The 144179-nt window shown below is 41.6% G+C and overlaps 2 protein-coding genes, 1 long non-coding RNA gene and 1 other non-coding gene across 5 annotated transcripts; 2 read left to right on the forward strand and 2 right to left on the reverse strand.

The window, feature by feature from the left end:
• Positions 1–7236: 7236 nt before the first annotated feature.
• KLHDC10 (kelch domain containing 10) lies at positions 7237–68200 on the reverse strand. The gene is made up of 10 exons (XM_055307270.1): positions 67923–68200; positions 37970–38056; positions 22690–22911; positions 21139–21293; positions 18597–18745; positions 16930–17014; positions 16024–16090; positions 15215–15262; positions 13098–13237; positions 7237–12420 (listed from the first exon to the last, which is right to left on the reverse strand). The coding sequence occupies exons 1-10, from the start codon at positions 68092–68094 to the stop codon at positions 12211–12213; spliced, it is 1335 nt and encodes a 444-aa protein (XP_055163245.1). The 5' UTR covers positions 68095–68200; the 3' UTR covers positions 7237–12210.
• A 16550-nt stretch (positions 68201–84750) lies between these two features.
• On the forward strand, positions 84751–105871 carry ZC3HC1 (zinc finger C3HC-type containing 1). Of its 2 annotated transcripts, XM_055307604.1 has the most exons (10): positions 84751–84951; positions 86467–86578; positions 90476–90626; positions 91385–91468; positions 96772–96899; positions 99849–100003; positions 101814–102057; positions 102409–102621; positions 103113–103319; positions 105435–105871. In XM_055307604.1, exons 1-10 carry the CDS (start codon positions 84806–84808, stop codon positions 105501–105503), a joined length of 1509 nt encoding a protein of 502 aa, XP_055163579.1. In that variant the 5' UTR covers positions 84751–84805; the 3' UTR covers positions 105504–105871. The 2 variants fall into 2 exon arrangements, with proteins under 2 accessions (XP_055163579.1, XP_055163580.1); XM_055307605.1 differs by lacking the exon at positions 91385–91468.
• TRNAM-CAU (transfer RNA methionine (anticodon CAU)) lies at positions 86689–86761 on the forward strand. Its single transcript has one exon. It is a non-coding gene; the product is annotated as a tRNA-Met (tRNA).
• Positions 105872–113880: 8009 nt separating the features above from the next.
• Positions 113881–116263, reverse strand: LOC129498271 (uncharacterized). The gene is made up of 2 exons (XR_008662093.1): positions 116069–116263; positions 113881–114309 (listed from the first exon to the last, which is right to left on the reverse strand). It is a non-coding gene; the product is annotated as an uncharacterized LOC129498271 (long non-coding RNA).
• Between the last annotated feature and the right edge of the window lie 27916 nt (positions 116264–144179).

The raw sequence follows: 144179 nt of genomic DNA on the forward strand, positions 1-144179 counted from the left end.
CCTCTGCGGCTGCACCGATGGCGCCGGACTCCTCGCCTCCCGTCCTCTCCATCCCAGGCCCTCACCATGTTCCAGAACAATCCCCCATCGTGTGCACGGTGAAGGGGCCCGTCTCTGTTGCTTTGCTAGCGAGCCTTTTCTTCCCCTGAAGCACATCGAAGAGAGCCGGCTCGGCCGCCCTCTGGGTTGCCATGGAAACAGAGCATTCCTCCTCTCTCCTCTCCTGTTTACCTTGGTCAGGGCCTGCGGCAGAAAGCAGCCAGTCGCTGAAGGAGAGGGAGGGCGGGGCGGGGGGGGGCAGGCAGCCGCTCTAAACCAGATCATTCCGGCTCGGAGCGGTTCCCCGCTCCACTCCCGAGAGGCTCTCAACGAGGCGTGGGCTGTGGACGGAGGCCCTGGGCCCTGGATGAGTGCGGGGGTGCCGCTGCCCCCAGGCCCACCCCGCCGCGGCCTCGGTGCAGGCCTGGCCAGCTGCTCCCTACTCGGGGCGCCCGCGCAGGCCTGCTCGTGCCCTGGCCCAGGGCACCCTCGCGCTGCCGCCCCCCAGCCCGGGCCTCCTATCAGAGGGCCCCGCGGCCTCTGCGCCCTCCCCGCGCAGCCCGAGGCGAGGGGTCGCTTCGTCCTCTCCGGCTTCCGGCTTCCAACTTCCAGCTGTTCTTAGCATGAGAACCGAACGCTGTGCCCGGCGCTTCGCCAGCAGCCCGGCCTGCCCCTCCTCCCCTGCCCACCCGCCTCTTCCCGGGGCCCTTTCTCCTTCCAGAAGACACCAGGGGCGGGGGGTGGGCTCCGTCTGCAGTGCCCTGGCCCCTGCGGTAGGGACATTCCCCGCATGCGCCTGTTGGCTCCTGCTGCATATTCCCGGAGGCCTCGGAGAGGCTCCCCCGCTTCTCGGCGCCCGGCAGCTCGTGCTCATTCCCAGCAGCCTCCTCGGCGGCCTGCCCGGGCGGTCTCCCCGCTCCCGCCGCCCTCGGAAGCTCCCTGAAGGCAGGCGTGCTCGGGCCGCCGGGGGCCGCGGCGCCTACCAGGGGCTCAGGTAGTTCCGGGGCCGCCGGGGGCCGCGGCGCCTACCAGGGGCTCAGGTAGTTCCGGGGGGCCGCGGCGCCTACCAGGGGCTCAGGTAGTTCCGGGGGGCCGCGGCGCCTACCAGGGGCTCAGGTAGTTCCGGGGGCCGCGGCGCCTACCAGGGGCTCAGGTAGTTCCGGGGCCGCCGGGGCCGCCGCGCCTACCAGGGGCTCAGGTAGTTCCGGGGCCGCGGCGCCTACCAGGGGCTCAGGTAGTTCCGGGGGCCGCGGCGCCTACCAGGGGCTCAGGTAGTTCCGGGGGGCCGCGGCGCCTACCAGGGGCTCAGGTAGTTCCGGGGCCGCCGGGGGCCGCCGCGCCTACCAGGGGCTCAGGTAGTTCCGGGGGCCGCGGCGCCTACCAGGGGCTCAGGTAGTTCCGGGGGCCGCGGCGCCTACCAGGGGCTCAGGTAGTTCCGGGGCCGCGGCGCCTACCAGGGGCTCAGGTAGTTCCGGGCCGCCGGGGCCGCCGCGCCTACCAGGGGCTCAGGTAGTTCCGGGGCCGCGGCGCCTACCAGGGGCTCAGGTAGTTCCGGGGGCCGCGGCGCCTACCAGGGGCTCAGGTAGTTCCGGGGGGCCGCGGCGCCTACCAGGGGCTCAGGTAGTTCCGGGGCCGCGGCGCCTACCAGGGGCTCAGGTAGTTCCGGGGCCGCCGGGGGCCGCCGCGCCTACCAGGGGCTCAGGTAGTTCCGGGGCCGCGGCGCCTACCAGGGGCTCAGGTAGTTCCGGGGCCGCCGCGCCTACCAGGGGCTCAGGTAGTTCCGGGGCCGCGGCGCCTACCAGGGGCTCAGGTAGTTCCGGGGCCGCCGGGGGCCGCCGCGCCTACCAGGGGCTCAGGTAGTTCCGGGGCCGCCGGGGGCCGCCGCGCCTACCAGGGGCTCAGGTAGTTCCGGGGGGCCGCGGCGCCTACCAGGGGCTCAGGTAGTTCCGGGGCCGCGGCGCCTACCAGGGGCTCAGGTAGTTCCGGGGCCGCCGGGGGCCGCCGCGCCTACCAGGGGCTCAGGTAGTTCCGGGGCCGCGGCGCCTACCAGGGGCTCAGGTAGTTCCGGGGCCGCGGCGCCTACCAGGGGCTCAGGTAGTTCCGGGGCCGCCGGGGCCGCCGCGCCTACCAGGGGCTCAGGTAGTTCCGGGGGCCGCGGCGCCTACCAGGGGCTCAGGTAGTTCCGGGGCCGCGGCGCCTACCAGGGGCTCAGGTAGTTCCGGGGCCGCCGGGGGCCGCCGCGCCTACCAGGGGCTCAGGTAGTTCCGGGGGCCGCGGCGCCTACCAGGGGCTCAGGTAGTTCCGGGGCCGCCGGGGGCCGCGGCGCCTACCAGGGGCTCAGGTAGTTCCGGGGCCGCCGGGGCCGCCGCGCCTACCAGGGGCTCAGGTAGTTCCGGGGGCCGCGGCGCCTACCAGGGGCTCAGGTAGTTCCGGGGGGCCGCGGCGCCTACCAGGGGCTCAGGTAGTTCCGGGGCCGCCGGGGCCGCCGCGCCTACCAGGGGCTCAGGTAGTTCCGGGGGGCCGCGGCGCCTACCAGGGGCTCAGGTAGTTCCGGGGGGCCGCGGCGCCTACCAGGGGCTCAGGTAGTTCCGGGGCCGAGCGGGCGCACGCCGACCGCGACCCCCGCCTCCGCGCCGCGCGCTCCTGCCCTGGGGCCGGGGCCCGGGCGCCCCCTCCCCGCCGAGGTCCGCCGACTCCGCTGCCCGCCAGGGGGAGGCCGAGAGGCCACGGAGACGCGGTCGGGCGGTCGCGGCCGCGGGGTCGCAGGCTTGAGGCCGTTCGACGCCCCCCCCCCCCCCGCCCGCCTGGGGAACGCGGCCCAGCCCCCCAGGCTTCCGCTCCGGTGCTGGCGGCGCGGGGACCCTGTGGGGAGGCCGACGCCGGACTCGGAGGTCGCGGCGGGGAAAGCGGTGCGCCCATCAGGAGCGCCCCCCCCCCCCCCCGCACCCTCCGGGTCATCGTCCTCGGGGGTCACCTCTCCGTGGGCGGGAGGTCAGCCTCCTACTTTCCGGGGCGTCTGCGACGCAGGGGGAGCCAGGGGCGGAGGCCGGCATCAACTGTGAGGGGATCCTGGCTGTTGAGCGCACACCCCCCCCTGCCTTTTCCTCCAGGGTGAGCTTAGGTGGGGAATAAGCCCCCGGTGCCTGCACCTGTTACTATGCGGCTGCCGGAGCAAGTAAGCTTGCTCACTTGGAGTGGGGGCGATGTTGTCATCCCTGGCAGTCGCAAGGAGAGCCCCCTGAGCCCCGATAGCCAGACAGCTTCAGGTGGAAGGTTCAAGAGGGATGACCTGACCAGTCTGTCCTCTCTAAGGTGACACAGACTTGAGTATCAGCTGCTTTCTCTTCTTTTCACAGTTGCCATTTGCACTCCTGCTCTGCAGCTCCAGCCTGGTGTGGGCTCCTGAAATGGTTAAGCAACCAGAGCCCGCACCTGTCTCTGTCCTTCTCTCCTCCATAGCCCTGGTTACTGCCCTGCCTGCTTTGCCCTGCTTGGCACCTTCCTCCCTGCCAGGAGCTCCTGCTAGGCTGACTGCCAGACAGGAGCTCAGACACACTTATGTGTTTGGAATCTGAGAAGTGTCTCACCATTGCATTTGAGATTTTGGGGCCAGAGCCCAAGGCCTTACAGGATGGGTGGATTTGCTGGGTCTGCTTTGTAGATCTCTCAGAAGCCCTCCATCTCCTCTCACCTCGCTGTGGAATATAGGAAAGAAAAAGCCTCTAAAGTAATATTCTTGATTTTATGAATGGACAGGATGGTGAGGAATGGGCTTTGGGCAACAGGATAAAACCACATCTAAACCTTGAGAGGTGGGATCCCTGGGTGGCGCAGCGGTTTAGCGCCTGCCTTTGGCCCAGGGTGCGATCCTGGAGACCCAGGATCGAATCCCACGTCAGGCTCCCTCTGCCTGTGTCTCTGCCTCTGTCTCTCTCTCTCTATCATAAATAAATAAAAATTAAAAAAAAAAAAAACCTTGAGAGGCTGTGTTTTGGTTTGTTTTTTAAATTCTCTCCTTCCTCTGCATTTTTTCCTACCAGCTCCAAGATTGTTTTTTTTTTTAATATTTTATTTATTTACTTGACACAGAGCACAAGCAGGGGGAGCGGCAGGGGGAGAAGCAGAGGGAGAAGCAGGCTCTCCACTAAGCAGGGAGCCTGATGCAGGGCTTGATCCCAGGACCCTGGGATCATGACCTGAGCCGGAGGCAGGTGCTTAACTGCCTGAGCCACCCAGGCACCCCTAAGATTAGCTTTTTTTTTTTTTTAAGATTTTTATTTATTTATCCATGAGACACACACACACACACACAGAGGCAGAGACACAGGCAGAGGGAGAAGCAGGCCCCATGCAGGGAACCCAGCGTGGGACTCAATCCCTTGGTCTCCAGGATCACGCCCTGGGTGAAGGCAGCACTAAACCGCTGAGCCACCCGGGCTGCCCAAGATTGGCTTTTAAATCAAAGATTTCCAAATACCAGTCAAGCTACATCTTAATGAAGAACTTAAAAATACTAATACTCCTGGGGCGCCTAGGTGGCTCAGTCTGTTAAGCATCTGACTCTTTTTGGCTCAGGCCATGATCTCAAGATTGTGAGACTGAGCCCATGGAATCTGCTTGAGATTCTCTCTCTCCCTCTGCCCCTCTTCCCCACTCCACCCTCACACTCCCCTTGTGCACAGATTCACTCTTCTCTCTCTAAAAATAAAAAATAGGGCAGCCCAGGTAGCTCAGCGGTTTAGTGCCGCCTTCAGCCCAGGGCCTGATCCTGGAGACCCAGGATTGAGTCCCACATCAGGCTCCCTGTGTGGAGCCTGCTTCTTTCTCCCTGGGCCTGTGTCTCTACCTCTCTCTCTCTCTCTGTGTCTCTCATGAATGAAGTCTTAAAAAAATAAAATAAATAAACCAAATGCTAATACTCCAGCCATACCCTTTGAATAACCCAATTTTTTACAGCCTGATTTGGTCAGAAGGGACCCAGAGTCACAGTACCTTGAAGAAGGGCTCAGTTGAAAGACCTGTGAAGGATTGGAGTTTATAAAGGAGAAAATAGGGGGAAAAATGAACAAAAAACCATAAACATACTTTAAAAATCCAACAGCCCCTACTGTGTGTGGCCCTTTGCACCTCCCAGTCCATCTTGGTACTATTAGCTTTTGGGGCTGTTTTTTGTTTAGTTTTGGATACCTTCCTTTACACCTCTAATTAAAATGCTTTTCTGGTTATTGCTGAATTTTGATACATTCTATATTTTACCTTCCTGCTATGGAAGATGAGATAAGATGCTCATTTATATTACCACCCAACTTCCTCGGTCTCATCCTCTTAGTTTCCTTATTGGTTAACTTTGTAACTTCTAGTAAATACTTCACCTTCATTTCTTATAACAGCAACTAGAGAGAGCGGTAGCAGTAAATATCTAATCATGTTTACTATGTGCCTGACATCCCGCAAAGCACCTTATATATTATTTAAGCCACACAATAAAACTGACTGAGCCAAGAGCTAAACCTCTCCAGATCATCTCTTTCTAGAACTGCAACTGTGGTAGCCACTAGCCGTGTGTGACTGTTTACATTTAAATAAGTTAAAATTAAATAGAATTAAAAATGTAATTCTTCGGTCACACTAACCACATTTGAAGCGCCAAATAGCCAGTGGCTATCACATACTGGACAGTGCAAATAGAGAACATTCCCATCATCGCAGAAAGCTCCTGGTTTTGTGCTGCTCAGGAAGCTGGGGCTTTCGTTTGAAGGTACTGTGGAAGCTGGATGGTTTAATCAACATCTTTTTCCCTTAAGCAATTACTGAAGAAGATTAACTGCAAGAGAACTGTTCCATTATAATAGCTTAGTAATGGCATTTTGACAAACTCGAATTTTATACAGGGAACTGGAAGAACAAAACCACCCAAACCAACTAAGCCACAGACACCTCTTCCCACCCAAGATAAGCTGCGGCGTAACTAAGAACCAAATCAGATACAAACAGGAGTTCTTTTCAAAGCTCTGGCTGTCTAAAATCTAAAAGGTGGAGGCTCCACTTCTCATTCCTGGGTGTCAGGGGACTCTACCTTGGAGGAAGTAGGAGAAAGAAAGCAAAGGAAACAAGACTGCTCTGTATAATAAGTGTATTCACTGTAAGGTGGGGCACCTGGATGGCTCAGTGGGTTAAGTATCTGCATTCAGCTCAGGTCATGATCTCGGGGTCCTGGGATCAAGCCCCACATTGGGCTCCCTGCTTAATGGGGAGCAGAGCCTGCTTCTCTCCACTGCTCATGCTCTCTCTTGCTCTCTTTCTCTCTCAAAGAAAATCTTTAAAAAACAAAACCAAACCTGTAAAGTGGGCTGGGGAGATACACACACACACACACACACACACACACACACACACACACACACATTAAGGGGTAGAAATTGTATGTTTTCCTCCTGTTGGTTTATGATATCTAAGATTATTAGTCCCAGGAGGATATATCTGATCCAATGGTTGGTTGATGGGAACACTGAAGACTAAGAGGTGCGTAGGCAATTCTGGATGGGAGACCTTAAAAGTGACCAGACTTGGAGCGTCCACACTGATGGCAGACTTCAGAGCTCGCATAAAAGCACTGCTTAACCTAATAGATGGTGAAGTGACAAAAGCAGAGGTTTTGGAGAAAGGAGCAGCTGGGAGACCAAGGCCAGAGCTAGGAACTGTGGTTTCATCCCCAAAGGACCCCAGAGAAGGGCTCAGCTCCTCTTGGGTCTTTTCCCTGGAATCGGAAACACAGTCGTGACTCCCAATGCTAAAGACTCACGTTTTCCCTGTGAATTCCCTGGTAGCCCCCCAGCTCTGCAGAGAAGTCTTGATATGTCCATACAGACTTGGCTAGGGGTAGCTTGGGGAATATACGGGATGGGACAGGCAAAGGGAATGTGACCTGCCCCCATGGTCATTCACTCCCTTGCTGATGTCCTGAGGGGAACCACGTTCTGCTGAGAGGATTGCGGTGTGTTCCAGAGTTCCAGGGGGTGAGCAGAGGGAAGGAGCCACAGTAGGCAGTGGTGAAGGCAGATGACTCACTGATATTACAGAGTAAAGTGGATGCTCGTGGGTTGGGAAAGGGGCGGTGGAGGTGGTTGGCTTCTTCCATCATGGAGGTGAGCTCACAAATAAATTACCATCAGATAGTCAAGGCAGCCTTCAACCAAATAGATTTGGATAAGATTTATTGATCAGATTGTTTTTAGAAAACCAACAGCAAAACACTGACAAGGTACATAAATACAGATTGGACATTTTAGGGTAAATTCACTATTTCTCCTACTTGTCTGTAGGAAACCAGGTAAGGTGGAAAAGCTGTCCTGATCATATGGCATGCACACCAGACTGCAAAAGGACTTCCACACTACTTAACAGGACTGTGGCAAATAGCTTTAAAGTAAGGCAAGCATCGTGTGTGGCCTAAGCATACCCTGGACGAAGAGCCAAGCCCAGGCCCGCCCTCAGAGACTGCATGAGAGGTTTCCCTTTCTTGCCTACGTTCTTCTAGTCAAATCCTCATCGGCAGGTGCCTTTACAGGGAGATGCCTGGCGCTGTCCCTGCTCAGACTCTGTGTACAAGGAAGTGGCTTTGGAAAAGTCAGTGTGTTTCTGATGCCTCCTTTGTATTCTAAATGTGCAACTAGTAAAACAGCAATTACTACACCTTGGTGAAACTGCTTCTGGCTCACCCTGTACACTGACTAAAAGCAGGGCCTTTAAAAAACTTCTGTAAAGTGAAATTAAAATAAAATAAAATAAAATAAAATAAAATAATGAAAATTATACTAAAAAGATGGTATCACTTTTGAAGCACAACTCAGAACTTCTTCTTGTAACACCAGGTAAGAGAAGAGGTCCCTTTCTGGCAAATCCAGTGACCTCAGAAGGGAAACGCCATCACCGGCACAATTTGTGCAACACACACACAGAGTCCAGAGCCCTGCAAAGCCTGCCTTGGGCCCTGCCAACGCTCCGAGGGTCCCAAGGAATTTGGGGAACCAAAGCACTTGGAGCTAACAGTGACCAGTTTGGGGAGCTCACGATCACAGGACCATAAGCACCCACCTGTCCTGGAGTGCAATGCCAGGACAATGTAGAAGAAGGAAATGGCTTTTGGTGCTACATCAGAGTGCTGGCAGCTGGACAATTTAGTGATGGTGCAACTTCCTAAGTATCTGTAAGACCACATAAAAACAAACTGCTTTTACAGAATTAAGACCAACACAGACATAGAAGATAATTTGACCTTTCCTATGTGCCAAGCGATATGGCTGGAAAAGGTATTTCCAAAGGAAGAAATAAGGCTCCTGCAAGAACAGAGGAAAAGCAAGTATTTGTCAAGAGCCGAAGAAATGTGTTCAAATGATGGGATTTCCTCTGCATCACACACAGTAGCTGCTTCTTCCCACAGGCGCTGAGAGCTCTTTGGTGGTTAGAGGAGAGACAGCCTAGAACTCAGGGCAGGAACACTACGCGGAAGCAGAGGGGTGAAGAGTTAACATCTCAACTCAGGATTACCACCCGTGGGTCCTAATTTCAGTATTCAACAGCTGTCATCAAATTGACAATTACAGCTAATAGGGCTGCTTATATGCTTGCTGGTTTCTAGCCCTTTGTGATTCTTCTTTTTCATTTCTAACTACTTATTAGCCCCATTCCACTGAAAAGGAGGTGCTTGTGGGAGAGGGCTAGGGAGGAAGAATATAAATGAATCAATTATTTGATAGAAAAGTTGAAACACTGATTATCTATGAATTTCAAATATATGTGCTTTACCCTTGCTACTATGGGTAACCAAAGGTCACTGTTAATAAACCTTTTGCTTAGAAATGTTAATGTTTATTATTAGATGTTTAAATCTATGTAATGGACATGAATAATTTAGAGCAAATTTTACACCATGTCACTAGGGCCCTGAAAAAAATTCTGCCAGTGGAAAGGATTTTAGTTTGGCCCCTGAAGAACAGTTAAAATTTCCATCTATTCTATACTGGTTTATAAATTTTTCCAGAATGTGGAAAATATCTTATTAAATGAAGAAAGCATCATTGTCTTCATTTAATAAAGCATTATGTTCACAGATAAATTAGTATGTACATGGGAGAACTGATAGTATTAAATATTAGGTTTTAATTCTCCATTTAGGAAATTCCTTATAGGTAGACTTTTTTGTGGGCAAAGAAATGTAGGGAGTTATGAACACATGAGATAGTACAAAGATGACTGGGGAAAAGTCTCAACTCTAAAAAACCCAAGGAATATAAAGTCTCTAGGAATCGAAGTAAGAAAACACAGACTTGAAAACCCAGACTGACCAAGAGTTGGCTTACGCTAGCTGATCACACCTCAAATCCTTAGTATAATTTGACTCTAAAGGAATGAGCTGGCTTCCCCAAAGCAGATTAAAAAAAAAAAAAAGTAGTCTACCTGCTTTATAGTTACACCCTATATAAATATCTGTATATATTCATATGTGTTTCTATATATTGCACTTCAATTTACAGGACTGCAGTAAGATGGCAGGGAGTGCCTCAAAGAGGCAGAGAAGCAGCAGGCATAAACTTTCCTAAACCAAGTAACTGTCAGGAATTCAGGGTGCTGGTTATAGGTATACTAAATGGCTGGGGACCCCCTATATAAAATTCTAGTCATCTACATCTAAGTCATCATACACACAGACTCATTTGGCATCCAGAACATGTGCATATGTGTGGTTCTATAGCACTCAGAGATGGTCACACTACATCTTTTTCACTAGTGTTATATTAAAAGAAGACACTTCAGACCAAGGATATGTACTTTTATAAAATATAAAAATGTCACACACAAGGTCTTGGATGTCAGGCCTCCAAAGTCTACCTCAGAGAAGACTGCCCTCAGAAGGCTTAAATCCCTTTTTACTAGCAAGTGTGGATTGAACTAGACCCTCTTTCTAGCTCTCCAGTGTAGCAAAGCTATAGAGACCTGCTTATTTTCCAAGGAGCATGGAAGGATAAGCACAGAGGCTTAGCAGTCAGGCTTTGGTCCCTATATAAATCCATGAAAAAAATCCTTTCACCACCCTAGACAGCACAGCTTATTTAACTGGATATATTCCACCAAATATCCAGAGAGTGGGCTGGAATCATGCAGCAAAGCTTTGTTTTGAACTCATGGGGCTGCTCAACCTGACTTGCTCTAGAGAGAGCTCCTCACTGGAGTAAGCTTAAGTACGGGTGGTAACAGGTTAAATGTCAAACAGACTTGGTCATGGCAAGATGGGGGTGGGACCTCTAGAGGAGTTGCTCCTTTTCCTGCCTCTGCCCCATACCCCTCAATTCCCCAAAAGGATCCAAACTCAGAGAGTAGTGATATTCTAAGACTCTTGCAGACTATTGGCTCCTTGAACTCAACCCAACATGGATGGGACGTCCTAGTAAGGCATGAAAGTTAAGAGTCCAAGTCTAGGGACCATAGTTTTCTCTTCCCTAGAACTACACACTGGATGGTAACTTTTTAGCCGTAACTCAAAGGTGATTTTAAATCCACACATGAGCTAAAGAGATCCCTTCTGGGATGAAGGAAAAAAGAAGACTAACTTTAAAAACTAAGTGGAAAAGAGGCACTTAAAGGAAAAATGTGTCCCAAATCTCCCACTGGAGTCTCCTGTTGTGAGGTGACCAACGGGATGATCAGCACTGTGCCTTCTTGTATGCCTGCAGCACCTTGTATACACCTGAGGACTTCCAAATGCTCACATCTCAGTGACTTGTTCAATTATCTAGCAGCCTGATGGCAAAGAAGTGAAAATTCAGGTCACTCCTTTTTTAGAGTTAAAATACAAAACAAAACAAACCAGAACTAAAACTTCACACCAAAAAACTAATGATCCTCAGTTTCATTCCTTCCTCATGCTAGTTTTTAAAATGATACTTAGTTCTTCGGGAAGGATGACCTGTGGCTTCCCCTCCCTCCCAAGACCTTTTATCCAATAACTAGACAATTACTCACAGCACCATGCACATTAAAAGCAGACAAAAAAGGAGACAATAAGCTAAGGGGAAAAATCAAAGGCCAGTTGGCTTTCTAGAGATAAAATCTGTTGCCTGAGAGAATGGCAGGTGCATGGCTCGGTGTCAGAAAAGAAACAAGTTGTGAAAAGGAAGCGGCCAAAATGACCAGTGGGGCTCATAGCTGGCACCCAAGCCCACTCTGCCCTGCTCTTTTCTGGCCTCTCACAAGCTTACTTTATGTCCCATGGCATTTCTGCCACATATTTAGGTCTACAAGCCCCCCACGAAGAAGTCAAAAGAGATACTTGAAACCAATGAGCACAGGAGAATTTTGAGATTGCCCAGAACGAAGAACTTTGACCGCCATAAATTCCTTGATTTGAAACGTTCGTGGTGCCATAATTTCTAAGAGCAACAATAAACAACACGACTACAACACACAGAAGCCTCATGACGAGCCAATTCTAACCATTGCTGGCACCATAAAAATGAGAAAAGAAATCACTGATCAAGAGTTGTTGAGTCGCTTGATTTTCCTCCAAAATCAAAGGATGGGTTTGGGTATCTATGCTGCAAGATGTCGACGAGTGCCGCCATCAGATCCAGCTACTCAATTAGAAGCATCTTGAAAAACAGTAAGTTAAACATCTAGGTTTGCACATAACCTGCACAATTCTCAAGGTTAGCCTTCTTTATCTATCCTGAAACTTCCTATTCTTGTTGCTGGATTTAAATTTTTCTAAATTTTATTTGTTTTTGTCAGTGATGCTGCTTTAACTTGTAGAGCACTGGCTGACATGGTCATAGTTTCAGAGTTCCTTTAAAAAATTCTTTATCTTATCTTGATTCACAACATTATTAAGGTACCTTCAGACTTTCCCTCAAATCCATCAAGGAGGAGGGAGTATGTGAGTATGTGTGTGTGTGTGTGTGTTGGGGCAGGGGGGGAGACAAGCAAAGAAAGAAGCACAAGGGAAAGTGAGATTTCCATAAACTTAAAACCAATTTACAGAAAGGCATCTGATGTATTTTCTGAATAAGGCCTTGATCAGGGTAACCAATCCTCTTTGTAGCACATTCTACACTGCCCATAAATAAAGGAGTCTCTTTAAATTAACATTTCCAGTATCAATGAACAGTCCAGAAATCCTCATTTCAAGCGCTCGATGAGTCCCTGTGTGAGTCCAAGGTGCAGAAGCTGTGTTCGGGAGAGGTTTGCTAGGTTAGGGAAGGCCGCAAGCAGCTTCTCCCATGCCAGTTCCAGCAGGCTAGGTACCACCAGCCAGATCTTAAACAATGACCCAGTCCGTTTGTTTTCATGGATGTTCACCACTCCTCCATGAATGTACATGCAACCAGCCTACGAACAAATGGCAGTCAAAAGAGGATAAATTCAAATGGGAGTGAAATCAATACCTAGGCTGAAGATTCAGCAAAAAAATATACAGTAGGCCAAATTGAGATGAGGTGAAGCAAAAAAGAATTTCTCACTGATCCCAACACAGTGCAGAGATCAAGAAGGGTTTAAATAATTTATGAGTTACTAGGGGAAAACTAGCTTCTTTCTCTTTTCTTTTCTCTTTTCTTTTCTTTCTTTCTTTTCTTTCTTTTCTTTCTTTCAACTTCAACAAACATTAAACTAACATTAAATTAAATATTCACTGTGCCAAATACTGGGACTACAAAGATGAAAATAAAGGCCTTTGCTTTTGAGACACTAATGGGATCTTTGACAACAAGGCATCGTGGGGATAGAGCTATTCTGCCCTCCCAGAAAACACCTTTTATGTAACGGCCAGGGACTGAATGCCACATGCAGCCTCTCTTTGACATTTATGCTGCTCTTTTAAACCGTGTATGATGGCTTCTCTCCCCTTTTCTCAGAGGAAGGGCCAGCTTTTTCTTGAAGAAAGTTTTAGAAACATATTCTTAATCCAAGGCTGGTAATTTCAAAATCTTTTATTCTTGCTAGTATCACTAAAAAGATTTCCTTATCACCTGCAACTATGTAAGGAAGATATGAAAATAAAAACTTACTGGTGTAACAGCTGCACAGTGAAAATAAACTGGCTCTGGCATGGTAGCTGGGAGCTTTACCCATTGGAAAGTCTGCAGATTCAACTTCCAGATATCTCCCAGGATCACTTCTCCATTATAGCCCCCACAAATAAACACATCTATTGAGAAAAGAGAGACCCAGATCACACAAAAGAAGAGAGTCACAGCTACAGCATGTTTTGAGGTACATCACCTGGCTAGCTGCCATGGGACCAGTTCAGTAGATGTGCCCCTACTGCACAGGACTTTAGCTGGGTGGTCCCCTCTTGCTGCTGTCTTGTCCCTCAATAAAGTATAGATATTATGTTGGGATATTTACTAGGCCTAGGGATGCAAGCCTCTAAGTAGGCTTCCTGTCTGGATCCTCAACTTCAAATACCTACAGGTACCAGACACAGGAAGTGAATGAACAAGGTCCAGGGAAAATAAGCAAACAGGAGTGCACACACTCTAAAGGAGGAGATGGTGATGCAGCACCAGCTGATCGATACCATGTAGAACTTAAGGAAGAACTGCCAGATCTTCCAATTTTTCCAGAGAAGCTGGAAATCTGGATTTTTTTTTTCAGTGAAACATTTTGATTTTTTGGGCAGCCCAGGTGGCTCAGCGGTTTGGCGCCTGCCTTCAGTCCAGGTCCTGATCCTGGAGACCTGGGATCGAGTCCCACATCGGGCTCCCTGCATGGAGCCTGCTTCTCCCTCTGCCTGTGTCTCTGCCTCTCTTTCTCTCTGTGTGTCTCTCATGAATAAATAAATAAAATCTTAATTTTTTTTTAAATTTTTAAGTGTTATCTGCTAATCCAAACAATTTTAATACATATATGAGCCAGACAAAACATAACTGCAGGCCACCAGTGTGCAAACTCTTCTTTCAAATAATGTCCTAGGAAGGATGGATATTTGTCTGCCCGTACAAATATCCTCTTATGTAGACATTTAACCTGCCGAGAAATATTCACTGCAATGTTTAGTTTGGGGGCATAAGTGGTTCTTCCAAGCTTTCCTTAGCCAAAGGGGACAGTGTGAAGTCCTATTTATCTATACAGTTCCTTACGTTCTTTCAACCTTCCCAAAAAAATCAAAGGTTTTTAATTGTTGTTGTTGTTTTGTCAAATTAGATAGCTATAACTGGTCAACTTGTAACAAAGTCTATGTGAACATTCAAACTAAATGCCCCAAACTAAGGCTGAATTCTACTGGTGTGGTTCCTGGCCTCAGTGAATCACATGAATACAAGTCTTAATTCAGGTCTAGATTAAGTTTAAATCAATAGTTAATTACACTATAAAATATACTGGAAACTTTTTTGGCTAAGATACAAGAAAAGTTCAGTTCCAAAGCAAAGCTGAACAATCCCACTATCTACACATCTTATCCGGAAAGCAGCAACAAAATAAAAAGCCTCTGTACTAGAGATGGCAGCATAATCCTAGTTAAATCCTAACGCAACTGCTGAAAGGATATGGGCTATCAAACTCATTTAGACACACCTTCCTCCCAGGAAAAATGGAAGGTGATTTACCAAACTATAAAATAAGCTGTGAATTAAAAGACAAGAGGGTTGTCAAAAGAGGAGTCATTTATCACACTTGGATGAAGTAGCCGCAGCTGCTTTCTGAAGCCATACAATGCCTCTGTTGTAATAAGGCCAAAGAATGAGCCAAGAGTCCTATTTGGCAACAGATAGAGCACAGAATAAACTTTATGAAACACCACTCTGAAGGAGTTATTGTAATTTTAATACTATGTCCACCAAGGTCACTATTATATGTCAAGATTATCAGTATTACTCACTTATAGCCACAGATTATCTGTTGGGGGTGGGGTGTTAAAAGGTCAGGCAGTATAATAAAAGCTTATTTATCGCTGATCTTTGAGATCTCTGGTAACTGAAGGAACCCAAATACCCTACTCGTGTACTTAATGAAAACCACTGAGAAAATCATAACTTAACGGATTTCCCTTCAAGTTTAAACTATAAGAAATAGACAATTCTCAAAATTATGCCATATATATACATATATATATACACACACACACATATATATATATGATATTTTCAGCATATACAATTACAAAGTGAACTAGAAGCCTTACCATTTTTTATTTGAACACAACTGTGACATCTTCGGGCTGCAGGAAAACCTGCCAAACACATAAACACAGAAATTCAATTATTCACAGAAAGACGAAGACCAACGTTGATGTGCCACGGTGAAAGACATACTATGAGTAGCTCACTTAAAACAACCCCACTGTTGCATTAAGCAAACTGACTAGTCCTTCCAATCATTCCTTATTCCACACTAAACTAAGGCCATCTGAGTCTCACCATAACTGTACAATGGCTCTGGTGCCAGGGGAACAAAATGGGATGGTAGGTGCAGGGGTATAGTGGCTTTCCCAAGCCTTTTAATCCGCAAAAAGACAGGTAGATCTTGATTCAAGTGTCTGCTTCCTAACCCACCCACATTTCCCTGTTTCCATAAAACTCAACAATCCCCATTAAAACTCTCTGCACAATTACAGAGGAAGAATAATAATTGGACTAAGGAATAAAAATAATTTATAACACTAGCATAACAGATATTTTACTTGTCATATAACTCAATAAAAGTATTTTTCTCCTCCAAAACAAGTAAATTAAAATATATTTATTAAAGATACATGAATCGGGATCCCTGGGTGGCTCAGTGGTTTAGCGCCTGCCTTTGGCCCAGGGCACGATCCTGGAGACCCAGGATCGAATCCCACGTCGGGCTCCCGGTGCATGGGGCCTGCTTCTCCCTCTGCCTGTGTCTCTGCCTCTCTCTCTCTCTGTGTGTGACTATCATAAATAAATAAAAAAAATTAAAAAAAATTAAAAAAAATAAATAAAGATACATGAATCAATATTTTAAATTTACCTATTTTTTCATGGGGTTTTGTGGCAATTTCCTCCCATGCGTTTGTTTCAAGATTGTATGCATGGATCTTGGGGGGGAAAAAAACAAAAGAAGATAAAAACACATAAATAATTTTAGCTAGCCTGAAAACTGGATTTTTTAAACATGTATTCTTGGTTGAAAAGTCTTCGTTTCTTTTGCTTTTCTCCATTCTTCCCTAATTTTAATGGAAAGCAAAACATTAAATGAAGCAGTTGAAAATTAGGCAGATATAGGATTCCAATTTTTTTAAATCACAGAAAAAAAAGTTGGAATTCTGCAACTGCCACATTTTTTACAATGAACATTTATCATTTTTATATGAGAAAAAAGTAAGTGTTGATAAGAAAATAGGAGAACACAGTTTTGACAAAACTTGAAAAAGACTAATAACGTTCCAAAGCAGCCCAGGAGCTCTGTAGCCTCATCAAGATTTCTCCTGGGAGATGAGGATTTAGCAATGGATGAATAACAACTTTTCAGAGCTTCCTAAAGATGCATAGCCCTAGATGTGACCGTTCTTTTTATATACATAGCACTGATGATGACAGAGAGGTCACATTCTGAGCATCATGGCTCCAGTCCTTATTAGTTTCTTCATTCGAGCTACTGTATCCTCCTCTCAGTCATTTTCCTCATCCAGTTTATGCCAGGGATGATTTTCATATATTTTCGTGTGTGATCAATACAATGGTCAGCTGGAATGCATATCAGGGGCACAGAGTGTGGCCATATGTTATAAAGAACATGGAACACAAAATAGGTGTTAACAAAGAACCTGTTCAAAAATTCAACTATCTACATTAACAGAATTATCTTGCATGTATGAAACATGCCTCTCTCTATCCTTTTCTCTATTATTATTATTATTATTATTTTCAAATATACCTTGTTTAAGGAATAAGCTGTCCAGGAAGTACCACCTCCCAAGATGTAAATCCTCTGCCCATCGTGTGCAATTTCATGTCTGTATCTGAAAACATACATAAAATCTATTTATAATTAAGTGAAAAGTGATTTACCTAAGATTTAGCCACAGGCTTTTTATTGGATAATTATTCATAGTAATAAATTATTAGGAATAACCTAAGTATTTAACAATAGTGAATTGGTTAAATGAATTATAGAACATATGTAAAATGGATTAGTGTGCAACCCATAAGAATGTAGGCAGAGAGGACGGTTAATACACGGAGAACTTCTTTTCATGTCATTAACTGAAGAAAAAGTTATGTAGGAGCAGATAGGCTATAATCCATTAAAAACGTACAGATACACAAATATGCATAGAAAATGACTACGGAGATACATCCCAAATATTAACCCTGTTTATCTCTAGATTTAGGTTTTAGGTTTTGTTTTTTATTTTATTTGTTTTGCTTATTTGTATTTTCCAGATTTTCTATCATCTTTTTGTGGTAACTTTGTATAAGGGAGGAAATTACTACAGAATTTTTAAAAAGTGATCTGTCTTACATTTCATTAGAAGCCCTAGACTATGGGCTTTCAAATTAAGTTTGAAAGATTATGAAAGATTATGTTACATAGAACTGCGAATATAATGTGAAACACCTACCAGAACTTTTATCCAGTCTAGCTAGAAGCTGAAACAATTTATAATATGTCCATAAAATGATTCAAGAAGGCAACCATGTGAAAATACTTTGAAAACTTAATCTATTTCCTCCTTCCCCTGAAGGCCCTGGTGCTGATAAAATAAATTACATCAAAATTATACCAGTAGCAGCCCACCTCCCAAGTCTTCACATGGAAGCTCTGCAATCATCAGCCCACTGACCTACTACAATAAAGTTTTCCTTAGCACCTACATGTCATTTTGTTTAAAGGAAACAAAGAGGGAACTGGATTCATCTAAACCAAGTGAATAAAAAATGTTTACTATCTTTGCTTTTAAACCGGAAGGGAAAAATTTAAGTATTTCACAGAGTTAAATTCTAAGAGGTAATTCCTCTATTAGGAAAGAAAAGTGGAAGGCCTAGGACTGCTCCCAGAAGGCAGCTAGGAGCACCAAGAGATGTTTGCATGCCTAACAGGGCACTTAAAATGAATGTCCTTCCTCCCATCCATCCACCTACCCATCCATCCATCCATCTGATCAATATTCATTGAGTACCACTATGGTAATTGAGTGCCACAGGCACTCTGGGTGTACAGCTGAGAGCAAATGAGCCAAAGAATCCCAATATGCAAGTTAAGAAGGAAAATCAAAAAGTAACTAGAAAGTAATTGTTTTGTCTGCAATATGATACTTGATTACATTTGCTACCCTTGGTTTATTTTTCAAAGTGTTACTATCTTCCCAAGGCAGAAAAATTAGATATAAAAAGAAATAGTATGAGAAAAAACCTATAGTGAAGGGAGAAGAATCATTCTGTAACTAGAAGACCTTTCTTGAATGCTGAACTGGGATCTACCAGCTAGTTGGCTATTTTAACCAGACTATAAGAGTTTTCTTTAAATCGTATTACCAATATTCTGAAAAAAGTCAAATCTTAGCAAGAAAGAATAAATATGCTTTGATCCTAGAACCTCACCTCTCTTCTGGCAGATCACAGGATAGGTTGTTTGGTTTCAGTTGTGTCCACTCTCTGGTATTGAGATCTAATTTATGCAGATCTGTGCTGTAAATATAGCCAGTTGTCCCTCCAAAAACATAAAGGGAGCCATTGATGATCGCCATGGCCTGGATATCAAGGAAAAGTGAAAACCACTGACTCATTAACACTTGATTAAAGAATATAAACTTATTAAATACCCCAAAATCAGACTTCATGAAATTCTCTTGTACTTTTTAACCTTCTAAAAGATCAGATTTTTAAAAGATTAAAGATTTTAGGGCACTTAGGTGGCTCAGTTGGTTGAACATCCAACTTTTGATTTTGGCTCAGGTTTTGTCACAGTAGTGGGATCAAGCCCTGAACTGTACTCTCTGCTCAGAGGGGAGTCTGCTTGTCCCTCTCCCTCTGCTCTTCCCCCCACTCACACTCTTTCTCTCTCTCAAATAAATGAATAAAAAACAAAATCTTTAAAAAATCTATTTTAAAATAAATAAATAAATAAATAAATGATTAAAGATTTTAGAAAACCCAGAAATCATTTTTAGAAAGGTAAAGCTTTGGGGTGCCTGGGTGGTACAGTCAGTTGAGTGTCCAACTCTTGCCTTTGGCTGAAGTCATGGTCTCAGGGACGTGAGATCGAGCCCCACATAGGGCTACTCAGCATGGAGTCTACTTCAGACTCTCTCCCTGGGTGCCTGAGTAGCTCAGCTGGCTAAGTGTCTGTCTTTGGCTCAGGTCATGATCTCAGGATCCTGGGACTGAGTCCCACATTGGACTCCCTGCTCAGTGGGAAAGCCTGTTTCTCCCTCTCCCTCTGCCCCTTCCCCTCACATGCATGCACTCTTTCTCTTTCAATCTAAAAACCAAATAAAGGTAAATAAACCTTTAAAAAAAAAGAGAGAAAAAAGGAAAGTAAAGCTTTGCTCAATTGGAAAGCAGTTCTACCTAAATAGGCAAGAGGGCTGGATATTCCTTCTGGGTCCAAGCAAACCAAAGAATGTATACATCATGGACATGAGCATTTCCATGCAAAGCTGCTTCTCTTTCTCAGCAGTGTGAAAAAAAAAAAAGAGGCTCTCAGGAAGAAGAAGCAGATAAGAAAATAAGCCACCAGAAGCCCTTAAGTAAAATATACTGTATAGGGTTGGCAGTCCTAAAGACTTCACATTTTCCACCAGACTCCCTTCAGCATAAATTCAGCTTTTGTTATGGTCATTTTTCCAGAGTTTTAATGTCTTCTCTGGTGGAATACTGAGTTATCCACTATGTTCCTCTACACATAGCTCAGAAGGTATTTATCAGTACTAATGTTGGCCAGTTGAAAAAGAAGCTAAAGTTGTTTTAAGCTTAGCCCATTACTCTCAAAGGGTCTCTGATGTTAGTGGGTTGTTCTCTAGCTTTTTGGATATAACTTTTCAAACCTAAGGTTTGAACCACTCGAACCTAACTAGAAACTAATCTCCACATAATCTGCATTTTAGCTCAGATTAGTCTATGTAAAAGTCTCTTTCCAAGTGCAAAGATCATCTACTCTATTACTTAGGTTAGAAAGCTCTCCAAAAAAATCATGTAGTTCTAGAGATGATAGCACCCAGATCGTATGTAGAGCCCAATCTCTACTGGGGGTGAGAGTGGAGGTGAAGTGGGTCCTGACATTTAAAAATACTTCTGTATAGATTTATTTTTATTTTTTTTTAAGATTTTATTTATTTGTTCATGAGAGACACAGAGAGAGGCAGAGACATAGGCAGAGGGAAAAGCAGGCTCCCTATGGCGAGCCCAATGCAGGACTCGATCCCAGGACCCTGGGATCACAATCTGAGCCAAAGGCATCTAGACACTCAACCACTGAACCACCCAGGTACTCCTTCTGTATAGATTTAGATCATGATCCCAAATTGGATTAGAAATACAGAGTAAGGAAAAAAAGGAAAGGAGGTGAGCAACCAGATTTGCAAATTACAACTTCACATTAGAACTGAAAAATCAGGGGGTGCCTTGGCAGCTTAGTCAGTTGAGTGCCTGACTCTTGGTTTGGGCTCAGATAATGATCTCAGGGTCATGACATCAAGCCCTTTATGGGGCTCCGTGTTCAGTGGGGAGTCTCCTGGAGGATTCTCTCTCCCGCTACCCTCCCCCCTACTCACGTGCATATACTTTCTCTAATAAATAAAACTTAAAAAAAAAATGAACTAGGGTGGGGGCACCTGGGTGGCTCAGTTGGTTAAGCATCTGCCTTCAGCTCAGGTTGTGATCCCAGGATCCTGGGATTGAGCCCCATGTCGGGCTTCCTACTCAGTGGGAAGTCTGCTTCTCCCTCTCCCTTTGCCCTTTGACTTATGCTTTCTCTCTTGTCTCAAATAAATAAAATCTTTTTTAAAAATGAACTGAAAAATCAAATATTAAACTGTGAATTCATACTCTTAAAAAAAAAGTGGTAACAAATATTCTGACATTGTCCCCAGAACTAGAAAAATCTGCACAAATACAACCACCATGATTGGCCACGGATTAGTACCTGTCCATATATACGACTGGGTTTCTTCCCCCGACAGCTGAGTAAAGCCCATCTCTTATACTTCACGTTACACACGTGGACGTCATTGCCATTGCTCTCACCAAACGGGATGCCTGTACCTCCAAATACCAACAGGTTGTTTCCATGCAGCACAACTGGGGAAGGAGACACACAGATTCCATTTATATACTGGCTACCTGCCGTATGTTTCCACAGGGACCCAGAATTACTGAGACACTACAAAAATGTTCCTAGAAGATAGCTCAAACCACTGACATCTAACTACTATAAAGTTCTGCAGAAAAAGGATTCATTCACATTCTATGTGAACTGTATAATACAGCTGGCTCATTGTTAGTATGGGACATGTATCCAGCACGTATTTTTGGAGCTCATGAGACACTATGCCTAATAATGCTGAATGATATGAACTGTGGTACACCAGTGCCACCGAAGACAGTTCAAGTATGTGGCAAAGCAGAGGAGAATGAAGTATCATCTTTGCCTCAGCAAAGACCCAGCAGGACTCTGGATGAAGGGATAAGAGGATCACTCTGTTTCTTGTCAGGGGAATGAATGATCTCTACATTTTAAATTATGTTTCTATCATCTTAATCTTCCACCAGATAAAAAGAAACACCAATATCCTGCTGGTAACTTTGGTGTTCTTGCACACACACACACACACACACACACACACACACACACACACACACACATTCTTTCTCTAATGACAAATACTCCCCAAATCGTGCTACTGTATTATTTCAATGGCATTTTTAAGATTCAGCTCTTCAGCTGATAGAGTGTAAGAGTCAGCATGGGCTCTGGAGCCAGCAAGAGCTAGGTTTTAATTCTCAGGTGACCTCAGTAAAGTTATTCAATCTTTCCAAATTAATCTTCGCAACAACCCTATGAAGTAAGAACTAATACTATCTTCTTCGCGTTTACAGAAGATGAGATGAAGTGGAGAGTGGTTTAAATACTTGTTGAAGGTTTCGCAAAAAGAACCTTGCCAAGATAGGATTCAAGCAGGCATTCTGGCTCCAGAGCCTGCACTCTTAGCCACTGCTGCAGGGCCTCTCTGTAGCCTTCGTTTCTCATTTGTACAATGGCAATAATTCTAATGTGTGCATCATAGAGATGTTGTGGGGTAAACAGACACTACACGTGCAGTACTTCGTTCAAATGCTATTATTGTCATAATAAGCCCCCTCAGTTGATCCTTGACTACATTTTGCCTACATATATGTGATACTTTATATACTGAACCCTATGAGATATTATTAATTCCATTTTACAGGTAAGGAGCTTGAACTAAAAGTCATCAAGCAAGTAAATGGCACACAGCTAGATTCCAACTCAGGACTAGCCAACTCCCAAGTGATTCTGAATCACCATGCTATATTATTACCATAGTAAAAAGTCCATCCCTTAACAGAGTTTAATCATATTATAGTTGTATTACAAGTTATTGACAAGAAGCATGTGACCTTGAACCAAGCTCACAGACATTTCATAAAGTCAAAAGTTCAGAACTCTTGCACTCACGTGACATAGATGCCAGTTCCCGGGGCATGTAGCCATCTGTGCCCATCTGGTGCCATACTCCTGTAGCAAAATGATACCTCCAAAGCTCCCTGAAGAGAGGATAGTCTTCATTATCTGGCCCTCCAGATTCATCATAATCTGGGTTATAACCTCCAAACACATAGAGGTTGGTATTATCTGCCACACAACGATGTCCACTTCGTGCTGGTGGAGGTCTGTGGCCTACGAGAGAAGAAGACAGTTTTCCACAGATGGCCAAGCAGATTAAAAGCACAAACAAAATTTGGTCACAATCATTTTAGCTTTAAAAGGGAATCAGGGAAGATTTATAACATGGATTTACTTTTTATTTGCTTAGGTTATTTTTTACATTCACACACACTACTTAAGAGTTTAAGGAGCTAGCCTCCATTTCTATTTCATATGACTATTTTCAGATTTGGTAACTGTAAAAAATTTTTTTCCAAGGGAGGTAAAATAGCATTATAAACTCAAGAGAATGGCTGACAACTTGAAATTTTCAAGAAAAGAAGGAGGAGGGGTTTAATAAGCCAAAAGCTAACAAGGCAAATTTTCTAATTTCCCTAGAGGAGAAAAAAAACACAGGCCAACTAAATTAAACTGAAAATATTAGAGTACTACATAAATATAATCACAAATGTGAATGAGTCATGTATAAATAAAAATACACACACATAAAACCTATGATTTGTCCACAATATATAATTAAACACTTAAAAAAAGAAAACTAGCTTTCAAAGTTATAGCAAAATTTAGAATTTAAATACCACTCCAGACATTATGGCAGTTAACAAAAAATATCCTTATAGTTATCTCAAAGAGCATCTTTCATTGTATTAAGAGCTTTACTAAGAAAAGCTACAATTTATATTTAAAAGCTTTCTGAAGTTTAAATTACATCAACTAATTCACCAAAAATCACTTCAAGGTTATTTTAGAGTAAAAAGTCCTAAAATGTTATGTTATTTCTATTATCCTTACAATTTTTTATACCAGCCTACACAAACTCTTACATAACTATAGAACCAAGGATGCTTAAATCCATACTGGATGGAATAAGAAGCTACTATTGTTGTCTCTTGTTGTCTGTTACCCTAGACTTAGCTACTTTCTTATATTAGGAATAGATACTAGTATAACGTTAATTAATATTTAGGACGATGCTGGACACCTAACATCTGTTATATAAATAAATACTTATTACCAACCTAACATAGGCTTTATAAATTCTCTTAATCAAAATCCCACTTCCTAGGGTATAATTTCCAATAAGAACTAAAAAGAAGTCACACAGACTTAGAGAAACTAAAAAACAAATGAAACATGATCACTGAATCCCTCAACTCCTGTCAGTCCTCCCTGAGAATTTCTGCTGGCTCCTTCCTGCTCAAGTACAGAGTCCTCAGTCTGTTATTTTGAGCCTCTCATGACCTAAGTTTGTCTTGATCTCTCACACTCCTGCTTTAGTTTGTCTCTCTGCTTGGAAAGCCACGTTCTTCCCTTAGCCCTTGGCCTGGTCCCCTACCCTTCAATGCCTACTTGTGGAAATGCCTCTGATTCCAGCCCTTACAGCTTTCTTGTCAATAAAACCCTAGGGCGGGGGATCCCTGAGTGGCTCAGCGGTTTGGCGCCTGCCTTTGGCCCAGGGCGCGATCCTGGAGTCCTGGGATCGAGTCCCATGTCGGGCTCCCTGCACGGGGCCTAGTTCTCCCTCTGCCTGTGTCTCTGCCTCTCTCTGTGTGTCTCTCATGAATAAATAAATAAAATCTTAAAAAAAAAAAAAAAACCTAGGGCCTTTATGGTTCAGTACCCTGCAATTCAAATACACACAATAGGATTATGACACCGTAACTATGTAAATACATGAATATAGTATTAGGCAAACTACAGTTAGAAAATTTACTCATGAGCTGTAATTTACCTAAACTAAAAAACTCGATTTTTCTTTCTATGAATCTTGAAACACAGAAAGTGTGGTGTGGAAGATAAAGCAAAGGCTCCTACAAATATCTAGATTTGAATCCAGGTTTTTTCTAACTGCTACCTTGAGCAAGTCACTGACCCTCACTGCGTCTCAGCTTCCTCATCTGTATAAGGGGATATTATTCTTGTAACTCACAGATTTTTCATATTTCTATTAAAATGTTTATTGGTTTATTTGGAATCTTTCCAAGTATCTGTGAGCTATTTGAAGAAAGAGGAATGTAGTTGCATTCATTCACCTTCCTAGCAGCAAGCCTAAGGCACACACAAAAAAACTAAACAAAAATTTACAAATCTAGTTTTTCTCTACTCATTTTGTTAACATTTGTTTTCTTCTCCAAATAGGTTATAAGCTCCTCAAGGGCAAAGAGCATATATAACAATTATCCTTGTATTATCCACAACACCTGAAACAGTTGGAGTTATAAAAAAGACACTAAGAGCCTCACTGATTTAGTGAAATCAGTTTTCAGGTCAAAGTACACAGTGACAGGGATGATCAAAACAGTGTATAGCTCTCAATGGACTTAAGAGATATAGGATTTCCAGGGCAGGGGATGGAATTGTGCAATAGTCTTCTCAAAGCAGAAATGCTTCTAAAAATCAGGGAGGCAAATTTAAAGAAAAAAACATAACAGAGTTGCTGTGGTCAACAGATGGGAACTCTAAGAATCTCTAAAATGTCATTTGCTTCACCACCTGGAATAAACAGATAATTTTTTTAAATTGCTTTTCGACAAATATGAAAAGACATACAATATATTCTAGGATTTTCTCTCAGTGGCTGTATAGCAGATATTCCATTATAAGTTGACAACTATTTTTGTGACAAATGTTAACTTAGATTAAAGGTTGAGGAGTTAAAAAAAAGGTTGAGGAGTTAGTGAAAAGATGGTTTTATATTTATCTACTCACTGATTCATTAATTAAGCCAAAAATATTAGTGGATACTTGCTATGTACCAGGTACTTACTGTGTAAGGTGCTGGGGATACAGTGGACCACTACCATTTTTGTCCTCTAGAGCTTATTATACTCTAGTCCTGAGTATGTTAATGTTGAGCATTTGAAATGAGGATGGTCCAAACGGAGATATGCTTTCAATGTAAATACCCACTGGATTTCAATAACTTAGTATCCAAAAATGAATATAAAATTACTAATTTTCATATAAAATATGTTGAAATGATATTTTTGATGTCCTGAGTTAAATAAAAGTATTAAAATTAATGCCACCTGTCTTTTACTCTTTTAATGTGACTACTAGAAATTTTTAAAACATTTCTATTGAACAGAGCTGGTCTAACTCAATTGTTGGCTTTTGTAAGTAATTTCATTATCTATGCAAATTAAATTGCTGGGTAAAGAGCATCTGATCAATGTTTGATAAATATTAAACATGCTGTCAAGAAGTCTGATAGCTGGGAGTAAAGAGGTAACTCTTTTTTCTCTTTAGTAAGTAACTAGAGATTTCTTTGTACATATTTATAGCCCAAGAGTGACTAGTGTATCAGAAAGTCAAATTTTATTTTAAATAAATCATGGGAATTTGTCAGGGCTAATGCCATGGAGACTAAGCACTGATTTTCATTATGTGGGATATAGCACAGGCTCATCAGCCTTGACCAAAATAAAATTGAGTTTTAGATTGTTAAATAGTTATCTGAATCCTCCCCCAAATTCTCCATGTGCAAATCCTACTTTCCTAAAAATGACTTGCCACTAATAAAATCACCCAGAGAATTAGATTACCTGATTCAGGAACTTCCACTAGGAATTCCCCAAATTCTCCATGTGCAAATCCTACTTTCCTAAAAATGACTCGCCACTAATAAAATCACCCAGAGAATTAGATTACCTGATTCAGGAACTTCCACTAGAAAATATAAAAAAGTAAAATGTTAAAAAGTCAAAAATTAAAACTGAACTTGTATGCAGAGGTGGACTTCCAGTATCCAGAAGGTAACATCCAGCTAAGGGAGCATGTACCTACGATGTTTGAGCCATTTTCTCTTACATGTGCTCACCTTGTCACAAACACTTGCTCTTTACCCCAGGGCAAAAGCAGAAGGTATGGTAACCAGGAAAATGGGCTTTAGTTTCTAGACCAAATAAAGAAGCTAGCTGTCCAACGTAAGGTGACAGATGATTAGGTTGCTACTAATGTTTTCACCATCACAACATTACAACAAAGCTTCCATTACATACGTTCATATACCAATGTGTAAGTTCTTTGGGTTAAAGGAAAATACGCTTTAAATTGTTATAAATACAATGTGATAGAGCCATATTGCTTTCCAAAAAGACTGCAACAATTTATATTCCCAGCAATGCTTTCTGGAAGTGCCTATTTCTTCACCCCTCTTCAACCTTTTTCATTTGTGCCCATCGGTAAGGGTGCAAAGTGGTCTCAGATAATTGGTACTTCCCTGATTTTTACTAGTTCACGTTTATCAGCCCATTTATATTTCTTCTTTGGGGAACTGCACGATCATATCCCTTTCCTACTTTTCCGTCTACTGGGTTATCTCACAGATTTGTGGAAATTATTTATTTATTGTATTTCTTTCGTCCAGCTTGCAGCTTGTCTTTTGTTTATGGCATCTTTTAATGTATGGAAGTTTCCATATAACGGAATCTCTCAATCTTTTTTTTAAAGATTTTTATTTTTATTTATTCATAGAGATGCAGAGAGAGAGAGAGAGAGAGGCAGAGACACAGGCAGAGGGAGAAGCAGGCTCCATGCAGAGAGCCTGATGTGGGACTCGATCCAGAGTCTCCAGGATCACGCCCTGGGCTGCAGGTGGCGCTAAACCACTGTGCCACAGGGGCTGCCCCAATCTCTCAATCTTTTAATAAAAGTTCCTTTGGAAAAAAAAACAAAAACAAAAAAAACGAAAGAAAGAAAAGAAAAAGACTGCTTTCTACCTCATTTATCTCTGAATCATAGAATTATAAAAATATTTTCATTTACTTCTAGCAATTTTATAGTTTTGATTTTTATACTCAGAACCCAGAACTTATTTTGTGTATTACAGGAGGTAGGGCTCAAATTTTCCCCCCAAAATGGATTGGCAGGCAAACACTATACTGAGTCAAAATGTCACTGTTCTCACATACTAAATTGATATTTGGGAAAATCCCAATATCCAGGTCTAACCACAAAATTGGACACAAAATCCATTACTCTTTAAGAAAACACACAATCAGAGTGCCTGGGTAGTGCAGTTGGGTAGTGCAGTCCAACTCTTGGTTTCAGCTCAGGTCCTGATCTTAGGGTTTGTGAGCTCAAGCCCTGTGACCAGCTCCGTGCTCAGCACAGAGTCTGCTTGGGAATCTCTCTCTCTCTTTCTTAAATCAATCAATCAATCAATCAATCAATCAATCAAAGAAAGAAAGAAAAAGAAAGAAAAAAGAAAGAAAAGAAAGCAGTCAGTATAAAGCAATACCACAGAATCTTAAATACAAAAGCTTACAAATAAAATAGCATAACATTTATTGCTTAATAAGTCTACTAACAGGATGTATCCACCTCTAAATGTTCTATTAAAAATTTGTGGGGAGGCCATTTTAAAAAAGTAAAAACCTTTATTGCTAAAAGTATTAGCTAGTTGTAAATATCAAATAGCCTAAAGGATATACTCAGTTTCATTTAACTGGCCACTTTTTTTTTTTCCAAATATAAAGCTTTCCATTACCTCTACTGGAGAAGACAGGTCTTCTGTTGTACACCTGGAAGCCTGGACAGGAAAGCCAAGGAAGACTGAGCCAGCTGGCTCCTGCTCCTGGCCAGCAAGCAGACCTTTTTACTACTCCCAGAGTCCAAGCTGCTCAGGCAAAAGCAATCCATTCATATCAGTATGTACTATTACAGTTATGTAAGCATTTCCTACCAAAGGAACTCCACACCCTGTATGAGATGCATATGTAAGATTTGGCTTCTCAGGGCAGAGTAATCTTAATGTCTAAGATAGCAGCAATAAAATAAATTTGCTTTGACAGGCTATGGTGTTGTCATAAGTTAATCTTAAGCGCTGAGCACAGCATACTTGAGATAGCTGTTACACTGTACCTAGTTACATATCATCAATGGCTTCTGGGCTCTATTCAGTTCTGTCAGTTGTGCTGTATATTTATCAACTCCTATACCATTATTACACTGTTTCAATTATGATAGCTTTGAGGTATCTGTCAACATCTAGTAGAAAAAATTCCCCTTTTTGTTACTTTTTCAAAAACTTCTTGGCCGTTTTTCTCCATTTACTCTTGCGATGAATTTTGGAATCAGTCTGTTTAAAAAATAAAAAAAGGCCCTATAAAAAGTCCCTTGGTATAAGACACCATTTTATCCAGGCAATCAAAGTTAACATCATCATAATGGGACAAATCAACACCACTGCAATGGAAATAAACACAATATTACTTCCGGGTGGGGACACCTGGGTGGCTCAGTTAAGCGTCTCTTTGATTTTGGCTCAGGTCATGCTCTCAGGGTCATGAGATTGAGCCTTGCATGGGGCTCCACACTGGGCACAGAGCCTACTTAAGATTCTCACTCTCCTTCTCCCTTGGCCCCTCCTGGCTCACTCTTTCGTGCTCTAAAAGGAAAAAAAATGACTTCAGGGTATTCCTACCAAAAAGCATAGGTGAATGTAATCATGAAAAAACTTGAGACAAATCCAAACTTCATAAGGGGTATTCCACAATATAACTGGTCTATAATGTTAAAAAAATATCAATGTCAAAGCTAAAGATACAAGAACTGGATACAACACATAATTTGGGATTTTCTTTTACTACAAAGGATGTTGGACCAATTGGCAAAATCTGAAAGGAAAGTCTGTAAGTTAGATACTAGTGGTAATTTTATCCATACCACTAATGGTAATTTATAGTGTTAATACCCTATTTTGTGTACTAGCTTTGCGGCCAAAGAGAGTATTTGTTTCCCAGGAAGAGACACTAAAGTATTTAGGGGTAACGGGGCATCAAGTCTGTAGCTTACCCTCAAATGGTTCAAACAAAACCAATGTGCATGCGCATATGTATACATGTGTTATATATATATATATATATAAAGGAGGTGAACGGGGAGAGGAAAAGAGAGGGATCAGGATCAAGCAAATGTGATCAAATGTTAACATTTGGGGAAAGGTATAGAATTTTTTTTTACCATGCTTATAGCTTCTTTGTTGAGTTTGAAATTATGTCATGAAGGAACATAATCTCTAGTCACTTAACCTCATCTTTTTTGATAACCATCAGTATAGTTTTATTGTTTTCTTCTTGTTCTTTATTTCTAAGTACTTTATAATTTTCCACACAATGGTGAATGGATTATTTCTTTTATTTTCTACTTGAGCTGTTAATATATAGGAAGTAATTTATCTTTGCAAGTTCAAATTTTATCCAGCCAACTGTCTGAACTCTGGTATTAGTTATCATTAATTATCTCGAATTTTATAGTAGACAATAATGTACATGTTATTAATGACAACATTCAGCTCTTTCTTTCCAATATATGTATGTATCTTTTATTTTTCCCTTGTCTTCTATGGTATTGGCTGAAACCTCCAGAACAAGGTTGAAGAGTGGAGATGATAGCATTTTTATCTAATTTTTACTTTAATGAGGATATTGATAATGTTTCACCATTTTATATACAATATTTGCAGTTGGTTTCTTATAGATAGCCTTTCAATAAAATAAATTTTCCTTTATTCTTGGATGCTTGCATATTTGTTCCTTACTGGAATGGGTATGGTTTTTAATAAAATTTTTAATGAAATGTAATATACAGAAAATTGCAAATAAGAGCTTGATGCATTTTAACAAAATGAACACACTGAGTATCAAATTTTATTAAATGCTTTTTTTTAAATGCTTTTTTTGATATCAAGAAAATCTTACTGGTTTTTCCACTTTTCTGATTTTATTGAAATGATTAAGCTTTCTTATTTTTCCTTCCTTTTCTCCTAAAGATCTACATCCTATTACCTCAAAATATGTATTTTTAAAATCCATAAACTTGGGGCACCTGGGTGGCTCAGTTAAGCAGCCTACTCTTGATTCCAGCTCAGATCATGATTTCACGGTCCTTCTGAGCTCCTCACTCAGCAGGGAGTCCACCTGAGGATTTTCTCTCCCTCTCCCTCTGGCCCTCCACTGCTCGCACACACAAGCACCTTCTCTTTCTCTCTTTCAAATAAATACATCTTTAAACTTTTGTTTTCCTAACAATATTAAGAATAAACCACATACAGGGGCACCTGGGTGGCTCAGTTGGTTAAGCAACCGACTGGTAATTTTGGCTCAGGTCATGATCTCAGAATCGTGAAATCAGCCAGGCTCATTGTAGAGACTGGTTAAGATTTTTTCTCTTCTACTCCTCCACATCTCCCCCACCAAGCTCAAGCACATATTCTCTCTTTCTCAAAAAAAAAAAAAAAAAAAAAAAAAAAAAAGAAGAAGAAGAAGAAGAAACCACATATGGAAAGAAACTTGGCTATTAACAGTGATTACTTCTGAAGAAGGGAATAAGGTGAAGAGTAAAGATGTGAAGCAGGACCTTTGCTTTTTTAAATTTAACCTCTTTTATTGTGAAATATAACACATGTACAGGAACACATGTAACTATAAATGCATAGCTTAATAAATTATCAAAGGTAGTCATCACTCAGGTTAAAATACTGAACACTACCAGCACTAAGATGCCCCCAAAAGGTCACAACTCTCTCCATCCCACCTCCTTCACTTCTAGAGGAAATTTATTTCCTATTTTTATGGTAACCATAAAATTTACTTTCTTTTAATAGCTCTATTATACCTAAGTAAGCATCCCTAAACAGTATTGTTTATTTTGGCCTAGTTTTGAAGGAGATATTAGTAGAATGATACAGTATGTATTCTTTCTGGGCTCTTTCATTCATAGTTATGTTTCTGAGATTCAATCATGTTGTTCAAGGTGAAGGAGTCTGTTTATTTCTGTTGTCAAATAGTATTTCTTTGTATGAATATATACTATGATTTATCCACTCTATGTCGCATGAATGGACATTTGGGTTGTTTCAAATTAGTGACGCTTAATGCTGCTATAAACATTTTTATACATGTCTTCAGGTGCACAGGGACCCACATTTGTTGGCTGTAAACCTAGAAATGTTTCTGAGTCACAATATATGGAAATCTTTACCTTTGCTAGATAAAGCCAAACTGTTTACAAAATACTTATTATTGGTATTGTCAGTCTTTTTAATTTACCAATTCCTATCAGTTTGTAGACCTATTCCATTGTGGTTTTAATAGGCATTTGTCTCATTACTAATGAGATTGAGCACCTTTTCCTGTTTATTGGCTAACTGGATTTTTTTTCTTTTGAGAAATGCCTGCTCAAGCCTTCAATACATTCTTCTACTGAGATGTCTGTCTTTTTCTTACTTATCTGTTCAAACTTGTTATATATGCTTGAGATAAGGACCTTCATTTTTATGTATTTCCAAGTTATTTGAATTTTAATAAGCCCATATTACACCCATAAATTCTAAAAACAAAAAGTCAGATGATCTTGAGCAATTTTACTGTCTCCCTACCCCCAATTTGTTTAAATCATCTGAGATGTTATAGAATGTTACTTACATCTATTTATACAAACATATAAATATACACACACATACACACATTTGTATTTATATTATTCTGTATTTTTAGTTATAGAATGTTATGTATATATAAAACATATATACACACATACATATACACATTAATATTATTCTTCTGTATTTTCATACATCTTTTCTTAAATAATTAAACTCAGCTTCAAGTTTAATTGTTTGGATGCAACTCTACGTTTTACTGGTTTCTTTGCACACTGTTGCTTCCTATATCCCAACCTTCTTCTTTCTTGGATTTTTCATTTTACTGAGAGTATCTCTTCAAAGTAATTTTATCAAAAAGAATACGTAAACTTTCAGAGTTCTCATTTATTTTTACCCCATTTAAACATTAGTGAGGCTGGGTACAAAGTTCTGTTCAAAATAATTTTCTCTCAGAACACTGAAGGTATTATCATCTAGCAAATCATGTTGCCGGTGAGAAATTAAAAACCAGTCTGATTCTTAGTCTTGGTCTAGGATTAAGAAAATGTAAACTACGTCCTTTCTCTGGAATCATAAGGAAGTCAGCAATATATAGCTAGATGCTTTTGTTTTTGTGTTCTTCCTGCCCTTTATACTTGAAAAGTCAGCCTTTCTTCGGTATAGGGAAACATTCTGTGTTTCTTTATTTTCTGCCTTCCACTGTCTGATCTTTCCTTCTGTAACTCTATGAAATGGATACTGGATCACTTAGATTTATCCTCAAAGTATTAATTTCTCTCATGTATTTTCTCTTTTGGTCTTCATGATGGTCTCTATATTTCTTCTTTTTAATTTTCATAAAAATTGGTCTTAAACTTATCTTTTAACACTCCAACTGCATTTTTATGTCAGCAATCAAGACTTCAACACAGAACTAATTCTTTAATCATTCATTTTTCTCCACAGTAGCTGTTTTTTTATTTATGGACCCTATTCACTCTTGACTCTGAGGAAACCTCTTATGATCAGAACTTCCTAAAGTTCCATTCTGCCTCCTCATTATCTCTGTTTCCACCAAGTCAGCTATTTCATTTGTTCATCTTAGTTATACTCTTTCAAGTTTAATCTCCCTCCAATGTCTGATGGGTCTGGATCACCCACTTATATTAATAAATGAAGGACTACTTGGTTAGTAATTGCAAGAGACATGGTTTCCTCAACAATTGAATTACTCTTGTCTAGAAACCTCCAAATGGGAGGTCTCTCTCACTGTGGGCCTCTGCAGGTAAATGGTACACTGACAGACAAGTTGCCCTTTAAAAGTAAAGAAAAGGTAAGTAGCTTTGCCTTAGTACTGCCAGATGAGAAAGGTCGTATTTTGGTGGTACAGTCCTTTAATGCACGTCACACCTTGATGGAGCTCCCTTTCTTTTCCTGCCCCTATTCCACCTTCCTCATCCCAAACTCTGCTTTGTATCTCCACTCTCTCTCTCTAATCCCAGTCCATAGCATAGGAACATTGCCTGCTCAACCTCCCCCAAAGCAAATCCTCTAACTCTGCCTGAGGAGCTGTCCTCATAGCTTTCTTTATCCTAGGAATGAATGCTGTTGCCAGAGCTCTTTATATGAAAAGAGAGAAGGGAACTGTTTTGGCAGAAGTCCCCTAATTATTTGCCTTGATGTTCCATTTTTCCTATACTCGCTCCCTACTCCCACACTTGCTGATGCTGGGCTTGGAGTTTCAGGAAAGAGGCCCTACTAAGAATTCTCTGACTTCCAGCATGCAGCAGGAGCACCTATTTTGCATTTTATTCTGTTCTGATTTCTCAATCAATATAATTCCAACTGCTTTCTATTGCCCTGAAATTCCTTAGACTTTCTGGTATTATAAAATAATAAATGAAAGCAGCTAAGATTAACTCAACACTGGGTAAACGTAAAAACTCAAGTGCTTTGTACATAATATCTCTCGATCTTCACAATAACCCTATGAGGTAGGTACTACTATCATCATCCTTATTTTACAGATGAGGAAATTGAAGACAAAAATTTAAAAAAAAAAAAAAGAGTAAGAAACTTGCCCAAAGTCACATAGTTGGTAAATGTTAGAGCCTGGATTCAGACATAGATAATCTGGGGTCAAAGCCTTCCTATTGTACAATTATGATTTGTTCTTTTTCTTATGTCTGCCTTTTCTTTTGCAATGGTATTAAGAAACATAGAAAGGTAAATGGGTATGTTTAGGCCATCATTTTGTAATGGAAACCCATTGTTTTTATTACACCAGTACTGTTTTCACACCACACTTTTAATTGGTAGAGAGATCTTTCAGAGAAAATGCAGCATCTAGGGAAGGAATCCAATGACAGAAAACGAGCCCTTTGAAACTGTTAAATCAGAATAAACAGAGGTAATATATAGGATTCCCAAAATGAGAGGCTTGAAAGTAGCAATTTCAAAAGTATAGGTTTTTTTTTATCTAAGAAAACAATAAACAAGAGTATTTTTGTATTCTCAACAACACATTAGTTACTGTCACACCACCAGAGAGAAGTTGAGAATGTACAAAAATTTTAGTGCCATCCTACTCCCTGACAGTGGCCTTCTTAATAATTCAATTGGACTATAATACAAATGATATACCTACCACATGCACTGTACTATGACTGGAAATGAAATGAAAGGCACTGTCCCACTATCCCTGCCCTTACAGAGCTTACAGTCTAATGGCAGGCATGGACAAGGAAACAAATGACTATAATTCTGTGTGATAAGTGATATAATACAGGGAGGTACCTTGAGGGTGTCATCAGAACAGAGATAGGCCTTCCAAGGAGCTTTCCCTGGAAATAACTCTTAAACTAAGGGGTCAAGAATACATTATTATTGGTTTGGGGAGATTATAAACTGAATTTATCATCTTTTCTCTCAAATCTACTCCACTACCCACCTATATAACACATACAAAGAGCACAAAGGTCCACACAGAGAGCTCCTCTTCAATGTTAGTTAAACCAATCAAGTCTCATCAGATTCTTCTTCCTTATATATCAAATTAATTCCCTACTCTCTGCTTCTAATACAGCTACCTTCGCTGCAGCCTCCATCATTTCTCACCTTGATAACTGTAATAACCTCATAATTGGTCTTTCAGTAAAATCAATCTTAAAAAAACAAAAGGATTCTGAAAACTCCTGTTGGGTGGCATCCCACTTAATCTGGCTTTCTCCAGCTTCTTTTCTCCATACTCTTTCCCACTATGCTGAACTCCCTATAGTTCTCTGAGAGACTAGGCTCTGTTTTGCCTAACTCCCTTTATTTAAGCTATGTGATCCCCATGATTAGAGATGTTCTAACCCTCCTTTGCTCATTAACACCTACTCAGCCTTTAAGTACATCTCTTCTGAAGTCATCCTAATGGCCACTCTTCTCGCTCCCCACAAGCGGAGTCAGGTACCTCTTCTGTGTAATCTCATACCATACTACCTCATCAGGACACTTATCACAAAGAATTACACTCAGGTTAATTTCTGTAATTGTTTCTTTATCTGATCCTCTATTATCTAGATACTGAGCTAGTACACTGCCTGTTACACAGGAGGCAATCAAGAAATATTAAAAGAATGAAAGAATGAACGAACGAACGAAGAGAATTAAGTCTGTGAAGGCTGATGAGAGAACCAAAGGAGAAAGATAATGGAGAGGAGGACAGAATGCTGGAGCGGTACCCACCTCTAGTGGGGAGGAAGAAAGAAGCTAGTGAAGGAAACAGAATGAACAATCAAAGAGAAGAAGAAAACATCTAAGGTTGTACAGTGAAGTAACCTAAAAGAAGAGGGAAATTTAAGAAGGTGCAGGTGGTCAACAGCATCAAACACTACAAACAGGTCAAAGAAGGCGAGAACTAAGACAAGACCACTGACGGAGAGGCAGTCACTGGTGGCTGATGATGGTGATGCTGGGTTTACTCCCGCCTCCCTCAGCACTGGCAGAAGCCACCTTCCTCAGCCATTGTTGGAGGCAGGTTAGGGCTTACAACAAAATAATCCATGGTGTCCGACTTACCTGCGCTAAGCTCTTTTTTCCATAATTAAAAAATTGAAAAAAAAGAATACTCCAAAGAAAATAAAATCTCACCAAACAGATATATGGTTATTTCACTGCTTTGAGTTTTTTTAAAAATATTTATAGTTGTACAAAACTGGTATTAAGTTCTATACTCTAATTTATAAATGTCTTAATTGTATTTAAATTTAGTTAGCCCAAGTTAGCTTTCTCATTGTAAATTAATAAATTAGCATCTTAGTTTATAAGTAGAAAAAAAAAATCTTATAGATGTGCCTGCATGGCCACATATGCACAGTGGTTCTTGTCATATAATGCTAAAACTAGATCTTAATTTGTACCAAGAAAATTATTATTTATTAAGGATAACATATCACCCTAAGTATCTTATCTTGACCCATTTAGTCTAGATTTTATTCTTTCTATGCTGTGGAACATGGCTGTCAAAAATAGATTCGGTACTAGATATAGAAACATCTATAGCAGCTGCAAGACTTTTTTAAAAATAATCTTCAGTCAAAATTAGATATAGTGGGTTAAAAATAATTTAATAAAGTCTAAATCACCACATTAAGCATGCTTGTCTGACAATTTGTTATATCTAGAAAAATAGTGTGAAACAGTTTTTAACCCTCTTTTGAGATTTTTTTTTTTTTTTTTTGGTATGGAGTATGTTTTGGTGGAAAAAATAAGAAATAGAAGGAATGCAACATTTCTAAGAGTAATAATTACTAGGTCAAAGGATGTCAACATTTTTAAGGCTTTCTACATCATATTGCCAAATTAAATCCAGATACACTGTGTTAAATTTACACTTCCCTCAGTGTATGAGCTTCATATCACCATATTCTTGTCAACACTTGTATTCTTATTTTAAGTCTTTAGCCAACCTCACAGATGAAAATGATATCTTATTTTAGTTGTCATGTTTATATAACTGTGAAAATAAATATTTGTTCATATTTATTGACTTTTCCTTTTTATGAATTGATTATTCATGTCTTTTTACCTATTTCTCTAGTGGGCATTTGCTTTTAAACTATTGATTTATAAGAGCTCTTTATATATTCATGATAGTAACCATTTGTTACAAATATTTCCCTTTTTAAAATTTATCTTGTTTTTTATGTTTTTTTTTTCTTTTAAAGTTTATTTAATACACTGCAAGGGAACGGCAGGCCAGACAACAAAGGAGAGATTGCTGTTATTTATGGTTTTTGACATAAGGGTGTTTTTTGTTTTGTTTTGTTGACATAAGGGGTTTTATACAGTCAAATAAACTAATCTTTATTTCTTCCTCAGAATGGTATTTAGAAAATTCTTTCCCACACCCATGTTTTATAGATTATCCACTCAAAGTTCTTTTTCATATATTTATAGTAGAATAATACTGATATCAGTTAGATGATTTATTTCTACCACCTAATACACATTAAGTGATTCTAACTCCCTAAAACTTGTAATTACAATTCCAACAGTGGTCAATATGAAACACAGATTTAAAATTAAGTTCTAGACTTTTCTTACTCCAATTTTAGCTGGTTAGACAATTTTTAAAAACCAGAGATTTGACTTTAGAAAATTCAAAGTTCCCTTTAACCCATATGAAGCACAGATCTCTTGCTAGTTATCACCCACCTCTCAAAAACCTGTTAGGGATCCTTATGATGGGACAGGACTGAATGAAGCGCCTCCTAACTGGGTCCCATCGTATTTTCTTCTTACCTGTTACCACAATTATCAGCAATAAGTCAGACACATACAACACATGGCAAATAATACAGTTACTGTAGTTATAAAGACAGAAAAACAGGAAACAAAACAATACTTGAATACAGAAAGAAATGATGTAAAGTAGCATTTAACCCTGTTTTGGAAGTCAAAACAAAATTAAATTAATATATAAGCAGTGATGAAGGTATTCAACTCATCCTCAAAGAATATGAACAACATGTGCACCATTTTTCAGAATTCTGGTTCAACAGAACATGCATTCAATAATCACCAATGCCATCTTGTGGCAAAAATTCACCAGTAGCTTTACAAACAGATTAGAAATTATGACATTTAAAAAAAACCAGTGAATGTCAAAAAAGGAGCTCTGGCTAAAATTAATTTGGCATAATATGGGCTCCTGTTTTCTTCCAGGTTTGGTATTCTTTTATTAGTTATGTGGTTAAGAGGATAAAGCAATGGGCACCATTCTTTGAATATGAAATAAGCCGATTAAAATGCTATAATTAAAATGTTATGATGACAACCAAATAAAGCAAACATTTAGTATCTTGGCGCTTCCACTGGGGGAGAGAGAGAAAAAAAGGAAATTCAGCTCCATATTAATCCCAATTAAAACTTGTTTTGTTATAGTAGAAAAATACAAGGCATTATTGAACTGTTAAATGGGATAATTCTGTCTCTTCCCAAAGTTTTGATAGCTTCCAAAGATAGCTTTTACTGGCAATACAAATAACATTTGTATAGAGCTTAAAGTTTACAAAGGGCTTCCACACATATTACCTCATTTGATCCTCACAACAATCCTGTATGGATTCAACAGTCATTTCATTAAGCATCTGCTATGCCATGAGCCCTAGGCTAGGCCCTAGGGTAGTACAAGAAGGAGATGACTCCTACCCTCAACAGCTTTTGGTCTTATGAGGAAGGCAGGTGTCTAAACAAATAACTATATTACAGTGAAGTAATTGCTGTAACAGTGGCCATAAAAACACTTTGAGGAAGATATTATCATCTTAATTTTACAAGTCAGGAAGCCAAAGGACAATTAAGTGACTTAATGCCTGACCCAGCATCCAAGCTGAATCTGTCTGACTTTAAAACCTGCCTTCTTTCCACTATACTACACCACACTTACCCTGTCTTAAGTTCCTTAGAAAGTGGGTTTGGCAATTGAAAATATATTTAGATGTTCATCAGCAAGGTCTGGTTTGTTTACTGTAGTACTTTTATATAGAAATACACAAATTGTGTGTAATGAAATGGCATTACTGCTGCATATGTATTTATTATTGTGGAGAAAACAGACTCTTTGGCAAGGGGAAGAATTATTTGTTTTTGCAAAAGGGTTATTTTTTAATTGTCTAAGTCTTTTAAATCAGCAATGCCCAAATGTTGGTCTGCAGACCACTGCTAGCCCTAAGGTGAAGACTGACCAGCCCCAAACAAAAAGAAAAAAAATGGAAAAGGCAGTGATTTTTTTTTTTAAGGTAAAATGTTCCATGTAAAGGCCTGTCCTTTTTTCAGAGATTAGGAATTTTTTGTTATTAAATATGCTTTATTTTATGAGATGAAGGTGCTAGGAAATAGGTAGTTGGTTTTGGTTTTATTATTCTTTCTTGGAAAAACAAAACTTACAAGCCTATGTGTAGCCCCAAAATACATTTATTTTTTAAATTACAAGTTAATGACATCCAAAAGTCTGGAGAACCACAGCTTTAAATCAATACAATTTGTGTTGATGACTCCTAAGTCCAACATTGTAAACCATACTGTCAAAGGATACATAAGATGTATAAGAAACTTCCCTTGCCCTCAAGAAGCTTATAGTCTAATTAGGGAGACAAGACAGACACATAAAACAATTAGATAGCAATACAAGACAGAATATAACAAGTGATTAGCTTAAAATTTGACATTTTTATGCATCAAAGTGTTAAAATGTACATACCCTTTGACCCAGCTATTCCACTTCTAGGAATTTATTCCTAAAGAAACAATCACAGATGCATGGAAAGATGTATGGACAAAAATATTCACTATGATATTATTTATAATGGTAAAAAATTAGAAACACTTTTAATGTCCAATGATAGGGAGATGGTTAAGTATGCCGAGTAAACATACTTAAATATGGTCATATTCCACACACCACTAAAAAGTATATACAAGAATATTTATTAACATGAGAAAACATTCACAATATATTACAAACAAAAAAATCCAAGTACAAAATTGTACCAGAGTATGACACCATATTAGTAAAGAAAAAAGTGCTTGAAAAATTCATAAAAAATACAGGAAGGATATATACATCAATTTTTAATTGTGGTTATCTTTGGGTGGTTATTATGAGTGATTTTTGGATTTTTTCTCCTTAATGCTGGTCTTTATTTTCCAAGCTTTCCCATTGAGTAGCATTACTTTTGGACTGGAAGAAAAATAATACCATATTATTTTATTTTTTGGACTGGAAGAAAAATAATACCATATTATTTTATTTTTTTAAACTATGCTTAAAAAAATACTGTAAAGAAACATACCAAAGTGTTAGAGTGGTTATGATTAGGGTTGAGGGTTATCGCCTCTTTCATATTATCCAAAAATTCTATGACATATTTTATAATGGAAAAATATAAACAAATTTAGAAGAATACTAAAATTACTGAACCAAAATTATAATTTAAAAAAATCCCTTTGATGTTTTCTCAGAGCTCTATCAAACATCTTTGGCCTGTTTCTCTGTCAACCACCAACATTAAGTCTGTCATAGGTGCAAGTTAATGTTGACTCTACAGAGATTATTAACGCAAAGTAGGCACTGACTTCAGAACCCACGTTTTCTTCCTTCACCCAAAGATCAGAAACAGACAGAAACCAGCAACATAGCAAAATATATGTGTTTCCAATTGCATATACATTCCTGTTCTGCAGTTTTGTTTATTGAAGCTTTTTTATATATTCAAACTGCCAACCTTCATTTGATTGCTTCTACTCTTCAAAACAAAAACAAAAAACATAATGTCTTCAATGATATTAATATTTAATTTTTTGCTAATGTTGATAATTTCTTAAAAGAAATCTCTATGCCCGACACAGAGCTCAAACTCATGAACCCAAGATCACGAGTCATGGCTCTACTGACTGAGCCAGCCTGGCACCCCTATTTTTTGCTAATTTAAAATTTTTTCTACTTCCTACTAAATTTATTTCATTAATAATATGACATAAGCATTGACTGAAATATAATAGGGTGGTAGGCTGAGCACACTCCCCTTTCCCCAAAGCCTAGCAAATAACACAGAAGCCATTAAAAAAAAATCTATGATCAAAAGAAAGCAAGAAATGTCTTTAGTGGACTAATGCTATGAGGAATCACTGAAACACGAAAAACATGGTCCCATACACCCAGAGTAGAGGGCTACTGCAAATGGTCAGAACAGCCCTTACAGTAAAATAAGCCCAAAGGCAAAGAATAGCAAGAAGAACTAAAACTTAGAGAGTTTACAGATTGGGGGGTAGCACAGAAGTTACAAAGCAAATCAGCCTGTCTCCCATTTACCTCTTTGGGTCAAGTATTATGGAATAGGGGTATTTGCTTCCAGAAGGGAATAGTGGCATCAAAAAAGACAGGTAGGAACAATGAGTATAAACATTGCATCAGAGATAAGACAGAACCCTGGATGGATATTAATCCCCAGGTAGAAGAGGGGACAGATGTACTAAAGAAGACTTGTAATGGGGCAGCCCCGGTGGCTTGGGAGTTTAGCGCCGCCTTCAGCCCAGGGCGTGATCCTGGAGACCTGGGATCGAGTCCCACGTCAAGCTCCCTTCATGGAGACTGCTTCTCCCTCTGCTTGTGTCTCTGTTTCTCTCTCTCTCTCTAATGAATAAATAAATAAAATCTTTAAAAAAAAAAAGACTTGTAATGGTACACTCTATCTCACTGCACATTTCATCTCTACCCACAATCAGTAGAGACCTACTGCAATAATAGACATAACATTCACAGGAAGGCTAACAAAGACTCTCAAATAAAGATGAATGAGCACAAAACCAAGACCCAAACATGAAAAAGAGGCATGAGTGTGACAAACAGAACAACTCACACCCAAAGAAAGAGAGTTGATAGGTTAAATGGGGTAAGACCTTAGATCAATATAATTAATATCCTCAGAGATATGCAAGATAATAATACATTTATTTTAAAAAGAAATCAACTGGAACTCTTAGAAAAGAAATTTTGACCACTGAACTAAAAAACCTAACAACTGAAAAGATATAGTTAATGAGCAAACTAAATTAGTACGATGAAAGTTGGAGCCAAGAAACTCAGCAGAACACAGTACAGAAGAAAAAAGAAGTAGAAAGTATTTCACAAAGTTAAGATATAAAAGAATTAAGCAATCTCTAACAAAACTCCAACTGCTGGGATCCCTGGGTGGCGCAGCGGTTTGGCGCCTGCCTTTGGCCCAGGGCGCGATCCTGGAGACCCCGGATCGAATCCCACGTCGGGCTCCCGGTGCATGGAGCCTGCTTCTCTGTCTGCCTATGTCTCTGCCTCTTTCTCTCTCTCTCTCTCTGTGACTATCATAAAATAAAAGAATTAAAAAAAAAAAAAACTCCAACTGCCTTTTTTTTCCAGAAATAGACAAGCTAATTGTAAACTTCATATGGAAATTCAAGGAACCCAGAAAACCAAAGCAATCTTGAACTAAATTGGAAGATTCGCAGTTCCTGACTTCAAAACTTACTATAAAGATACAGTACTCAAAACAGTTTAGTACTGGCATACGATGGACATATACATCAATGGAACAGAATTTAGAGTCCACAGGTAAACCCAAAAATCTATGGTCAATTTGACAATTGACTTTTGACAAAGGTGACAAGACAATGGGGAAGAACAGTCTTTTCAACAGATGGTCCAGATTCTGTATCTACTAAAACTTTTAATTGTGAGCGTGAAATTAGGACATTTTTTAATGTACAAGGACACAAAAATTTTGTTTCCCTCAGACTTCTGGTGAAAGAATTACTCAACGATATATACCTGGAGTTTAAAAAATTAATCCAAAAACAATAACAAGGTATAAGAAAGGAGTAAGGAGAGAAACCAGTAAGGCCTTGAAGTTAAGTGCTAATTGGGAAAAGAACAAAATACAAAAGTTTACTAATATTTATTTTTTTAAAGATTTATTTATTTATTCATGAGAGAGAGAGAGAGGCAGAGACACAGGCAGAGAGTGAAGCAGGCTACCCTCAGGGAGCCTGATGTGGGACTCTATCCCAGACACGGGATCACGCCCTGAGCCAAAGGCAGATGCCCAACTGCTGAGCCACTCAGGTGTCCCAGTTTACTAATATTTAAAACTACAATCTCAGATGGTATTGAAGGAATAATTGTGAGGGCAATAAGGTTGAGAGAAGGAAAAGCAGAATGATAAAGTCTTTGCCTTGTTCAGAAGAAAGATATAGAAAGTGATTAACTCAGATATTGATAGGAAAATACAAATTCGGTATTGTGTAAAAAGTTTAAGAGAACTAGATGGCTTCATTCCAAACGTTTAAGGAAGATATAATACTTATCTTACACAATGCTTTCAGAGAACAGAGAAACTTTTTTATGAGACTAATAGAAACTTGATATCAAAATCTGATAATGATATTACGAATAACTACAGGTCAACATCCCTTAGAAACAGGCACAAAAATTCCAAATAAAATATTACCAAATAAAATCAAATTATATAAAAGGATAATACATCATGATCAAGTGAAATTTATTCCAAGAATTCTTTTTATTTAAATTCAGTTTGCCAACACATAGTATAACACCCAGTGCTCATCACATCATGTTATTCCAAGAATTTAAGGCTGATTTAACATTTAAAAAACCTGTACAACTCATCACATTAGCAGAATAAAGAGAAAAACCATATGATCATCTCAATCAATGAAGAAAAGGCACTTGGTAAAATTCAATACCCAGCAAACTGGGAAAAAAAGAAACTTATGCTCACACAAAAACCCATACATAAATGTTCACTGTAGCTTCTTCAATAATAGCCAAAATCTGGAAAACACCTTCCAATGAATGAGTGGTTTAATTGTGGTATATCCATACCATGGCATAATGTTCAATATTAATGAACTACTGATCTATGTTAACAACTTGGATGGCTCCCAAGGGAATTGTGCTGAATGAAAAAAGTCAATGTCAGAAGGTTACATATTGTAGGATTCCATTTATATAACATTCTTGAAATGACAAAATTGTAAGGATGGAAAACAGATTAGTGGTTGCCAGGGGCTTACCAGGGGAGGTGGCTGTGGCTATAAAAGGATAACATGAGGAGTCACTGCAATTGATCTGTTCTATATCTTAATTAGGTGGTCACACAAATCTACACATGTGATAGATGTACCCAGAACTCAATACAAACGTACACACAAATGAATGCACGTAAAACTAATGAAATCAGTAAGGTCAGTGGGTGGTATCAATGTCACTTCTCGGCTGTGTTACCATACATTAGAAACAAGATGTTATCATTTGGGGAAACTAGATGAAGGGTATGTGGAGCATTCTGTATTATTTCTTACAATTGCATGTGAATCTACAGTATCTTGAAGTATAAAAATTTTTTAATGAAAAAACTTGACATGGGACAGGTTACCCTCAAAATGATATATCTGAAACAATTATATTTTTAAAGATAGAACTATTTAACATGATCTGAAAATTCTTTTTTTTTTAAAGATTTATTTATTTATTCATGAGAGACACAGACTGAGAGAGAGGCAGAGACAGAAGCAGGCTCCTTGCAGGGAGCCTGATGCAGGACTTGATCCCGAATCCTGGGATTATGACCTGAGCCGAAGGCAGGCGCCCAACTGCTGAGCCACCCAGGCATCCCAACATGATCTAAAAATTCTGATTTAGGTGGCTATGCCACATGGTATGGTCCTATTGCTTTATAGAATTCAGTGTTGTTTCAAAAGAGAAGCAAATTAATACTGTATTCAAAATCAATGCACAGTTGTGTAGATTGCTCACTTTCCAAGCACTCCATGCCAAGGGGCTAAGTGGGGCTAAAATCCAGTCTGTACTCTACTCCCCAGTGCACCCACAGGGCTATGTTTACCCAGAAGAGACATTTTTATTTATCTATTCATTTATTTAAAGTTTTTTTTTAATATTTAAGTAATCTCTATGCCCAATGTGGGGCTTGAACTCACAACTCCAAGATTAAGAGTCACATGCTCCACCAACCAAGCCAGCCAAGTAGACGTGTTTTTTTTTTTTAAAGGTTTTTTATTTATTTATTTACGATAGTCACAGAGAGAGAGAGAGAGAGGCAGAGACATAGGCAGAGGGAGAAGCAGGCTCCATGCACCGGGAGCCCGATGTGGGATTCGATCCCGGGTCCCCAGGATCGCGCCCTGGGCCAAAGGCAGGCGCCAAACCGCTGCGCCACCCAGGGATCCCCCAAGTAGACGTGTTTTTAAATAATGTGCACAATGGCACACTTTTGGCTAGTGGTGACCCACTTATTAAGTAAATCACTTTCTTTTACACTTACGAGAATTATTGAGTATCTATTCCCAGCACTTAAACACACTTATCTTTAAGTTTCTGCCTTTTGCTATTCAAAGCAAGAAGATCTGAACCCTACCTTAATTCTGTTGTGTTGGTTGAATACATAGTATTCTTTTGTTGTATTCTGTTGTTCATTAAAACATGTTCATCTCCCTGGCCGCACTTCATTTTTCTATTTTTTTTTCCCTCACATTAGTCTCTTGTTTCTTCTGACTTTACTCTTTGCTGACATTTGCAGCAAAAAGTAGGCCTATCATGCCTAGGCTTCTATAAAAGTGGAGTAATCATAGGACATTGAAAGATCTTTTCAAACCTTAAGATGCTCTTTGTCATTTGGTTTATGCTATTAGTTATTCAAGCATTACTTTACTGAAGAAAAGAAAAAAGCCTTTGGTTAAGGAGTTTTGTCTTTGGGGAAGGCAGGCAGGCACAGGAAGAGTTGTACTAGGCTCAAACTGTTCCAAAAGCTAGATGGGATATTAAAACCAGTATTCATTAAAGACTGAATGCTAAGCCATACTGTCCTTCCTTAGAAATAGTAAAAATGGGGCACCTGGGTGGCTAGTCAGTTGAGTGTCTGCCTTTGGCTCAGGTCATGATCCTGGGGTCCTGGGATGGAGCCCCATTTCGGGCTCTCTGCTCAGCGGGAAACCTGCTTCTCCCTCTTCCTTTGCCCCTTTCCCTGTTCATGCTTGTGTTCTCTTTCTCTCAAATAAATAAATAAAATCTTTAATAGAAAAAAAAAAGGGGGGAATGCCTGGGTGGCTCAGCGGTTGAGCATCTGCCTTTGGCTCAGGGAGTGACCCAGTCTGGGGATCAAGTCCCACATCGAGCTTCCTATGAGGAGACTGCTTCTCCCTCTGCCTGAGTCTCTGCCTCTCTGTGTCTCTCATGGATAAATAAATAAAAACTTAAAAAAAAAAGGGGGGGGAAGGAAGGAAGGAAGGAAGGAAGGAAGGAAGGAAGGAAGGAAGGAAGGGAGAAAGAAAGAAAGAAAGAAAGAAAGAAAGAAAGAAAGGAAGGAAGGAAGGAAGGAAGGAAGGAAGAAAGAAAGAAAGAAAGAAAGAAAGAAAGAAAGAAAGAAAGAAAGAAAGTAAAAACAAGATAGGGCTAAAAACTTTACAGATTAAAAATTAATAAAAAAGCCTAATTCAGGGCAGCCCCAGTGGCTCAGAGGTTTAGCGCCACCTTCAGCCAGGGCATGATCCTGGAGACCTGGGATCCAGTCCCACCTTGGGTTCCCAGCACGGAGCCTGCTTCTCCCTCTGCCTGTCTCTGCCTGTCTCTCTCTGTCTCTCTCTTTCTCTCTGTCATGAATAAATAAATAAAATCTTAAGAAAAAAGAAAAAGCCTAATTCATAAACCTAGATTTGTGCTAGATTAAAATATTAAATTTACCAAAAAAATCTTGGGAACACTTCTGATTTAAAATAGCACCACATTCTTAATGTTTATGAATGGCTGCCAAGACTTTGAAATAAATTTTAAAATAAAAACCTCACCCTTTTGGATCAGCTTAATCTTTTGATAGAAAGAATTAACTATAAATATACCATAAACTATATGCATACTAGATGGTCTCTAAAGCTCTAAAAATTCTACAACTCTCAATGGAATCAGAAATGCTCCAAGAGTCTTGGAAATTACCTAGAGCAATAGTTCCTGAGATGTTGGACTGCTGGCTCATTGCAAACTTATTAAAAACAATAAAAATAAAAACAAAACCAAAAGGCAAATTACCAGGTCCATCTAGGTAGGTCTGGCACATTAATTTTGGTGGGGAATCAGGTTCTATTGAGGCTAATAAAATTATTGGCTCTCTTCCCATTTTTCCCAGAAAAATGCCTATATACTCACAATTTTATATAAGATTAATTCCCTAAAGACTAGCCACATGGGATCCCTGGGTGGCGCAGCGGTTTGGCGCCTGCCTTTGGCCCAGGGTGCGATCCTGGAGACCCGGGATCGAATCCCACGTCGGGCTTCCGGTGCATGGAGCCTGCTTCTCCCTCTGCGTGTCTCTGCCTCTCTCTCTCTCTCTGTGACTATCATAAATAAATAAATAAATAAATTAAAAAATAAAAAAAAAATGTTTAAAAAAAAAAAAAGACTAGCCACATATTCATGAATTGATGAACCTCAGGTTATGAAGTAAAAAAGAATTCAGACCCAGAATGTTATAAATATTTTCCAAAGGCTGGTTAAATGGAAGAAGGAATAGATTTATTCCATATTCTACAAGAAGACACAACTGGCAGAAAGTCATAAAATCTGCTGCTGAATTTAAGGCAAGTCTTTGTAATAATTACTCAACAAACAATCTGACAGCCTTCTGCACAACATAATGGGCAGCCCATCACTCTAAAGGTCAAAATAAGTAGGCCTCTATTTATTTTTTTATTTTTATTTATTTTTTTTTAGTAGGCCTCTTTAAAATAGAGATTTAGGAGCACCTGGCTGGCTCAATCAGTAAAGCATGTGACTTCTGATCTTGGAGTCATGAGTTCAAGTCCCTAACTTATGCATAGAGTACTTTTTAAACAAAATTAAAATAGAGATTTAAAAATAAAAAGATTAAAGCTATTGTGGGAAGGATTCCCATACTAGATAGAAGATAAGGTAAAATAATTTCTAAGGTCTTTTTCAATTTTAATATTTTATGGTTCTAAAGAGTTTTAGAAGAGGGGAAAAAGTAAAAAGTTAATTTTAAAACTTTTTTGGGGGGCGACCCCTGGGTAGCTCAGTGGTTGAGCATCTGCCTTTAGCTCAGGGCGTGATCCTGGAGTTCTGGGATTGAGTCCCACATTGGGCTCCCTGCATGGAGCCTGCTTCCACCTCTCTGTGTATGGCTCATGAATAAATAAAATAAAATATTTTTTAAAAATTAAATTTAAATTTAAAAAATGAGCTGAAATCAATACTGAACTGTCAACTAACTAACATGTCAACTAACTGGAATTTAAATTAAATAAATAAATAATTAAAAAATAAAAATGAGTATGGCATACATCCTACAACCCTAGAAATAACTTAATCATGGAATGCCTGGGTAGCTCAGCAGTTGAGCATCTGCCTTCAGTTCAGGTGGTGATCCCTCAGTCCCAGGATCAAGTTTCATACTGGGCTCCTTATGAGGAGCCTGGTGTCCCTCTGCCTATGTCTCTGCCTGTGTCTCTCACGAATAAATAAATAAAATCTTAAAAAAAAAAAAAGAACTTAATCAGCTTACTTTCTAACAACTAAATATTCGAATCCTAATATACTAAAATAAAGATGTACAGTAATAATCCAGAGTCAGAGTACATGACTTGGTCTTTTCTGGGTTTTCTGGGTTTCCTACACTCTAACAGAGTATGATCTCTCTTCCTAAAAACATCCTTGAGGGAAAGAGAGAAAGACTATGTATTGGGTGAGTGTAGATACAAGAGACTAAATATAAAAAACAGATTTTTTAAATCAATGCACTCTGACAAGGCCTGATGAACTAAAATTTTGCAACCTCCCTCCTTTAAGGAGCACCAAAGATAGGCAGTTCTTTAGAGACACAAAACCCTCCCTATTTCTGCAAGTGAAACTAAGCAACCAAGCAGAAGGAAATTCGCATATTCTAATCGTTAAATGACCATATCTAGAAATATCACTTATTACTTGATTTTGTTTCCTGATTACAATTAGAAAAGTAATCAATTTTAAAGTGAAGACACAACTGTTCTTCATGAACTCACTTTCCCTTCTCTCAGGTCATCATTTTCTGTTGGCAAGTGCGATGTGTTCAAAGAAAATACCTAGACATGACCAAGGGCAATAAAAGCTTGTGTTGGATCAAATCTGGCAAAAAAGCAACAAAATATTCATGAAATAGCAAATTTCTAACGTCTGCTACCTAATCTAAAACTGTTTTTAGGGGAACCTGGGAGGCTCAGACAGTTGGGTGACCGACTCTTGATTTCAGCCCGTCATGATCTCAGGGTCATGAGATGAAGCCCCATGTCAGGCTCCATGCTGAGCGTGGAGTCTGCCTGGGATTCTCCTTCTGCTCCTCCCTGCTAAAACATACGTGCACTCTCTCTCTCTCTCTCTAAAATAAATTATTGGGGATCCCTGGGTGGCGCAGCGGTTTAGCGCCTGCCTTTGGCCCAGGGCGCGATCCTGGAGACCCGGGATCGAATCCCACATCGGGCTCCCGGTGCATGGAGCCTGCTTCTCCCTCTGCCTGTGTCTCTGCCTCTCTCTCTCTCTGTGACTATCATAAATAAATAAAAATTTAAAAAAAGTCTAAAATAAATTATTTTAAAACCTGTTTTTAAAAGCTTAATAGTTAAAATCAAGTTATTTTGAAACATTGGTAACAATTCTGTTATGTAGCAAGTAGACAAGCAATAAGAAAAACTTAAATGCAAAAGTAAAAAATATGAGATATGAATACAGCCAAAGTCGACATGACTGCTAGTAGATACCCGCATGAAGTATTATATTAAAAAATAACAGCTATTCTAAAAAAACTCAGCTATTCTTTACTCAGAAATAAAAATTTCAAAAGATACCATTTCACAAGAACATTTCCATTGTAGCATTTTTTCCATAAATGCACAGTTTAAGTTTCATATTTAAAATCAAAATTGAACATAAAAAATTTTATGTAGCTTTAAAAAGTTATTTCTCTTCCCAAATGGTTTTCTCAATGTTTAGTTTTGTATATGTATGTGTATTTAAAACTAAATATGTTACTTCTTTCTAAAGTACTCAGTCTGGAGTGCACTTGAGAAATTCCATATTCCTGGAATGTCTGGGTAGCTTTGTCAGTTAAGTGGCCAACTCTTGGTTTTGGTCCAGATCGTGATCTCAGGGTCCTTGGATGGAGCCCCACATTCGGCTCCATGCTCAGTGGGGAGTCTGCTTGAGATTCTCTCTCCCTCTCCCTCTCCCCCTGTTCTCTATTTCTCTTGAAAATAATTTTTAAAATAAAAATAAATAAGATTGTATTAATTTATTCATGAGAGACACAGAGAGGCAGAGACATAGGCAGAGGGAGAAGCAGGCTCCCTGAGTCAGAAGCCTGATGTGGGACTCAATCCCTGGACCCCAGGATCATGCCCTGAGCTGAAGGCAGGCTCTCAACCACTGAGCCACCCAGGCATCCTGAAAATAAATAAACAAAAAATAAATAAATAAGAGGGATCCCTGGGTGGCGCAGCGGTTTAGCGCCTGCCTTTGGCCCAGGGCGCGATCCTGGAGACCTGGGATCGAATCCCACGTCGGGCTCCCGGTGCATGGAGCCTGCTTCTCCCTCTGCCTGTGTCTCTGCCTCTCTCTCTCTGTGACTATCATAAATAAATAAAAATTAAAAAAAAAATAAAATGCTTTAAATAAAATGCATTTTAAATAAAATGCTTTAAATAAATTTTTATTTAAATAAATAAGAAAGAACGAAAAGAAAGAAAGAAATTTCACATTCCTGCATGAGGTTTGTATGTTTGTGTGTTTTAAGGAATTTGTCTTATGTGACACCACGATGCTTGTGGTTGGCATTTTCTGATCAATTACACATCTGATTCAAATTCATTGAGTTGACAGTTTGTTGATGAAACCATATGGCAGGAGCTACTGTGGGTAAAAAGGGAAATAACTCAAAGAAAAGCACCATTCAACTCCAAAAACTATTTATCTCTTTTTTTTTGCGAGTCATCACACTTCTAATTTCATTACCCAGTCTTATAAACAACTCAATGCTCGGTAGTATCTTAGATAAAGCTTGGAGTAAATTCACTGACAGTATAGTGAATATGAAAAGGAAGAACATAGGTTGAATTCTAAATGCAGCAAGAAGCCACTGAAAGATTCTGATCTGAGAAACACACCCAAAATAACCATAGTTGTGCTTTAAGAAGATTAATATTGTTTCAGTATATAGAGTAGAATAGGAGAGGAAGACTAGAAAGGACAAAAACATTATTAGTATAGTACAGTTTAAGCAGTGAAGGCTATAACTGAGGAGAATAGGCAGCAAGGAACACAGCACAGGGTTACAAGCATGGACTTTAGAACACACTGCCTGTTCCAAATCTAAGCTCTGTCCCTTGCTACTAATGGCTTTAGACAAGATTTTCACTTTGGGCCTTAGCTTCCTTCTCTGTAAAAAGGGAACATCAATAGTATTTATTCTTCACAGGGGTTAGGTTTATAAAAGTTCCTGGCTAATAGTATTATTATGGGGATAAAACATAAAGACTCACAAACAAGCTGGATGGGAAACTGAGTAAAAATACAGGGATAAATACAAGTGCGAGTTTTTAATGGGGGTAATTTGAAGAAAGTTTTTAAAAAGACACTAAATGGGCAAGTTGGCAATATTTATCACTAGGCAATGCAGCAATGTTTTCAAAAAGTGGAAGACCAGGAGCAATCTAGGTATCTATTCAATGGATGGTATATTATTGTTCATCCATATAACACAATACTTTCAGCTGTGAAGAAGAATCAGATCAATCTAAATATGGTAATACAGAACTATTCCCAAAATACATTTTTAGTTTAAAAAAAAAAGGATAGGTGCAGAAAGAATACTTTATGTTGTACTCTAATTGCTTAAAAATAAAGATAACATGCATCTATATGCATATATATGCAAACTCTATTTCTGGAAAGATACACCAGAAATACTAACAGATGATACTTCTGGGGAGAGTCTAGGGAAATAGGGATCTAGGGCAGAAGAGACACTTTGTCCCCTTTGTATACTATTTGATTTTATCATATTTATGTAGAGTTCTTTAGTTAAAAAATTCATGAAAAATATGAGGGGATAGGATGGGATGAATTCAGTAACAGGAAATCATCTTTACATATTTAGCTGAGCATAACTTTTATGTGTTCTACAAGCTTGCCCTGTATAGATAACTAGTAACAGTCTAATGATCTGAGGGTTTAAAACCACTAAAGACTTCTTTTAAAAAGGCCTTAAAAATAGTTTAGGGAGAAAAAAACAAAGTGCTTCTTAAAAAGTATAGAGGCTATTAAAAGTTAGGCTGCATTTCAACATTCTAAATTTATATGCCAGTTTGTGGTATGAAACTGAGCATTTTTTTCCATGTTCTAGTGGAAATAGGTCCCTAGGCCAGCCCACAAAAGCCTACTCTACCAACAATAATAACTATAGTACTGTAGTAATAGTATTACAGAGTCAACCATTTTAGAGCCTTGGACAAGGTGACCTCTGCCTCCTTCTGGAAACACTCTCTTCTCTTGTCTTCTGTGAAATCAAGTAGTCCTGGTTTTCCTCTTAATTTACTGACCTCCTTTGCTTGCTTCTCCTTTCCCTCTCACCTTCAAGTCACAGTGTTCTGCCCTTATTTTTCTTTAATCCTCCTTGGTGATCTCATCCAGCCCAGAGGCTTTTAAATACCATCTGTATGCTAATAATTCCAAAACTTGCATTTTGAGCCACTACCTTTCCCTTGAGTTTAATTTATATATGAAGACTGTCACCCTATATCCTCACTTGGAGGTCAAGTAGGCATCTCATGCTTAACATAATCAAAACAGAACTCTAGATTTACCCCCACAATCCTTCTCCTTCCAGTGTGTCCCATCTCATTTTATGACACCATTATCCATCCAATTACTTAAGACAAAAGCATATGAGTCATCTTGATTCCTCTCTTTCCTTCATACCTCACAATAAACTCTGTTAATGCTACTTTCAAAATACGTCTCATATTAAATCACTTCTCACCACCTATACCACTGTACTCTAGTCCAGACTGCCATCATCCTTTGAGAAGACTACAACAAGTCTTCCAAATGGCTTTTATGCTTCACTTCTACCGATTCTCATACTCCATTCTCCATCCAGTAGGTACAAAGAGCTTTAAAAAAAAATGTAAATCACTGGGCCATCTGGGTGGCTCAGTTGGTTTAGCATCTGATTCTTGATTTCAGCTCAGGTCGTGATCTCAAATTCGTGAGATGAGCCCCTTGTTGGGCTCCATGCTTAGTGGGGAGTCTACCTGAGATTCTTTCCCTCTGTCCCTCCCCTCACTTGTGCACATCCATGTGCAGTCTCTCTCAAATCAATAAACAAATCTTTAAAAGAATATCTGTCATTGACTTAAGTTTTGCTTAGCCTAATACTGTCTAGCTCCATCCATGTTGTTGCAAATGCCAAGGTTTCATTCTTTTTGTTATGGCTGAGTAATATCCCAGTGTCGTGTGTGTGTGTGTATGTGTGTGTGTGTGTATGCACGTGCACACACACACGCAGGGCACACTGGGCTATTAAGTAACTCAGGGATTCACAAATACCATATGATTTCACTCATATATGGAATTTAAGAAACAAACAAGCAAAGGGGAAAAAAGAAAGAGAGAGGGGCAAACCAAGAACACTCTTAACTACTGAGAACAAACTGATGGTAGAGGGAGGTGGGTGGAGGGATTGGGGAGGTAAGGGTTGGAGATTAAAGAAGGCACTCGTGGGGATCCCTGGGTGGCGCAGCGGGCCTGTCTTTGGCCCAGGGCGCGATCCTGGAGAGCCGGGATCGAATCCCACATCGGGCTCCCGGTGCATGGAGCCTGCTTCTCCCTCTGCCTGTGTCTCTGCCTCTCTCTCTCTCTCTCTGTGACTATCATAAGTAAATAAATAAAAAAAAAATTTAAAGAAGGCACTTGTGACGAGCACCGGGTGAGGTACAGAAGTGTTGAATCACCTGAAACTAATATTACACTGTATTTTAACTAGCTAGAATTTAAATAAAAACATCTTAAAAATATAAATTACATCATATCGCTCCCCTGCTTAAAACTGTCCAATAGGGCAGCCCGGGTGGCTCAGCAGTTTAGCATCACCTTTGGCCCCGGGGTGTGATCCTGGAGTCCCAGGATTGAGTCCCACTTCAGGCTCCTTGCATGGAGCCTGCTTCTCCCTCTGCCTGTGTCTCTGCCCCCCCCCTCTCTCTGTCTCTCTCTCTCTCTGTCTCTCATGAATGAATAAATAAAATCTTAAAAAAAAAACTGTCCAATAGCTCCCTTCACCAGTAGAATAAAGAAAGGTCAGAAGTTCAGTTTCAGACATGCTGAACTTGAGGGGGTATAAGGATGTAAGTTGAGACATCAAGAGACCAAGTATATGGCCCTCAAGAAAGATTTGGGCAGAAGAAGTTACAAAGTGGCCTTATTTATTGGCATATGGATAGAAATTGAAAACCAAGGATTTGGAAGAGAATACTTAAAATTTAAGTTGAAATAAAGAAGGGTGGCGGCATAGGATTAAGACTTGAGAACTCACGTTAAGGCCTGGGAGAAAAGGAAGAGTTGACAAAGAAGACTGAGTGTGAGAGACTAGACTCACAAAAAAGAAAACCAGACCTAATATTTCGGAAGCTGAGGAAAAAGGAGGTTTTAAAATGAAGAGAAGGGCACCTGGGTGGCTCAGATGGTTAAGCAGCCAACTCTTGGTTTTGGCTCAGGCCATAATCTCAGGGTCGTGGGATAGAGCCCCCGTGTAGAGCCCCACTCAGCAGGGAACCTGCTTCTCTCCCTCTCTCTCCTTCTCCCTCTACCCCTCCTCCCCTTGCTTGCATGCTTGCTCTCTCTAAAATAAATAAACAAAACTTTAATAAAATAAAACGAAGAGAGATCAAGTAAGATGGTGATTGAAAAACATCATTTGGTTTGACAACACATGTCATTTGTGAAATTAGCAAAACCAACTTCAAAGAGGTGATGAGAAGGTATGGCGATGAGACAGCAACTCTAGCCAATGTCTTCACAAAGCTAGCTATAAAAGGAAAAGGAGAGATTAGAAGAGATAAAACCTAAAGCTCAAAGACTATAGAAATGACTTGATGGAGAGAAAAAGGGTGAAGGAAGACACAGGACAGAGAAATTATAATAATGTAAATTTTCTGAATAGGCAGGAAGGCATAGAACCAAGGCACAGACAGAAGAATGCTACAACTATTTCTGATCATATTCAACATAAAATATACTTGGGATAAAAAAAATATTTAGAAAAGCCATACAAAAATTATATGTGCTAAGGGCACCTGGGTGGCTCAGTTGGTTAAGTGTCTGCCTTCATTCAGCTCAGTTCCTGATGGTCCTGGGATCGAGCCCCACATCAGGCTCCCTCCTCAGTGGGGAATCTGCTCTCCCCTCCCAACTCGTGCATACTCTCTCCCTCTAATAAATAAATAAAATCTTTTAAAGAAATTGTATGTGCTAAATTCCTTAGTTAAAAAAAAGTATTTTAGACTATGTAATGTAAAATAAGTCTCTTGCATGAATAACTGCAGATGTTGATAATTACTCAGTCAATAAACATTTACTAAAAGCCTACTAAAAGTTGGACAGCGTTCTAGTCTCTGTAGAATATGGTAAAGAAAAAACATTATTTTTGTCTTTAAGAAACCCACACTTTTTTAAATTTATTTTTTATTTATTTTTATTTATTTTTAAATTTTTTTATTTATGATAGTCACAGAGAGAGAGAGAGAGAGAGAGAGAGAGAGAGAGAGAGAGAGAGAGGCAGAGACACAAGCAGAGGGAGAAGCAGGCTCCATGCACCGGGAGCCCGACGTGGGATTCGATCCCGGGTCTTCAGGATCGCGCCCTGGGCCAAAGGCAGGCGCCAAACTGCTGCGCCACCCAGGGATCCCCCACTTTTTTTTTTTTAAAATGACTTTATTTATTTATTCATGAGAGACACACACAGAGAGGCAGAGACACAGACAGAGGGAATAGCAGGCTCCATGCGGGGAGCCCGATGTGGGACTTGATCCCAGAACCCTGGGATCACGCCCTGAGCCAAAAGCAGACGCTCGACCACGAGCCACCCAGGTACCCCAAAGAACGCACACTTAGTAAGTAGATAAGTTGAGAAACAAACAATTGCAATTCAGTATATCTAAGTACTATGACCATTTGTGTATATGTACACAAAGGACAGTGGTGGCACATAGAAGAAGTAGAAGAGCATAGGCTTTGAAGTCCAACAGACTGGTCTGAATCTGAACTCTGACATTAATTAGCTATAGAACTTTAGGCAAGTAATGTAGTTTCTCATTAAGCCTCAGTTCCTCATCAGAGAAGAGGATGCAAAAGTTACTTACCTCACAAGGTTATGAGGAGAAAGAAGTTAATGGTTGTAAAACACCTTGAATAGGGTCAGATACATTGTAACTAATCTGTACAAGTAACCATTAAAAGACAGAATTTTATTTTTTTTGAAGATTTTTATTTCTTTATTCATGAGAGACACAGAGACATAGGCAGAGGGAGAAGCAGACTCCCCATGGGAAGCCTGATGCAGCACTCGATCCCAGGACCCCGGGATCACGACCTGAGCCAAAGGCAGATGCTCAACTACTGAGCCACTCAGGTAGGTGCCCCTAAAAGAATTTTAAAAAGCCGTGTAAAGTATACTTGAGTCTTAGAAGACAATTAGAATAATGGAACTCTAGAGGGAAGAAAATAAGATGTATGGAATCAGGACATGATGTGGGATTGCAGTACATTACAAGTTTGATTTTTTTTTTTAAGATTTTATTCACTTACTCATGAGAGACACAGAGAGAGTGGTAGAGACACAGGCAGAAGGAGAAGCAGGCTCCATGCAGGGAGCCCGATGCGGCACTGGATCCCTGGACTCTGGGATCACAACTTGAGCCAAAGGCAGACACTAAACTGCTGAGCCACCCAGGTGTCCCCAGTTTGATGGTTCTTCAAAGAGTTAAGCATAATATTACCATAAGACCCCACAATTCCCCTCTGAGGTATATACCCTAAAGCAGTAAAAAGGATGCTCAAACAAGTGCATGTCTGTGTGCTTGTTTAATCTCTCTCCTTGTTCTAAGAATTTAAGTTACTAGCTACAAATACTTCTATATAGTTGAAATATAAAATGAAAACATCAAAGGTGAGCATGGAGAGGTAAAAAGGACAAAGAGAAGAACTAGGGTAAAAAGGAGAAATATGTAATCGACTAGATAAGGAATGAGCAAAAGGAAGGAATCTACTGTGATTCCCAGGTTTCTAGCTTGAGTTACTAAATTGATGAGTTAGCCATGAAGCTCAGTTGGGATAAGGAGCAAAGAAGGAAGCACAGGTTTGACAGGAAAGATGATGAAATTATTTTTGGGCATGTTGAATTTAGTGTGCTCTTCAGTAATTTAGGTAGTAATGTCTAATAGCTATTGGCAAACAAACTATGAAAATAGGTCTGGGCTCGAGACAGATTTAGGCACTGTTGGGAGATTAATAATATCACCCAGGGAAAATCTAAGAGTAGGAAGGGAAAACAAACAAGTATTTATTCTCAGATACTAAGACTAAGGGGCAGATAAAGGAAAACTAATGAGAAGTTCAAGATCTAAAAGGATAACTAAGAGCTCTCCAGGAATAGAGACTTTGTCTAATTATGATGTATTCCTAGGCTCTAGTTCAGGAGGTAGTGAAAATAAAAATCTAGAGAAGTTGGGTAGGATGATATCTAATGGATTTAGCAATTAGGAAGTTATTACCTTAACAAGAGCACTTGAGTGGAATGAAGAAGGCAGAAGTAAGACTGCAATAGATTGAAGAGAAAAAAAAAAGAAATTAAAATAAATAACAGTCTATTTTTTCTGCAAGCTTGGCTGTGAATGAAAGAAATAAAATAAGACATCAGCTAGAAGAAAATCGAAAATGTAATTCATATAATAAATTGAGGAGAAACAGATTCTTCCTGGTGAAATAAGAGAAAATAAAAATGAGTGTTTATGAGTAAAATATTTAAATATAGAACAGTTTTAATAGAATCTCAAGTTGCTGCTAGTAATACGTAATTACTTACATAGTATTAAATAAAACATAATTCAGGGATCCCTGGGTGGCTCAGCGGCTTAGCGCCTGCCTTTGACCCAGGGCGCGATCCTGGAGTCTGCTTCTCCCTCTGCCTGTGTTTCTGCCTCTCTCTCTCTATCATGAATAAATAAAATCTTTAAAAATAAAATAAATATAAATAAATAAAACATAATTCACTGATAAAGAACTAAGAGGGAAGCAAAATATCAACATGTTGATAAAGGGCAGCCCTGGTGGCCCAGGAGTTTAGCGCCACCTTCAGCCAGGGGTGTGATCCTGGAGACTGGGGATAGAGTCCCATGTCAGGAGCCTGCTTCTCCCTCTCTGCCTCTCAATCTCTCAATCTCTCAATCAATCTCTCTCATGAATAAGTAAATAAAATCTTTTTTAAAAATGTTGATACAGTAGTCTTTATGGGGAATTAGTATGGATGACTTTCAAGTTCTCACTCAATGTTTTTCAAATTTTAATAATGAATTTGTATTTCTTTTATTGTGGTGGTAGTAGGAAGCGGAAGACAATAAACTGTACAAAAATTAATGATTATTTCAAAGGCAGAAAAGATTTAAAAGATTCTAACTCAAAGAAGATCACAGAAGGGAGGAAATATAAGCAGGCTGAAAGCAGGAAAGAAACAGAAGGAAAAGGGGCACTTGAGTGGCTTAGTCAGTTAAGTGTCTGCCTTCGGCTCAGGTCATGATCCCAAGGTCCTGGGATCAAGCCCTGCATCGGGTTCCTTGCTCCATGGGGAGCCTGCTTCTCCCTCTGCCTCCCTGCTGCTCCCCCTGCTTATGTGCTCGTTCTCTCTCTCTGTCAAATAAATAAATAAAATCTATTTATTTTAGAAAAAATAAAACCAACACAGATATAACATCTTCACTGCACACAGCATAAAGGAGTACAAACACTGCTGAAAACATAGTAAAAGACAAGGACAACAGGACTGAGAAAGGCAAGTAAGATATAAATGACCTCTGAAAACCATAGAACATTGTTGAAAGAATTAAAGATCTAGATAAATGAAAAACATCCCATGTTCAGGGATTAGAAGACAACATTACTAAGAGGGTAATATCCCCCAAACTGATGTACAGATTCAATGTAAATCCCTATAAGAAGCTCTGAGTTCATACAAACTGACAGACCGGTCCTCGAATTTATATGGAATTGCTAGGGACCTAGAATAGCCAAAACAATCCTGGAAAAGAATAAAATAGGAAGAAAAACAGTTTCTGATTTCAAAACTTGCTACAAAGCAACAGTATGGGAGACAGTGTGGTACTGGCACATGGACAGACATACAGATCAATAGAATAGAATCAAAAGTCCTGAAGTAAACCTGAATGTTTATGGTCAACTAAGTTTTGACAAGAATGTGAAGGCTATTCCATGGAGAAAGAACAGTCTTTCTAACAAATGGTGCTGGGACAATAGGGCAGACAGTTGAGATAACCCTTACCCACACCAAACATAAAAACTAATTCAAAAAGAATCAAAGACACAAATGTAAAAGTAAAACAATAAAACTCTTAGAAAAGAAACACAGGGACAAGTTTTCATGACCTTAGATTTGGCAAGAGTTTTAGATATGATAAATTGGACTTCACCAAAATTTAAAATTTTTGTGCTTCAAACAACACAATTAAGGAAGTGAAAAGGCAACACAGAACATGAAGAACACTTGCAAATCATGTATCTTATAAAGAACTTGTATCTAGAATATGTAAAGAGTTCTTAAATTCAATAGTAAAAAGACAACTCAAAAAAAGAGCAGGGCAAACAAACAATTTAACTAGCTCAATTCGTAGAGCATTTGATTCTTGATCAGGGTCATGAGTTCGAGCCCCACACTGGGTGGAGAGTTTACTTTTAAAAATATAGATAAATTGGGGCAGCCTGGGTGGCTCAACGGTTTAGCACTGCCTTCAGCCCAGGGTGTGATCCTGGAGACCCGGGATCAAGTACCATGTCGGGCTCCCTGCATGGAGCCTTGCTTCTCCCTCTGCCTGTGCCTCTGCCTCTGTCTGTCTCTGTGTCTCTCATGAAAAAAAAAAATAAAATATTTTAAAAATATATATAGATAAATTAATTAAATGGGGCAAAGTAGCTAAAAGACATTTCTCCAAAGAAGACATATAATTAGTTAACAGGCACGTGAAAAGATGCTCTATGTCAATTACACCTCAAAAAAGTTGGAAGAGAAAAAAAAAAAAGTTGGAAGAGAAAGAAAAAAAATGCTTGACATCGTGAGTCATCAGAGAAATGCAAATCAAAAACCACAATGAAATGCCACTTTATACACACTAGGATGGTTAGAATTAAAAAGTCAAATGGATAATAACAAATGTTAAAGAGAGTATATATATGAAATTGGAACCCCATTCACTGCTGGTAGGAATGTAAAATTCCAGCCACTTTGGAAAAGTTTGACAGTTCCTCAAATGAATAAACCTAGAGCACAGAGTTACCATATGACCTAACAATTTCATTCCTAGGTATATACCTAAGAGAAATGAAAACACATGTTCACATAGAAACCTCTATGCAATTTATGGCCACATTATTCATAATAGCCAAAAAGTAGAAACAGTCTAAATGTTCATCAATGGACAAATGGATATACAAAATGTAGTATATCTATACAATGGAACATTATTTAGCCACAAAAAGGAATGAAGTATTGATATCTGCCACTTTAACATGGATAAACTTTGAAACCATGCAAAGTGAGAAAAAAAAAAAGGAGTCACAAAAGATTCCGTTCATATGAGAAAGTGCATAATAGGGAAATCTACAGAGACAAAAGGTAGATTAGTGGTTCCTTAGGGGTGGGATGGGGATGGGGTAGGTAATGGAAGCAGGAGGATAAGAGAGTAAAGCTAAAAGACATGGGGTTTCTTCTTGAGGTGATAAAAATGCTCTAAAATTGACTGTGATAATAACTGCATATATCTGACTATACTATAAACCACTGGTTTTTAAATGGTGAATGGTGAATTTATATGGTGAATTGTATGGCATGTGAATTCTATCTCAAGCAATTAAAAACAAATGGAAATGTTAAGAAAAAGTTTAAAAGGATTAACTACTCATACTAAAGAAAATAAATCAAAAATGGAATTGCAAGATATTAAGGAAATAACTACAACAGGAAGCCCATAACTTACAGAACATAACTAAAGCAGTATTCAAAGAAATCTTATAATTTAATTACTTAGAAAGAATGAAAAGAACAATAAATATCCAGAATGAGAAGATAGAAAAATAAAAAGATTTCTTTATTTGAGAGAGAGGGTGAGTAGGAGGGAGAGAAGGAGAGAATCTCAGGCAGACTCCTGCTGAGACTGGAGCCAGATGCAGGGCTCGATCTCACTACCCTGAGATTTCAACCTCAGCTAAAACCAAGAGTCAGATGCTCAACCAACTGCACCACCCAGGCGTCCCAAAATTTACTAAAAAATCTTAATAAAATGGCAATAGTGGACTACTTTAACATGATAAAGTATGTACACTTCATTTTTTTTAATAAACTTATTTTTTATTGGTGTTCAATTTACCAACATACAGAATAACACCCAGTGCTCATCCCGTCAAGTGCTCCCCTCAGTGCCCGTCACCCATTCACCCCCACCCCTAGTTCGTTTCCCAGAGTTAAGAGTCTTTATGTTCTGTCTCCCTTTCTGATATTTCCCACACATTTCTTCTCCCTTCCCTTATATTCCCTTTCACTGTTATTTATATTCCCCAAATCAATGAGAACATATAATGTTTGTCCTTCTCCAATTGACTTACTTCACTCAGCAGTATGTATACTTCAATTTAAAGTCAGGTCTAGGGGGATCTCTGGGTGGCTCAACGGTTTGGCACGTGCCTTCGGCCCAGGGCATGATCCTGGAGTCCCGGGATTGAGTCCCATGTCAGGCTCCCTATATGGAGCCTGCTTCTCCCTCTGTCTGTGTCTGTGTCTCTGCCTCTCTCTCTCTGTGTCTCTCATGAATAAATAAATAAAATTTTTAAAAAATCAGGTCTAATCTTAACAGGAAAGCACAAAAAACATACCATTAAAGTCAGGAATAAGACAAAGATCCACTACTGTCTTACTCTTTAATATTTTTGAAAAGTACTAGCAAAATTAATTGACAAAAGAAAGAAATAAGTATAAAAATTGGAAAGGAGGAGATAAAATTATCTTTATTTGGTAATAATGTGACCATTTAACTGCAAAGCCCTAGAAAAACAACTGGCAAACTATTACAGATAGTATTAGAATTCTAAAGTGGCTAGTTACACAAGAGAAAAGACATAATAAAAGTAGAAACTCCATTTACAATAGCAACAAAAAAGATAAAATACCAGGGGCTAAACATAACAAGAAATGTGAAAGGTTTTTATGAAAAAACTTTAAAATGTTATTGAGAGATGCGAAAGAAGACTTGAACAAGAAATGAATATATTCTCTGCTCTTAAACAAGAGTTTGAACCTCAAAAAGACATCAAATAGCACTAAATCAATCTATAATGTTCTACCAATAAGACTATCAATAGGATGGAGGAGAGGAGAAAAAGCAAGAATATCCAGGAAAACTCTGGAAAGTAGAAGAGAGGATTATAAACAAAGAATGTGGTCATTAAGGTATAAATAGGTGAACTGATCCATGGAACAGAATAAAAGTCCCAGTAAGAACCCCACATTATATGTAGGAACTAAGTACATTTATAGACAATATTTCAATGCTGTGGTAACTCAGTAGCCATTTGGAAAAGAGCTGCATTCCTACCTTAATACTTTACATAATTTATATTTTGAATAGATAAGTACATTTAATTTAAAATTATAAAAGTACCAGGAAAAAAATAAGAATTTTCATTTCATTCAGAAGTAACAGTTAAATAGGGGAGGACTTTCTTAGGATGCAAAAAAGCTAAAATCCACAAAAAGATTGATAATTACAACTACCAAAAATTTTTAAAATTTCTGCTGAAAAAATACAACATAAAGTCAAAAGCGAACTGACAAACTGAAAAGTATCTGTAATGTATCAAAGACAACTAATTTCCTTAAAACACAGAGTTCCTATAAAAAATATTAAACGTCCCAATAGAATAATGAACAAAAAAATATAACCAGAGGAATAAAAAATATAAGCAAATGTTATAAATAAATTGAAAATACGAAGAAAAATATTCCTATTAAATTGGCAATTTAAAAAAGTTTGATAACCCACTCTATTACCAAGGGTATGGGAGGCCAGCACTCCAACACCAACAGTGAAACATAAGCTGGTACAACCTCTATGGAAGGCAATTTGACAATATCTGTCAAAACTTAAATAGTACATAGTCTTTGACCCAGCAATTGCATTTCCAGGAATTTATTCTAAAGACAGACTAACTCATATGCAAAAACATAGAGGGGGATACTCATTGAATCATCATTTATATTAGCAAGTCTGTAACCATTTTAAATGCCCATCCAAACAAAGAAATGCTACCATTTTTCTCTACACACACACACACACACACACACACACACACAAAATTGATCACTGGTTGCTTCTAGGGAAAGAAGCCAATTAGCTGAGGTCAAAGGTAGAAGGAAAAATTACCTTTTATCATATGCTCTTTTGTACTATTTGGATTTCATATCATGAACATATATCACAATTCATATTTTTACATTAAGATTTCAATGCTATTTTTGCCCGGCTTTACCAGTTGTTACATTTTTCCTTCTGTCAGTTTTTCAGTTTTCATTAGCAGCAATGTTTAACTGTTATCTCAAGTAATACATGGTATTTAATCAAACTCACACAGTGAAATTACAATAGTAACTTGGATTCTATTATCCCCATGATCTCCTTGTCCCTGAATTCTACCTCTGCATACTTATTCTACAAAAATGTTCCCTGTTCTTTACTGGGTGTATACAGAGATTATGAGTTAGACATCCAGGACCAACAAGCTATAAATTTCTTGGCCTATGGGACAAACACATAATCACTATTGCATTCAGGAGACAGCAAAAAGACAAGAAGCTGCTCCAAGTTTCATAAAATATCATTTGTGCTCTCACCATGAATGCAGAGTCTAATCTACCTTTATGTGTAAGAATTTTATTTTATCCATTTGTCCAGAGTCAATGGGGCTATAGCAGATTGAACCACACTAATCAACCAAATTCACAGGGAACTAATTGCTTACATATTAATGCCAACATACTCATTTAGAATTTAGAATATATATGCATATGTACACATGTATATACACATATATACTTTGTGTGTGTGTATCAAGAATAGCAAATCCAAGGGATCCCTGGGTGACGCAGCGGTTTGGCGCCTGTGTTTGGCCCAGGGCGCGATCCTGGAGACCCGGGATCGAGTCCCACATCGGGCTCCTGGTGCATGGAGCCTGCTTCTCCTATGCCTATGTCTCTGCGCCTCTCTCTCTCTCTCTGTGTGACTATCATAAATAAATAAAAAATTAAAAAAATTAAAAAAAAAAAGAATAGCAAATCCTTCATTTGAAGGAATCACATATAAACGATAAGTATGCCCAAGAAGAACTTCATGGCACTATGAGTGTGTATAGGGAGAAGAGATAAATCAGAGAAGGTCAAAGGAGGCTTCCCTGAAAATACAGCGTGATTGAGCTAAGTCCCAATGGAAGAGAAACTACAAAAAAAAAAAAAGGAACAGAATGAGGAGTAAGAGAGTTCTTGTATGATGGGATAGTATGTGCAATGACCCTGTGGCAGAAGAGAACATGTTATGTCTAAGGAAGCAGAAAACGATCAAAGAGGAAGACCATGTGATGTAGAATTAACTTGAGAATTAGACAGACAATGCAATACTTTTTAGGCTGTGTTTAAGATTTTTTGCCTTACCCTAAAAGCAATGAAGAGCTAGTAAAGGGTTGTAAGCAGAGACCAGAATAGATTTGTGCTTACAAAAGAGGAGTGTGCTGTATGCCCTGGAGGGCAAAAGTAGAAACAGGAGGACTGCTTAGAAAGCTACTGCAGGGAAAAAAAGAAAGCAAGCTACTGCAGAAAACCTAAGTGAGGGATGATGACAGCATGAACTGGAGTAATAGTAGAAATAAACAGAACTAGGTGATTAACTACACTTGAAATGCAAGGGAGAAGAAAATTTAAGGAGGTTGGCCAAGTTTCAGGTTTGCATAACTGTACAGATAAAGATGCTATTTCTAAAGGATATAGAGAACACTCCAGAAAGACCAGGTTGTTTTGTTTCACCAGGGACTAGATAGAGGATGCACAAAAAAGTAAGAAAGTGCTCTGGATGCTGAGTATCTGAAGTGTTGGTAGAGAAGGATGAAAAAGGAAAATGGAATTAGAGTTCAATGGAAAAAGTTAGCTACAAAAACTTAAAAAAAAAAAAAGTTTCTTTAACCTTCATGGTCAGCCATAAAATGGGCCTAGACCTTTCTCTATCTCTCACCATAACCTAAAATCTTTTTAAACACTTCAATACACAACCTTTCAATGGGTGGGGAGGGGGACTTAAAATGCAATGCTGGAGAAAATAATGAATTGGTGTAAAAGAATTTCAAACACATTGAGATAGCATATGTTCCCGATTCTAATAGTGAAGTAATGGCAGAGGCCACCTACTTGGAAAGGAAGAATGAAGTGCCAATCAAGGGGGAAAGAAAGTGGAAAGAAGAGGCTGATCACTCCATTGCATGAATTTTCACAGCTCAAACAGATTTATCTTTACCTCTGGACAAATGGCTGTTCTTGGCCTTGTGTGCTAAGGAAATGCAGAAATAGCTCCACACCTAAGCCTCTCATCAGAAATCATGGCTTCCACTGCCATCAGGTGGTGGCAGTGAGGAAGTGCACCAACCAGGTTCTTGGAGCCTGGGAATGGCTATTATCCAGCCCATGGTATAATTAATTTGAGATCAAAGACCTAAAAATTAGTAGTAGTAGAGGGCAAACTGGTAATAGTCTTTGGTAAGAGATTTATCTTCAAATCTGTCAATACACCAGAATATAAGTTTTCGCTATTAATTTGGTTTTAAGAAAAAGGATTTCTCCTTTTTTCTTTTTTTAAAGATCACATATTTAGAATACCCAGTCTAATACTATCACCTCAAATCCAACTCCTGGTATATTATATATTTGCCTCATTAAAACTGCTTCAATGTCAATTTTAATGTCACGTATAAATGCTTAATGTGCATTTCTAACACACATCAATAACCTCATCGCAAAACAAGTGACTGTCTCATTCGATGTGCAAAATTCCCTTTGTTATCTTCAAATTAATCAAATAAATTTTGATTACTTAGAAGTACAGGCATGGCAGCAAAAGGAATTCAAAAACCATCATGTTCTCAAAACTCATTGGTTAAACAAATACATCACCGATAAAATCAACATTATTCACAAACAATATGGTGAATGATTAACACATCATTCCTGATTGTTCTCTTTAAGGTAAAAATAAGTTTGCCCAATATATTATTTGACATTCTGTGCAATATTTACTTCTCTCCCTCCCCCTACTATACTTCACTTACAAATGTATCTTTTAAAAATTGTCCGCACACACACACATCGATTTGTCTTTGTTTTTTAAGGCATCTGAACTCAAGGACAGAAAACTGTAGGCCAAAACGTAAAATAATCACATTGGGTGCTTTTTTCCAATCTTCAATCAGTTGTTTTTACATAGCGGAGACAGCATAATTTTGTCACTAAGTATATTCATGATCTTCATTTTCTTCCCTTAAAATCCAGATCACGCTATCCATTCTGTCTTTGGACATTCCAAAATATTAGTAATTTAACTAGTTTTTCCTAATTCTCTCGGTTCTGTTTCCCACCCACATCCCAACGCCCCCCTCCCGTCCCCCCACCCCCCACCCGCCACCCCGCGCCTTTCCTCCTCCTCTCTTGTCTCAGAATGCCTAACTCTTACACACTCGAGGTGGTTTTCACAGAATCACTCTTTGGAATGCTTTTCCCTCTTGTCTCCCGGATCTAGCACCCCTTTAAAAAGAATTTCCCACAGCTAGGAGCCAATGTCTTTCTTTTAAAAGATCAAACTGCGGAAGAGGACGAGACTGGGAACAGAATAGGCGAAACATTTGGGAATGTCAATGAAACAGCGGCCTCGCCTTTGGAAAAAAAAAAAAAAAAACACAACTCTCAGCCCAGAGCTTCCAACAAAGCAAAAAATACTTCTTTTCGCTGTGTTTCTGCTCCCTCCCTGGCCTCAAAGACACCCTTCCTCTCCTGTCTCCTGGAAGCCCCAGTCCCTCTGCTGCGCGTGGAGCCTGCCTTTCCTCCTCCCAGGGGAAAAAAAAAACTAGGGAGAAAAGGAAAGGGGGCAGCCGCCCTCCCGCCGCGCCCGCAACCTGTCAGGACCCGGCCCCACGACTCACCTGGCAGGTGCGGCCGCCCGGAGAGCTGCACGAAGCGGTTGAGCTGGCCAGTCCCCCGACCCCCGCTGCCCCCGCTGCCCCCGCCGGCCCCGCTACCTCCGCCGCCGCCGCCACTGCCCGCGGCGCCTCCTCCCCGCCGCCGGTTCCTGTCCCAGCCCTGGGCGGCCGACATGACCCGCTAACGATCGCCGCAGCCGGGTCCCGGCAGCCCCTGGCCCGGCGGCACTAGCGGAGCCTCCTTCCTGGGCTCCTCAGGAGACCCGGGAGACAGGGGCCGGGGGAGCGCCCTGTCCTCACCAGTGACCAATGACTGGCTTACTTGGTGACAGGCAGCCAATGGCCAGTCGCCTTGTTGGTAGGTGGAGGGAGGCGGGGAGAGACGTGGTAACCATAGCTATGGCTAAAAAAAAAGGGGGGGAGAGACAGACAGAAGCAGCCACTCGACACACGCATCAACCGCGCTAAACCAGCCCGAGTCGCGGCGACTCCTGCGGGATCAGGCGGGCCAATCGAAGGCCGAGCGAGGGAGGCCCCTCCTGCAGAACGAGTCCGCGTGATCGCCGGTCCTGCAGGCGCGCGTCGGGTTCGGGAGCCCTTTCCAGAAACACCGGAATCAGGACGAGGATAAGCACGTAATACACATATTTGGGGGCAAATACAGTGTTTCGCCGGCTTGGCCGGCTGAGAGCCCTTTCCCTGACAGTTGACACACACAAAGGGCTCGGTTGGAGGAGGAAAAAAAACCCAAAGACGGCGGGGGGGGGGGGGTCAAAGCTTAAATGTAAGAGGTATTCCTGGGTTTCGTTTATCTTGTCTTCGAAATGGCTGGCTGAGCTCCTCCCTAATGAAATACAAGCCGCTTCCTAAGCAAACAGTTTTCAGCTTGGTTAATAAACATGAAAAAAAAAAAAAGGTCAAGCTCATCAGTGGTCACAGAAATACAAGTGGAGACCCCAGTGAGAAACCATTTCTGGCTTATTACGTTGGTAAAGATTTTTAAAATAACACATAGCAGTGAGAAGAGTGCCAAGAAAAAGGTACTTTCATAGATGACCGATGGCTATGAAAATGTTTTTGTTCAATAAACTTTTTTTTTTCCTCATAGAAAATTTGACTCACCTTAAAGACAGAAACAGGTACGGAAGATCAAAATCGAGGGAAAATGCAGATGTATAGATCAGAAATTCCTGTTGTTCCAAAATTAAACCGAAAACTTGGCTTCGAACATGGCGCTGTGCTAAGCACAAAAATAAATCTAGTTCACTGACGTTTATGAATGATAAGGGAGAAGCGTATATATTCTTCAAGTAAAACAAAACTTTACAAGGTTCTTGGTTATTGTGGCTTTTTTTTTTTTTTTTAATGTAAACCTTTATAGAAGAGAACCTGGGGCAGCCCCGGTAGCGCAGCGGTTCAGCGCCGCCTGCAGCCGGGGGTGTGATCCTGGAGACCCTGGATCGAGTCCCACATCGGGCTCCCCGCATGGAGCCTGCTTCTCCCTCCGCCTGTGTCTCTGCCTCTCTCTCTCTCTCTCTATCTCTGAATGAACAAATAAGTAAATCTTAAAAAAAAAAAAAGAAGAAGAAGAAGAAGAAGAAGAGAACCTTACGTGGTACAAGAAAAAAGAGAGAAAATCTGCTATAGCTGAGGATACATATGCTTTTGGTCAAATTTCATGTCACCACTGGGCCAGCCTCCTTATTTTCCTTTCAGTCCCTCCCAGCAGGTGTTTTACCCAGTAAGCGCTTTATAGCACACTACTTAAGAAAATGTTTGAGGCCTGAAAAAAAAAAAAAAGTTGATGGCTCTAAAATAGGAAAGTCAAAATCAGTAAGTGTTAATTTTTCTAAAGAAATTGTACCATTGAGTAAACCAAACAGAAGAAGGAAATTTTATAGTATTCCAAGTGTAAATAATGATACAATATTACCATTTTGCAACCCTTAGTAAATTTAGCAGTTAACCCATTGAACATCACCCACTGCTAGCATCACAAAATGAAAGATGACATATCAAGGTGCTTGGGTGGCTTGGTCAGTGCCTTTGGCTTGGGTTGTGATCCTCTGGTTCTGGGATCAGCTCTGCCTGGGGCCCACTTCTCAGCAGGGAGTCTGCTTCTCCTGTCTCTCCCCCTGGCTTGTGCTCTCCTGCTCCCTCTCTCAAATGAATAAATAAAAAATATTTTTTAAAAAAGATGACGTACATGTGCTTCTAGAACACATACATAACAATCAAGTAGTCTTGTTGAAAAAAAAAAAATGAACCTGGGATGCCTGGGTGGCTCAGTGGTTGAGTGTCTGCCTTCAGCTCCGGGCGTGATCCCAGAGTCCTGAGATCAAGTCCCGCTTCCGGCTCCCTGCTTCTCTTCCCTCTGCCTATGTCTCTGCCTCTATCTCTCTTATGAATAAACAAATGAAATCTAAAAAGAAAAGAAAGAAAAAAAAAGAAAAAATTGAACCCGAATCTCATCAGATATCTATATCTAACTACCAATTTATAGGAAATACAGGGGAGAGGAATATAAAAAATATGAGAGATGCAAACAGCAAAATCCAGAGAAGTTGCGGCCCAAACTTTTTACTGCGGAATGTAAGTATACTTTGATGGATATTTACATGATTTGCAGAGGAGTCTTCAAAATAAGTATGGAGGCACCTGGGTGGCTCAGTCAGTTGGGCATCTGCCTTCAGCTCAGGTCATAATCCCAGGATCCTGGGATCGAGCTCCATGTCAGTCTCCCTGCTTAGCGGGAAACTTGCTTCTCCCTCTTCCTTTTGCCTGTGCTCTGCCTGCTTGTGTTCTCTTTCTCTCACTCTCTCTGTTAAATAACGGAATCTTAAAAAAAAAAAAAAATGTGTGCAGGAGTACCTAAGTGATTCAGTTGGTTGAGCCTCCGGCTCTTGATTTCAGCTCAGGTCATGATCTCAGGGTCATGAGATCCAGCCCTGAATTTGGCTCCATGCTCAGTGGGGAGTCTGCTTGAGATTCTATCTCTCCATGTCCTTCTGCTCCTCCCACACCCCCCACTCCCACTCTCTCTCAAAGACATAAACAAATCTTTAAAAATAAGTAAATAAATGTGTGCAGGCACATCTGACTGGCTTAGTTGTAGAGCATACAACTCTTGATCTTGGGGCTGTGAGTTGGGAGCCCCATATTGGATGTAGAGATCACTTTAAAAAAAAAAAAGTTAACAGGGCAGCCTGGGTGGCTCAGTGGTCTAATGCCGCCTTCCACCCAGGATGTGATCCTGGAGACCCAGGATTGGGTTCCACATCAGGCTCCCTGCCTGGAGCCTGCTTCTCCCTCTGCCTGTGTCTCTGTCTCTCTCTCTCTCTCTGTGTCTTCTATGAATAAATAAATAAAATCTTAAAAAAAATTTTTTTTTAAAGTTAACAAAAATAAGTGCAAGCAGACAATATGTACCTGCTAACATAACATAATATGAAGTACATGATAACACCTATGAAGTCATCATATCAAAAACATTCACTAGAATCTTATCAAGATTTAAACTCTAACATTCAGTTTATAGGAATTTTCAGGGCACAAAGGAAGATTTAAATGACACATGAAACAATCAAACAAATCCAAGGGGGACAATCTTCGCCATATCTAGTCTGGTTTCGTCAATAAGTCAATGTTATGAAAAACAAAATAAAATAACACAAAACAATGGGCAGGTTGTGACCCCTAAGTAAATAATAGTGGTAGGCAATAATAATCAATGACTGCTACCATAACAAAAAAGAAACAAGTGGGCAGTATGTGTGTGCAGACAAGTACAACTATTGGTGAAGTATTCTTGCCAAAAAATGAATCCAAATAAAGTCAAACCTTAGCTCAATCAGTTTACAGGAAATAAAGGGGACAGAGACTATGTTAAAGTATATCTTGGAGATGTAATCTGCAAAATATAGAATGTGGATAATTCTATAGAACAAACAGCCTGTTTTCTTCAACTTGATATTTCAAGAAGAGGGAAAAGGAACCCACAGATTAATAGAGTTTATCAACGAAACTCTACATTTATCAACCAAATGCAGTGTGTGGGCCTTGTTTGCATTTTGGTTAGAATAAGCCAGCTATTTTTTTAATGGGAAAATCTGATTGGATATTGGATTATATTTGGGAACCATTATTAAAATTTTAAGGTATTATGGATATATACATGTCTTTTTAAAAAGCTATCTTTTAGAGAAAAGACAATGAAATATTTATAGGTAAAATGCTATGATGTCTAGAGTTTGCTTCAAAATAATCCAGGAAATGGGGCATGGGAGACAGAATGAGAATACAGATGGAACAAAGATGGCCTGGAGTTAATGTTTCATGTAGCTGGGTGATGGGTAGTTGGAGTTCACAGCACTATTCTCTCTTCTTTTCTTAATTTTTCCCTCATACCAAGGTTTTTCAAAATAGTCCTCAAAAGAACAGTGCTAAATTAAATGGAATTTATAGCAAAATGTATGGGATCCTCCTGAACAAATCAACATTAAAAGATAATTTGCGGACAATTGGGAAATTTCCCCAATTGGAATTTGGAAAGGTTACTAGGGGATATTGGGAAATAACATTATAGTTGTTAGATATGATAATGGTATCAAGGTGACAGTTTCTTTTTTTTTTTCTTTTTTTTTTTAAGGTGACAGTTTCTTAATCTCTTTTTTAAATTATGCAGAATTAAATATTTAAGGGCGGATTATCATAACACCTGCAGGACCATCTCTACTCTCTTTGAGGCTTACTGATAAAAATAGCCTGACAAGCAGTTAGAGCCTGCAGTTCACACTAACTTAGAAAACCAGTCAGTTGGAATTAGCAAGAAGTCTGCATTGACAGTATTTTCCAGGAAATTGTTTTATAAATGTTGAACACAAACAATGATTCAAACATATTTCCAGGATTTTCCATCAGAGCTTCTATAATTACAACATTTGATAGTTAGAGAGCAGAGGATTGGAGAGGGTTAAAAAGTACACATCACAGTAGGAAATCTAGTTGTATTTATCATATTGACATCTTAAGCTCAGCACTGTGTAACCCAGTGCCTCTGACCCCTGACTGAACACTGGACTCACATGAGGCTGTTTTGGAAAAACAGTGATGTTCAATTTCCATACAGACCATTTGGATCAGAATCTCTAGAGCATAGGCACTGGCCATATTTTTTTTTAAGATTTATTTATTCATGAGAGACGCAGAGAGGCAGAGATGTAGGCAAAAGGAGAACTAGGCTCCCTACAGGAAGCCTGATGCAGGATTCAATGCCAGGACCCCAGGATCACAACCTGAGCCAAAGACAGACACTCCAACTACTGAGCCACCCAGGTGCCCCACTGGCCATATTTTTAAAGTTCCCTGAGTTATTCTAATTTATAGCCATGGTTGAGAACACAGGTGTAGTCCTCTGTACTACATGCAAAAAACTGTACCCCAGTTTTACTACATGCAAATGATAGTAAAATCTTCCTTTTTTAACACCATGTGAGTTACTATGAGAGACCAATAAAATAGTATAAGTGGAAGTACACAGAAGGACCCCTGGCTGGCTCAATCGGAGCATGTGACTCCTGACCTTGGTTGGGGTGGTGAGTTCGAGCCCTGTGTTGGGTGTGGAGCCTACTTAAAGAGAAAAAGAAAGTACATGGAAAAGTATAATGTTTTATGTAAATATAAAGTCATATTCTCACATTAGCAATCAATAGATGTATCAACGTATGGCAATCCTTTAAAAAATGTTTACTTCTTGGACTGTTCGTTAGTTTGTTGCAGATTAAATATCACCCAGAATCATATAAATTCCTTGGTGGATAGTCAAAGGTGACTAACTGCTTGTCGTTAGCCCAGATCAAATCAGCATTCATATTGGGAAGCCCAAACTAATGAGTCTTTGGTGTACTTGATTATAAAAATTACAAGCATCTATATACATAAAAGCATTATACACACAGGCTTTACATGTATAGATGTCATAGAAACATAAAGTATAAATTGTACTTAAGGTTAAGTTTGGCTGCCCCAAGAAAAGAAGGAAGAAGGCTCACATTTACTGATCACCTTTTGTGAACTAGGCACTTTTATGCATATCATCTTTTTTAATAGGCAGATTAACCTATATAGTATTTTTGAAACATTAAGTCTTGAAATCAGTCCAATGGGACCTGACCAGTATTTCCTGAAAGAAGAATAAAAATATAAGAGTGCAAGAGAAAAAGGAGTAGGGGGACAAAGGGATCCAGGAAGGTCTTGAAACACTTTGTCTCCAGATATTTAAATTGAAAGCGCCTGAAGCCTTATACAAACCTTAAGCTCCCCTCTCACAATGTTTAGGCAGCCATTTGATCAACATAAGGGTAGATGACCAATGTGTTTACCAGCGTTTTAGGTTCTCAGAGGCCCAGTAACTTCAGTCCTAAGAAATTGATATGGAAACTCTGAAGGCAACTCTTGCCCCTATCCCACCCCCATTTAAACACAGACACACACACACACACACACACACACACAGACCACTAATTTCAAAGCTTCCATGTTTCTTTGTGTAGTTCTAAATATAAGAGCCTAAATTTGCCTCTGATATTTGGGAAAAAAGACCTTGGGCTTTATAAAGGTAAAACCAAGATTTCATTCTGGAATAGAAAAGTAGTTAAACAATTCTGCTTGAGACAAACACGGGGAAGGCAACCCTCATTAAGGAGTTTAGACTGAAGCCTAATGCAGTGAGGAGCCATTGAAGTCCTTAAGAAAAGAGATGACATGATCAGATAAATGTTTTCAAAGATCACTACAGTGAATTGAGTTGAGGACTTCTTTTTTTTTTTCTTTCTAAGATTTAATTTATTTGAGAGAGAATGAGAGGTGGAGAGAGGCAGAGAGAGAAGCAGACTCCCCGTAGGACTCCAGGATCAGCCACTTAACTGATTGAGCCATCCAGACACCCTGGATTGAGGATTTTTTTTTAATTTAAGATTTTATTTATTTATTAATGAGAGACACAGAGAGAGAGAAGCAGAGACACAGGCAGAGGGAGAAGCAGGCTCCATGCAGGGAGCCTGATGTGGGATTCAATCCCAGATCCTGGGATCACGCCCTGAGACAAAGGCAGACGCCCAACCGCTGAACCACGCCCAATCCCAGGCATCCCAGGATTGAGGATTTCAATGGGAGCCTCCTCATTGCCATGAGTGAACCTGCCCTATAGGCAGCAGCCTCAGGGAAAAGACTTCTGCTCCCAGGGATCTTCTACCTGTTACACTGAAGATCTATCATGTCACATCATGCATGTTTGAAAGCAGTATCTATCACAAAAGATTGGAATTCTTGTTTAGGCCATGGTTTAAATGCAATATTGTTCTAGCACTAAGCCATGTAGTCTTAGAATCATCAATTATAAAAACAGTGGTGGGGGCACCTGGGTGGCTCAGTGGTTGAGTGTCTGCCTTTGGCTCAGGGCGTGATCCCAGGGTCCTGGGATCGAGTCCTGCATTGGGCTCCCCATAGGGAGCCTGCTTCTCTCTCTGCCTATGTCTCTCATGAATAAATAAATAAAATCTTAAAAACAAAACAAAACAAAAAAAAAAAAAAAAACAAGAAACAAAAAATGCTCCTGGCTAGCTCAGTCAACTCTTGATTTTAGGGCCATGAGTTCAAGCCCCATGTTGAGCATAGCACTTACATTAAAAAGTACAGATAAACAAACAAACAAATAAACAAACCTTAAAAAAACAGAAGGTAATACTCTTGTAGTGGTGTTTTATAACTGAAAGGCTGAAACAGAATTAAACTCTATTGTTATTGAGTAAGTTTAGTTTTACACTTGACATCTGGAAAATGACTTGATGAGATGCAGTAATATATTACATTAGTTGTTGAAGGCTCATGAGAAGAGGACAGGGCTGCCACGACACATGAACATGCACCTCTGTCAAATGATGGCTGCATGACGTTATAGCAGGCAATGCAAAAGCAAGTTTCACAGTGGTCCTAATGTTCCAAGTCCAATAAAAAATTGAAGTTTCTAAAGAAAACTGAATAATGGTCAATCATTCTTATTTTGATTTATATTGTGGGGGGAGGGACAAAGGAGGAGGGAGAGAGAGACTCTTGAGCGGGTTCCACATGGGCTGAGATCATGACCTGAGCTGAAAACAAGAGCCGGACGCTTAACCAACTGAGCCACCCAGGTGCTACCCCCTCTTTTTTTTTTATGGTCATTCATTTTTCAAGTTTTGTGAATGAGTCATTTGAGTGTTTACTTATTAACTTCAACAATCTAATAGAAAGTTCTGGGTTAAATCTAGACATTTTTTCCAATATCTGCGATATTGAACTTGAAGTCCAGATATTATTTCCTGTTACCAATTGCAGCAATAATTGTCATATATTCATTTGATTCAGATTAAAGTGACTCTAACTTAACTGCAAGGGAACAAGACAGTTTTATGAAGATATTAAATGACATCTCAGTAAATTGACTTTAGGAGAACACTCTCTGGCAAAGATTTATAAAATATTAAGTCTGATTATCCCAAACAAGTAAACAAACCTTAAAACTATTAATATCATTTTGTATTTTCAATATGGTAAGCTTATATGAACAGGCACTCTCTGCATGTGTTAATACTATTGAAAGTAAAAAAAAAATACTATTGAAAGTATATTACACTAGGAGATTAAAGAACCTAAACTGGGCCCTATTTTTCTACTTTTCTCCAACATCGGTGATTGTAACTCAGCAAATATCATTTATTCATGAGAACTGTTTCGAATTTATGGTTATTTAATTTATAAGTTTATTCTGATTTGTCTTCTAAGCACTACAAGGTTATAAATAATTTATGCATTGAAGTAACTTGATAAAAATAACATGCCAACATTGAGGAGGAGGCTTTTTACTGTGTAAAACAAGATGAGTAAAATCAAAAGGTGGAATGAACATTAATCATTTTAAACAACATTGTTCTACCAAACGCTCCTTCTTGCTTAAAATAGATTAAATTGGGTTTGTCACCCAAGGCCAATGAAATCCTAATCGATATACTACCTCTAGAGTTGTAGGAAGCAGATGCAAACCATATAGTTATGGTCTCAATGCAAATATGAGCTATTGCCTACACAAAGTATATTCTTAAGAAGTGCTTTCTAATTAGCTGGGAGATGTGAAATAAGATAATAATACATAAGATTGTAATAGTCCCAAGATTGGCCCAATAGCCATATGAGTAATGATTTTGAGTCTTTAAATCAAACTCTAATTTTAAAGTAATGAATACATCTTTATTGTGTAATCTTCTGTAAATAGAACATAGAAAAAGCAAAACTCTCTCCCTCACTTGCTACCCCATCCTACTTCCGAAAAGACTGTTAACAATTTGATGTCTATTTTTCTAGATCTTTTTCTATGTATTTACAGAAATATTTACAGAAAATGTATTCTATTTTAGCTTGTTACATAGATGAGATTATACAGAGTGTAGTCTACAGGTGGCTTTTATTCTTCTATACAATATGTCTTAGACACATTGTTACTAATTTTTTTCATTGTTATTATTATTTTTTAAGATTTTATTTATTTACTCAAGAGAGACAGAGAGAGGCAGAGACACAGGCAGAGGGAAAAGCAGGTTCCATGAAGGGAGCCCGATGTGGGACTTGATCCCAGGACTCCACGATCACACCCTGGGCCAAAGGCAGGCACTAAACCACTGAGCCACCCAGGGATCCCCATTGTTATTATTTTTTAACAGGATTTTGTTATTCTTTTTTTTTTTTTTTTTAAACCTCCGGCCATTTTTCTGTCCTTTGGTAGCAACAGTAAGAGTGAAGATCTCTTAGTTCCAAAGCAGTACATTGTCTTCTAGGATGTAAGTTTACAAAGGCAGCAATAAACAAATAAAAATATCGATGGAAATGCTAAATTTGGGATGCCTGGGTGGCTCAGCAGTTGGGTATCTGCCTTCGGTTCAGGGCGTGATCCTGGAGTCCCGGAATCAGGTCCTACGTCAGGCTCCCTGTGTGGAGCCTGCTTCTTCTCCCTCTGCCTGTGTCTCTCTGCCTCTTGTGAATAAATGAATAAAATCTGGAAGAAAGAAAGAAAGAAAGAAAGAAAGAAAGAAAGAAAGAAAGAAAGAAAGAAAGAAAGGAAGGAAGGAAGGAAGGAAGGAAGGAAGGAAGGAAGGAAGGAAGGAAGGAAGGAAAGAAAGAAAGAAAGAAAGAAAGAAAGAAAGAAAGAAAGAAAGAAAGAAAGAAAGAAAGAAAGAAAGAAAGAAGAAAGAGAAATGCTAAATGCTAAATTTTAATTAGGGGATTGTGAAAATAATAGTACTTGTTTTCCCTAACTATATCAGTTTCCTTGGTGTATTAGTTTGCTAGGGCTGCCAAAATACCACATACTGGTGGCTTAAACAATAGAAATTTATTTTCTTACAATTCTGGAGGCTAGAAGTCTGAGATCAAGATGTCAGCGGGATTGGTTCCTTCTGGAAGTTCTGAGTGAGAATTTGTTCCATATCCCTTTCCTAGTTTCTGGTGGTTGCAATCCTTGACATTCCATAGTTTCCAGCTGCATCACCCCAGTCTTATCACTTGATGCTCTCCCTGTGTATCTCTGTGTCCAAATTTTCCTCTTTCTATAAGGACACCAGTCATATTGGATTTAGTCATACTCAAATCCAGTATGACCTCAACTTAATTACATCTGCAAAGACTCATTTCCAAATAAAGCCATCTTCATAGGTTCTAGGTAGACATAAATTCTGGAGGGGGACACTATTCAACCCAGTATACTGTCTAAGTTTACAGACTTCTTGGTTTAAGTGGAATCTGTACCAAATCTGAAAGACAGAAATGATGAACAATGCTAATGGTGTGAAATTATGGATTTTTTTCTTCTTATCTCTCTTTTCAGAATGTTGTAGAACATGATTTTTATTACTTTTAGAATTAAAAAATGAAGATATGGGCAGCCCCGGTGGCGCAGCGGTTTGGTGCCGCCTGCAGCCTGGAGTGTGATCCTGGAGACCGGGGATGGAGTCCCACATCGGGCTCCCTGCATGGAGCCTGCTTCTCCCTCTGCCTGCCTCTCTCTCTCTCTCTCTCTCTCTCTCTGTCTCTATGAATAAATAAATAAAATCTTTAAAAAAAATAAAAATAAAAAAATAAAAAATGAAGATATAATATGTTATTGATTTTAAGCATTGGCAACTTTTTAGGTAACAAAATTGCCTTTGAATTTGGCCTTGGATAATTTTATCAGCATAAAGGCAAAGGGACCTGGGCAGGTAAAAGGGGTCAGGCTCCTGGTTTATACATCTGTGAAGTTACAAATTATCTGAAAAATCTCTCTCAAGAAAAAACATAGAGTCATGTTTAATTCTTTTAGTATAAAAAGAATACATACAAAATCTCATAGACTTAAGGGATTCTTGGATGAATACAAACTATGAAAGCCATAAAACAATGAAATTTAAAAACACTAGTAAACATCCTCATTAAAAAGAGATAGAGACCTCTATATTTGTGGCCATTGTATTTTTGACAAGGATGTCAAGTACATTCTGTGCAGAAATAACAGTCTTAATAAAAGGTGCTGGAAGAACTGGATTTCCACATGCTAAAAAATTAAGTTGAACTTCTACCTTAGACCATAGATAAAAATAAACCCAAAATGGATCACTGACCTAAATATAAGTTCTAAAACCATAAAGAACTTATTACAAGAAAACATAAAGGTGAATCTTCATGATCTTGGCTTTGGCAAGAAATTTTTTTAAAATTTTTTATTTATTTATGATAGTCACACAGAGAGAGAGACAGAGGCAGAGACATAGGCAGAGGGAGAAGCAGGCTCCATGCACCGGGAGCCCGACATGGGATTCGATCCTGGGTCTCCAGGATCGCACCCTGGGCCAAAGGTAGGTGCTAAACCGCTGCGCCACCCAGGGATCCCTGGCAAGGAATTCTTAGATATGACACCAAAGGAGTCAATGAGTAACAAAAGATAAAATAGATAAATTGGATCTCATCAAAATGTAAAGTTAAAATGTATCCACCCAGGAACATTATCAGGAAAGTAAAGACAGCCTATGAGATAGGAGAATATATTTACAATATATCTGAGGTTTTAATATCACAAATATATAAAGAACTCCTAAAATTCAACAAAAAGACAAATGGGCAAAGGATCTGAATAGACACTTCTCCAAAGAAGAATGGCCAATAAGCACATGAAAAGATGCTTGACAACCCTATGATTAGGGAAATGCAAATAAAAACCACATAAGATACCACTTCACATTCCCTAGGATAGTTAAAATAAAAGACAATAGGGGCACCTGGGTGGCTCAGTCAGTTAAACATCTGGCTCTTAATTTCAGCTCAGATCTTGATCTCAGGGTCATGAGATTGAGTCCTGCATAGAGCCCCATGTCATGCTCCATCCATGCTCAGTGGGGAGTCTGCTTGAGATTCTCTCCCTCCTCCTCTCCCTCTGACCCTCCACCCTTTGCTGAACAGTCTCTCTCTTTCTCTCAAATAAATAAATAAATAAATAATTTTAAAGGTAGATAATAATAAGTGTTGACAAGAAGTAAAGAGATTAGAACCCTCATACACTGCTAGTGGAATTGTAAAATGGTACGGCTACCTTAGAAAAGTTTGTTTCTCAAAGGGTTAAACATAGAGTTACCAGATGACTCAAATTTTATTCCTTGATATACATCCATGAGAACTGAAAACATATGTCCACACAAAAAGACTGACACACAAATATCGATAACAGTATTATTCATAATAGCCCAAAAAATGTAAACAACACAAATGTCTATCAATTGATGAATGGAAAACCAAAATAAGGTATATCCATCAGTACAATAGAATATTATTCAGCCATAAAAAATGAAGTACTAATACATGCTACATCATGAATGAACCTTGAAAGCATTATGTGAAATGAAAGAAGCTAAACATAAAAGCACTTGGAGGCACCTGGCTGGTTCAGTTGGTGAAGCATGTGACTCTTGAACTCATGGTTGTAGTTCAAGCCCCATGTTGGGGGTAGAGATTACTTAAAAATAAAATCTTTTTTTAAAAAGCCACATATTGTATGATTCCATTCATATGAAATGTCTAGAATAAACAAATCCATAGTGACCAAAAGTAGATTAGTGGCTAATTATAATTAGTGGTTAATTATATTAGTGGACTGGTGGAAGGAATGGGGAATAACTGCTGACAAGTATGGGGTTTCTCTAGGAAGTGATGGAATGTTTAAGAATTGGTGATGGTTGCACAACTCTGTGAGTATAGTAAAAACCACTTTATTAAAGGGTGATTTTTATGTTATATAAGTTACAGATCAACAAAAAATAGCCCATAAGAAATCAAAATGTTTGATAAATGTGTCCCCACTTAAAAACTTATCAAATGTCACATTTTACAGAAATTAAATTTTCACTAAAAATGTCAATTTAGCTGTCTGACACATTTTTGTAGTTCATTAAAGAATTATACTAGCAAACATAGTATGTTTGACTCATTCTTTTTTTTTAAGATTTTATTTATTTATTCATGAGACACACAGAAAGAGAAGCAGAGACATAGGCAGAGGGAGAAGCAGGCTCCCTTCCAGAGCCTGATGCAGGAGGGACTCAATCCCAGGAACCCAGGATCACACCCTGAGCCAAAGGCAGACGCTCAAATGCTAAGCCACCCAGGCATCCCTGTTTGACTCATTCTTAAGAGGTCCTACATAGCATAAAATGCTTAGCTACATAAATTTTTGTATATTCTCACATTAAAAAAACACACACACAGGGGCACCTGGCTGGCTCAGTCAGAAGAGCATGCAGCTCTTGCTCTCAGGGGTCATGAGTTCGAGTTCCACATGGAGTGTAGATGTTACTAGAAAAAAACAAATTAAAAAAAAAACTCACACAGGCAATAAAGACAGTCTGACAGCTGGAGCTATCAGAGGAGCTGTCTGCTTCCATGGGATAAACAAAATGGATAAACTGACCCTGAGAGTGAGATTAGCAGGCCAGAGGACTTAGGAGAAGGGCATACCATGGAAAGGAGGAGGCTGCAGGATAGGGCAGGGGGAGAAGGTAGAATGCGATGAAGTCTCAAAGTTGGCCCCAGAGGATCCTATGGGAAATTCTAAGGCTGGATGGCCCTTCAGCCATCTTCTCAACATCTATTATGTACCAGGCATTGTGAAATTATAGAAAAAAAGACAAAATGTCTGCACAGAATTAACAGCCCCCATGACGTCAAGAATATAGAGACAAATAAGCATGTCCTGCATTTTTCTTTAACCATATTAAGTTGATTGAGTGCAGGAGCAGAGAGGTAGGTGGAGAGTTGAACTCAACTGGGAGTGAAGTTTTGCCAAATGAGTACTATAAGGCAAGAGACATTCAAGGAAATTGAGAGGATATTCATGAAAATGTGTTATTTTTAGCTTATTTACTTTGCTTTTTATTATGATGTTGTCAATGATAGAATGATATGATGAACTCCCATGAGTCCATCACCCAAATTCAACAATTAAAAACATTTTGCAATCTTCTTTCATCTATTCCTCCATACACTTTTCTCTTCAAGAATTTTTTTTTAAGATTTTATTTTTGGGCACCTGGGTGGCTCAGTGGTTGGGCATCTGCCTTCAGCTTAGGTTGTGATCCTGGGGTCCTGGGATCAAGCAGCGAGCCTCCTTCTCCCTCCGCCCATGTCTCTGCCTCTCTCTGTGGCTCTCATGAATAAATAAAATCTAAAAAAAAAAAGAAAAAAAGATTTTCTTTTTAAGTAATCTCTACACCCAACATGGGGCTCAAACTCACAACCTCAAGATCAAGAGTCCAAAGCTCCACCAACTGAGCCAGCCAGGTGCCCTTCTGTTCAATAATTTTAGCGATCCGGGGTGGCTCAGTGGTTAAACGTCGGCCTTTGGCTCAGGTCGTGATCCTGGGGTCCTGGGATTGAGTCCTACATTGGGCTGCCTGCAGGGAGCCTGCTTCTCCCTCTGCCTATGTTTCTCTGTGTGTGTGTCTCTCATGAGTAAATAAATAAATAAATTTTTTTTTAAATTAAAAAAAAAAGAATTTTAAAGCAAATCCCAGACATCATACCATAATACCACAAATACTTTGGGATGTATCTCTTTTAAGTCCTTATTCTTTTTTTTATTTTTGTTTTTGTTTTTAAAGTAAGGAATTTTTTTTAAAAAACCATCATAACAGGGATGCCCAGGCTCAGCGGTTAATTGAGTCTGCCTTCCGCGCAGGGCCTGATCCTGGAGATCGAGTCCCGCATCGGGCTCCCTAAATGGAGCCTGCTTGCTTCTCCCTCTGCCTACGTCTCTGCGTCTCTTTTTCTGTGTGTCTCATGAACAAATAAATAAAATCTAAAAAAAAAAAAAAATCATAACTATGCCATTTATCACATATGACACACTAACAATAATGCTTTAATCTGGGATTCCTGGGTGGCGCAGCGGTTTGGCGCCTGCCTTTGGCTCAGGGCGTGATCCTGGAGACCCGGGATCGAATCCCACGTCGGGCTCCCGGTGCATGGGGCCTGCTTCTCCCTCTGCATATGTCTCTGCCTCTCTCTCTGTGCATGTGACTATCATAAATAAACAAAAAATTAAAAAAATAATAATGCTTCAATCTTAACTAATTCTGAGCAGATATTCAAATTTTGCAAAGAAATGATGATGATGATGATGATGATGATGACGATGAGTGGCAATGAACTTAGCTGGCTAGGGAGGGAAGGGAGGCTCCGGACCATGGAAAGGAGGCTGGATCAACAGACTGAAGGTCGTGGCTGGCAGGGACATTACTGGAGTTAGAAGCCCACAGAAGTGAGCTGGAGGGGTGGGGGTGGTCCCACTTTCATCTCTGTCTATGACTCAGTCACAAGTCTTCTTTTCCAATTGATCAGAGACAAACTCCTTCCAACTGGATCTCTTTCCCATAATCTCATCCATTCTAGCTCCAGCACTTGGAAGTCTGGCAAAACTTGCAGACTAAATTAGGCCCTCCTTGTGTACACTCAGTACCTCTTTGGGGCACTTTTTTTCCTTTTTTAAGATTTTATGTATTTATTCATGAGAGACACCCGGGGAGAGGGAGAGGGAGAAGCAGGCTACCTGCTTGATCCCAGGGCCCCGGGATCACAACCTGAGCCAAAGGCAGACGCTCAACCACCGAGCCACCCCGGCGTCCGTTCCAGGGCACTCCTGATCCTAAGCTCAAAACTATAGGAACATGCATTTGTTTGCGGTCCTGTTCCCCTAACATTGGTCTCGGTTCACTGCTGTCACTGCGCGCGCCCAGCCCAGCCCAGCCCAGCCCAGCCCAGCGTCGGCAGGGCGCGCTCCGCACCGGACAAAGGAGGGAGGCTGTTCGGTGATGCCAAGTGCCACGGACTTCTAACCCCACCGGTAACGCGGTTTCCAAGAAAGCTTCTAGGTCATGTACTCTCAAGGGACGGTCGCCATCTCTTCACTTGTAAAAAGATGTGACTTAGGAGGGCCATTTCAGTTAATTACTGTAAGACTAAACGTGGCCTCTGGTCCCTATCGAATTCAGAGAAACGGCGCTCTAAAAACCCCTTATCGGCCCAAACGTGCTCGTGCATAAGGGAAACAGGGAGTCTAGGTTTAAATACCGGGGCCTCCCGTGGTGGTTTAACTCGTTCTAAAATGAGGGTTTACCTCGTTCTAAGATGGCCACGACCGGGTGCGCCCCGCGGCCGGATTCTGCGAGTCGCGTGGGCAAACGCGCGGGACCGCGCCTCCAGAGGAGGACCTTCACCCCGCAGAACGGAAGTTCCTGAGCCTTCAGACCCGCGGGGAAGCAACTCGGCAACGGACCAAGATGGCGGCGCCCAGTGAGGGGCAAGCGTTTGCCTCGGGGGTTGAAAAGACTTGGGGTGCGGTTGTTCGCTCCCCAGAAGGGACTCCTCAAAAAGTCCGGCAGCTGATAGATGAGGGGATTGCCCCGGAAGAGGGAGGCGCCGAAGCGTGAGTTCAGGAGTCCACCCTGGGTCCCGCACCGGCGGATTGGAGGGGGTTTGGGGAGCGAGGGCCTGGGCGGGCAGCGGGGGGATCCCCTGGGTCGGCACCTCGGTTGGTGGCATTGGCTACCTCCTGGGTTTTGAAGGAGAATGGGTTTACTGCGTTTACTTGGTTTTAATATTATGGGGATATACTGGATTCCACACCACCCGTGGAATTTTGCCACAAGACAGGTTTTGGGGGGGAAGAGGAAAAAAAAAAAAAAAAGAGGACCGCTAACAATATGCACCTGACATCTCTTAGTTGGGTTTCTTAACCTCTTTTTTGAGCCTTAGACACCTTTGGTAGCCTCGTAAAGCCTATGAACCTCTTCTCAGAATATTTTTTTCTCAGAATATTTTTAAGCGCATAAATTACGTAGGATTATAAAAAACCAATTATATTGGAATGCAGCTATCAAGATAGTAAAAGAAAAAAGGGAGGCAGTAACATGCTTCATTTTATTAAAGAGTTAAGTAACATCTAGCAATTCTATTATCTACCATACTTCTGAACATAAATGGTATTTCAAAACATGTGCAACAACCATAATGTTGGTGACAAAATCTGATTTCCATTGGTGACAAATTCACAGGTACTGCTGATGCTATATTTTGTGGGGTTTTTAATACCTTCATTCATAATTGAAGGAAATGCTAAATTTCAATTAGAGGTTAGTAAGTTAAAAAAAAAAGTCACTTTTAACTCATTCAGGTTTATGGATCCTCTCAATTTCTTTCAAGAAGCACACCTCCCTGAGGCTCTCTGACTCTCCGAAAGATTCTTAGAATGAGTTTATTTCTTTTGAGTTATAGGTGTCACCCTGTTTTTATTAAAATGACTTTTGTCCTCAGCAGTTCCTCTCTCTACTCCTCTCAGGCCCTGTTGAAATGCCTTTCACCGAAAATAAGATAATTGTTTTGTTGGGTTTTTTTTCTCCCTGAATTTTTTTCATGAAATTGCCCAAAGATTTCTACTTTGATTTGAATTTTTTAATTCTTTTCTGGGAGAGTGGGTATCAAGAGTCAGACCCAGGTAGAAATATCAAAATTATTTATCTCTGTGTTAAAAGAGTTAAATTTCTAAGGTGTTTCAAATTGTATAGTGCATAGAAGCCTTGAGTCCAGTGTTGTGTCTACTAAAGTTGCATAAAATACTGTTGGAGAACAGTAAGCTACAACAGTTTGCTAGTATATAGAATTAGTGGAGCACTCTGGAGGTAGAAATTATTTGAAATTTAAGTATAGCCAAACTGTAAAGAGATTTGAATGCCAGACTGAAGAATTTGGATTCTATTTAGTAAGTATTATGAAACCATTGACAATTTTAAGCAAAGGAATGACATAACTGAAATGATTTTTAGAAAGGTTAAAATCCAGCATTGCATGATTGATGCTATGATGTGCCAAGAGGTGAGATAAAGATGTTTGGGCAAAGTGATGCTGTGAAAGGATTACCAAGAGTTCTGCCACTTTATTTTAGGAAGGACACATCTGCCACATTCCAGTCAGTTAATGGGTCACCCCAAGCAGAACAGCCGCCATTGGAATCTACAAGTAAAGAAGCCTTCTTTAGCAGAGTGGAAACATTTTCTATATCCTTTTTTATTAGGTCATGTGAACTGCACTTTCTGCCTGCTCTTGGAACTGTTATTCCTCCACTTACTCTGATGCTTTAATTTAAGAATTAAACTTGGTAAGAGGTGCCTGGCTGGCTCAGTTGGTAGAGCATGTGATTCATAATCTCAGGGTCATGAGTTCAAGTCCCATTTCGGGCATGGAGCCTAGTTAAGATTGAAAAAGAAGAATTGGTAAGAAATTTTATAGGAAAATTAGCATCATAAAATGTTATTCCTCAGGATGCCTGGGTAGCTCAGCGGTTGAGCATCTTCCTTTGGCTCAGGGTGTGATCCCAGATTCCAGAGATGGAGTCCCGCGTCGGGCTCCCTGCATGGAGCCTGCTTCTCCCTCTGCCTGTGTCTCTGCCTCTCTTTCTCTGTCTCTCATGAATAAATAAATAAAATCTTTTTTAAAAAAAATGTTATTCCTCAAAGGGATATTTGAGATGACCTGACCTTTTCTTTTCACAGAAGAAAACACTAAGAGCTTGAGAGGAGAAGAAATAATAACTAATGCTTATATGTAGTGTGCTTTCACATATATTATTATATTTGATCTTCACTTTAAACCTATGAAAATAGGTATTACTGTTATTATTATTATTATTATTATTATTATTATACTCATTTACAGAAGAGGAAGCAGTTTCAGGTAGGTTATCTGACTTGCCTCTGATCAACCTTCTAGCAAATGGCAGAGCCAGGATTACAGTGTAAGACTGTTGGTACCCAAACCTAATGTTTTTTGAGACTGTGCATAGTACACTTCCTGTCTTTAGATTTCCCTGTATATTAATTATCTATTATTGCATAATGAATTACACTACAATTTAGTGGCACAACAACATTGGTGTCACAGTTTGTATGGGTCAGGAATGTAGGTGTGGCTTAGTTGGGTCCTCTGGCTTAGGGTCTCTCACAGACTGCAATCGAGGTGGCAGCTGACCTGCAACCATCTCCAGGCTGCACTAGGAAAAGATGCACTTCCAAGCTCACTCACGTGACTGTTGGATTGAGGGCTTCAGGTCTCTAGTGGCTCTTGGCTGGAGACCTCCCTACATTCCTTACAACATGGGCCTCTCCATACAGACAACTGGTTTCCATCAGAGTGAGCGAGTAAAAGGGAACAAGATAAAAGCTAGACTGTTTGTGACCTAATCTCAGGTGATGTTCCATCACTTTTGCCCTTTTCTATTCAGTAGAGTGGTTTTTTTAAAAATATAAAACAATTATAGACTTAGAGAAAGGTTGCACAGGTTACAAAGAACTTCCTTTTTGAGCCACTTATAAATAAGTTGTCAAAGTGATACCTCATTACCCCCAAATATTTCCTACAAACAAGGACTTTTTCCTACATAACTGCAATGCAACAATCAAAATCAGGAAATTTCACCTAATAAATTATTACTGTCTAACCCTCAGAGTCTAATCATTTCATCAGTTTTCCTAATATTCTTTATAGCAAAAGGATCCAGTTGAGATTCCTGTTTTTCTTTGAATTTCATGATTGTGATACTTTTGGAGATCGTAGGCCAGTTGTTTTGTACAGTGTATGTCAATTCACATCTGTATGATATTTCCTTAGGGTTGGATTCAGGTAGTGTAGGAGCATCACAGAATGGTGCTGTGTTCTCACTGCAGCTTTTCAGGTGGCATAATAATTTTGATTTATTCCTTTCCTGGCAAGGTTCCTTTGATCACTTGATTAAAGGAATGTCTGCCCATCTTTTTTCCATTGTAAAGTAATTCTCTTCTTCCTTTGTAAATTAAAAAGTGTTTTGTGCAGAAGTGCTTTGAAACTATGCAAATATCCCATTCCTCATCAAATTTTAGTAATTAAGTAGTAATTTATTGATAGCAAGGGCTGCTTTTTTATTCATTGATTATATAATCCATTACTATCATGATATATTTTGGTACTCCAGTTATCCCTGATTTGTGACTGGGGCTCCATGGTGATGTTCTTTATACCCTACTTGGCTTCAGCACTTCAAGGTGAGCAGCCCCTTTTTCCCCAACTTGGGTTCTGACACCTAGCACTGAGCTGCTTCCCCTCACCCTCCTGGCTGTCCTCCTCCTTGCTTACCACCTGGTAGCTTTACGAATAAATTGCTCAGGAAGAGGAATTTTATTTTAACTGTCCTTCAACTGCTACTCCTTAGACTAATTCCTTTTTTTTTTTAAAGGTTTTTTTTGTTTTGTTTTGTTTTGTTTTTAAGATTTTATTTATTTATTCATGAGAGACACACACAGAGAGAGGCAGAGACACAGGCAGAGGGAGAAGCAGGCTCCATGCAGGGAGCCTGACATGGGCCTCGATCCCAGGTCTCCAGGATCACACCCTGAGCTGCAGGCGGCGCTAAACCGCTGCGCCACCGGGGCTGCCCTCCTTAGACTAATTCCTGATTATGCTCCAGTATTTAGAACTGTTTTCTTTGGTTCTTTTTTGTTTTCATTGCATTTAAATTGATCACTGCTTTGGATATGACATTTATTTAACTTAGCTACTAAGTGATTCTATTACTTTTATTTATTTTTATTTTATTTACTTTTTTTTAAGTAGACTCCACACCCAATATGGAGCTCAGTACAGGGCTTGAACTTACAACCCTGAGATCCAGACACAAGCTGAGAGATCAAGAGTTAGACCTTCAACCGACTGAGCCACTCAGGCGCCCCCCCCCCATTCCTATAATTTAGATAATGCCAGCTCCTTTAATGTTTATAACTAAATTCTGTTTTCTAGCCATTAGGCCCTCTTTTGCTGATATTGGAATGTTTTCAAATTACCATATCCCTTATAAAAATATAGAACTTTCCAGCATCTTCTTTCATGTTTTATGTGTATGTGTATTCTGTGAAAAAGAGCTCTTTACGTAAAATATAAAAAACTAAGTGTTGAATATTAAAGATTAGTAAATGTTTTAGGACATTTTCCCAGGCACATATTTAGAGATTCCTGTGTGCTGTTAGCCTATTTAAGACACATAGTCTAGATACATTAGTACAGATCAAATTTTAGGCAGGGGAATAATAAAGAATACTATTAATTTTACTGACTATTCTTTAAAATGTAAAAGTAGTATGGTACAATAGGAGAGCATAGATGAGTGGCAGGAAACATTTCTGCTTGTTATTGCTTAGGCATATCTCTGCTTTTACTAGTGCTCTTAATCTTTAGTATTTCACAATAAGTGAAAGTGAATGGCTTCTATATTCACCCCCACAACCAATAATAACTTAAGTATTTTATTTTTATTTTTTTTTAAGATTTTATTTATCCATTCATGAGAAACACAGAGAGAGAGGCAGAGACATAGACAGAGGGAGAAGCAGGCTCCCCGCGGGGAGGAACTCCAGGATCATGCCCTGAGCCGAAGACAGAAGCTCAACCACTGAGCCACCCAGGCATACTCACTTACACATTTTAAACATAAAATACACAGGGCTTTGTAGAGGAGAAGTTCATAATTTTTTCCCCTTTGGTTATTACTCAGATGACTTTTCATTATTCTGTAAAGTATGTGTGCTTTAAAAATAGCTTTTCAGGGGCACCTGGGCGGCTCAGTCTGTTAAGTGCCTGCCTTTGGCTTGGGTCATAATCCCAGTGTCTTGAGATCAAGCCCCACATTAGGCTCCCTGCTCAGCAGAGAGCCTGCTTCTCTCTCTCCCTCTGTTTGTGCTCTCTCTCTACCAAATAAATAAAATATTTAAAAAGAAAAAAAGAGTTTTCCAAATTTTTCTTACTGCTTTTCTTCTTAATATAACTGTAAAAGAATAAGTTAAAAGTTTTAATTTCTGATTTACTCATTTTTTTTTTTTTACTTACTCATTTTAATATACTTGCAGCCTTGTTTTCCTTAACATGAATACTCTCTGAAATGGGCAGGTAAGCCCGCCGAGCTGTCTCCACTTGTCTGTGCAAAATATGGCTGGGTCACAGTTGAATGTGATATGCTCAAGTGCTCCAGCTGTCAGGCTTTTCTCTGTGCCAGTTTGCAACCAGCTTTTGATTTTGACCGATGTAAGTATAAAGTACAAATTATATTTTCCTCCATATTCAAAGATGTATTAGACTAGTTTTTCTAAAAAGATAAGTCATGTGTTTGATCAAAGAATGCATACTATTATATATAACAAAGTGAATTTGTGATCATTTTCATCTATAATTATTAGCTTCAGTTACTATTTTTAAAAAAAAAACTAGCGGATCCCTGGGTGGCGCAGCGGTTTGGCGCCTGCCTTTGGCCCAGGGCGCGATCCTGGAGACCCGGGATCGAATCCCGCGTCGGGCTCGCGGTGCATGGAGCCTGCTTCTCCCTCTTGCCTGTGTCTCTGCCTCTCTCTCTCTCTCTGTGTGACTATCCTAAGTAAATAAAAATTAAAAAAATAAATAAATAAATAAAATAAATAAATAAAAAACTAAACTACTTTAGACTGAACCTGACTTAATGCATTCTGGGAATCTAACAACAGGGTATGTTTACACTATGGTTCTAAACATGTATACTTAGACAAAGAGACAGCTCTTTGATGAAGCCTTGTGTTTTGGAATGCCCTGCCTTATAAAATACATACTGTCTCCTTTGTTATTGATCCTAGAATCATGATTTAGAACTTGTTTTGTGAAAAATATTAAGATGATGTAGTTGCTAATATTTTTATATCTTTTTAAATTATCTTGGTTTTTATTTTTAATTCTGGGCATACTCTTAAAGGTTCTTGGCTATTCGATTTTGAATCTAAGGTTTTCTAAGGCATTGCTCCCTGTGTGGGTTTCAGATAAGGACCGATGTGCCGAGCTGAAGAAGGCCTTGTGCACTGCCCATGAAAAGTTCTGTTTCTGGCCAGACAGCCCCTCCCCAGGTACTTATTTCCAAGATTTCCCATTTACCATCTCTCCTTGGTTATTGCATTTCTAGTATTGTCTATTTCTTTGTGAAAATCTAGTCTTTGAAGTTTCTTTCCTTTCTCTTTGTGCTTTTCAAGGAGAATTTACATTAATCTACCTATTAGGTTATTACTTTATTAAGGGTATCTGACATGCCAACAGCTTAGCCATGCATACATTATCCCGTTTAATCCTCGCAGGGACCCTGGGAAGTAGATTATCAACCCAGTTTTTGGGGTGAGGAAACAGAATCAGAGATCTTAAAACCAACTGGTGAGGAGGCAAAACTATGGTTTTATTAGATTTCTAATTGTTTTTCCCACCGTAACAAGCAGTCCCATGTTCTCCCCAGGCTTCCTTTGGTACACTAACGGTGGCAGTTAAATGGGGTTCTATTGCTCAAGCCAACTCACAGGAAGCCATATGAGAGTGATTACAAATGTAGAGTTTATCACAGTGAAATGACACATTGTAACAGCATTGAAGCCAAAGACTGCTTGTATAAAGGCCTTGACAGGGCGCACTCTCTTGAATCAGGTGCATTTTGATTGTCTTCATTCTAGTTATTAACTTCAGTCATTACTTTTTTATTTTTTATTTTATTTTATTTTATTTATTTATTTATTTTTTTTTTTTAGAACTAAGCTACTTTAGAGTGAACCTGACTATGTATTCTGTGAAACTAACAGCAGGATATGTTTTCTCTATGGTTCCAAAATTTATACTTAGGCTAAGAGACACAAGAGTTTTATGAAGCCTCACACTCTAGAATGCCCTGCCTTATAAGATACATGATGATACCTCCTTTGTTATTGATCTTAGGATCTTGATTTAGAACTTGTTTTGTGAAAAATGTTAAGATGCATTGCTAATATTTTTGCATCTTTAATTTTTAGTTGTATCTGTACTCTTAAAGGCTCTTTGCCTTTAAATGTTTGTGTACACAAAAAGCCCAGAATGTAGTAACAAGTGGGATTTTTTTAAAATTTATTTACCCATTTTATTTTTTTTTAATATTTATTTATTTATTTATTTATTTATTTGAGAGAGAGCACAAGACAAAGGAGGGTCAGAGGGAGAAGCAGACTACCTGCTGTGCGGGAAGCCTGATGTAGGGCTTGATCTTGGGACTCCGTGATCATGGCCTGAACTAAAGGCAGACGCTTAACTGACTTAGCCACCCAGGCACCCTTATTTACCCATTTCAGAGAGAGAGAAATTGTCCAAAAGTGGGGAGAGGGGCAAAGGGAGAAAATCTTCAAACAGACTCTCCACTGAGTACCGATCCTGATGTGGAGCTCAATCCCATGACCCAGAGATCATGACCTGAGCTGAATCAAAAGTTAGACGCTTAACTGACTGAGCCACCCAGGCGCCCCAGGAAGTGCCATTTTTTAAGTATTTTATTTACTGGCTGGGCACTTGGATGATGCAGTTGGTTGAGCATTGGACTTTTGGTTTCAGCTCAGGTTGTGATCTCAGGGTGGTGATATCAAGCCCCAGGTCAGGCTCAGCACTCAGTGCAGAGTCTGCTTAAGATTCTCGGATCTCCCTCTGCCCCTCCTCATTATGCTGTCTCTGTCTCTCTCTCTCAAATAAATAAACCTTTTTTAAAATAAATAAATATTTTGGGGTACCTGGGTGACTTAGTTGGTTAAGCGTCTGCCTTTGGCTCAAATCATGATCCCAGGGTCCTGGGATTAGGCCCTGCATCGGGCTCCCTGCTGAGTGGGGAGCTTGCTTCTCTCTCTGCCTCTGCCTCTCTCCACCTCTCACATGCTCTCTCTCAAATAAATAAATAAAATCTTTAGAAAATAAATAAATAAAATAAATATATATATTTTACTGATCACATAGGCATATTCTGCTAACTAGGCTCCAAAGCAGAACCCTCTGGAGGGCTTACCAAGACTAGGTACAGAACTTCGTGCCTGACCAGATTAGTGCCATGTGGGTGTAGTTTTTATTTCAGTAGGATAGCTCAGGCCAATTCCAGGGTCACTGATGACTGGGGATATTCCACGAACCACTAAGAGGAAAAAAGAGATTGAAAGTGTCCATAGAGTACCATTTACTGATAATGATGGGGCGACAGAAAGGGACTGTTAAGGAAAAACATTTTTAAGTGAAGATGACATGTAACAAGGAGTTTTTGCTGTTGGCCTAGTTATTTCACTGTGTAGTACAACTGAACTCCGGCCCATGAGGATATGAATGTTTCTTTCAGTGTACCTAGTCCAGGTTTTTAGGATCTGCCCAGGACCCTGCTGGGGTCCTGACTCTTAGGACTAGACTGGTTTCTTGGTCCATCTACTTACAGACCTCTGACTCCTATCCAGACTTTTCTTTTGAGCTTGACTCATTTTCAACTACCTTCTAAACGTTTTCGTGTTGTATCTTGCTGTAGGTACCTGGAATTCAATATATACAAAACTGAAGTCTTTGTTTTATACTAAAACTTACTTCTCTTCTTATATTTTCTCTGTCTTAAATGGTACTGACCTCCCCCCTAGTTCTCCTAGCAAGAAACCTGGAAGTCACTTTAGCTTCCTTTCCATATCCTCACCACCCAGTCCTATCCATTCTGCCTCCTAAATAGATCTCAAATGTGACCTTTCAATTATACCATTCCTTGGTTTGGTTCTTTCACATTCCAGAGACTTTAGTGTGAAGAGAAGAACACCTGCAACTATTTCCCCCCCCCCCCCCGCCCCGCAACTATTTCTATTTTAATGCTTACATTTATTAAGCGTATCTGATAGATACAATTTTGAAAGTAATTTTTTTCTAACATTTACCAACTAAATTAAATCTCTTTAAACATTTTAATTTATAATTATTAATTTGCTAGACTGATTATTTTGAACATATCAAACACTGAAATAGACAAAATCCATGTATTAATTATAAAACATATATTTTAACTTATGTAAAACATTTTTATGGTGGGTTTAATTTCTTCTGTTTGCTCTTTTGCCTTTATCAATATTTACTAGTATTTTCTTCAGACTGTAGGCATCAGACCAAACGTTATTGTTAAACCTCACTTTATTGATTGATTGATGGATTGACTGGAGGGTGTGGGGGGAGAAGAAGCAGAAAAGACTCAAGCAGGTTCCACGCTGAGCAGGGAGCACAATGTGAGGCTGGATCTCACAACCTGAGCTGAAACCAAGAGTTGGGACACTCAACCAACTGAGCCACCTTGGCACCCCTTTACTTGATTTTTAAAAATCCATACCGTTTTTTGTTCATTTTAGTTTTTTTATATTGGACTTTTCTAGTAAAATGATGCATCTTTTTAAATTGTTGGCATGTGTTTTGGCGTATATGATTACTTGCAACAACTTTTCATAGTTTGATAATATTTACTAAATTAGAGACCAAAATGTGGTTGCTAATGATACAATAAATGGTGAACAAAGTGCTATTTTTACTGCTTTTGTACCTCGTAATAACAAAACTGGAAGAGATTTTTTTTAAGCAGCCTTATGATTGAGTAATAACTGGCATAAAATAAACTGCACAGGGGGATCCCTGGGTGGCGCACCGGTTTGGCGCCTGCCTTTGGCCCAGGGCGCAATCCTGGAGACCCAGGATCCAATCCCACGTTGGGCCCCCGGTGCATGGAGCCTGCTTCTCCCTCTGCCTGTGTCTTTGCCTCTCTCTCTCTCTCTGTGTGACTATCATAAATAAAATAAAATAAAAAAAAAACTTAAAAAAAAAATAAATAAACTGCACATATTAAGTGTACTGTTAGGTAAGTTTTGATGTATTTGTGTGCTTGTGAAACTGTCACGGCTAGATTTCTATTTAACATCATGGGTTTAGGGCAGCCCGGGTGGCTCAGCAGTTTAGTGTCACCTTTGGCCCAGGGTGCGTGATCCTGGAGACCTGGGATCGAGTCCCGCGTCGGGCTCCCTGCATGGAGCCTGCTTCTCCCTCTGCCTGTGTCTCTGCCTCTCTCTCTGTGTGTTGCCTCTCTCTGTGTGTGTGTCTCTCATGAATAAATAAATAAAATCTTTAAAACAAAATCATAGGTTTATTTTCATTTTCCTAATTTAGCGCTGTATATTACTTGCCCTATATTTCTTACAATAGATTTTATTGATCATTAAGAGTTTTATAACATTGATGATCTTTCTCTCCATCCCTCTGCCACTAGTACCTAACAGGGATTATTACCTTAAATCACTTTTATTTATTTTTAAAGATTTTATTTATTTATTCATGAGAGACACAGAGAGAGGCAGAGACATAGACAGAGGGAGAAGCAGACTCCTCGCAGGGAGCTCAATGTGGGACTTGATCCCGGGATCACGCCTGAGCCAAAGGCAGATGCTTAACTACTGAGCCACCCAGGCATCCCTACCTCAAATCATTTTAATGGGGGCACCTGGTTGACTCATTTGGTTAAGCATTTGCCTTCAGCTCAGGTCATGATCCCAGGGTCCCAGGATTGAGCCCCACGTCGGGTTCCCTGCTTCTCCCTCTCCTTCTGCTGCTCCCCCTGCTTGTGCTTGCACGCGCATGCTCTCTGTAAAATACATAAATAAAATCTTAAAAAAAAAAAACATCCTTCAAGGGTGCCTGGGCGGCCCAGTTAGTTAGGCATCTGCCTTCAGCTAAGGGCGTGGTCATGATACCAGGAGGATTGGCCGGCATCAGGGAGCCTGCTTTTCCCTCTGCCTGCCCTTGCCTCTGCTTGTGCATGCATGTGTGCTGTGCACTCACTCGCTTTCTCAAATAAGTAAATGAAATCCTTTTTTTCATTCCTTTAAAAAAATCATTTAATATCTGTTAAGCTTATTTTTTTACATCCCAACTGACCCCTTACAATCTCTATTCTAATGCATATTTTCTGTAATATAACTCTCTTAAAAAAAATCTTTCAGTAATTTCTCATCACATACATTAGTAAAGTCGTGGCTAGTTACTCTTTACACTTTAGCCCATCTCCTACTCCCTTTCCCTATAGGCACACTGTGTTCCAATCCTGTGAACGTATTTAGAGTTCCCCACCTGTGCCATCCTTAGGGCCTTTGCTTTTACACACTGTCGTTGGTCTTTAAATTCAGCTGACTACTCCTGAGAAACCCTTCTTAAGAATCTTCTTTTTTGAGTACTATCAGGAAAATATCATAGCCCCATCAAAAAAAGTCAGTAATTCTTAATACCTTCAAATATTTTATCAGTACCTATCCCACGTTGTTTTATACACATTTTGTATTTTTTACAATTTGCATCAATATGACCTTCCAGTGTACTTTGTCCACAGATCGATTTGGGATGTTGCCATTGGATGAGCCTGCTGTTCTTGTTAGTGAATTCCTAGATCGTTTTCAAAGTCTTTGTCACTTGGACCTCCAGCTTCCTTCCCTGAGGCCAGAGGACTTGAAAACTATGGTGAGTTCTTCTTGGCTAGCCTACAGTGGCCTTCAGTGTCACTACCATTTGTACATAAAGTATTTCTTTACATGACAGAGGATTAAGATTGCTATGGAGAGAACTAGTTGTCCCTCAACTGACCTCTTCCAGTCTCCATCAAAAGGGCATCAGAGTTTAAATAATGGGTTCCATTGAAACTTCTAGATATGATTCTTTAAATGGCATACATCCTATTTTATCTTGATTTATTACATATTTAACAGAAGAAATGAAATTTGAGGGGATCCCTGGGTGGCTCAGTGGTTTAGTGCCTGCCTTCCGCCCAGGGCGTGATCCTGGAGACCCAAGATCGAGTCCCATGTCGGGCTTCCTGCATGGAGCCTGCTTCTCACTCTGCCTATGTCTCTGCCCCTCTCTCTCTCTCTCTCTCTCTCTCTGTCTCTCTGTCTCTTATGAATAAATAAATATATAAATAAATCTTTAAAAAAAGAAAAAAAGAAACAAATTTGACTTCATATGGTCAAATATCATTTCCCAAAGAAAGTACTGCAGGAGAAATTATAAACTCCCTTCTCCCCTGTGAATAGAAATTAGAAATGCACTGGGGCATCTGTACTTCGAAACTGAATATCTGATGTCCCATTTCATCACCCTGTAGAGACTCCAAAGACAAGCTTTATTATAGGAAAATAGAAGCTATTATTTTGCTTCTTCTAGTTGAGAGGCTGTTTAGATTTTAACCAAAGTTTGACCTCTGTGCCTATTTTAGTTTATTTATTTAAGATGTATTTATTTATTTTAGAAAGAAAACATGGCGGGAGGGGCAAAGGGAGAGGGAGAAAAAGTCTTTTTTTTTTTTTTCCAGTTTTCATTTATTTTTGGCTCTTGGGGCAATGGTATCTTTTCAATATGAAAAAAAAGCAAGTTCAACACAAAGTAGAAATTTGAAATGTAGGACAGGACAAAAAAATCAAGGGTGTGTGGGGAAAGGGAATAGCAGAAGGAAGAGCTGAGGTGTTGCCGAAAGGTGGAGGGTCTCCTTGTCCCCTCTGGAAGAATGACTCAAATGATTTAGGTGGCAATACACACTTTTCCATATGTACACAGCAGAGCTGGAGTTTTGTTAAGAAAAAGTGGGGAGTGGGAGGGAGCCTTTCCAGAGACTTTAGGGATCAAGGCTAGTCCCTCTTTCCCCAGGGGAAAAGGAAAAAAATCCAACATGTGAAGCAGTTTATGTAGGAGGGAAGGATCCCATTCAACAAAGTGGCGCAGACCCCTACAAAAGAAATAGCTCAGGACAGAGCTTGAGAAGACTAAAAACAGATATAATACTGTCGACATCTCCCCTGAAGCTGAGAGGAGCAGGAAGATTCCTGGATTTGGGCTTCAAGCGCTTGGATATCCCTCTCTAAAACTGCTCTAGAATAGAAAACCCTACCTTCTTGATTTGTACCTCTACTGCTGTGAGGTAGCTTGGTTTCCTTTCCCCTGGGCTACCACATGGGCTTAGGATGGTGGCCATGTTTTCAGCACATGTTCTAAATGGGATCTAACGAGACCAGCTTCTCGGAGAATAACCTTAAAAAACAAAGGGAAATATCAACTGCACAAATGGGAAAAGTGGACACCTAAAGAAAATACAGAGTCACCCAGAACAGAATAAATCTAAGTTTCCCAGAGTGGAAGAGAGGAGACATTCAACAAACGACAAGTATTTATTGAGCGCCTGTTATGTGCCAGGCACTGTTCTAGGAACCCCCCCTCCAAAGAAGAGGGGAAAAAGAGGCAGAGAATGCCTCTGAGGGAGAGGACAGGGGCAGCTGAGGAAGACAGAATGGAGAAGCCTGAGGTGATGGTACTCTGCCTTAAGCCTCCAAGGGAGAGAAAGTCTTAAGCAGACTCCTGAACTGAGCACAGAACCCAATGCCAGGGGACACCTGGGTGGCTCAGTGGTTGAGCATCTGCCTTTGGCTCAGGGTGTGATCCTGGAGTTGGGGGATCAAGTCCCACATCAGGCTCCCTATGAGAAACCTGCTTCTCCCTCTGCATGTGTTTCTGCTTCTCTTTCTGTGTCTCTCGTGGATAAATACATAAAAATCTTTTAAAAAAGAAAGAGAGAGAGAGAGAAAGAAAAGAAAAGAAAAAGAAAAGGGAGGGAGGGAGGAAGGTAGGTTCAGTATCATTAAAAAACAACAACAAAACAATACCAGGCTCGATCTCATGTCCCCAGGATCATTCCCCAGGCTAAAACCAAGAGTTGGACATTCAGCCAATTGAGCCACCCAGGTGCCCCAGCTCTGTGCCTATTTTAAATGTCCCTCGTCCCTAGCCAAGGCAGCTTTTTTGTTCACTTTATCACTACCTTATTATTCTTAGAATAAAAATAAAGACTGTGACAAGTTCTCTTGTTCTCTTAAGACATAAATTCAGTGTCAGGTTAAGATACGAATAGCAATCTGTTTTTCATTATTTGGGTTTTGAAGTTTGCAAGTTTCAGAGAAAATCTGTAATTGGTAAGTTGAAAACAAATTAAGGGGATCCCTAGGTGACTCAGTGGTTGAGTGCCTGCCTTCGGCCCAGGGCGTGATCCTGGAGACCCGGGATTGAGTCCCACGTTGGGCTCCCTGCATGGAGCCTGCTTCTCCCTTTGCCTCTCTCTATCTCTCTCTCATGAATAAATAAATAAAATCTTTATAAAAAAAAAAAAGAAAACATTAAAACTAAGAAAAGATTGGGTAGCTCTAGGAAAATTGCCACTTTCCTCAATCAGCAGATCCAGGGCAATTCAGAAAGCTTCTATGTAAAAACCTTATTGCAGTCTTAGAACTAAGCCTTCCATAATGAAGACATAATTGTCTTCATGTTTGGCAATTCTTTCATGACTTTTGCCTTGTACCCTCTAGATACATCCTCGTATGTGATTTTTGTGGTTGGAAATTTCAGTTTGTTACCTTGATTCTTTTGTAGTGTTTGACAGAAGACAAGATCAGTCTTCTTCTGCACTTGCTTGAAGATGAACTTGATTGCCGAACTGAAGAGAGAAAAACTACAAGCAAATTAGGCTCAGACATCCAAGTCCATGTCACTGCATGTGTTCTCTCTGTGTGTGGCTGGGCCTGTAGGTTAGTCACTGAATTTGCAGGAAAATGAGAACTCTGACACGATCATACACTGGTCCACATCAGTCACTAATAGCATTTGGAGGTCTCATGGTATTTCCTGTCAGAAAAACAGACAAGGAAAACTCGAGGGAGGGGTGCCTGGGTGGCTCAGTTGATTAAGCAAGCAGATGCTTTTGGCTCAGGTCATGATCCCGGGGTCCTAGGATCAAGCCCTGCTTCTCCCTCTCCTCTGTCTCTCCCTGCTTGTGCATGTGCGCTTGTTCATGCTCTCTCTCTCCCTCTCTCTCTCAAATCAATCAATCAATCAATCTCTAAAAAAAGAAAGAAAACCTGAGAGAATGGTGAGGGGATGGTAAGAATCTAACAAAACCAGAATTAGAACTCAGGAATTGCTGGACACACCTGAATTTTAGTTTTGGTTTTGGTTTTGTTTAATTTATTTTTAAGATAGTATTCATTTATTTGACAGCACAAGCAGGGGCAGCAGCAGACAGAGGGAGAGAAAGAAGCAGGCTCCTTGCTGAGCAAGGATCCAGATGTGGGACTTGATCCCAGGACTCCAGGATCATGACCTGAGCCAAAGGCAGATGCCCAGCGGACTAAGCAACCCAGGCGCCCAAGTTTTTTTTGTTTTGTTTTGTTTTTACTATCACTTCCCAGCTGAGAGTTCATGTTCCTGTGAACAGTGCAACTCCTTTCTGTTTATAGAAAGTAAAAAAAAATGGGGATCCCTGGGTGGCTCAGCGGTTTAGCGCCTGCCTTTGGCCCAGGGCACGATCCTGGAGTCTTGGGATCGAGTCCTGTGTGAGGCTCCCGGCATGGAGCCTGCTTCTCCCTCCTCCTGTGTCTCTGCCTCTCTCTCTCTCTCTCTGTCTATCATAAATAAATAAATCTTAAAAAAAAAAAAAAAAAAAGAAAGAAAGAAAGGAAAAAAAATCAGTTGAATTCATAAAACCTACCAAAGGAAATACCAGCTGGAGTCAAGCCCCCATATTGGTATTTCCATTCTAGCTTCTCAATTTGGCATAAACTCCCTCTGAGATAGAAAACTATTGGAACTGGGGCACCTGGCTGGCTCAGTCTGGGGAGCATTGACTCTTAGGGTTGTGAGTTCAAGCTCCACATTAGGTGTAGAGATTACAAAAAAATAAAATCTGGGGATCCCTGGGTGGCGCAGTGGTTTGGCGCCTGCCTTTGGCCCAGGGCGTGATCCTGGAGACCCGGGATCAAATCCCACGTCGGGCTCCCGGTGCATGGAGCCTGCTTCTCCCTCTGCCTATGTCTCTGCCTCTCTCTCTCTCTCTCTGTGACTATCATAAATAAATAAAATAAAATAAAATAAAATAAAATAAAATCTGGAAAGGAAGGAAAAGAAAAGAAAACTGTTGGAACCAATCTAGATTTACTTTTTTTTTTTTTTAAGATTTTATTTATTTATTTGACAGAGAACACAAGCAGGGGGCAGCAGCAGACAAAGGGAGAGGGAGAATGAGGCTCCCTGCCAAGCAGAGAGCCCAATGTGGGGCTCGATCCTAGGACTCTGGGATCATGACCTGAGCCGAAGGCAGACATCCAACCAACTGAGCCACCCAGGCATCCAACCCTTTAATCTTTCTACAGGAACTTTATGAGAGAGAATGGAGTTGGGGTCCTGAGATCACAGGACAGGGCCCTGAGATGACATGATTCCCAGTCCACTGGACTGTTCCAGAGATTTGTTTGATAAGATAAAACTGTCTCACAAATAATTTCACTTAATCCCTTGGAAATGTTACTCTTTGAGAAAACTCTCTTTTCTATTCCTGCCTAGTTCTTCTTTGGAACCCATGCAGCTCTCCCTAATAACGTGTTCACAGTGTATGAGGAAGGTGGGGCTCTGGGGCTTCCAGCAGATTGAGTCATCCATGACCGACCTGGATGCATCCTTTGGCCTGACCAGCTCTCCCATCCCAGGCCCTGAGGGACGGCCAGAGCGCTTCCCTCTTGTGCCTGAGTCTCCTCGGAGGATGATGACTCGGAGCCAGGATGCCACATGTTCTCCTGGCTCAGAGCAGGTATAAACTTAATCAACTTGCTTGGGATCACCTTTTCAAAAGCAGCATTTTTGCCAAAAGTATGGTGGAAAAGTTGAAAATTACTTTAGGCAGGTAAGCTTCTCTTCAGACTACTTGATCAGAATACTGTGTTAATAGTAATAAAATTTGCCAATTGCATTACAGAAGCTAAATTCATGATTTTGTATAAAAATATCGTTTTTTGAAGAGTTTAGTTATGTCAATAGTTCAGAAAATAAATTCTTAGACTTAATTGTAAAGAATTAGCTTTCACTTGCTTCTAGAAATATTTCTTCTGACCATTGTCATCTATATTGTTGTTGTACTTCTGTTACCTCTTCTTCCCTTCAGGCTGAAAGGAGCCCAGGTCCCATTGTCTCCCGAACTCGGAGCTGGGACTCTTCCAGTCCTGTTGACCGTCCTGAGCCAGAGGCCGCTAGCCCCACCACCAGAACCCGTCCTGTGACCCGAAGTATGGGAACAGGAGACAGTAGTGGCCTGGAAGTGCCGTCTAGTCCTCTCCGGAGAGCCAAACGAGCTCGCCTCTGCTCTTCTAGTAGCTCAGTGAGTCCATCTGTGTGTAGAAGTTACTGAGCACAGGCAGCACACCAGGCCCTCACTCACACCTCACATCGCCTCACACCAGGCCCTCACAAACAGAGAAGCAGGCCTGACCCCTTCCCGGGTCCTGTGGCTGGAAGTAGACAATGTGATTAAGTTTCAAGATGGGACAGCTGGGTATCCAAAGGGAAAAAAATTTAAGAGGTTTGTCCTTTATTTCTTTGGAATGGATTCTGGAGAGGTAGTATTTCAGGCATGTGGGGATGGCAGTGAGGTAAGGGGGACAGACCTGATCAGGCGCTATTGGTTTAACATGAAGGGAATGAAAGTATTCATAAAGAGAGCAGCCACAACATAGACAGTGTTTAAAGGAGAACATCCAACTGGAGACGTGGGCAGTTGAGAGATTCTGGACTGGACGACTCATAGCAGTGCCTTCCTGAATTGACATGGCATCTGCCCTTCATCAACACTGTTTCTCTTCTTCCTCTCAGGACACATCTTCCCGAAGCTGCTTTGACCCCACCTCTCAGCATAGAGACTGGTGCCCTTGGGTAAATGTGACACTTGGCAAGGAAACCAGGGAGCATGGTGGAACGGAGACAGATGCCAGTATCTCTACAGAGCCAGGCTGGAAGGCTGTGCTGAACATCCTCTTGGCCCACAAGCAGTCCAACCAGCCAGCTGAAACAGACTCCATGGTGAGATAAGCCACTGCCTGTGTGTGTGCAGCACTTGCTGTTTATGGGATAAGGAACAGAGACTGGTACTATAATTAGCACCCTGCCTGCCCTCAGCTTTCAGAAGTCAAGTTAGACAGAATCAGGTTTCGTCCTAGAGAATCGACATGGAACTGATTCAGTCTTCCTGTAGCTTAGCATTTGGCCTTCCCTAAAATTATGGCAAATTGTCTTCTCAACTAAAATGACTCAAAGCAGAGAAGTACAAAAACAGAAATAGATGGAGAGGCAGCTGCTCCGGCCTCTTGTTGCAGAACAGCTGCTTTTTCTATCAGTTGCTGTCACTTGCATTTGGAGCCTGGCCAGTTAGCTGTCTGGAGCACTGTACTCTGACCCCAGAATTAGTTTCATTCCTCACGGTGGCACATTACTTTGCCTCAGCTAGCCATTGCAGTCATGCTTGCTGCTATTTACAAAATGTGGGCAGATGCAAATCCATCATGACAGCTGAGAAAACAAGTCAATTGTTTACTCTGTGTAAAGGGTGGAAGTGATAGTGGGAGTGCGGACTTGAAGGAATCATGGCAACTGGGTTCTCTTTCTTTTGTTGGTTCATTCCCAAATTTGCCTTATAGTGTGGTATGAATAAAATAATTTCTGAGCCCTGTGTCCTCCAAGGGCAAAGTAAAATAATACATGCCAATAGCTGTTTATAAGAAGCACTCCCAGGTTTGTGGGATTCTACTGGAGAAGAATATAACTGTGCTAAAAGCCTAAGACTGTACATTTGTACCCTCGGTAAATAACATAAATGAAGGCTTCCCAAAGTTTTTCCACAGGAAAAAAAAAGCTATATCTTTCCAATTTAAAAAACTTTTAAAAATATGTAAAGCTATCTAAAGACAAATGTCTGCATGTATCTTCTCTGCCTAGATCTTTATGAAACAGAGTCTTATTGACTGACCTCTGTCACTGTCTTACGAACAAGAAATCCTACAGGGTTTTTGTGGGGGTTTTTGTTTGGCAGTTTTTTTGTTTTGTTTTGTATTTGTAGTGGGAGAAGTTGGCCTCATAATTGACCCTGGGTTCCAGGACTTGAGATGCTTTTTGGTTTTATGTTTAACCTTTCCATAGCTGCAATGACTGGGAAATTCAGAGTTTAATAAGACTGGACCAAAGATATTGATGTTAGAAGAAAGTTATTTTTCTCAACTTAAGTTTCTTTTAACTTTGTCAGTATGTTCAGTAAATTCCCCTCCATCATTAATAAGAGCTCACATTCTTCCCAACCCCCTACCCGGGACTTTTATTTTTTTTTTGAAACATACATCCAACTAAGAGGATAAGAAGACATATCTTCTGATGTCAGAAGCTGGAGGCAACTTTATCGATTATCTTGCTAGATTATTATTTATATTCTCACTGAGACCCTGTGCTCTTCACTGTGACTCTCAAAGTCAGAGAGAACCAACTGTTCTGATTCACTGAGAACTTTTATCTTTCAGTAAATTGCTTTGTCTCCCTGTAACACCATTTCTCAGAATCTCAGATCACTTCATAGGCACGATCAAGTGGCAATGAGAGTCTTCCTATTATTAGCTCTGCTGGCTAAAAATGAAGCTGAGAAGGCCAGGGTCATAGTTTAAAGAGTCATTAACTTTGTTTTACCCTTTGGTCTTGGTTTATACTATTAACCCCAGTGAAGCATCATGTAAATGTGAATCCTTGTTCACAAGAAATAATGAACTAGGGCCCATTCAGCATCACTAATGGAAACCAGTGCAACATGTGTGCCCCACTAATGGTGGGTCAGTAGTGTCAGCCTCACACAACAAGGTTAGGACAGATGCAGATACGTGGAGGGAGGACGTGAGCTGCGTTTGAGAGGGTCAGAGTGTGTTAGCAGTAGTCTAACTGTAGAACGCAGGCTATCTTGATTTTTAGTCTGGTGTTAGGTGTATATTATATATATATGATGTAAAGTAGTAATATAAAATTAACTAGTTTCTCTCAATCCTAGACCTATTTAGATCACCATGGGAGAAATTTTCAGACCAACCCTTAAAGCTGTTACTACCCCATCATTCATCTCTATAAAAGAATTTAATCTCTGATAATGAGCTTTTTTACCTATAGAGTCTCTCTGAGAAATCCAGGAAGGTATTCCGAATATTCCGGCAGTGGGAATCTTTATGCTCATCCTGAAGACATTCTAGCCCTTCCCGAAGAGAAGCAGAATGAATGACTTTGGGAAATGAAGTCTGAATTTCTTTGTGGTCAGCTGATGCCAAGTTTTTTCCATTCTGGTATAACCATCAGAAGCCATCATCCTTGCAAAAAGCAGTGAGTGTCACTCTCTGCATCTGACTGAAGGGAAGCCTGTTTCCATGCGGGGGTGTGGACAGGTGAGGTACAGCACATGTGGTCCTATTAAGAGTGTGGGGTCACTTCAACCAGACAGAAGACCAAGGCTCTGAGCACGTTTAGTGTCTTTCTGTACTGGGCAGTGTCTCAAGGGCTCTTGTATACTGGGAATATGACAGTATGTATTAATAAAATATTTGTGAATATTCTTACTGCTCAAGAGCTGTGTTCCTTCTTGCCTCCTGGGCTGATGTTTATAAATAAGGCAGACCCTCAGAAAACTTCAGTGGAACACTAAGCAAAATCAAAATTTTATTTTATTTTTGTTTTATTTTTAAAAAGATTTATTTGAGAGAGAGAAAGCATGAACAATAGGGAGGAGCAGAGAGAGAGGCATACTCCCCACTGAGCTTGATCCCAGGACCTTGAGATCAGGACCTGAGCCAAAGACAGACACTTAACCAACTGAGCTACCCAGGAGCCCCAACAAAATCAAAATTTGAGTTTGCAGATTGGCTGCAAAGCCTAACATATGTTAATTTACTTGTGATTCTAGTCAAAGAGGTATTTCTTTTTTTTTTTTCTCATCTTTTTTTATAGGTGGGGGAGGGATAAAGGAAAGAGGGAGAGAGAGAATCCCAAGCAGACCCTGCTCTGAGCACAGAGTCCTACGTGGGGCTCAATCTCATCACCCTGAGATCATGACCTGAGCTAAAATCACAAGTTGGACACTGAGCCACCCAGGTGCCCCCAAAGAGGTATTTCTGAGCCAGAGAGTGTTCGTTATGTCCCCAGGAGATTTCCTGATGTGTTATAGTGAATGATAGGCTGACAATGTTCTCTCTTCACTTTGACAATAACTGAATGGGAGGCTACAATAAGGGAGGCAGGTCCTTCTCTCCTGAAGGACCTGCCTCTCCATGTGCCTTCTGTATATTGGCTCCCTTGAATGGGGCTCCCCAAGGCTCTTTCACTGCTGGTGGGGAGCATCAGTGTCTGTGGTGAAGAAGATTGACCCTGACCTGCCCCATCTAAATAAGACTACCCACTGATAAAGGGGCCAGGAAAGCTAGAAAGTAGATACTGTCTGAATTGTCCTATTTTCTTTTAGTAACTTTGGTTGGATTTCTGATTCACTTTTATACTGAAATATTTTAAAGAAAATAATAGACATCATTATATTCTACCCATGCTGAACTTCAATTTCCATCTCTCAACAGTACATTGTTTCTGTATTCTTCACCCAAAAAAATTATGTCCCCTTAACATCATCTAGTACCCACCTGGTCCATATGTAAAATTCCTAAGTATTCCAAGATGTTCTTCACATTTGATTTGCCCAAACCAGGTCCAATTCAGGATCATAGGTTGCATAAATCTCTAGTCTGAAGGACAGTTCCTTTTTTTTCATGCATGCCAGATTTTTAAATTTGTCATCTTTCAATCCTAATTTTTAAGAGGGTAAATAGTGTTGATAGCTCTCCTAAATCAAACTTCTATCAGTGAATGAGACCCAGAGGCTGTTTCTAGGTTATTTTTGTAAGGGTACTCTTTTGCCTTTGGCATGAGTGTTCATTGTCAGTTTCCGTGGTCCCCCTTAGATATTGGTTGGCAGACAACTCTCAAACATTCACAGAGATAAGACTTAGAGCCCCAGAGTGGAAACCTTTCACTAACTGGTGACTAAATGAGTTTGAAGTCTGCCCTCTAGAAGCTCACATCTTCTAGGTCACTGCTTTAGGAGTAGTGTAGAATCATTAACATTGACAAGATGTAGTTCAAAAGGACTACAACCCTAATTCCAGGTTCTAATAATGTGGATGAATTTTTTAAAGTCTCTCCACTGCAATTTTTATTTATTTTATTTATTTTTTTTAAGATTTTATTTATTTATTCATGAGAGACACAGAGACACAGGCAGAGGGAGCAGCAGGTTCCATGCAGGGAGCCCGATGTGGGACTCAATCCCAGGAGTCCAGGATCACGCCCTGGGCCGAAGGCAGGTGCTAAACTGCTGAGCTACCCAGGCGTCCTGAGCTTTGCTTATTTTAAAGAAATTTGAGTACTTTCCTCGGAGGGAAATAGAGATTAAAAATTGCCGTGGAGAGGGCAGCCTGGGTGGCTCAGCGATTTAGTGCTGCCTTCAGCCCAGGGTGTGATCCTGGAGACCTGGGATCAAGTCCCATGTCAGGCACCCTGCATGGAGCCTGCTCCTCCCTCTGCCTGTGTCTCTACCTCTCTCTCTGTGTGTGTGTCTCTCATGAATAAATAAAATCTTTTTTTTTTTCATGAATAAATAAATAAAATCTTAAAAAAAAAAAGCTCCACAAGTTTTGTGTGTGTGTGTGTTTAAAGTATAAATGGAAGCAGGTTTAGGTAGACTTGGTGTAATTCAAGAAACATTCAGTCTCTTCCATGTGGGAGGCACTGTGCAAGCCCTTGTAGAATGCAAACATATTTACTACCTGTTTCTGCCCTCAAGGAGTTCGTCATCCAGGCTGGAAGACACGTTTCTACACAAATGTTGCACAAGAATGCTCAGTACAGGGCAGCCCCGGTGGCTCAGTGATTTAGCGCCGCCTTCAGTCCAGGGTGTGATTCTGGGATCCTGGGATCGAGTCCCACATCAGGCTCCCTGCATGGATCCTGCTTCTCCCTCTACCTCTGTCTCTGCCATTCTCTCTCCTGTGTCTCTCATGAATAAATAAATAAAATCTTTTTTTTTTTTTTTTTTAGTGCTCAATACACCAGGAGAAGTATAAAAAGAAGTGAGGGGCACCAGCTGGCTCAGTTGGCAGAGGGTACGACTTTTTTTTCTTTAAGATGTGAGAGACAGCATGAGTGGGAGGAGCAGAAGGAGAGAGAGTATCTCAAGCAGACTTCCCACTGAGCGCAGAGCCTGATGTGGAGCTGGATCTCACAACCCTGAGATCATGACCTTAGCCAAAACAGTCAGACATTCTCCCAACCGAGCCACCTAGGTGCCCTGAATGTGTGACCCTTGATCTCAGCATTGTGAGTTCAAGACCCACTTAGGGTGTAGAGCCTCTTTAAAAAGTGTTTTCTCATGAATGGAATTGGAGAGAGTTTCCAGGAAGTGGGTAGATTTGATCTGGACTTGGAGATGAGTAGGAGATGTAGGCTCTGGGAGAACTGGGACCTTGTCCATCTTTTTTTTTTTTTTTTTTTAAATAAAGTCTATCTCTAACATGGGTCTCGAACTCATGACCCCAAGATCAAGTGTCAGTATGCTCTGCCAACTGAGCCAGCCAGGCTCCCCACTGTCTTGTCATCTCAGTGCTTGAAACTGCCTGGCATACAGTAGACAATGAAATAATGTCATTTGAGGCTGAAGGAATGTTGTGAGCAGAATTTCCTATGTTCCTGAAAGAGCAAGTATTCTGCTGTGGCTAGATCTGTACATTGAGGAGTTGAAGAGAGGTGAGAGAATAGAAGTTGGGCCAGATTGGAGTCTTTTGTGTTCTCCTGAGGACTGTGGTCTTGATTCTGTGAGAAAAGGAAACCTTGGTGAGTTTTTGAGTAGGGAAATGACATTTGTACTGAGGAAGATAATTGTGGTGTGTGTGGATAGCACCTTAGGGGAGACAGAAAAAAGCTCTAAGGGAGGTGTGATGGCAGGGACAATAGATGACTTGACAGCAACGTCAGTGACAACTTTAACATGAACAATGTGGGCATGAGGAAGAGGGAGGAATCAAGGGTGACCTCATGGTCTGTGGCCAACCGTTTCAGATCGAGAACCCAAGTGGAGAGGGAACACAACAGTTGTATTTTTAATAATTTTGAGTTCAGTATCTGTCTACAAAAGATGTCCCAGGGCGCAGAAGAGGAGGACCCAGTGTGCTGCAGTCGAGGGTCATTGTTTCAAATGCTCACAATCTAGAGAGCTGAGTAGAAGTAAAGCCATCCACCTTACATCAGCCTGTGTTACCATGTACCAAAGCTCGAGACTACCTGTCCGAGTTTCTGGTGACTACACTACTAGACTGGACTTTCAAACAGTAGTGGGTGTTCTCAGATAGAGTGATGGTTAATTTTATGTGTCAGCCTAACTCGTCTGAGGGATGACCAGATAGCTGAGAAAATATTATTTCTAGACACATAAGTGAGGGTATTTCAGGAAGAGATGAGCTTTTGAATTGGCGAAGAAGTAAAGTGGATCACCCTCACCAATGCAAGTGGGGATGGTCCAATCATTGAGGGCCTGAATGGAACAAAAGACAGGGGAAGGGTGAATGTGTTTTTTTCCTCAAACTGTGACATCTGTCTTCTGTTCTTGGACCTCGGAGCTCCTGGGTCTCGGGCCTTCGGGCTTGGATTGGAGCTGCACCATCGGCTTTCCTTCACCTCCAACTTGCATGAGACAGATTGGGGGCTCCTCAGCCTCTGTAATCGTGTGGGCCAATTCCCCTAGTAAATCTTTGTGTATCTATACATATCATACTGCTTCTCTTTCCCTGGAAAATGCTGATACAAATGGAATTGAGCTCATGAACCTCAAAGCTGCTGTTCTCTCTTCCACACACCAGGACATCACTTCAAACCCAGGCTGAAGTGTTCTTCTTGTTCCCATAAAAGTTTGGTGTGGCCTTTCTAGGAACCCACTTTTCCTGATTTGATTCTTTATTTGAAAATACAATTTTTTTCTTCTTTTGGCAGATTCTTTTAAAGAAGATAATTGCCTAAAATGTCATTTTTGCTACTTTACCATCCCCAGAGTTGGCACTATAAATCATCACTGTAAGGAATTTTCTTGCTTTCATTAACCATGGTAGGTAGCTCACGAGGATGCTGTGTAATCTCTGTGTTAGTCATTTGCTGGCAAACAGAACTTCCATGGCCTTCCTCTCTACTTCACAGGTGAGAACCTTCTTTTGCAGTCTTGGTGCCAGCAACAGGGTGGAGACGCCCTGCTATTTCAGGCTGTTCAGACTCCCTGGTTCGGCCAATCCTTCCTGCTTTCAGACTCTTCCTCTTACTGTTTTTCTCCACTGGGGTCTCTAAGATTCTATGTTTTGTTTTAACAAAAGTTACACTTCCCATCCAAGGAGATTTTGTTTCTACAAAGGGGAAGACTGAGTTCCATGGCCTTTACAACAAGCTCCATCATAATGGCTAGAATGTGGCAGAGCTGCATTTGACCCATTCTTCCCAGCCTTCTGAACTTTCCATTATGACACAGCTGGGAATATCTTTCAGTGCCATGGCTCTGTGATCTTCCTTCCCTGGGCACAAAGTGGAGATCTGTGTCTCACAGCTGGCAGGAATATCTCGTAACTGCTCATGGGATACTGGTATCCAGACGTGAGTCTCTCACCTGGCTCTTTTTAAAGTTTAGCTAACTTTAAGAGACTAAGTTAGCAGGTGCAACATGCTCTTTGGGGGCTTTCCTCTTTTAGTCGTCACACCCTTAGACCAGTTGTGGCTGCTTCAAAGCCAGCTTTTAAATCCCTTCCACCCTGTTCCATCTTAGTAACAAAAACAGCTTGACCAACAGCAAAAGTACAAACACTGCCTCCTCAGTTTTCCTTGCTATTTATAGTTTTATCCCTACCCTGGTCTTTTTTGGCTTTAGGTAGCTGGTATCTGGGTCAATTGACCCATGCCCTCCGAAGTGAATACTGCAGCTTTAATCAGAGGCCACTCATTCCATCTTTGTCTCATTCTCTCTTTTCTCTTGTTGCTTATTGGCTAAAGTGTTCCTAGTGGCTACTGGTTTTCTTTCCACGGTGCCACTCTGCATCAGTTGGCTGTTGTGTAGCAGAAGCCAATGAGGAAGAGAGAGAAGGCAGGGGAACCAAGTTTGTATGGTTTCTGGGGAAGAGTGGTAGGCCATGGAGACATGGTAGGTTTTTTTTTTTTTAAAGATTCTTTTACATCTTTAAGCAGGCTCCATGCACCGGGAGCCCGATGTGGGATTCGATCCTGGGTCTCCAGGATCGCGCCCTGGGCCAAAGGCAGGCGCCAAACCGCTGCGCCACCCAGGGATCCCAAGAGACATGGTAGTTTAGTCAGACATCCAAAGATTCAGGCCATTTTAATAATACACTTTCAGCTCTGTGTCCTCATTTCTGTCAGCTGCCTGTTCCTATTGCAGTAGGTAGATATGGGGGTGGGGGTAGGGTTGTTTCCCACAGTAGGTCAGTAACAACCTTCAAGAGGATGCAAGTTGAAACATAAATGTCTGACCAGGAAAGAATTCCAGGTTCACCTCCGGGACTCTCAGAGTTCTCATGAGGAAAACCAAGATCCCAGAGACAAGAAAATCATCTTTAGATTTCATGTCCATTTCCTAGTGAGTCTTGTCCAGCCTAACCTAAAACCAAAGGAGAAGAAGGAAATGCACACACGGATGGCTTGGTGTTGGGTGGGTTTCGAGCCATTTTGAAGTGATAGTGAAGCAAAGCCTGCAGCTAGAGCCTGCCGTTTAAGTGCGACCTGAACCAGGGGACAGGAACAATCTTGAATAGAAGCCCTAAAAATTGAATTTGCTACCACTACAAATAGCTCTCAATCCAAGGAAGCACTGTGGGCACGTACTCTACTAAACACTACATTTTTTTACCTCACTGAATCCTCATAGCAAGTGAGAAAGAGACACTATCTCCATGTTACAAGCAAATTAAAGTGTAATTTAATGACTCTGCTAACACTCTCTCTGCCTCCTAACCAAGAATATAGTTCAAAAGAAGAAAAGGGATCTACAGGAAGATGTTCACTCGATGGTAACTTCTAAGAAGAAACTGAACATAACCTAAACATCTAACAGCTTCACAGAGTACAAATCAGTGTAATATGATTCAAACAATTATAATAATTTATAATAATTGTAATAAACCTGTTGCAGGGAGGAAAGTCATTTGTGACATACGTGGGCAATGGTGCAGGGGCATGTACCTCTCTCTGGTGGGATTTATATAGCCATGACTAGAAGAGAACTTGAGAGAATGAAAAGATAATGTATTCAAATGGGACATGTGATGTCCTTTGTATTTTGTTTTAATCTTCATCCTACTGCTTATACAATAAATTAAAATTTGTGTCTCCTTCATCTTTATAATTCTATAACCAGTATTCAGTGGCCTAGCAAACATTTCTGGTAACTTTATATTCTCTCCACCACCACCCCCAGGTATCTAAGTTTCCACACTTTATTGTTTCTGCTGTTCCCTTTTGTCTGCCTTTGACATAAGGTAGGTGAGAAACAATAAAAGTAGCAATAAGTAACCATGTTCAGATAGAATAACAATAAAGCTTTATCTTGAAAGTTGCCAAGTAAGTTATTACCTAGTTCTGCTACATATTTGATACGTGAACAAATATACAAAAAACAGGGAATCCCTGGGTGGCTCAGCAGTTTGGTGCCTGCATTCAGCCTGGGGTGCGATCCTTGAGACTCGGTATTGAGTCCCACGTCGGGCTCCCTGCATGGGGCCTGCTTCTCTCTCTCTGCCTGTGTCTCTGCCTCTCTCTCTGTCTCTTATTAATAAATAAATAAAATCTTTTTAAAAAATATACAAAAAACATTCTTTGTAGCTTCCTGCCTCATACCGTGTATTCTTTTTTCACAGTTTATAGACTGGATAGGAAGGTGACCTGTTCTAAATAATATGGGAATGGATATAGAGAGTGCTCTGTCCCCCTTCCCTCCCTTTCTTCCATTCATCTTCAGTTCACCTTCACTCCACTGTGGAATCTAATTCATCCTTTTCTGAGCTGAGTCTCTTCATGGAGAGAGACTGTTAATAAAGGAATGGCTACACACCCATGCTCATTGCAGCGTTATTCAATAGCCAAGAGGTGGAAGCAAACTAAATGTCCATGGACAGATAAACGAATAAAGAAAACTGTGGTATCTGCATACTATATGGAACATTATTCAGCCATTTAAAAAAAAAAAAAAGAAGTCCTGTCAGGCACTAGAACATGGATGACCCTTGAGGACATTATGCTGAGTGAAATAAGCCAGTCACAAAAAGACAAAATCTGTGTGATTCTGCTTCTATCTGAAGGAGTCAGATTCATAGAAACAGAAAGGAGAATGTGGTTTCCAGGTACTAGGAGGAGGGGGAAATGGGGACTTCAGTGTGTATAGAGTTTCAGTTGTGTAAGATGAAAAAGTTCTAGAGATCTATGCACAACAATATGCATGTAGTTACCACTACTTACTGTACTCTCAAAAATGGTTAAGATGGTATATTTTTAAAAGATTTTATTTATTCATGAGAGAGGCAGAGACATAGGCCGAGAGAGAAGCAGGCTCTCTGCGAGAAGTCTGATGTGGACTTGATCCCAGGATCCCAGGATCATGACCTGAGGCAAAGGCAGATGCTCAACCACTGAGCCACCCAGGCACCCCAAGATGGTATGTTTTATATGTGTTTTACCACATTAAAAAGAAAACAAATGGCTACTTTTGTAGAACCTTTTAATCCTTCCCATCTAGATTTGGGCAGTATCGTCCATCATCCCTTTTCCTTTCATCGACATGTCTGGATACATCTTTGCTCTGAAACCCTCCAGCTGTGCCATGGTCTTGTCTTCGTCTTCTATGAAGACTCCTCCTCCTCTATTAGGGGAAGAAAACGGATGTGAAACCTTTCTTCTGTAGATCTAAGGAAGTTATCTGTCAAGTGAAAGGTGATGTATCAGATATTAAGTGACTGGAAAAGCTCCCCTCCTTAACCATCATGTGACGTTGGGCGGGAAGTCCCCAAGTCACTGTAACAGACTTGGAGGGTCACGATCAGGTGTGTGGCCTTAGTGCTGAGCAGAAATGCAGCAGTACCTTCTGAAGCCACCAGATGGCCCCCATGCTCCACATCTGACTTCCTCACAGGCCTGAATTGAACACGAATTGCAGAGACCAGACAAGCCTTGCCTCTCCACTTCATATTAATCACTAACAGATGACAGTGGCAGATATCACAGCTCTTTCTTTCTCACTTGGCTTATTCTCATTTTCAGCATCATTCTTACATTTGTCCTCACTTTGCTACAGTCTTTTCTCCCAACCAAACTGATATTCCTTAAAGGCTGCAGCTGCCTTGCTTCCTCCATAGGCTTATACAGGGATTGGGAAAAGAGATGGTCAGAAAGCACAAGACAGTCGGTGGGGAGAGAGAAAAACGGAGAGAATGGATGTTTACTGAGAAGCCAGAGAAGAAAGAAAAACACCTTAAGGTAGGTGTAGGACCCTGTGTCCAGGGTTAGAGGCAAGAGTAGCATGGCCAAGAAGCCAGTGTGAATAGGAATTCAGCTGCGAGAGGAACCCCAGAGCATGATAGGCCATTGGCAGCTACACTGGCATCAATGAAGTGGCCCTCCTGAGGTGTCATCCTCATGGCAGTCTCAGCACCAGCACTTGAAGCTGGGTCACCTCAGGGTCAACCCACAGAGTTAGGCAAGCCACTAATGAAGCTTTGAGGACACATTCATAAGGGCATGGGCCAGAATGTGTGTCATCACGGCCACAGTGCAGCAAGGACCCAGCAGATGACCTCTCCTTGTGAAGATTCCAAAGCCTGTGACTAATACTAATTAACCCTGACTCACTGTAACAGAGCACAAAGTAGTCATTGTCTCCACTGAATCCAGTAGGGAAACTGATGTGTGGAGTGGGGAAGCAGCTTTGCTCCCTCTGGCAGGGGTACCAGGCCATGAGCTTATCACTGCCCTGTCCAAATGCTCTTGACGCTGCCCTTGATAATCAGGAGTAAACACTTCCAATGGGCTGTCCAGAGGAGAAGAGTGGGACCTTTCCTCAGGGCTATTTCCATGTGCCCCAGAGCCATAGACTGAGAAACTCCCGGTTGCAAAGACTCCTTGGCCTAACACCTGTACACGGTCTCTGCTTCTACAGCGAGGGATCTGAAGGCCAGAGTGATAGCCAAGATCACACCGTGGGTGTAGTGAGTGGGCCAGGCCTAGAATCCTAAGTTTCTGTGTACAACCCCCTTGAACAGCCCCAGTGACAGCAGAAGAGAGGCAGGACCGTGGGAGTGATAAGCATGGGCTTCAGGTCAGTAGTTGGGGTTCAAATTCTGGATTCTTTGGTTACTAGCTATGTGCTTCCGAGCCAGCTACTCCATGCCCCAGTTTTTCTATCTATAAAATGAGGCTAAGGCTAGTAGCTACATCATAGGGATGTTTTGAGAAGCAAAGCAGATATGTAAAGTGCTCAGTAAATACTAGATCTTTTTAAAATATTATTTAAATAAGGCAGATACAACAATTTGTAGCTGCGCACCTAGCATTCAGTTACCCTACTGGCTTCCACCCAACCATCCCTCTGGCCATTTCTCCAGTTTGCCTGGTCTTCTGGGTCTCCTGAGAGAAGGGAGCAATGAAAGGATGGGTGTCGGGCTCAGGAGAAAGAGACTCACCAGAATTACTTCACATTATTCTTGCTCTGAGTAGGCTCTTTGAGTCCAGCAGCCTCCATGACATCATCAGACAACGCAGGTGCCGCTGGCTCAGCTCCAAGCCCAGCTCTAGAAGCATCAAGAAGAATCCTAGGTAACAAGATACAGACCAAGATAACCACATTCCTGCCAACCTCCTCAGGCCCTGGCTGCAGGCCTGGCAAGTCCACCCTCAGAAGGTGGTGGTATAATGACGACACAAAAGCTAATTACTGTCATCACCCTACTGGGTTGAGAATACTAGCCTGTTTGTCCAGCACAACATACGTGAGTCATCCATCCTGTGGCCTGTAGCCACCTGGGCCTGGACCTGAACCAGCAGGCTGCCAGGAGTATAGAACACCTTCTGCGTGCTGACCCTGGCGAGCGCCAGCGCTTCCTCCTTGTTCTCCCCTCAGAGAGCAAGTCAAGGCAGTGTGGCTTGGGACACACAGCTCCAAATTGAGCAAGGAGCCTGGCCCAGGCCTCATTCTGGGGTGAGCAAGACCAGGGTAGAGGCCTCACAGCCTTTGGAAAATCACTTCCATGGATCAGAGATGAAATCAGGAGTTAAAAGACTGCCAGGCAGTGGCTTCCTCACCGCCTCCTTGCCACCTGCAGCCTCACCCCTGGGCTACTCCCTGGGCCCCACCCAGGAGTCCTCACCCCCACCCCACAGGCCCCCTAACCTTCCCTAGGCCAACCCAGCAGGCCAGCAGGGAACTAGGCTCCACTCCCACTAGCTCTACCTGGGGTTTGTTCCAAAGTAAAATGTGGAAGAAAACTGATGCTCTAGTTCACAGAAATATTTTCAAGTTGGAACTAGAAAATACTTTTTCGAAAGTATAAAAAAAAGTAGGAATGAAGTCCCCTACCCACTCTGACTCACAGAGTAAGGGAAACGAGAAGGATGTGGCAAGAGGAGAGATGTGGACTCCATCCCTGGGGCTGGAGGAAGAAGTTTACAGCCTGGAGGTGATTTCCACGGAAGGACCATCTGTGGCAGAGCTGGTAAAGGGGACTCAAGAAGGTCAAACGGGGACACCTGTGGGTGGGTCTGGGGACACAGGAAGCAGTGCTTTAAGGCAGCAATCACAAAAACCTAGGCATGTAGCTCCTCCAAGAAAAGAGCAGAAGAACCCCATAAAATGAAGTGCAGGCCAAGAGGCCAGCTTTCCCCAGGGCCTCGGGGACCTGAGTGGTGGCGTTGCCTCAGGCCCTGCCCTCCCCACAGCTGTGGTTACTGCTGGTCTCCCTGCAGCACCCCCCCCCCCCAAGTAATTAGGGGCTTGGCAGTCATGTCTCCTGCAGTACAATCTGCTCCCCATTAAAGCCTCAGCATTCCTGGTGCCACCCACCGCCCCTCACGCTTTCTAGTTTGGCAGGAAGCGAGGCTGATGACAGATTATCCCCGCAGGGAAGGGAGAAGCCAGTCAGGAGGGTGGAGGAAGACCTAGTTCAGGACTTGCTCACTAGAACATGACCTCAGTGTCATCGCGACTGGCATTCTGGTTAACTTGCCAACCGAGGGCGACTCCCAGGCTTGACCTTCATGACGGCCTCGTAAAGGATTGTGTGGCTCCCGGCAGGCAGGGAGCAGTCCTGGGCTTCACCTCACCGAGCTCTGCCGGGCGCCGGCCCAGCGCTCCTCCTCCAGGCCTCGCGGCTTGACCCCGTCAGGAAGGGCCTGGACCCTGCGGGCCGGAAGACTCCTTCATCACCACGCATTCTGAGGAAAAACTTGACATGTGTGACCTAACAAGGGGGACTGTGTTTGTGAAAATATTATAGTTTAGGGGCCGCCCAGGTGGCTCAGTCGGTTAGGCATCTGCCTTCAGCTGGAGGCATGGTCCCAGGGTCCTGGGATGGAGCCTCACATCGGCTTCCTGCTCCCTAGGGAGCCTGCCTCTCCCTCTCCCTCTGCTGCTGCCCCTGCTTGTGTTCTCTCTCTTACCCACTCTCTCTCTCTCTCAAATAAATAAATAATTTTTTTTTTTTTTTTAAGATTTTACTTATTCATGAGAGAGTCAGAGACACAGGCAGAGGGAGAAGTCTCCCTGCAGGAAGCCTGATGGGGGACTCGATCCCAGGACCCCAGGATCATGCCCTGAGATGAAGGCAGATGCGCAACCGCTGAGCCACCCAGGTGTCCCCATAAATAAAAAAAACAATGACAGTTCAGAACTGCCCTAGAAGACACGAGACAGTCTGTGCATGCCTGGTACACTGCCTACAGGAAGGACTGTGGTGTGGAGATGACAGGCCTGGAATGTGGGGCCTGGCCGTCCCACTGCCCCAACACTAGGTCACCCTGGAGACCTTGGGCAAGTCAATCTCCATGTCTGTCCAGTGGGGTAATCATGAATATTTAACTTGTCCAGAACTTACTGGTGATACCAAGAGGCCTCTGGGAAAGGTTCAAAAGTATCTGTCTGTCTCTGTCTCCATCTCTCTCTCACACACACCCCTCCCCGCACCTGAGCTGTGAGGAGTCACAGCTGGACTTGATCTGGGGATGAGAGGTGCTACCACAAGGACGGGGTGGTACAGACAGCAGCTGGCATCTATAAGTCAAAACCAGGGAAAGAGCAGAACTGAGAAATGGCCGTGGAAAGTTGAGGACCAAGGAAAAAACCCCAAGAAGTCAGGCCCAGAAGCTCTGGGGCTGTGGTTTGGAAGAAGGAGGGGTATAAGGTGGTGCCTTGGGCAGAGTGATGTTCTTCCCCTCGGTGGCTGAGGTTTCCCCTTCTGAGATGCGTGCAGACCTGAAGCTGGTGCCCAGCCTGCCCACCAAGGAGCAGGCTGTTTGGGTGCTGGGCTGTGCCCCATCCCTGAGCACTGCCTGCTAAGCCAGAAACAGACAGTAGAAGCCTAGAGACCGTGGGGTGTGAATGCCAGAGCTGGCACTAGCTCAGCGGAGCAGGTCACCACCTCATGGTTTGTGGTCCATCTTAGGCAAATAAGACAATCCTTTGAAAATTCTGATTTTTTTCTTAAGATTTAATTTTTATTCTTTTTAAACATTTGAATTATGGGACATCTGTGTGGCTCAGTGATTGAGTGTCTGCCTTCAGCTTGGGGCATGATCCCGGGGTCCTGGGATTGAGCCCAACCAACCTCGGGCTCCCTCTTCAACGAGGAGCCTGCTTCTCCCTCTGCCTCTGCCTCTGCCTGCCACTTCCCCACTTGTACTTTCTCACTGTGGAGCAGGAAGCCCAGTACAGGGCTCGATCCAAGGACTCTGAGATCATGACCTGAGTCGAAGGCAGACCAGTTCCCCAGATCTCTCAGGGAGTCCCAAAAGGGTGCTTCATGTGCATCCACAAGCCAGTCTGCTGTGGGGCAGCCAGCCTCCATCAGCTCCCACTGGCTGACCACACATACCCCTAAAGCCACTTGAGGAAGCCCAAACTGCCATGCTTCTGGGTGCCCGCAAGAAGTGGGGTTCTCTGTGTGAGGATAATGCCCCTCACCCTGATTCAGTACCAAGCTTTGTCAATGCACCCCAAAGCTTCAGTGTATGGTCCAAGTCTCCCAAAGTCATTTGTGAACCATTTGGTTGTGCTTCTGGCCCTGGTCCTCAAACCATGGGGATGGGAATGGAGACCATGGATCTGCTGGGTGAGAGACATAACTTCCTTCTCTCCACAGACCTCTGCTCTTGGCCTTCATCATCCTAAGGCTGATTTGGCTTCTCGTAGTCAGAACACATCCAACATCTTCATTTTGGAAAAAGCTCTTCCTTTGTATTTCCGTATGTACAAGACCAATTTTAGCACTTTTTCCTGAAACAAAGGACCTGGGTGCCCTCAAGGCATACTGAAGCTTTGTACAGGAACAGCTTTCCAATAAGAAGCTGATTTTGATTGTTCCCCTGGGTTCCAAAAATCCTGGGCCTGAGTTTCTCCGGGACACAACATTACATAAGGGTGTGAGAAATAAAGAAGAGGAACCAAGCAACTGAGCACTGAAAAAATGCAAAATTGCACATAAGATGACTTTCATCTCTCGAAACTTCTGAACTACTTTATGTCTTCCCCATTCCTGTATCCCCAGTACTCAGCCCGGTGCCTGACCCAGAGACAGTGCTCCAGAAGTAATTGCTGCGTAAATGAGCAAACAGACATTGATAGTTGGTATAGGAGTTTGGAAGCAGAGCTCATTTTGTCTTGCACATAGGGGCACCTGGGTGGCTCAGTGGTTGAGCATCTGCCTTTGGTTTGGGTCATGATCCTGGGATTGAGTCCCGTATCAGGATCCCTGCAGGGAGCCTGCTCCTCCTTCTGCCTATGTCTCTGTCTCTCTGTGTCTCTCATGAAAACAAGCAAACAAACAAAAAAACACAACCATGGACAGCATAGAGATGAACGGTTTCATTCTGGTCCCTTGAAGAATCTACTTTGATAGGGGTCTGGAAGACATGCTTTGGCCTCAAGAGTGCCAACCAGGTGGGAAGTGGAGAAGGAAATTAGCCATGTGCTAGGAAGGGGAAATTTGGGGCTGTGTTTAGGCTGAAAAATGAAGGGCGGAGTGCCCCAGCAGGTGTGTAGCCTGACTTTCCCACATTAGGAAGGTTGTAACAGGGCAGCCCTGGTGGCTCAGTGGTTTAGCACCGCCTTTGGCCCAGGGTCTGATCCTAGAGACCCAGGATCGAGTCCCACATCAGGCTCCCTGCATGGAGTCTGCTTCTCCCTCTGTCTGTGTTTCTGCCTCTACCCCCCCCTTCTGTCTCTGTCTGTCTCTCATGAATAAATGAATAAAATCTTTAAAAATATATTTTTTTAAAAAAGGAAGGTTGTAACATAAGACACCTCTCCAGCTCATCTAACATTCTCAGGGTGAGGTTGGTACATGAGAGGGCTTCTGTGCAAGTACATGGGTTTAGCTTTTGTTGTTGTTGTTGTTGTTTTTTATTTTCTTCTTAAAGCAATCTCTACACCCAATGTAGGGCTCGAACTTACAACCCCAAGATCAAGAGTCCCATGCTCCACCGACTGAGCAAGCCAGGCACCCTATTTAGTTTTTATTAAGATAAGGGTAAGTAGCCTTGCAAAGAGCTTTATCACTCACAAACCTCTCATAAGTGCATTGTCTCATCCGACCTACTAAAACTCCATAGAATTAGGTAAATGGACATTAGTCTCAACTTCCTTTTGCAGATGAGAGAAGTGAGAATTGCAGAGTCAGTAAATGGAGTAAAGACCTGAGCCCATCCAACTCAGGACCTGGACTCTTTCTACTTTAGTTTACTTTTTATTGATTGCATCACTACTGTTAAAACACTACAATGGAAAATTCAAGATAGTTTTGAAAGCACCTTGTAAAACATAAAGCCTTACATATACATAAGATATTTTTTTAAGTTGTGATACAGCATATGGTCAGGGTTGCTGCTGGTCCACCCCTATGAAGTCTTTCTAGCAGAGCATGGGCTGCTACCATGGTGAACAGCCTGCCCAACTATACATGGCAAATCTTTGGGGTGTGGGGCAAGGTAACAACAGATTTGAGGTCACAAAACCTGGGATTTAGTTCCAGGATTTAGTTCCTATTAGCCTTTGCAGCATTAAGCACATCATTTCACCTCTCAACTTCAATTTCTGCATCTATGAAACTTAAATATTAGTTATGCTATTGTCTTTATCACAGCATTATGAGGTTTAAGTGAAGTAAGATACTATGTGAATACTATATGAATGTTATTTTACAGATGAAGAAAGATTTGCGTGTGTGTGTGTGTGTATATATGTATGTATATGCATGTGTGTGTGTGTGTGTGTGTGTGTGTGTGTAGTGATCTATACACTGTATCTGGTTTTTGCCTTTTGCTCTTATTTTCTTTTGGGTAGAGGGATGTTAGCAATGGGCTAGTATAGTAGACCAGTCATCACCCATCCAGCACACATTTCTCTTCTTCCTTTTTCTTCCCAAAGGACACAGCTTTTTTTTTCTTGGATTCAGGGTAGGTAGGCTTGTTTATCTACCTTCCAGCAGGGGAGGGTAAGGGCTCTACAGCCTTGTATCTATTGAGGGTGTATATTTACCCTGTGGACAGAGATGAATGTGCAGCCCTCACCACTTTTGGAACTGCAATTTTTCAGGGTGTATAACAGAGGATCTGCATAGTCTGGGCCCTGCTTGCTCTTCATTCAATAAAGAATGCCAGTTGGGGTTTGGGTGTGAGCTCAGAGAAAGGAAAAGACCAAGAAAGGAGCATATTTGAGGGGGTGTCAAAAGTTTTCATCTGGCCATAGTCAACTTAGAGATACTCATTAGAAATCCATGGCAAGGGGCGCCTGGTTGGCTCAGTCTGTTGAGCGTTGGCCTTCGGCTTAGGTTATGACTCCTGGGTCCTGGGATGGAGAGCCCCATATTGGGCTCTCTGCTCAGTGGGGAGTCTTCTTCTCTCTCTCTCTCTCTCAAATAAAATTTTAGGAAAGAAAAGAAAGAAGAAAGAAAGAAAGAAAGAAAGAAAGAAAGAAAGAAAGAAAGAAAGAAAGAAAGAAAGAAAAGAAAGGAAAAAAGAAAGAAATCCCTGGCAAGACATCACAAAAGCACTTAGGACTATGGGATTCATTTTCTATAGATTTTCTATACATATGAAAGAAAAGATGGAAGGAAGGAAAAATTATAATACATGAGCCTGGGCCCCCAGGAAGAGGCTGGGTTAGAGGTATAAACTTGGTATTAAAGTCATGGGCCTGGGGATCCCTGGGTGGCTCAGTGGTTTAGCGCCTGCCTTTGGCCCAGGGCGCGATCCTGGAGTCCTGGAATCGAGTCCTGTGTCGGGCTCCCTGCATGGAGCCTGCTTCTCCCTCTGCCTGTGTCTCTGCCTCTCTCTCTCTCTCTCTCTCTCTCTCTCTCTCTCATCTATCATAAATAAATAAATCTTTAAATAAATAAATAAAGTCATGGGCCTGGAGGAAGTCACCTGGGAGAGTCAAGGAACCAAGCTCTGGGAACCCTGATATTTAAAAGCCGGGATGCCTGGCTGGGCAGAGGCATCTGCCCAAGAGGGATGCCTGGATGGCTTAGCGGTTGAGCATCTGCCTTTGACTCAGGTTGTGATCCCGGAGTCCTGGGATTGAGTCTCACATCAGGCTCCTTGTGGGAAGCCTGCTTCTCCCTCTGCCTGTGTCTCTGCCTCTCTGTGTCTCTCATGAATAAATAAAATATTTTTTAAATAAAAATAAATAAAAGCCAAGAAGAGGGGAGGTGGAGGGACCTAGGACATGAAAGGATGTGTCCTGAAAGACAGACAGGTGATGAAGAAGTTTTAAGGAGAAGATGATCAATGGTGTCATTTGACTAAGATGAGGGCTGAGGATTGACGGTGACCTTGGGAAGCTGGAGGCTGTGGTTTCAGTGCAGTGGTGGGGGTGAAGTCCAGATGGGATGGGGGTGAAGAGACCAATGAGGGGTGTGTGTGTGTGTGTGTGTGTGTGTGTGTGTGTGTGTGACGAAGACAGATACAGATAACACCACTGATGGGCTTTTGCTCTAAGGGGAATGGGAGTGGTGGCTAGAAGAGCACTTTGCTTGTTTTTGTTGCAAGAGAAAAGATGTTACTGAGTGTCTTTATGCTGAGGGAATGATCCAGTAGTGAGGGGAGGGGCAGACATGACGAACAGTGCTGATATGAGAGAACAAGAGAGGGAGAGAGTGTGTGTGTTAACTGCAGGAGCAACGTGTTTGAGACGAAAGTAGGGGCAAGAGTACCCAAGCAGAAAAGAGCCAGAGGAGGAAACAGTCTCTCTTCCCTTCGCACAGCTCATGTCCACATGTGAGCCTGGGGCCACGGGGGCCCCTTGCAGCCAGCCTGAGGATGAAGTCTGTGCTAAATGTGGCAGAATGGAGAGACAGAAAGAACCTAAATTCTCTGACATTGTGGGGTCACTGGACCACTAACCTGTAGCCTGTCTTGCCCTGGACTTGCTCTTATGGGAAATAATAAACTACCATACTACGTAAACCTGTTCAAGTCAGGTGGTGGTGGTTGCTTTTAACTTTATTTCAAAATAATTTTACTGGGGATCCCTGGGTGGCTCAGAGGTTTAGTGCCTGCCTTCGGTCTGGGGCATGGTCCTGGAGGCCCAGGATCGAGTCCCACATGGGGCTCCCTGCGTGGAGCCTGCTTCTCCCTCTGCCTGTGTCTCCGCCTCTCTCTCTGTATGTGTGTATCTCTCATGAATAAATAAATAAAATCTTTAAAAAATAAAGAAAGAAAATAAAATAATTTTACTTTCAGGGCACCTGGGTGGCTCAGTTGGTTAAGCGGCTGCCTTTGGCTGAGGTCATGGTCCCAGGGTCCTGGGATCAAGTCCCATATCAGGCTCCCTGCTCAGCGGGGAGCCTGCTTCTCCCTCTCCCTCTGCCCCTCCCCCTGCTTGTGCTCTCTGTCAAGTATAGATAAAATATTTTTATTTTTTTTAATTTTTTTTTGATAAAATATTTTTAAAATAATAATTTTTCTTCCAAAGAAGTTACAAGAATAGTAAAGAAAACACTCATAAACTTTTCCTCAAGTTCCCAACTTGTAACACTTTATCATAGTTGTCTTCTTTTAATCTTTTTTTTTTAAAGATTGATTGATTGATTTGAGAGAGAGAGGGAGAGAGAGAGAGCATGACTGCGGGAAGGGGAAGAGGGCGAGGGAGAGCGACTCTCAAGCAGACTCCCCAGTGAGTGTGGCTCGATCTCTGGACCCTGAGAACAAGACCTGAGCCGAAACCAAGAGTGAGATGCTTAACCAACTGAACCACCCAGGCACTCCTGCCATGTTTGTTTTCTAATCCCTCCTTTATACATACACCGACAACTTTTTTCCCCTGATATTGAGAGTGGACTACATATCTCATGTCCCTTTATTATCTATACTCCTTCAGTGTATTTCCTAAGAACAAAGATAGCCTCTTACACAATCATAGTCCAGTTATGAAATCCAGGAGAGCATACTGATACAATAATCTTATTTAATCCATAGTCCATATTCTAATTTTGTCAACAGTCTCAATGTTGTCTCATATTTGTTTTTCCTATCCTAGGATCTCATTCAGGATGACCTATTACATTTCATTGTCATCACTGTTCAGTCTTCTTTAATATGTAACCATTTCTTAGCCTTTGAATTTTTCTGTTTGTTTTTGTGGGTTTTTTTTTTTTTTTTTGTCTTTCATGATCTCAAGACCCTTTTTCTTTTTTAACATTTTATTTATTTATGAGAGAGAGCACACATGAGAAAGAGCAAGAGAGAGAGAGAGAGCAGAGAGAGAGAGAGAGTGAGAGACAGCCAGGGGGAGGGTAGAGGGAAAGGGAGAAGCAGGCTCCTAGCTGAGCAGAGAGCTCAATGCAGGACTCGATCCCAGGACCCTGGGATTATAACCTGAGCCAAAGGCAGACCCCAACCAACTGAGCCACCCAGGTGCCCTTCAAGACCCTTTTGAAAAGGCCTGTTATTCAGTTATTTTACTTTATAAAATGTTCCTCAATTTGGTTTGTTTGATGTTTCCTCATTATTAGTTTCAGGTTACACATTCTTTTTCTCAAACTAGATTTTTTTTTTTTAGTTTTGTTTATTTATTCTTAAGTGACCTCTACACCAACATGGGGCTCGAACTCATGACCCCAGGTCAAGAGTCACTCACTCTTCCCACTGAGCCAGCCAGATGCCCCACAGGTTACACATTTTTGACCTGAATATTACATAAGTGACATAATGTCCTCAGGTACTACGATGGGAGATACATGGTATCTTTTCACCCCACAATGAAATGTTAGTTTTGATCCCTTGGTGAGAGTATTGTCTTATTTCTCTACCATATGGTTCTTCTTCTTTTTTTTTAAGATTTTATTTATTTATTCATGAGAGACATACAGAGAGAAGCAGAGACACAGACAGAGGGAGAAGTAGGCTCCATGCAGCGAACCTGATGCGGGACTCGATCTCAGGACCCTGGGATCACTCCATGAGCAGATGCTCAACCACTGAGCCACCCAGGCATCCCTACCATATGGTTATTCTTAATCCTTTTGTAATTAATAAGTAATTTATAGTTTGAGACTGCATAGTATCTTGTTCCTCATTAAGTCCCTTCCACTGATCACTCTTGCCTGAACCAATTTTTATTACGATGGGTTTTGGATTTTTTTTTTTTAATTTCTTGTGGCCCCAAACCTTCTAGCCAACAGATCTTAGAAAATGTTTGGTATGAAAAATACAACTTTGTCCTCTGAAGTAGAGAGAAAGGACATATTTGCACCCTAAGTCGGGCTGGGAGGGGTCAGCCCTCTACCTGGGTGGCAGCAGGAGGGTGGCAGTTGCTCAGCAGGCCTGGGACCCTCCGGTGGATAGGGGCCAGAGAGCACTGAGGCTGCAAGAGGGGTTCTGGGGGGCCTCTCCTTGACAAGCTCTTTGTTTTCTTTTTAAGATTTCTTGTACTTTTCTTTCTCTAGCCCAGAGTTTTGCCTGGTGCTTTGTCTACATTTCTAACAATCCCCTGGATGTTTCCATTTGGATGCCGTGTTGTCACCTCAAATTCATTCACTGTGACCAAAGTCACTTCTTGCCTTCCATCACTGACATCATAATCATCTAGTCACTTGGGCTGGAGCTTCAGAGTCATCTTTGGAATTTGTGTGTCCTTCTCTCTAGCCACTCTCGGTCAGTCTCCTTCCTATTGCCTGGTCCCTCCTGCCTCCCTTGCAGCCTCGAGCATCTCTTTCCCAAGTGTGCTATTCTCCCTTGCAGGCCCAGACCCCCTTGGCACCCTGTCTACATTGCTGTCCACATTGACTCTGCTCCAGACCTTTGCCTGGTCTAACCCATCCTGCACACACTCCTGCCAGATGATCACTCCAAAATGCTCTTTTACCCAGTCCCTGTCATTTTCAAAATCTTTCAACAATTCCTCATTACCTATGGAACAGGAGCTTTCCCAGTCTGATTTCAACAACCTTTGTAAATTTAAATTCCACAGGAAGAGTCTGCTGTAGCCAGCCTGGTCTGCGTATAAACTTCCTGAGCAAACCATACTTAGGCTGCCTCCAGGCCCTTCCTGTGTCTCTCTCCCCACCTAGACTGTATCCACCCTTTAAAGATCCAGCTTCAGGGCACCTGGGTAACTCAGTAGTTGAGGTCTGTTTTTGGCTCAGGTTGTGATCCCAGGTCCTGGGATTGAGTCCCGTGCCAGGGTCCCCACAGAGAGCCTGCTTCTCCCTTGGCCTCTGCCTCTGTCTCTCTCAGGATAAAATAAAAATCTTAAAAAAAAAAAAAAAGTTCAGCTTTAATCTTTAGGGGCTCCTGGCTGGCTCAGTTGGTAGGATATGCAGCTCTTGATCACAGGGTCCTGAGTTCAGCCCCATGTTTGGTATAGAGCCTACTTAAAATCAAGAAAAAAAAAAGATTCAGCTTTAATCCAGCCTCACATCAGTTCACATGATTCTTTGCTCTGAACTCGCATAGTATCTGCTACCTGTAACACCCACATTTATTTCTTGGTTACTTATTATCTTGCAACATCTTTGCCCTACCATGATGATTTAGAATGTGAGCTCCAGAGGGGTGCCTGGCTGGCTCACTTGGTGGCATATGCAACTATTGATCTTGGAGTGGTGAGTTCAAGCCCCATGTTGAGTGCAGAGATTATTTAAAAATAAAATCTTAAAAAAAAAAAAAAAGAATGTAAGCTCCAGAGGGCGGGCGGGGAAGATTTAGGTTTTGGAGTGAGATTCAAAACCTAAGTTGCTGACTTTGTCATTTATAAGCTATGTGACCTTGAGTAAGTTACCTAACTTCTCTGTGCTCATTCATATGAAGAAGATACTAATGCTAATTACTTTATAAGATCTGATATGATGGTTAAGTGACTTATTACACAAAAATACTTATAAACATAGAATTACCAAATGATCCAGCAATTCCCAATTACCCCAAAGAATTAAAAGCAAGGATTCAAACAGATACCTGCACATTGATGTCCATAGCAGCACTATTTACATAGATCAAAAGTTGGGAACAACCCAAAATGTCCATCAACAGACGAATGGATAAACCAAAGGTGATATTATATACACTGGAATACTATTCAGCTTTGAAAGGGCTGGGATTCTGACACCTGCTATAACATGGATGAACCTTGAAAACATTACCCTAATGAAAGAAGCCAGACGTACAAGCACAAGTATCATATGGTTCCTCTTATATGAGGCACCTAAAATAGGCCAGTTCATAGAGGTGGAGAGTAGAATAGAGATTACAAGGGGCTGGGGAAGGAGAAATGGGCAGTCACTGGGTACAAGTTTCTGTTTGGGATGATGAAAAACTTTAGGAAATGAATGGTGGTGATAGCTGTACAACATTTTGAATGTACTTAATGCCACAAATCATACACTTAAAAATGGCTAAACCGGTACATTTTGTGCTTTGTGTATTTTATCACAATTTAAACCCCCCTCCTCCCAGGAAAGGGCTTAGAACAGTACGTGGCATAGAGTAAGTGCTCAATAGTTGCTACTATTGTTATCATCTCTCAAATTACCATCTTCACTAAAGCTTAACAGAGGTCGAAGGCGGAAGGTGGCAGTCATTTGGGGATCACTGTGGCCAACACAGATCTGGAAGCATGATTCGTCACTGCATCTGGGGTTCACCAGGCTCAAGAGAATCCACTTGTATCAACTCATGTGAGGTAAATTCCCTGGAATTTGATCAACCAGATGTCCAAACGCCCATTCTCAGAAAGCCTCCTGGAAAACAGACTGTTGTCAAAAGATTCTTTACAGCGTGGAATCAGAGGCCAGGGAGCAGGAGATTTTAACCACTGGTGGCATTGAGGCCTGGCCACTCCAGTTTCCCTTGACTCTGCAGGGATGGCTTTTGCTGCCTGGCATACTGCTCAGAGCACCCTCTCTGTGGGCTCTGTCACCGGAGGTCACACCAACTAGTGTCTGCTCTTCAATGTGCTAGTTTCCAAATTGCAGGTGGATCCCCCCCCATGCCTGCACTCGAATAGGACATCCTGTCCTTAGCCAAGTGACAAAACCATTAGTTCTCTGACATGCCCTTTTAGTTCTAGATCTGACTGTGCACTGTAAATGGTTTTGAGGGTTGCCCCAGTCTTCAATGGCAGCGTATCCACAAACCTACTTCAAAGGGGAATAATTTTACCTCTGGTGTGATTGATTTTCATTCTCCTGGGAAGGTAACCATCTCTTAAGTTCTGAGGATACACCATGGGCATAGGCTGCCTACTGTCTTCCTTTAATGGTCATAGCACCTATTATTACTTGGTGTATCATTTCATTCATACAACAAGCTTTTTTAAGATTTTATTTATTTATTCATGAGAGACACACAGAGAGAGACAGAGACATAGGCAGAGGGAGAAGCAGGCTCCCTGTGAAGAGCCTGATGTGGGACCCGATCCCAGGACCCTGGGATCACGACCTGAGCCAAAGGCAAAATCTCAACCGCTGAGCCACCCAGGTGTCCCTCATTCAACAAGCTTTATTTAGCACCTGCTGTGGGTCAGGCATTATGCTAGGTGCTGGGGATACAAAGGTGGGCAAAATGAACATCTGCCCCCAGAGTGTGTAGCCTAGTGGACAGAAAATGGTCATAAGGCAGTGAGATTGTTTTTGGTTTTGTTTTGAGATTGGTATTTCTAACAAACATACAGAATGGAGATTTCTAAATGAGTCCTCTCCTTTAAAAGTCACCACAGAAGGGGATCCCTGGGTGGCGCAGTGGTTTGGCGCCTGCCTTTGGCCCAGGACGTGATCCTGGAGACTCGGGATCGAATCCCACGTCGGGCTTCCGGTGCATGGAGCCTGCTTCTCCCTCTGCCTGTGTCTCTGCCTCTCTCTGTCTGTGTGACTATCATAAATAAATAAAAATTTAAAAAAAAAAAAAAAAAAGTCACCACAGGAGATGATCCCCGCCCCCCTGCCCTTCTAACAAGGCTGCCACTGATCAGGAAGTTTTGCTTGGGGGCACCTGGGTGGCTCAGCTGCTTCTTGGTTTCGGCTCATGTCATGATCTCAGGGTCCTGGGATTGAGCCCAGCATCAGGCTCTGCAGTCAGTAGGGAGTCTGCTTGAGGATTTCTCTCCCTCTCCCTCTGCCCCTCCTCCTGCTCACATACACACACTCTCTATCTAAAATAAATATTTTTTTAATGAGGGTTTTGTTTGGTTCAGTTTGGTGTTTTTAGCTCTTCACAAGGAATAGTGTTTGGAGACTTTGGAACATTCTTTGAATAACCTCAGTGGTGGCAAAACTGTGAGTGGTGTGCAGTGGATCTGACTCTCAGAAATAGAAGACATTCGGTGTGAAGTCTGGCAGGTAATTGGTGTGATAAAGCTAGGTAATAACACTGTGGGTAGGAAAATTAAAAAATAAATGTGACTCTTGGGACCGATTCTTGTCATGCTCAAAAACAGTCTCTGGAAGCAGCTCCAAAACTGGAAAGCCAAGAATGTTTGGAACCACAACAGCATCACTATGTGGCCTTCAAAGGTTAAAAGAGCAACAGTCACTCAGATGTGACGTTCCAGAGAACAGCTAGCTTGTTGGTCTCCACAACCTTTGCATTCTTTGTGAACTGGAGAGCCCCGGGTTTTATTTTTGTGTAAAATGTGATCTAAGTACTTCATAGTTATGAACTCCCAGGAGGAGGAAGGGGCCTGAGGCAACATCTTCCCAACCCCAAGTCTGCAGGTCATGATCTCAGGGTTGTGAGATCGAGTCCCATTTTGGGCTCCGAGCGCAACAGAGTCTGCTTGAGACACTCTCTCTCTCCTTCTCCCTCTGCTCCTCCCCTTGTGCTTGCGCTTTCTCTCTCTCTCCCTCTCTCCAACCCACACTCTGTGCCAAACACACTGAGGACAGTCTAGCACCAGGATGATGGTCCAGCCTTGGGTACCTGCAACTGGATTCAAACCCCAGTTCTCTCCCTCATTATCTGTGACCTAGGTCTCTCTCTGCTTCAGTATCTTCATCTTGATTTATTTTCATTTGTTTGTTTTTTAGATTTTATTTATTTATTCATGAGAGACACAGAGAGAGGCAAAGACACAGGCAGAGGGAGGAGGCTCCCTGTGGGGAGCCCCATGTGGGACTCCATCCCAGGACACTGGGATCATGACCTGAGCTGACGCTCAACCACTGAGCCACCCAGGAGTCCCAGTGTCTTCATCTTTAGAGAGGGAATAATAATTGTGACCACCTTGTAACTGCTACATAAGATAATTGTGAAAATCAAATGAGTTAGAGTATTGGAAGGCCTTGAGAACAGTGCCTGGCACATGGTCGAGCTCAGTGAGCAAGTAACTTTCCCAGCACATTGCAAGTTCTCCAGGAGCAGGGACCAGAGCTGTTCTTTTATGCTTCATGGTCCCAGCATGGATCTATCAACAAGGTACATCCTCCATAAAAACATTTATTTAAAAAAATTTTTTTAAATTTATTTAAAAAAAGTTATTAAGGGCACCTGAGTGGCTTAATTGGTTAAGCATCTGCCTTTGGCTGAGGTCATGATCCCAGGGTCCTGGGATTGAGCCCCACATTGGGCTCCCTGCTCAACAGTGAGCCTACTTCTCCCTCTCTTGCTCCCTCTGCTTGTGCTGTCTTTCTATCAAATAAATACAGTCTTAAAAAATAAATTAAAAAACTTTCAAAAATAGTTTTTCATCTGTATTATTATATATTAAGATTTTATTGATGTAAAAATCAAATTGTGTGTAATAAAAATCTCTCTGGATTAAAAAAAAACTTAAAAAAACTTCTAGGATAAAGCACACACACATACACCTCTAAGAGCTCAAGGTACCAACACACAGATCTGCTTCAGCAGATAGCAGCCCCTTGCCAACTCCTTTCCCCTTGGGTATGTTTACTGTGATAATGTCTCCCCTCCACCTTGGTTCTCTATGGTATGAACAAATGAAGAGTCTGAGGCAGTTCTCTGCTCTCTGGGAGGCAGGGTGAGCCAAGAGTGAAGTAGGAGTGGGAAACAGAGGGCCCTCTATTTTAAGTACTTGCTTCGACTGTTCCATGGGGACCATCCTGTCACAATTTAAAATAGAGCCCCACCACGGGGCTCCTGGGTCGCTCAGCTGGTTAAGTGTCTGACTCTTGATTTCAACTCAGGTCTTAATCTCTGGGTCATGAGTTTAAGCCCTAAGTTGGGCTCCATGCTGGATATGGGGCCTACTTAAATAATAATAGTAATAAGTATAAATAAACAAACACATACATAAATATAAAATAAAATAAAATAAAATAAAATAAAATAAAATAAAATAAAATAATCCTCCTGGTGGCCAGGGCAGACTCAAAAGGCCCACTGGAACCCAACTGACCCAACATGACAGTAGAGCTGAACCTGCATGGCTGGCTGCTCCAGAGAAGAGTGGCTTTGTTTCGGGGTCAGGTGGTAGCTACCTGACACAGTGGGAGCTGCCAAGGGCCAGGCTGAAAAGAAGGCTATGGTTTCCAGAGGGCTGCAATGCCTCAGAGGTATCTCCATCATGCAGGAAGGCCTCAGGATCCCTAACCAGCTGGCTTCTTGCTGGCTTGGTTCTATTTTTAGACACGTGTGGCAGGTTGGATTATCTCCAGTCCTCACATACTCCCAAGCTACCGGCAGAAGTTTCAGTAACTCAAGCCAGGTCTGTTCCCTCCTTAGAACTGACCAGAAAACAGAAAATGTAAGGGTCAGAGAAAAGGATAGCAGGTCAAAGGTCCAGCCGCCTGTTGGAGGGGGCAGGTCTGGGCCTGCTCTTCATGCTTGATGTGGTCCAAACACCTGCAGGCCCAACTGGACCTAAACAGAAAGGTGGTCCCAACCTCTAAGCCTTCTGGCCTTCACGGACCTGACTCAAGGTTCCCTTGCAGCCTGAGGCCTTAGAGCAGCTGAATCCCCTCTCTTCCCAGCCCTCCTCAGTTCAGACTCCTTCCTGGTCAGGCGGGTCTCAAAACATAGGTAGCTTGTTAAAGTTACCTGGATGGCTCGTTAAACATACAGATGCCTGGGCTCCACGTTAAACTCGTTAAATCAGAGTCCATGTGGTGGAGCCAGGCGTCTGAATTATTTAAACAAGTTTCCAGGTGATTCTGATTCACGCCAACCTCAGAGTCAATGCCCTTACCCTTCACGCTCTCTTTGAGCTCACTTCCTTGTTGGATTGCAACTGGAAATCCCCAACGGTTTGATTGGAGCCAAACATCATTTCTGCCCCTCTAAAAAGTAAGGTTTCTGTTGAAATTATGCAGACACCAAATCTCCAAAATAAAGAATTTCCTACTTGCCTAGGAAATCATGTCCAAGCCAAAGTCAGATGCATAACTGACTGGGCTACCCAGGTGCCCCTGAAGGGTGTTTTGAAGTTCCAGTCATCCCACTCAGGACAAAATTCTCTGGAAGGAAAGAGGGACTGTTTCATGCCACGTTTCTCCTTTTCAGAAACTAAAAGAGGATTTCCCAGGAGTCCCCCAATAGATTTCCCTCATCTTTCATTGGTCAGAACGTCATCACATATCAGTCCCAAACTGGCAAGGGGACTGGGAGCACCAGAATTGGCTTAGGCTAATTAGGATTCACTCCTGAGGGCAGCCCGGGTGGCTCAGAGGTTTAGTGCCGCCTTGGGCCCAGGGCATGATCCTGGAGACCTGGGATCGAGTCCCAAGTCGGGCTCCCTGCATGGAGCCTGCTTCTCCCTCTGCCTGTGTCTCTGCCTCTCTCTCTCCTGTGTATTCTCATGAATAAATAAAATCTTAAAAAAAAAAATTCACTCCTGAGATGAGTGGGGGTGGGAAGAGTCACCTGAACAAAATCAGAGTTCTGTTGGCCAGGCAGAAGGGGGATGGCCTTTGGGGAGACAGGTAACAGTGCCGGCTTTGAAGTACTCTGCAGAAAATAAAAGTGCATGATAAAGAGTGGGGGTGGGGTGGGATGGAGGCAACCGTGTTAGAGGAGGAGGTTGGGAAGGCCTCTCTGAGAAGCTGACATTTCAGCTGATCCCTGATAGACAGGAAGGAGACAGTGAGCAAAACCAGGCATGAAGCATTCCAGGCAGTGGAACTGCAAAGGCCCGGGGCTGAAGCAAGCTGGCTATATATCCCAGCTTCCGGAAGGTATAGAACTGCACTGCCTCTAGCCAAACCTACCCTTAGCTCCTCTCTTCTCTCCCTTCTTCCTCTCCTCCCTCTCTGCCTCCGTCTACCTACCCCAAAACAAGGCTCAATGACAACTCAGTCACCCCTATGTTCCTGAGTAATTACCAGGGGTGGACAGTTACTGCCACAAGGAGGTCACAGTCCCTGAACAGTCACACACCTGGGGCATATGCCTTCTCTGTAGCCTTCTTTTCTTCAGACTGTAAATTCTTCCCTAGTGGGAAAGCTCCATGGTACTTGCTCACCAGGACACCTGCACGGGCCTCCATCTGGAGTTTTCCATCTCCCTGGGTACTTGGGGAAACGTGTGCCTGGTCCTCCGGGAAGGTAACTTTCACCTGCCATCTGTCTGCACCTCTCTCCATCTCATGCCCATCACCTCTGCCTGGGCAGGGAGGTGGGGAGATCGTAGGGAGCAGACCCCAGTCTCTCAGGAGAACTCAGGAGTATGTGTCCAGCATCAAGGCAGAGGCATGGCCTCACTGAATGTCAGGCTGGAAGGGACATCAGGGGTCATCTGTCCCCCTGCTTCATCTATCATTTTTCTTTTCTCACTTAAAAATATTTCTTTAGGGCTCCTGGGTGGCTCAGTCAGTTAAGCATCTGCCTTTGGCTCAGGTCATGATCCTGGGGTCCTGGGATCAAGTCCCATATCTGACTCTGTGCTCAGCAAGGAGCCTGCTTCTCCCTCCTGCTGCTCCCCCACTTGTGCTTTCTGTGTGTGTGTGTGTATGTGTGTGTGTGAAATAAATGAATATAACGTTTAAAAATATTTATAGTCTCATAAAAAGTGAACAGAAAACAGTCATAAATAGGGCTAAACAGGTAAAAGTCCCATTGGTAATGTTGGTACAGCCACTCTAGAAGGTAACCTTACCTCATCAAGGTGAGCAGGTCCTTATCCCATGGCCAGGCAACTGCACTCCAAGGTATGTACCCAGAGAGAGAGAAAGTTATATACACTTGCACCAGAAGATGCACGCAGGAATACGCATGGTGGCACTGTTCCAGGGGCGTAAAACTGGCAACTATGCAAACATCATTGAAGATAGAGTATCCAGGGGCACCTGGGGGGCTCAGTGGTTGAGTGTCTGCCTTTGGCTGAGGTCCTGATCCCGGGGTCCTGGGATCGAGTCCTGCATCGGGCTCCCCACAGGGAGTCTACTTCTCCCTCTACTTATATCTCTGCCTCTCTCTATGTCTCCCGTTGAACAAATAAATAAAATCTTTAAAAAACTAAAAAATAAATAAATGAGTATCCATGTGAACCGTAGTACATTCATACAATGGATTACGATACAGCAATGAATACATAAATGATAGCCGCTCTCACCTGCATTGGTGAACTCATGATACACCACTGAGTGAGGAAGGCTGGCCGGATAATACAGCATGGTCCCAATTATATAAGGTTTAAAAGATAATCCAGTGTCATTTAAGCAAATATGCACGTGTGGGAAACTATAAAGAAAGTAGAGGAGGGACTCCTGGGTGGCTCAGCGGTTAAGTGTCTTGCCTTTGGCTCAGGTTGTGATCCCAGAATCCCAGGATCGAGTCCCATGTCAGGCTTCCTGCATGGAGCCTGCTTCTCCCTCTGCCTGTGTCTCTGCCTCTCTCTCTCTCTCTCTGTCTATCATGAATAAATAAATAAGTAAATCTTTAAAATAATAATAATAAATAAATATTTTATTTATTTATTCATGAGAGACACAGAGAGGCAGAGACACAGGCAGAGGGAGAAGCAGGCTCCATGCCGGAACTCGATCCCAGGTCTCCAGGATCATGCCCTGGGCTGAAGGTGGTGCTAAACCGTTGAACCACCCAGGCTGCCCAATAAATAAAATCTTAAAAAAAAAAAAAAAGAGAAAGTGGAGGGAGAAGGTTCCCACTGGAAGCCACCTGAGAAGGGACAGCCAGAGGCACGCAGGCACAGCTGGTATGTTCTTTCTCAGGCTAAGTGCAAGGTAATTGGTGGTCATTTTGCAAAATTGTTCTTCGAAGAACTTCGGCTTCTCAGAAGATGTAGTAGACAAACGTTTCCCTGTTCTTCCCACTGCTGCAACTAAAAGCCCCAGCTATTATTTTTTATTTTTTAAAGATTTGTATTGATTTATTCATGAGAGACAGAGCGAGGGAGGCAGAGAGAGAGAGGGAGAAGCAGGCTCCCTGAGAAGCAGGGAGCCTGATGCAGGACTTGATCCCAAGACCCTGGGATCACCACCTGAGCCAAGGGCAGACATTTAACTAACTGAGCCACCCAGGTGCCCAAAGCCCCAGCTATTCAACATGAAATAAATATAAGAAGATTTTGAAAGGTGGGCAGAAGTCAAGCCAGAAAGGGACTTCATATCCCAAAGAATGATACTCTGGTGAGTTCCCTGGATCTTTTTTTTCCTCATATATCTCAGAGATGGGGCTGAAGAAGGCAGAAACCAGAAAAGTGAATGGGCACTGATGAAGTTCCGCCAAAAGCCTGCTTTCTCTGACCCAAAGACCAGAAAAGCGCCGTTAAGAAAACTTTCAGGGGTGCCTGGGTGACTCAGTGATTGAGCGCCTGCCTTCATCTCAGGTCATGATCCCGGGGCCTTGGATCGAGTCCCGCATCGGGCTTCCCACAGGGAGTCTGCTTCTCCCTCTGCCTAAGTCTCTGCCTCTCTCTGTATCTCTCATGAATAAGTTGAAAAAAAAGAAAAAAGAAAGAAAACTTTCAGACAATAAGCACTGACTCCAGTGCCAACACTGTGGGAAAAGCTTAAGCTCTTACAGTCCAGGGCCAAATATCTCAGGCTCTTTTGGTTACAAGGGACAGAGGTTCTTTCAAGAGGAAGGAAGGAGGATTGTTGCAGGAAGAGGAACCTCCTCTAGCCCAGTAGAGGAGCCAAGAAAGCCAGAAAGTGGGGAGCCTTCTGTGTCCACCCCTGCCCCCAATCTCATGGCCTTTCTGTGCCAGGCTGCTCTTTCTTGCCCTACTGTGACCCTCACCTTTGCATGATCCCATCTTGAACACTAGCCCCAGTGGCTCCCCCATTCCATGGCTACTCTTGAGGCAGTCTTTCTTTCAGCTTCTATCCCTATTGCTAACTGGCTCAGTTTCTCAATTCTCTACTTTTAAATTCCCAACAAAGATATCTGAGGGTAGCCTGGATGGCTCAGCAGTTTAGCGCTGCCTTCAGCCCAGGGTGGGATCCTGGGGTTCCGGGGTCAAGTTCCACATCGGGGTCCCTGCATGGAGCCTGCTTCTCCCTCTGCCTGTGCCTCTGCCTCTCTGTCTCTCTCTGTGTCTCTCATGAATAAATAAAATAAAATAAAATAATTAAATTAAATTAAAAAGATATCTGATTGCCTTGGTTTATCTTCTGGAGGCGGCTGCAAGTCACAGTTGATGGTCAGCCTACTGATAGCCGTCCTTGGCTCAGGCTCCAGCTCTAGCCCAGTTAGTTGTGGACACAGGTAGCAGAGTCCTGTCTGAAATACAGCTCCTTCCGTGCCTGTGAGAGAAGGTGTTTTTCCAAAAAGGGACACTGAAGGGCGTGTCCCTAAAATATACCAACCTTTAGAGGTAAACAAGCAAGAACATAAATTATGGCAGATATGATTGGCACCAAACAATGAGCCAAGGTCTGAGTGAATCCAGCCCTGGGGGTTAGGGAGAGCTTCACAGAGGCAAAGGTCATTTGAAGGAGGAGCAAGTGTCTGCCCAGGAAATAAAGAAAGGAGGGCATTCCAGGTAGAAGAATGTATGGGCAAATATAAGTTGTTATAGAGAGTCTAGGCCTGTTTAGAGCAATGAGAGCAGTTCAGGAAGGGTGGAGTGAGAGTGTGGGGGTGGCAGACAGGGGAGGGAAGCAGGGGAGAGAAAGTGAGATCAGATTGCAAATGACTTTGTAGACCTAGCAAAGGAGTTGGGGTTTTATCCCATAGCCAGTTCGGGCCAGCCTATGTTTATCAAGCCAGGAGGTGACATAACTGTTTTCTAGAATCAGCCTCCACATTGCACATGGAATCATCCCTTCCTGTCTTGGCTGGGCTCTGCTACAATATCACAGCTACTGCACTGGGCTTTTTATCCTATCAGCGAATGGTCTTTCTTTGCGGATGGGGGCCTTGTGTCCCCCTCCCCACAATCCCATCAGTAATATCTTACCCATGTCTTCAATTGTGGACGAGGTTCTGGTAGACACCCAGAAGGAGAGTTTCATGGACTTTAGACCCAAGGGCTAGGCACCCACCTTTAGGAAGGCGGGAAGCTTGGCAGCAGGGCAAAGGGTAACTCAAAAGGGAATGTAAAAGAAGAGGGCATGGGCAGCTGCTATAATGGGTGGGATCTGGGCAGGAGATAAAGACCTGGCTCAGGCCTGCAGGAGAGAGGGCTAGAAGACCTTCTCCAGGTGGAATCCATGGCACTTGATAATGGATAGGGCAAGGGGAAGGCAGGGGGCAGAGGCATCTAAGCTGGGTAAGTAGGAAGATAAGAGTGTTGTGAATACACACAGGGGACACTGGAGGATTGAGAGAAAGACACTGGATGGGGTTTCAAGCATGTTGTTTGGAGATTTCCAACAGACACCTGGAAATGTACACCTGGGGTTCTTGAGAGAAGCTTCCTTCTTCACCCTCATTTCAGTCTACTCTACATGATCAGCAAAGTTGTTATCACTCACTTGCTGTGTGTGTGTAACCGTGGCTCGTCACCTCAATGCCTTCCAGGCTTTGACATCACTTCAGATCATTCATGCAAGCTGATGTCTGGTCCTGGAACTATAGTCTCTACCCAGGCTAGTGGTTCTGTACCTTTTATTTTTTTTTAAGGTTTTTAAATCTGGGGGCTTGGATGGCTCAAATGCTTAAGCATCTGTCTTTGGCTCAGGTCATGATCTCCGTGTCCTGAAATCGAGCCCTGAGTTGGGCTCCCTGCTTACTGGGGATTCTGCTTTTCCCTCTCCCTCTGCCTCTCCCCTCACTCATGCTCTCTGTCTCTCTCAAATGAATAAATAAAATACATTTTTAAAGATTTTTAAATTTTATTTATTTGGTTTTTTCGAGGTGGGGGGGAGGCAGAGGGAGAGGCAAAGAATCCAAAGCAGGCTCTGCACTGAGTGTGGAGGCCAACGTGGGGCTCGATCCTACTACCCAGAGATCATGACCTGAGCCAAAACCAAGAGTCCAATGTTCAACCAAAAGAGCCACCCAGGCACCCCAGTGATTCTACATCTTATCTTTCAAAATCTACTACTACTTTTGAGTCTTTCCTGTTCAATCAACTCAGAGCACTTACACATATCCTCCCAAATTGCCTAAGTGACTCTCCTTTCTGTGCCCCTCTTCTTTGGTAACAGTCCTGGAGCTAGGTGAGGAGCTCTTTTGCCAAAAAAGATGACTCTTCCTCAGCCCTGGGGTGAAAGGAAAGGAAGGAGCAGGTGCAGAGCAGCTGGGGCCCTCACTCTTCCTCTTGCTGGTCTGGAAACCTGTTGGTGGATCCCTTCAGGGACTACGTTCCCGAAGTCCATGATGGAGGTATCTCTGATGGGCAGTTCACCTTGAATGTCTCTGCTCTATGACCTCCCCTGTCCCCAAGAAATTCACACACACACACACACACACGCATGCATGCACGCACACATGCACGCATGCACACCTGGGACCTGGAGGGAAGTTAGAGTAGCTGCTAAATCAGATTCTCTAGCCAAGATTGGGAGATGGAAATAAGCCTTGCTCTCACCCTCTACCACAGGCTTGCTATGAAGTCTCTGTGCATCTGTTGCTTCTACCGTCATGCTTCCTGTGGTAGAGATATTGCTCCGACCTCCCTGTCCTCCCCACCCTCCATACATCTTCTCTAAAGTTCCTTTCTCTCTTTTTAAAAAGATTTTATTTAGTTATTTGACAGAGAGAAAGAGAGCACAAGCAGGGGGAGTGGCAGACAGATGGAGAGGGAGAAGCAGACTCCCCACTGAGAGGGACCCCAAGGTGGGGCTCAATCCCAGGACTCTGGGATCATGACCTGAGTCAAAGGCAGACGCCTAACCAACTGAGTCACCCAGGTACCCCTCTCTAAACTTCTTCCAGCCCTAGAGCTTCACCCCACACAACTGATTCTGAGGAAGTTCAGTGTCTTAGCTTGGGCTGCTGTAACAAAATACCATAGACTGGGGAGCTTAAACAACATTTATTTCTCACCATTGTGGAAGCTGGGAAGTCCAAGACAAAGGTGCTGGCAGATTCTGTGTCTGGTGAGTGCCTGCTTCCTGGTTTGCAGATGGCTGCCTTCTTGCTGTCTCCTCATACGCTGGAGGGAGAGAGAGCACTCTGGTCTCTTCATTTTATAAGGACACTTAATCCCATCCATCATAGGGGGCCATTCTCATGACTTCATCCAACTCTCTCTCTCTCTCTCTCTTTTTAAGATTTTATTTACTTATTCATAAGAGACACAGAGAGAGGCAGAGGGAGAAGCAGGCTCCATGCAAGGAGCCCGATGTGGAACTTGATTCCATGACTCCAGGATCATGCCCTGAGCCGAAGGCAGATGCTCAACCACTGAGCCACCCCAGCATCCCGACTTTATCCAAATGTAATTGCCTTCCAAAGGTCCCATATGGGTTTGGGGTGGATGCAAACACTCAGAACTCAGCCTCTTAGGTCGAACTTGGGAGGAGAGTAAGGTTGCAAATACTTGTGCTCTAATACTTTTGACCTTGTCACATTCTATTTCAGAATTTTCTTATTTCTGCATATGTCTAGAACTTGCTTTTGTTTTTTCATTACTAGATTGAAAAGTCCTTGAGCCCAGGTAATGTATCTATATTAAATACATTTGAAGGGTAGCCCGGGTGACTCAGTGGTTTAGCGCCGCCTTCAGTCTAGGGCATGACCCTGGAGACCTGGGATCAAGTCCCATGTCAGGCTCCCTGCATGGAGCCTGCTTCTTCTTCTCCCTCTGCCTGTGTCTCTGCCTCTCTCTCTTTCTCATGAATAAATAAATAAAATATTTAAAAATACATACATACATACATTTGAAGACCCCAGCACATAGTCATCTCTCTATGGGAATCTCAACATCTAAGAGGGTGGAGATCTGGGCCATGACCTTGCTTGCCCTTACAGAATCAGGGGTGGCCTGGAGTGAGAAGATCAAGGTTCAGTACCTGAGTAGCTCTGTACACAGGATGTGGTGGGCAATCCAATGTCTCTCCTCATAAAAAATTAGGATAAATAACACCTGTACTGCCTTTTTCACAGGATTCCTGTGAAAATTAAATATGGAAACATTTGTAAAAACCCTTTGTAAAGCGTGTAAAATTATATACAATGTGAGATATTGTGATCATTATCTGGGGCACCAGCTCTGGAAGGTAAGTGTTCTACAGTCTCTTATCTATTTAGGATTGTATGCCTACCCTGTATGACTTAGCTCCTGAATACGTATGTCCAGAGTGTCCATTTTCTCAGCTTGCTAATGATCCAAAGTAGTACCAGTTGGAGCCTGAGAAAGAGACAGACAGAGAGACAGACAGAAACAGAGATAAAAGGGCAGATTTTACCTAACTTCAGGGCTGAGATTTTACGGGAGTGGGGGGATGGGGTGGGGGTTGGGTATCAGCATGCTCTGCGCCTTGCTTACTCTATTCAACAAAGAACAACTGTCATGGTTTGGGTCTGAGCTGGTAGAGGGAACACATAGTTACTCTGAGATACTCATTAGAAATCCTTGGCAAAGGGTGCCTGGGTGGCTCAGTTGGTTAAGCGTCTGTCTTCAGCTAGGTCATGATCTTGGGGTCCTGGGATTGAGCCCTGTATAAGGCTCCCGGCTCAGTGGGGAGTTGGCTTCTCCCTCTGTCCTTTGTCTCTCTCAAATAAATAAGATAAAGAAAGAAAGAAAGAAAGAAAGAAAGAAAGAAAGAAAGAAAGAAAGAAAAGAAAGAAAAAGAAAGAAAGAAAGAAAGAAAGAAAGAAAGAAAGAAAGAAAGAAAGAGAAAGAAAGAAAGAAATCCATGGCAAGACATCTCAAAAGCATTTAGGACCATGAGATTCATCATTCTGTTCTCTTGATTTTCTATGGATTTGGAAGAAAGAAAGAAAGAAAGAAAGAAAGAAAGAAAGAAAGAAAGAAAGAAAGAAAGAAAGAAAGAAAGAAAAAGAAAGAAAGAAAGAAAGAAAGAAAGAAAGAAAGAAAGAAAGAAAGAAAAAGAGAGAGAGAGAGACTATAGTACATGAGCCTGGACCCACAGGAAGAGGCTGGGTTAGAGGTATAAACTTGGTGTTAAAGTCATGGACCTGGAGGAAGTCATCTGGGAGAATCAAGGAACCAAGCTCTGGGAACCCTGATATTTAAAAGCCAAGAAGAGGGGAGGTGGAGGGACCTAGGACATGAAAGGATGTGTCCTGAAAGACAGACAGGTGATGAAGAAGTTTTAAGGAGAAGATGATCAATGGTGTCATTTGACTAAGATGAGGGCTGAGGATTGACGGTGACCTTGGGAAGCTGGAGGCTGTGGTTTCAGTGCAGTGGTGGGGGTGAAGTCCAGATGGGATGGGGGTGAAGAGACCAATGAGGGGTGTGTGTGTGTGTGTGTGTGTGTGTGACGAAGACAGATACAGATAACACCACTGATGGGCTTTTGCTCTAAGGGGAATGGGAGTGGTGGCTAGAAGAGCACTTTGCTTGTTTTTGTTGCAAGAGAAAAGATGTTACTGAGTGTCTTTATGCTGAGGGAATGATCCAGTAGTGAGGGGAGGGGCAGACATGACGAACAGTGCTGATATGAGAGAACAAGAGAGGGAGAGAGTGTGTGTGTGTTAACTGCAGGAGCAACGTGTTTGAGTACAAAAAGATGGAACTATATCAAGGGCAAAGAGATTGGAGATGGTCCTAGGAACAAAGGTGATTCCTCTTCTGTTCAGGAGACAAGACCAAATATGTGTATCAGTCAGGGTTTGGTCCTGGAAACAGAAGTCACTAGAGTAGTTTTCAGCAGAATATGCTTTATCATGGAGAACTGAAGGCTTATAAATTCATTGACACATTTATTTCTTTCTTTATTTTTTAAAAGATTTTATTTACTTATTCATGAGAGACACACACAGAGAGAGAGAGAGAGAGAGAGAGAATGGCAGAGACACAAGAAGAGGGAGAAGCAGGATCCATGCAGGGAGCCCGATGTGGGACTCGATCCAGGTCTCCAGGATCACACCCAGAGCCAAAGGCAGTTACTCAACTGCTGAGCCACCCAGGTGTCTCTTATGGACACATTTATGAATGACTTCCACGTAGGGAGCAAAGAACTGATCCTCCAGGGCAGCTGTGACCTCTGTTACGATCAGGGTAAGTAGGAAAGATTTGCATTCAAGAATATACCATGCAGTTAGGCAAAGACGTCTTACACATTAGACAGAATCCATGGAAGAAAAAAATGAATAACCCCATCAAGATGCCACGTGTAGGCACTCTGGTGGTAGTCTTAATTTAGGAGTCATTGTCATCCTAGCCCTGACTCAAACAAGCGAGGAAAGGGGAGGAGCTCCTAGCCAGTTGTCAATTCACCTCTGGCCTCTGGCTCTTTCTAGCTCATCTCCAGACATCATGGAGCAGAGACAACCATTATCCCTAGGCCTGAACTCCTGACCCATTGAATCCATCCACACAAGTAATGTTGGAAGGAAGGAAGGAAGGAAGAAAGGAAATTAGTTCAGTATATGGATCTGTACCTCCAGGAAGGAAGAGGTTGGGTCAGAGACATCAACTTGAAGGTTGTTGTCTGAGTACATTTGATGGTTTTAAACCACTAAATTTCAGGTTAATTAGTTATGCAGCAATAGTGACCACGACAGGGAGCATGATAAATGTTCTAGGACAGAGTGGGAGAGCAAATATACCACCTGGGTAGATTGATGGTACACTGAAATTGTCAAGACATTTTTT

This window comes from Nyctereutes procyonoides, unplaced genomic scaffold, assembly GCF_905146905.1.
Source record: "Nyctereutes procyonoides isolate TBG_1078 unplaced genomic scaffold, NYPRO_anot_genome, whole genome shotgun sequence".
NCBI classification, from domain to species: Eukaryota; Metazoa; Chordata; class Mammalia; order Carnivora; family Canidae; genus Nyctereutes; species Nyctereutes procyonoides.

Bases quoted from the DNA above. Each gene is read 5' to 3' on its own strand.
- ZC3HC1 (XM_055307604.1), top strand. From the start codon at position 84,806: ATGGCGGCGCCCAGTGAGGGGCAAGCGTTTGCCTCGGGGGTTGAAAAG. The intron at 96,900-99,848 runs GTGAGTTCTTCT...ATTCTTTTGTAG, and splicing joins CAGAGGACTTGAAAACTATG to TGTTTGACAGAAGACAAGAT. The intron at 100,004-101,813 runs GTTAGTCACTGA...ATTCCTGCCTAG, and splicing joins GTGTGTGGCTGGGCCTGTAG to TTCTTCTTTGGAACCCATGC.
- KLHDC10 (XM_055307270.1), bottom strand. From the start codon at position 68,094: ATGTCGGCCGCCCAGGGCTGGGACAGGAACCGGCGGCGGGGAGGAGGC. The intron at 22,912-37,969 runs GTGGGTGATAAC...CTTCTCTCGTAG, and splicing joins CCCTAACAGGTTTTTGAGAG to GCCACAGACCTCCACCAGCA. The intron at 13,238-15,214 runs GTAAGGCTTCTA...TTTTCTCAATAG, and splicing joins TTGTGTTCAAATAAAAAATG to ATGTGTTTATTTGTGGGGGC.